The 135,441-nt window shown below is 52.2% G+C and overlaps 36 protein-coding genes across 36 annotated transcripts in view; 22 read left to right on the top strand and 14 right to left on the bottom strand.

The window, feature by feature from the left end:
* Triagg1_5006 (uncharacterized protein) overlaps positions 1-449 on the top strand; it is a gene marked incomplete at both ends in the record, with an annotated part of 937 nt that extends 488 nt beyond the window's left edge. The window contains 2 exons of the mRNA XM_062899473.1: positions 1-62; positions 143-449. The exon at positions 1-62 is cut by the window's left edge and continues 138 nt beyond it. Coding sequence (XP_062756187.1) covers positions 1-62; positions 143-449 — 369 coding nt within the window. The remainder of the gene's footprint in view (positions 63-142) is intronic.
* A 445-nt stretch (positions 450-894) lies between these two features.
* On the bottom strand, positions 895-3,169 carry Triagg1_5005 (uncharacterized protein; the record flags this gene model as incomplete). Its single annotated transcript, XM_062899472.1, has 4 exons — positions 895-2,099; positions 2,162-2,304; positions 2,376-2,923; positions 2,981-3,169. The coding sequence occupies 4 exons, from the start codon at positions 3,167-3,169 to the stop codon at positions 895-897; spliced, it is 2,085 nt and encodes a 694-aa protein (XP_062756186.1).
* An 803-nt stretch (positions 3,170-3,972) lies between these two features.
* On the top strand, positions 3,973-5,763 carry Triagg1_5004 (uncharacterized protein; the record flags this gene model as incomplete). The annotated part of the gene is made up of 1 exon (XM_062899471.1): positions 3,973-5,763. The coding sequence occupies one exon, from the start codon at positions 3,973-3,975 to the stop codon at positions 5,761-5,763; it is 1,791 nt and encodes a 596-aa protein (XP_062756185.1).
* A 2,542-nt stretch (positions 5,764-8,305) lies between these two features.
* On the top strand, positions 8,306-9,551 carry Triagg1_5003 (uncharacterized protein; the record flags this gene model as incomplete). The annotated part of the gene is made up of 3 exons (XM_062899470.1): positions 8,306-8,705; positions 8,767-9,344; positions 9,414-9,551. The coding sequence occupies 3 exons, from the start codon at positions 8,306-8,308 to the stop codon at positions 9,549-9,551; spliced, it is 1,116 nt and encodes a 371-aa protein (XP_062756184.1).
* A 1,676-nt stretch (positions 9,552-11,227) lies between these two features.
* On the top strand, positions 11,228-12,605 carry Triagg1_5002 (uncharacterized protein; the record flags this gene model as incomplete). The annotated part of the gene is made up of 3 exons (XM_062899469.1): positions 11,228-11,427; positions 11,522-12,315; positions 12,385-12,605. 3 exons carry the CDS (start codon positions 11,228-11,230, stop codon positions 12,603-12,605), a joined length of 1,215 nt encoding a protein of 404 aa, XP_062756183.1.
* A 1,158-nt stretch (positions 12,606-13,763) lies between these two features.
* On the bottom strand, positions 13,764-16,163 carry Triagg1_5001 (uncharacterized protein; the record flags this gene model as incomplete). Its single annotated transcript, XM_062899468.1, has 1 exon — positions 13,764-16,163. The coding sequence occupies one exon, from the start codon at positions 16,161-16,163 to the stop codon at positions 13,764-13,766; it is 2,400 nt and encodes a 799-aa protein (XP_062756182.1).
* A 7,363-nt stretch (positions 16,164-23,526) lies between these two features.
* On the top strand, positions 23,527-26,756 carry Triagg1_5000 (uncharacterized protein; the record flags this gene model as incomplete). Its single annotated transcript, XM_062899467.1, has 2 exons — positions 23,527-24,696; positions 24,780-26,756. The coding sequence occupies 2 exons, from the start codon at positions 23,527-23,529 to the stop codon at positions 26,754-26,756; spliced, it is 3,147 nt and encodes a 1,048-aa protein (XP_062756181.1).
* A 1,442-nt stretch (positions 26,757-28,198) lies between these two features.
* On the top strand, positions 28,199-29,896 carry Triagg1_4999 (uncharacterized protein; the record flags this gene model as incomplete). The annotated part of the gene is made up of 1 exon (XM_062899466.1): positions 28,199-29,896. The coding sequence occupies one exon, from the start codon at positions 28,199-28,201 to the stop codon at positions 29,894-29,896; it is 1,698 nt and encodes a 565-aa protein (XP_062756180.1).
* Positions 29,897-30,659: 763 nt separating this feature from the next.
* Triagg1_4998 (uncharacterized protein) lies at positions 30,660-31,631 on the top strand (the record flags this gene model as incomplete). Its single annotated transcript, XM_062899462.1, has 2 exons — positions 30,660-30,893; positions 30,951-31,631. 2 exons carry the CDS (start codon positions 30,660-30,662, stop codon positions 31,629-31,631), a joined length of 915 nt encoding a protein of 304 aa, XP_062756179.1.
* A 214-nt stretch (positions 31,632-31,845) lies between these two features.
* On the bottom strand, positions 31,846-33,309 carry Triagg1_4997 (uncharacterized protein; the record flags this gene model as incomplete). The annotated part of the gene is made up of 3 exons (XM_062899461.1): positions 31,846-32,484; positions 32,563-32,768; positions 32,835-33,309. 3 exons carry the CDS (start codon positions 33,307-33,309, stop codon positions 31,846-31,848), a joined length of 1,320 nt encoding a protein of 439 aa, XP_062756178.1.
* Positions 33,310-33,837: 528 nt separating this feature from the next.
* Triagg1_4996 (uncharacterized protein) lies at positions 33,838-34,819 on the bottom strand (the record flags this gene model as incomplete). Its single annotated transcript, XM_062899460.1, has 2 exons — positions 33,838-34,454; positions 34,534-34,819. The coding sequence occupies 2 exons, from the start codon at positions 34,817-34,819 to the stop codon at positions 33,838-33,840; spliced, it is 903 nt and encodes a 300-aa protein (XP_062756177.1).
* Positions 34,820-35,557: 738 nt separating this feature from the next.
* Positions 35,558-38,984, top strand: Triagg1_4995 (uncharacterized protein; the record flags this gene model as incomplete). The annotated part of the gene is made up of 5 exons (XM_062899459.1): positions 35,558-36,134; positions 36,275-36,856; positions 36,915-37,496; positions 37,556-37,648; positions 37,717-38,984. 5 exons carry the CDS (start codon positions 35,558-35,560, stop codon positions 38,982-38,984), a joined length of 3,102 nt encoding a protein of 1,033 aa, XP_062756176.1.
* Positions 38,985-39,749: 765 nt separating this feature from the next.
* Triagg1_4994 (uncharacterized protein) lies at positions 39,750-43,605 on the bottom strand (the record flags this gene model as incomplete). Its single annotated transcript, XM_062899458.1, has 4 exons — positions 39,750-40,024; positions 40,110-43,228; positions 43,314-43,497; positions 43,572-43,605. The coding sequence occupies 4 exons, from the start codon at positions 43,603-43,605 to the stop codon at positions 39,750-39,752; spliced, it is 3,612 nt and encodes a 1,203-aa protein (XP_062756175.1).
* A 3,536-nt stretch (positions 43,606-47,141) lies between these two features.
* Positions 47,142-49,184, top strand: Triagg1_4993 (uncharacterized protein; the record flags this gene model as incomplete). Its single annotated transcript, XM_062899457.1, has 1 exon — positions 47,142-49,184. The coding sequence occupies one exon, from the start codon at positions 47,142-47,144 to the stop codon at positions 49,182-49,184; it is 2,043 nt and encodes a 680-aa protein (XP_062756174.1).
* Positions 49,185-52,535: 3,351 nt separating this feature from the next.
* Triagg1_4992 (uncharacterized protein) lies at positions 52,536-53,774 on the top strand (the record flags this gene model as incomplete). The annotated part of the gene is made up of 3 exons (XM_062899456.1): positions 52,536-52,571; positions 52,741-53,627; positions 53,696-53,774. The coding sequence occupies 3 exons, from the start codon at positions 52,536-52,538 to the stop codon at positions 53,772-53,774; spliced, it is 1,002 nt and encodes a 333-aa protein (XP_062756173.1).
* Positions 53,775-60,104: 6,330 nt separating this feature from the next.
* Triagg1_4991 (uncharacterized protein) lies at positions 60,105-61,267 on the top strand (the record flags this gene model as incomplete). Its single annotated transcript, XM_062899455.1, has 3 exons — positions 60,105-60,309; positions 60,387-61,121; positions 61,191-61,267. The coding sequence occupies 3 exons, from the start codon at positions 60,105-60,107 to the stop codon at positions 61,265-61,267; spliced, it is 1,017 nt and encodes a 338-aa protein (XP_062756172.1).
* Positions 61,268-63,014: 1,747 nt separating this feature from the next.
* Positions 63,015-65,401, bottom strand: Triagg1_4990 (uncharacterized protein; the record flags this gene model as incomplete). Its single annotated transcript, XM_062899454.1, has 6 exons — positions 63,015-63,253; positions 63,322-64,317; positions 64,372-64,512; positions 64,682-64,701; positions 65,017-65,124; positions 65,364-65,401. The coding sequence occupies 6 exons, from the start codon at positions 65,399-65,401 to the stop codon at positions 63,015-63,017; spliced, it is 1,542 nt and encodes a 513-aa protein (XP_062756171.1).
* A 476-nt stretch (positions 65,402-65,877) lies between these two features.
* On the top strand, positions 65,878-67,014 carry Triagg1_4989 (uncharacterized protein; the record flags this gene model as incomplete). The annotated part of the gene is made up of 3 exons (XM_062899453.1): positions 65,878-66,118; positions 66,187-66,344; positions 66,409-67,014. The coding sequence occupies 3 exons, from the start codon at positions 65,878-65,880 to the stop codon at positions 67,012-67,014; spliced, it is 1,005 nt and encodes a 334-aa protein (XP_062756170.1).
* Positions 67,015-67,812: 798 nt separating this feature from the next.
* Triagg1_4988 (uncharacterized protein) lies at positions 67,813-69,483 on the top strand (the record flags this gene model as incomplete). The annotated part of the gene is made up of 1 exon (XM_062899451.1): positions 67,813-69,483. One exon carries the CDS (start codon positions 67,813-67,815, stop codon positions 69,481-69,483), a length of 1,671 nt encoding a protein of 556 aa, XP_062756169.1.
* A 684-nt stretch (positions 69,484-70,167) lies between these two features.
* Positions 70,168-71,928, top strand: Triagg1_4987 (uncharacterized protein; the record flags this gene model as incomplete). The annotated part of the gene is made up of 1 exon (XM_062899450.1): positions 70,168-71,928. The coding sequence occupies one exon, from the start codon at positions 70,168-70,170 to the stop codon at positions 71,926-71,928; it is 1,761 nt and encodes a 586-aa protein (XP_062756168.1).
* A 402-nt stretch (positions 71,929-72,330) lies between these two features.
* Triagg1_4986 (uncharacterized protein) lies at positions 72,331-73,270 on the bottom strand (the record flags this gene model as incomplete). Its single annotated transcript, XM_062899449.1, has 2 exons — positions 72,331-72,459; positions 72,539-73,270. The coding sequence occupies 2 exons, from the start codon at positions 73,268-73,270 to the stop codon at positions 72,331-72,333; spliced, it is 861 nt and encodes a 286-aa protein (XP_062756167.1).
* A 1,802-nt stretch (positions 73,271-75,072) lies between these two features.
* Triagg1_4985 (uncharacterized protein) lies at positions 75,073-76,462 on the top strand (the record flags this gene model as incomplete). Its single annotated transcript, XM_062899448.1, has 3 exons — positions 75,073-75,168; positions 75,229-76,281; positions 76,346-76,462. 3 exons carry the CDS (start codon positions 75,073-75,075, stop codon positions 76,460-76,462), a joined length of 1,266 nt encoding a protein of 421 aa, XP_062756166.1.
* A 628-nt stretch (positions 76,463-77,090) lies between these two features.
* Triagg1_4984 (uncharacterized protein) lies at positions 77,091-77,663 on the bottom strand (the record flags this gene model as incomplete). Its single annotated transcript, XM_062899447.1, has 1 exon — positions 77,091-77,663. One exon carries the CDS (start codon positions 77,661-77,663, stop codon positions 77,091-77,093), a length of 573 nt encoding a protein of 190 aa, XP_062756165.1.
* Positions 77,664-79,071: 1,408 nt separating this feature from the next.
* Triagg1_4983 (uncharacterized protein) lies at positions 79,072-80,027 on the top strand (the record flags this gene model as incomplete). The annotated part of the gene is made up of 2 exons (XM_062899446.1): positions 79,072-79,294; positions 79,354-80,027. 2 exons carry the CDS (start codon positions 79,072-79,074, stop codon positions 80,025-80,027), a joined length of 897 nt encoding a protein of 298 aa, XP_062756164.1.
* An 863-nt stretch (positions 80,028-80,890) lies between these two features.
* On the top strand, positions 80,891-82,973 carry Triagg1_4982 (uncharacterized protein; the record flags this gene model as incomplete). The annotated part of the gene is made up of 2 exons (XM_062899445.1): positions 80,891-82,486; positions 82,578-82,973. The coding sequence occupies 2 exons, from the start codon at positions 80,891-80,893 to the stop codon at positions 82,971-82,973; spliced, it is 1,992 nt and encodes a 663-aa protein (XP_062756163.1).
* A 3,466-nt stretch (positions 82,974-86,439) lies between these two features.
* On the top strand, positions 86,440-88,982 carry Triagg1_4981 (uncharacterized protein; the record flags this gene model as incomplete). Its single annotated transcript, XM_062899444.1, has 3 exons — positions 86,440-88,350; positions 88,404-88,503; positions 88,573-88,982. 3 exons carry the CDS (start codon positions 86,440-86,442, stop codon positions 88,980-88,982), a joined length of 2,421 nt encoding a protein of 806 aa, XP_062756162.1.
* Positions 88,983-91,253: 2,271 nt separating this feature from the next.
* On the top strand, positions 91,254-96,201 carry Triagg1_4980 (uncharacterized protein; the record flags this gene model as incomplete). Its single annotated transcript, XM_062899443.1, has 4 exons — positions 91,254-91,484; positions 91,769-92,214; positions 92,597-92,818; positions 92,949-96,201. The coding sequence occupies 4 exons, from the start codon at positions 91,254-91,256 to the stop codon at positions 96,199-96,201; spliced, it is 4,152 nt and encodes a 1,383-aa protein (XP_062756161.1).
* A 2,160-nt stretch (positions 96,202-98,361) lies between these two features.
* Positions 98,362-102,844, bottom strand: Triagg1_4979 (uncharacterized protein; the record flags this gene model as incomplete). Its single annotated transcript, XM_062899442.1, has 6 exons — positions 98,362-98,688; positions 98,742-98,955; positions 99,014-99,460; positions 99,589-99,914; positions 100,290-100,386; positions 100,836-102,844. 6 exons carry the CDS (start codon positions 102,842-102,844, stop codon positions 98,362-98,364), a joined length of 3,420 nt encoding a protein of 1,139 aa, XP_062756160.1.
* A 1,581-nt stretch (positions 102,845-104,425) lies between these two features.
* On the bottom strand, positions 104,426-106,007 carry Triagg1_4978 (uncharacterized protein; the record flags this gene model as incomplete). Its single annotated transcript, XM_062899440.1, has 4 exons — positions 104,426-104,637; positions 104,709-105,521; positions 105,588-105,776; positions 105,986-106,007. The coding sequence occupies 4 exons, from the start codon at positions 106,005-106,007 to the stop codon at positions 104,426-104,428; spliced, it is 1,236 nt and encodes a 411-aa protein (XP_062756159.1).
* Positions 106,008-107,676: 1,669 nt separating this feature from the next.
* On the top strand, positions 107,677-109,912 carry Triagg1_4977 (uncharacterized protein; the record flags this gene model as incomplete). The annotated part of the gene is made up of 2 exons (XM_062899439.1): positions 107,677-109,509; positions 109,586-109,912. 2 exons carry the CDS (start codon positions 107,677-107,679, stop codon positions 109,910-109,912), a joined length of 2,160 nt encoding a protein of 719 aa, XP_062756158.1.
* Positions 109,913-110,805: 893 nt separating this feature from the next.
* Triagg1_4976 (uncharacterized protein) lies at positions 110,806-115,444 on the bottom strand (the record flags this gene model as incomplete). The annotated part of the gene is made up of 3 exons (XM_062899438.1): positions 110,806-111,408; positions 111,471-114,908; positions 114,968-115,444. 3 exons carry the CDS (start codon positions 115,442-115,444, stop codon positions 110,806-110,808), a joined length of 4,518 nt encoding a protein of 1,505 aa, XP_062756157.1.
* Positions 115,445-118,383: 2,939 nt separating this feature from the next.
* Positions 118,384-119,882, top strand: Triagg1_4975 (uncharacterized protein; the record flags this gene model as incomplete). Its single annotated transcript, XM_062899437.1, has 3 exons — positions 118,384-118,552; positions 118,613-118,844; positions 118,910-119,882. The coding sequence occupies 3 exons, from the start codon at positions 118,384-118,386 to the stop codon at positions 119,880-119,882; spliced, it is 1,374 nt and encodes a 457-aa protein (XP_062756156.1).
* A 585-nt stretch (positions 119,883-120,467) lies between these two features.
* On the bottom strand, positions 120,468-121,719 carry Triagg1_4974 (uncharacterized protein; the record flags this gene model as incomplete). Its single annotated transcript, XM_062899436.1, has 2 exons — positions 120,468-121,461; positions 121,529-121,719. The coding sequence occupies 2 exons, from the start codon at positions 121,717-121,719 to the stop codon at positions 120,468-120,470; spliced, it is 1,185 nt and encodes a 394-aa protein (XP_062756155.1).
* Positions 121,720-122,481: 762 nt separating this feature from the next.
* Triagg1_4973 (uncharacterized protein) lies at positions 122,482-124,667 on the bottom strand (the record flags this gene model as incomplete). The annotated part of the gene is made up of 5 exons (XM_062899435.1): positions 122,482-122,577; positions 122,665-123,795; positions 123,864-124,130; positions 124,184-124,449; positions 124,565-124,667. The coding sequence occupies 5 exons, from the start codon at positions 124,665-124,667 to the stop codon at positions 122,482-122,484; spliced, it is 1,863 nt and encodes a 620-aa protein (XP_062756154.1).
* Positions 124,668-127,908: 3,241 nt separating this feature from the next.
* Positions 127,909-131,577, top strand: Triagg1_4972 (uncharacterized protein; the record flags this gene model as incomplete). The annotated part of the gene is made up of 1 exon (XM_062899434.1): positions 127,909-131,577. The coding sequence occupies one exon, from the start codon at positions 127,909-127,911 to the stop codon at positions 131,575-131,577; it is 3,669 nt and encodes a 1,222-aa protein (XP_062756153.1).
* Positions 131,578-132,041: 464 nt separating this feature from the next.
* Triagg1_4971 (uncharacterized protein) lies at positions 132,042-133,181 on the bottom strand (the record flags this gene model as incomplete). The annotated part of the gene is made up of 4 exons (XM_062899433.1): positions 132,042-132,191; positions 132,246-132,789; positions 132,855-132,936; positions 133,016-133,181. The coding sequence occupies 4 exons, from the start codon at positions 133,179-133,181 to the stop codon at positions 132,042-132,044; spliced, it is 942 nt and encodes a 313-aa protein (XP_062756152.1).
* Positions 133,182-135,441: the final 2,260 nt, after the last annotated feature.

Genomic DNA, 135,441 nt, shown 5'->3' with positions numbered 1-135,441 from the left:
GCCACCCTTCCCGCTGCCGGCTCTGACCCTGCTGCTGGTTCCATCGTCACCACCGCTGGCTGGTAAGCATATCCCATACTCTGATATATCACGCGGAGCGCCTGGCAATCGATCTGAAACTCAACACTAACTGGTTCAACAGGGGCACCACCACCGAGGGCAGCTCGTCTCTCCCCGCCAGGCTCAACAAGGTTTCCGTCCCCGTCGTCTCTCGTGCCACCTGCCAGGCCGAGTACGGCAGGTCTGCTGTCACCACCAACATGTTCTGCGCCGCTCAGGCCCAGGGTGGCAAGGACTCTTGCCAGGGTGACAGCGGCGGCCCCATCGTTGATGCCAACGGCGTCCTCCAGGGTCTCGTTTCTTGGGGCAATGGCTGTGCTGAGGCCGGCTTCGCTGGTGTCTACAGCAGACTCGGCAGCCTTGTTAGCTTCGTCAACGCCAACCTTTAAGCGCCTGTTTGGAAAGAAAGAAAGAAAGAAAAAACCAACAAAAAAAATCTCGTCAAAGCGGCAGAGATCCTGTTCTCTTCTTGGTTGGTTAGTAGGCTGAGAGTGTGGGCAACTTTGGTTTTACAGCAGCAGCCTTGGCCGAGTAGCTAGGGTATATAGGATTTGAATTCACAAAAAAAAAGCTTATCTCACTGAAAAGACAAGGCTCCTGAATTAGGGGGCGGTAGCACCAGTCCACATGATTCCTCTTTGTGCTTCCCGACAATATAACATTAGATCACCCTGTCCCCTTAGTAAAAGTTCATTTCAATAGATGCGGTTACACGGTCTTTCAACTCAATTGCGAGAGCAAAAGAAAAATTGACTTATCATTAATTTTGTGGATAAAAATGATGTCGTAATATTGACAAATTGTTTTATGAAGGAAATGTATCGTACTATCTCGTCATTTCCCCTTAGCTGGCGGGGTTGGCATGGGCTCCATCCCAAATATGTCGCCAGATCTAAGGGGGTCTCTTTCATCCAATTCCGCCGGCGCTTCTCCGAACAGGAACGCATTCTTTTCCCGGCTAGCATTGTTGTTACGCCTCTTCTGTGAAGCTGTAGGTGATTTGCCTACTGGAGGCGTTTGTGGCGGCCCAGACTCTTCCGGCTCCAGCATCCATGAGAATGAAGACTGTGCTATAGTCGATCTAGCAGGTATAGATATAGTCACTGGAGCCTTGAGTTGGCCTTCACTCAACACCTCCTCTTTCTTGGAATCATTGCTTGTGGCTTCTGCTGCATTAGAGAGTGGGTCTTGGATTTCTTTAGGCTTCTTTACATCTCCCAGCTTTGTGTTTGCTTTCGAGGGGTTCGGGCCGGACACGTTGGTGCCAGATCCGGGTGATAAAGGTTGGTTTTCTTTTTCAGGTGGTGACGCTTTCTTGATTTCCTTGTCCCCTCTTTTCTCAGCCGCTAGTTGAGCTTCTTCAGAGGTAGGGGAGTCTGCGGTGGGAATGTCCATCGTGGCGTCTTGCAGATATATTTGCACAAATTGGACTTTGGCTGCTGCAACTTCAATTATGCCAAGGCTTCGAGCCTTGTCTTCAAGATTGGACAGGGATAGCGCCCTCAAGCTCATGACGGTCTCCTCGAGTAAACTTGCCAGTTGGTCGTTCCGTCTCTGCATAACAGCCAATGCTTTGACAGCGCCATCGTCAGCCAGAACAACTCTCGGATACGGTGAAGAAAGGCCTTCGTTTAGGCCTTGCATGTTTCGTTTTATTTCGCCAACGGCATCTCGTAACGCCTGATTGATTCCCAGCTTTTCACTCTTCTCCAGCACGCCCTGGATCATATTTTCCACTCCACCCTGCTGCTGAAGAAATTTTGATGGCGAGCGGATTGGTGACTTCAGTCCAAACCCCTTTTTGCGAATCGAATCGAGTCCGGCAAGGGGTGAGCTGACGCGTTCAGCAGGCTCGGCGCTCTTTTGGACATTGGGAAGTCTTCCCGAATATTTCTTGATCAGGGTTGCGCCTCCATGTGCATTCATGTGATCCCGGAGATAGAGTGCATCATCGACGAACGTATGAGGTCCGTGCAACTGATTGGGTGGTGGGTACTTGAGAAGTAGTTGCAGGCAAACAGAATAATCAGATTCTAACACTGGGTTGAAATGGTCAGAATGACGAAGTGAGGGTTTGTATGAGCAAGCAAAAGATACTCACGTTGCCAGCGGATTCGCAGCAGCATGGCGCAACAAACGAGGTCTATAAGGTCTAACGAAGGATCGACGGCCAAAATTGTATCCCAAAGCACAAGAAACTGGTTAAAAGGAAATTCTCGGCTGAATAAAAGTCGAATCCAGCGGCTAACAAACAGATTAGTACCCATGTAAAGCAAAAAGGGTGACAAGCATTGAAAGATAACCGTCTCGCTCACATTAAAAATATCTGGGGGAGTATCTCTATACTTGCGAGATGTGCTGCTAGTTCTGGGTCAACCTTTTGTAAGCAGACTTCGTGAATGAATTTGCTCCGCTCGACAATGGCAGAGCTTTGCTCGGGAAATCGAGGTTGTGATGGACCGTCAGTCGGCGGGCTTGAGTTGGGCACATCTTTGACCTCGTAAAATGACTGAGCGTGCTCCATCAACTGAGAAAATAAGATGAAGGCATCGTGCTCAACGAATGACTGGTCGATTGTTTCGAGCATCAGTTCCTCGAGGTTATCCTCGTCATCACTGGCGGTAGTCGATTCTCGATCCAGGGCATCCTGCTCGACAACGTGTAGTATAGGAGCCAGAAGTTCATGCATCCCCTGTCGATAGCCACCCCTACTTGGATTCACCTTGCAGTAGACAAAGAGGATGTCCAGAATCATGCGCTGCATATAGTCTTCGTGATAGTTTGCTTCATCGGGCAGCCTTTGGACGTCCTGCAAGATTTCCGCTCTGGTAACTTCGTCTTCGCGGACAGTATTCCAAGGGGACTTGAAAGTATTAGAGTTCATTGAGTCTATGTCCAGGTCGAAGAGGTTCCCACTCACTTTTGGGTCATCAGCCAAAGGATCAATGGTGAGCTCTGTGAGAGCCTCAGGGTGATTTATGAACTTGAGAAAGTGGTCACGACGTTCATTGTATGACTCTCTCTTCTCGCGGAGAGACCGAGACCAGCCTATCTTAGTATTGTCACCATCTTTGGACAAGAGAAAGATCTTTGCGCAGCAAGTCAGCATCAGACCACCATCTGCAGAGACCGATGTTATATGCGCAAGGTAAGCAGACTCACCTTCCAGCAGACAGAACGACAGCCAGATAAGCACGGGCTCGAGGGGCCATTATGGCGGACAGCATTCTGTAAGTCCTCAACGCTTGAGCAGTGCGTCTGAGTTGCCTGCCATCTCGCTCTTCAGGAGCAGTCAGTTGGCGGACCTTGACATTTCTTGTGAGACATGATGCTCACTGTGTCTCTGTGAGAGATCTCATCCTGATGAGGGTCCTGGCGAGTAAGTCTAAGCGGTCAAACTCATCGACATGGCACGCTCACTTCCAGCTCTCAGGTGAGTCTATTGCCGCATCGGGAATACCAGATAAGTGAATATTACGCAGTCCACGATATCTCACAGACAGTTGGAAGTGAGAAGATTGAGGGCTGTGGAAGTACGGCGCCAGAGCCCCGCACCTGGCCAGCTCGGATGTACAGGTACATGCATACTCGGCTGCCACGGATCGCTGTAGGCGGGTGGCTAGCGCGACATCCCGGCTTCGGCACCCTAATGCCGTGCCCCTAAAGGGCCTGCAGCGGCGTTTTGTGCCTAGGTCCTGCTACTTGCGCTGTCCAGCCGCGTCCTCCGCTTACTCAACTCTACGTCTATACGGGGGCTATTCTCATCTCAAGCACCTATACATACTACTATACAGACTGCTCGCATATGTCAATACAAGCAGAATCGTGTCCATCTCTGCAGCGATACCCAGACGCAGCTGTTTGTCTCTTCTCATAAAGTTACAAAGAGCATGCATCTTGAGATCCGCCAGCATGTCGGCTGATTTGTTTGCCGAATTTGCCAATAGCAATCCGCCACCTCCTCAACAACCACCAATTCCGCCAGCCGCAAGTCAGCAGAGCAAGCCCGCGGCAAGGGACCCCTTTAGCTTTGGCTTCACCGATTTCACAACAGCAGCAGCTTCACCAGTTGAGAGATGGCCTCCCATCCAATCTCAGCCAAGCAGGGCTATCAATTGGGCCGCCGCGACACCAGCACCTCCGCAGACTGCACCAGCACCGGCACCAGCACCACCGGCGTTTGATGATGCTGATGACGATGGCTGGGGGGACTTTGAGACGGCAAAGCCTGCTCCGGCAGCATCTGCAATCAACAAGTCATCCGATCCATTTGGGGCCCTTCCCGCCCCGTCCAAGGAGCCTCAGACCAGGAATCGGCCGTTCCGGGCTCCCTCCATCGACATCATGACCAATACCTTGGTCGACGTCCAAGCAAATAGGTCCAACAACACCGGTCCGTCATGGAACTCAACGCCAAGCAATGCAAGGTTCTCTATGCCTTCAGCACCGACAGGTTCCAACGTGCTATTCGATGCCGATGATTTTGAGCTCCAGGAACCGGATTTGGATGAAGATGATGATGAATTTGGTGATTTTGAAGCGGTGGCACCAGCACCGAAGCAAGCAAAGCAAAGCTCCACATCCAAACCGGCATCTTCCTTCAGCTCTGCGCCGTTGCTAGATCTGCTCTCTCTTGATGAACCTCCGCGACAACAGCAGCCTGTTGAAAAAGTGGCTCACAAGCAACCTCCTCCCCAGCTCCTGGGTGCACTGAGCTTTGGGGCAGCATCCACACTCCCTAACCCACCAAAGTCGCCATCGTTTCAGGAGCGGAATCCCTTCCCAGATCTTGGCATCAAGACAACTGCACCAACGGCTGATGCTGTCAAGAAAACGCGCGATGCTCCAAAGTCAGCAACACCAGTAACCGCATGGCCAACAACCAAACACAAAGCAAAACCATCAATTGCCAAGGATTTCGATGATGATTGGGACGCATGGGATGATACGGCCAGCGGAGCCGTCAATAAGAAAGATGTTACTCACAGCATTCCTCAGTCTGAGAACTGGGAATGGGACAGTGGTGATGATGGTGAATCTAACGCCATCAAGGCAAACGACCATGACCCTCCCCCAACCAATGTTCCACCACCGTCCGTCATCTTATCTGCCTTTCCCAATCTCTTCAGCTCAGCGAATGTCTTTTTCAAGCCAATGTCTGGTCATAGTGCCTCTATCAGACAGCAGGTTCTTTCTAACCCCAAGGCCATCCATTTTCTCCAGGGTTATATCCTCCTTGCCACGACTGCTGCTCGAGTAATTGCAGGCCGCAAGCATAGGTGGCACAGGGATAAGATTCTGGCGAAAAGCATGTCCATCTCGGCCGCTGGTAGCAAGGGTATGAAGCTCGCGGGTGTCGACAAAACCCAGTCAGCTCGAGAAGACAGAGAGGCAGCAGATGTGGTAGCTGTGTGGCGTGAATACGTGGGACGCCTACGATCTGCCGTTGCGGCCGCCAACACCGAGGGTAAGATCAGTCTCAAGGTGCCTGAGCTGAGCGAGAATATGCTGGTCCAAACTGCAAAGATGGTGCCCACCGGGCCTAAACCATGTATAATATGCGGGCTGAAGAGGGAAGAGAGGATATCAAAGGTTGATTACGACATAGAGGACAGTTTTGGGGAGTGGTGGGTTGAGCACTGGGGCCACAGAGCTTGTAAGAACTTTTGGATAGAACATGAGCAGAAATTACGACAGCGTTAACGGATAAGTTATGCGGTAGTGTTTCGCTGTTCATCATATTTGGATAGAATTGTGCAGCATAATATTGATAGCATTTACCTACCTAGTAGAAACAAGAAGATGAAAGGATACATTGCCCGTGTTAGATTATCTGCAATGTGCCACGCGTGTTCAATACATGTACCTTGGAATACCCGCCAATCGATATCGAGGCACCTCCGGAAATCGCGGATTCTTTACCGGCATCGTCCCATTGTGATGTGATGGGACAAGGGGACCGAGTCCAATCATTACAACGTAACGTTTGGCCATTTGGAATTGAACGAAAGAAGCCCTAATGAGCAGCATTAAAATATCACCCCCGCCTTCGGTAAGGCATCAGAATGCACAAGCGCTCAGCAGTCGAGAACTATTGGCGGTATAGCAAACAGCGGCTCCTCCGCTGGCTTGCACACGTTTGCAATGATTCGCAGCATCCAGATAGCATTATTCCAGCTCAGAGGTATTCCACAATCACTGTTGATTCCAATCAAAACATCCAAGACAAGAAAAAATCCAGTCACAGTGTCAGTCATGATGCCTTTTGACCAAAAGCCGCTTGTGCTCTCGCCCATATCCACTCCAGGCTCGACAGCAGGCGTACAGTAGAGTTTGCTGCACTGCAAACACCCTCCAGCGAAACGATTGGCGTAGGTGTAGGTGTGCATGTAGGCTCTGCAGCTGTGAATGGTGGCTCATACGGCACCAAGGGGGAGTAGCTGGAAGAGGTCTCGACGCTGATTGCCCGTAAGAGAAGAAGGACAGGGGTTGGGTGCGCCATTATCAGGTAGGCTTGCTGCAGTGAGCGCAGTGCATGAAAGTCATTGAAGGGGGGGAAACCGGGATCTCGTTGAATATCGATTACTAACTTGTGTCACACCGGCAACCCGACAGAACATCTCTGGATTGAAAACAGCTACAGGGTGGGTGAGCTGCGTAGGTATATACAAGTATCTGCGGAGTATACTTGGGTATTCAAAAGGGACTAGGAAATAATAAAGATGACTGTTGTTTGGGTAAATTGCGTTCCATTGGTAATTGCGATACCCGCAATGGTATGCACGCACCTCCACGGGTGTTGACGATGGTGTTTAAAAACTCCCATGTGAAAACGCATGTACTGTACGAGCACGTACAGCAGAACGCGGATATGCCAAAATCTGGGGGGGCGCATTTACACACTCCATTTCCGCTTTAGGCAAGCGAACCTAGAGACCTCGCTGAGAAAAGCTTGCATCGCGTGGCAGATGGTACCAGAAAAAGACCCTGGCGTACCTCCCCGGCCGCATGCACGCCGGCAAGAACCAAGGTACAGGATAGGTAGTGTCAGGTACTCACACTTCCTTTTCCAGCACCTCCCCGGCCCACCTGGCGGCAACAATGAAGGGCACGAAAGACAAGAGAAGCTCACGCACGAGGTACCCTGTCTGCAAAATCCTGCACGTCTGGACATCCATCGTGCTGAATCCGATCAGAGCATGGCCGTTCCTGGCGCACCTTTCGTCTGCGATCCAATTTTTTCGCTCTATCCAATGTTGTCTTCCCATTCCTTTCTGCTTTGAGGTTTAGCAGGTCCAAACGCTCCAGCGCACTGGGCCTGCTAGTGCACGGCAGTGACAGCTTGCAGCGGCGACAGCGCCTACTTTGCTGCTGTACAGTGCTGTAAAGCCAGCCTAGCGGTTGCTTGTGCTTGTTCTTCCCATGTGTCCGGCGCTTTCTTTCTCCCTCCAGTCCTTCACCTCTGCTCCCCACCTGACTTTCTCTTCGGCTCCCCCTCCAAAGCTCTCTCTCTCTCTCTCTCTCTCACCTTGCCTCTCCAATCTCAATCCCCGTCTTCTCTCGCTCTCTTCCTCTTCTCACATCTCCTCACCTCTTCCCGCCTTCTACCCTTTTCTCGCACTCTCGCCCCCCGACGAATTATTTCCCCCCAAACCTCCATCTTCCGCCTCCTCTTGCGCACTTCCTTGCCCATCGAGACCGGACCTTGTCGCGTTTCTCGCTGCACCTTCGCCCTCTTACGCCCACTCGCCTCTCGACCCCGCCAAATCCCTGCCAACACCACACACAAAAAAAAGAGTCTGGCAACGCATTCGACGCCTTGCCAACTTCTTACGGCCGCCTCGCTCCCCGTCATCCTCTCGACGTTCGCGCACATTCCAGCTTCTAGGGAAATCACTCGGTAAGTACATCTTTGCTCTCGCAGTCATCTCTAGTGATGACCTTCGGCCGCATTTCAAATCCCGTTGCCGGTGCGGCTGTCCCGCATCTCGCCATCGACAGGCGGCCAACGTAGTCGACGCAGGTTGCGTCACAGATGGGCCAGCTATGCGCGCGCCGCCTTGCGCGCGACCTGCGTGGAACTTTGGGCGGCTTTATCTTGAACACAATCTTATCGTGGGCTTTGGAACTGACATTTGCCGGTTAGTTTTGAGAACGGTTCTTGATTCCCTACCTTGACATCAAACCTTCCGTCGCATCCACCTCTCTCCAGTGCCTTCCTCACCCCCACCACTACTCAACAATCATGTCGGCTTCTCAAGATATGCTTTCGTCCAATGGCGGCGATATTGTGGACTCTTTGGACCAGCTGAAGATGGACGAGCGACTTGGCCCCGACGGCGAGCTCGCCCCTAAGACGGACGAAGAATATGCCCAGGCCCAGCTGACTTTGCGCGCCATTGTTTCCTCCAAGGAAGCTGGTGTGATTATTGGAAAGGGCGGCAAGAATGTCGCTGACCTCCGTGACGAAACTGGCGTAAAAGCCGGTGTTAGCAAGGTCGTCCAAGGCGTTCACGACCGTGTCCTCACCATCACCGGTGGCTGTGATGCCATATCGCGAGCCTACGCCATCGTTGCCCGAGCTCTCCTCGAGGGTGCACCCGCTGTCGGCATGGGCGGCGTCATCCAAAGCAACGGCACTCACCGTACGTATTCATTCTCTTGACAATTACTACACTTGTTAACATGAGGGAAACCGTTATATAGCTATCAAACTACTCATCTCCCACAACCAAATGGGCACCATTATCGGTCGACAAGGTCTCAAGATTAAGCATATCCAGGATGTTTCCGGCGTTCGCATGGTTGCGCAAAAGGAAATGCTGCCTCAGTCAACCGAGCGTATCGTCGAGGTTCAGGGCACTCCCGAAGGCATCCAGCGAGCCATCTGGGAGATTTCCAAGTGCTTGGTCGATGATTGGCAGCGGGGCACCGGCACTGTGCTTTACAACCCTGTCGTCCGCACTCAACCCTCTGGCTCCGGAAGCCTGGGTGGTGGCGCCAGCTATGGCAACGGCGGCGGTCGGGGTGACTACGGAAGCCCTCGCGTGATGCGCACCGGAAATGGGGCCGACTTTAGCAACGGAGGCTCACGACCATTCAGCCGTCGCTCAGATTCCGACGCAGCGAACCGCGGCCCTCCAACCCACGACGAGAATGGCGAGGAGATCCAGACTCAGAACATCAGCATCCCCGCTGACATGGTTGGATGCATCATTGGCCGTGGCGGCAGCAAGATTAGCGACATTCGGAAGACTTCCGGAGCTCGCATTTCTATTGCCAAGGTAAGCCTCGATGATGAGTGCCAAAGCCTTGGTTCTTCCCCTCATAACACTAAACTAACCATGTCCTAGGCCCCCCATGACGAGACTGGCGAGCGCATGTTCACCATTATGGGCACTGCCAAGGCCAACGAGTCTGCACTTTTCTTGCTCTACGAGAACCTGGAGGCTGAAAAGATGCGTCGCAGTCAAATGCAAGACCAAGAGTAAAATCAAGGACTCTCTAATAATGAGCACACTGGCTGTTGCTTCATGTTTCTCGTACCACTTGTGAATGAGCTGGATTTGGGCTGGATTTGGCGGATTAAGGGCGTCCAGATCTGGTTTGCCGCAAGGCTCCTCTTTCCCCCGCTGGAACAGGGACAGGATTTTTGATGATTATGGTCCATCACCAAAAGCATTCAACGCAGCCACCGTCCTGTTTTTGTTGCGATTCCCCTCTTGTGCCCTTTCGTTTTCCCCGTTCCCCCTTTCCTTTCCTCTTGTTACCTTCTAGTTATGCTTTCTCACGTGTCATTTTTATCCCCACTGGCCCGCCATCAGAACGATTCTATCTCTACTACGTGGGTTGATTCTCGCACCGACCATGAGGCCACCATGCACTTTTGCTACAGCAGCTCAGCTTCCTCCGAAGATGACGACTACGCGAGCAGGGCTCATTCGGCGTCTGCAATTCGATACGATACGGATTCATCAATTTTCCTTACCACCTCAACCTTCCGACTCGCACGCCTTTGCTTTCCCCCCTCAACCACGAAGCTGTGGCCGCACCTGTCTGCCATAAAAACTGACATTACTCTTATCTCACACCTCCTTCCGAGATTAATGGAATCAAGACATTGATACAGCACGAGTCGAGTTTGCAGCTTGGGACGACCAGTGCCGCTTGTGCGCGCTGTGACCTCGCTCTTCCGCGGCTACTCTTATCATGATCACTCTCTTCTTAACTCTTTGCCTCCGCGATCCTTGTGTCATCTTTACTCCGGCAAAACAAAACAAATTTTACCTTACCAACCGAAACCACGCCAACCCTCTTACTTTAACCCTCGCTACGCGACGATCGATATGTAAACATGGCGTTAACAGACATATCGTCTTTCCACTCATGCCCTCTATCCTCGCCGCTGTTGTCTCTGACAGTGGATGACGACTCTCTCTTTCTCTCTTTTTTCAAGCAGGAATCAGGCAAATACCCCGTAGCATGCACGAAAGGCATGGTATGCGCATGAAACAGATCTGGGATTGGGGATGTCTAGATAACAGTAGTGCATCTAGTCAGTCGTTGAGCAAGAGACTGAAATATATTTGGTCGCAAGCTGGTTTGCCTGTGACTTTTTTGTTGATTAATCTGTGCAGTTTGTATCATGATTGCTTCGTACCATGTCTCATCCCTCTGAAGGTATTCCTCCAGTAATATCCAATCCATACCTATCAACAGTTGTTGCGAATCGTAGCGTTGGCGGTACGAAAGTACAAGTAACGCGCCTCTAGAATGCTCTAACCGGAACGGGAAAGTTGCCTTCCGGTAAGCGGCAGGCGCCCCCACCAGCGCTCAGGGTCCTTCCTTCCCCAGACGTCAGAGCGCCGCCATGGCTGCGAGATGATGCCAACTTGTCAACTTTTCAATTTCTGTTGCAACACTCACTTGGCTTGCATATATATTCGGCACAATTGACGTCTTCAGTCCTTCTTTTTCTTATTCCCTTTGATTTGTGCTTCTTTTTCCCGCTTTTATAGCGCATTACATCCTCGTTTTTTGTCCCTTCTCTACGCAATCGCCATTGCCGCTATTTTCTTCTCTCAATCGATAACGACCTCGATCTTCGCAACCGCAAAATCGTTCCCGTTGCGCACATCGGCGACGCGCCTCCCCGTCTTTTTGAACCATGGCGCGCACAAAGCAGGCGGCCGTGAAACGCGAGTCATCGTCTGAATACTTCAACAAGCAGTCTGCGGAGTGGGAGGATGCCAATGGAAAGGAGTCCAAGGCGACGAATGGGCACGCGGCGAAGGAGTCGAAGCCTGCGCAGGGCGAGGCGGGCTTGGTGCAGCTTGTGATTGCGGTGGCCGGCATCTACGCTTCCTTGTAGGTTTTTGTGTTTTCCATCTGCGGGATATTGATGTCGCGGTCGGTCTCTTCTTCTCTTTTGGATAGTCTTGCTAACGCGCACGCAAAACAGTTTGACCTGGGCGTTTCTTCAGGAGAAGTTGACGACCAAGGCGTACGGCCCGGCCGACGCACCGGAGGTCTGGCACTTCCCCGTCTTCCTCAACACGATCCAGTCGCTCTTCGCTGCCGCCGTCGGCTTCGTCTATCTCTTGGCCTCGACGCCCAAGGGCGCAGCCGTGCCGCCCATCTTCCCGTCGCGCCGCATCCTCGGCCCGCTCGCGCTCGTCGCAGTCACCAACAGCCTGGCCAGTCCCTTTGGCTACGCCAGCCTTGCGCACATCGACTACATCACCTTCTTGCTGGCCAAGAGCTGCAAGCTTCTCCCCGTCATGTTCCTCCACATCACAATCTTCCGGAAGCGCTATCCCATCTACAAGTACCTGGTCGTGGCCGCCGTGACGCTCGGCGTGGCCGTCTTCACCCTGCATTCTGGCCGCAAGCACAAGAAATCCACTCGGTCGGAGGAGGCAAACGTCTCTTGGGGCTTGCTGCTGCTGGGCATCAACCTCCTCTTTGACGGCCTCACCAACAGCACCCAGGATTACATCTTTCAGACGTTTCGCCCGTTCAGCGGGCCGCAGATGATGTGCGCCAACAACATCATGAGCACCGTCGTTACGTCCCTTTACCTCCTCGGCAGCCCTGCGCTCGTCTCAACCGGCCTTGGAGAGTGGCTCGGCATGGACGTTGCTGGCAGCGCTGGCGAATTGAATGCGGCCGTTGAATTCATGACCAAGTATCCCGCTGTGTGGAAGGACGTTTTGGGCTTTGCAGCTTGTGGTGCCCTGGGTCAAGTCTTTATCTGTACGTCTACCAAAGAAAGCCCCCGATCGCTCAAGAAATTCCCGTACTGACAATTCTTCTTCATTTTAGTCTACACACTATCTACCTTTTCATCTGTCTTGCTAGTCACCGTCACCGTGACACGCAAAATGTTCACCATGATCCTCTCCGTTGTTGCCTTTGGCCACCGTCTCACCCAGATGCAGTGGCTCGGAGTCACCCTCGTCTTTGGCGGCATTGGCGTCGAGGCCGCCATTGCTAGAAAGGAAAAGATGGCCAAGGAAGCCGCCAAGGCGAAGAAGTCGTCATAAAGCTAAAGACCGTGATAGATTTCTGATTTCTGCTCTTTTTTTATTATTTAAAAGTACATACATATATCTAGGTACTCATTGGGAAACATCATTTCAGTGGGATGACCACGTACATATACATATAGCTCCTCGACGGTTAGATACTAGGTTAGTAGTTTTTGTCTTATTTTTATACAATATGGCGTTTGTTGGGGATCCTCTAGATATAGCCTTGGTATGACAGGGGCTTGATAGAATAGAAAGAAGGAAATAAAATAAAATGGCAAATAGAGCAGAACTATATAAGGCGGAATAAGTGTTTTGATTTAAATTCTGTTTAGGGGTTTCTTTTATTTAACCTCTTCTCTTCCTTCTCCTCATACCTTCTTGCCCTCTCTCCTCCCATCGTGGTATCTTTCTCTCTTTCGTCTCTTCACATCGTCGAGGCTTGAACGGCCCCTCCCATTTACTCTCCACTGAAGACCTGCTTCCGACGTCGCCCCGCCTCTGGAGTCCCCTTGACTTTCCTTAATGTATACCAAATACCGAGGGTTGTGGGAAAAAAAAGACAAAACACATGCCGACAAAAAAACCAAGTACTCCCCTCCACATTCCCAAGTTTTGCTGTTATCCAACAGCCTGCCCTTGTAGAAAAAACAAATAGATAAAAAAAAAAGCGAGCGAGTATATAAACACAAGAAAAAAGCAAATGATAAGTACATGGGGAAATAGAACAAGTTTGGTGATATGTGCAACAGGCTGTTGATTTCAAGTTTTCCTTTCCCTGTTCTCCTTTGAACTTTATAGGCTGGCCCCGTAACAGAACGAACCGGGGAGAGGGTAAAAGAAATAGGACGCCGAGAAGGAGCAAATAACTGAAGCCACAATATGCTAGCTGTTTGGTTCGCACGAGCCAGGTAAATCATGGACGCTCCCTCTCCCAAGGCGTGTAGTTGATCAGTCGATAGTTTTGTTGTACACCGTTGAACGCCTGAAAATGCCATACAAACCCACACAAAGTGGGTAGGAGAGCCGATAGCCAACATCTCAGATGGATCAGATTATAAGCGGAGAACCCAGGCTTCACCATTTTCCTTCCAAGACAATGTATTTTGTATCAAATAATCGTGAGTGGTATGATGCTAAAGAAAAGATGTCATAAAAGCATGGTGAGGCCTATTATAGGATATCATCAATGGAGCGAATAATCGATGCTTCGCTCTTGGTTGGCGGGCTTCGCGGATCCATTTGAGTCGGCCTACCGAACGAGAAGAACGACTCCCGGCCAAAAGTTGTCTTTCGTGGGGAAAACATGTTTTCGGCAATCTCCTGTCGCTCGATGAATCTCATTCCAGCAATGGACGGAAAGCCACCCATCGGGTTGTTCGTCATCTCTTCGTCCTTGGGAGACATTAAGACATCTTCGGGAAAGATGGCCGAAAAGTGAACGGCCCTTTCGCCAGGAACCGAAGACGAATAGTCCCGAAGACCTAGAGTGGAGTAGGAGGCTGTCGACTTCAGTCTGTGGCCGCCCATGGGGCCCAGATTTGACTTTGACCTTCCTTGAGCTGACTTGGGCCGCAGAGGAGGAGCCTGGAGCTTGAAAGGCGAGGGAGATGGCGGCGGAAGAAAGTCCATTCTTGTCTGTCGCGGGCTAGGCTCTGGCTCCCTGATTGAAGGTTCCATCTGCTTCGCCTTCTTCTGTTCCGGCTCCATATGCTCCGGCTCAGATTTCTCAAAGCTGTCTCTCCACGAGAACGTCAAGGGCGCCGAAGCGGGTCCAGGGGTAATGGTCTGGAGGTCATCCGAGTTGCCTGGCAGGATATTGAGAGGAGTTTTAATCTCGCTTCCCTGCCTACTTCTGCCGTTCTCTGCCGGTAGCGGTGCGGTGTGAGGCTCTTTGGGAGGCATTTCGATGGCATCAGCTGATAGGGTCAGTCTGTGCTTAGATGGACTCCTTCCGGTTCGAGGTCGATAGGGGCCAGAGCCTGGCGACGAGCGTTTCTTCTTGGATAGCTCCTTTTGGAAATCCTGCAGTGAATACATAAGCTTCATGTTAGGGCTAATCCAACGGCTCTTGGCCTGGGCTGCGTAATACGCGTCGTTGACACTGAATTCAGGGTTCTGATACAGGCCATAGGCAATGATGAGACTAGCCGAACGGCTAGCTCCCTGTTGGCAGTGGACGAGCACCTTCTTGCCCTCCTTGGTGCGGTTCTCAATTGTTTCGCAGAGGCGCATAAGATCAGGTGCGATATCAGTGTTGTGGTCCCATGGTATGTGAATGTACTCCGGTACAGTGAGAGGGTTTGCCTTTGGCGTCGTGGGTGTATCCGTATCCATAGCTCCGTCATCCGAGGGCTGGAATTCCCAGGCGGTAGAAAAGCTAGAGTTTGACACAGCCGTGTCCGGAATGGGGCTCAGGTTGGACGAAATGCCTTTACCTCGAGAAGAAGGACCGTGCAATGAAGGCTTGGCCGGCTCTCGCTTGGCTTCGAAGGGGTTGCGGACCTCGTGAGCAACGTTGATGACGACGTCAAATCGAGATGCTTCTTCTGCGGTAGGCTCAAGATACAGATAGACATTGTCGCCATAGATGGCAATCGGCCCATCGGGATACCCCGGCGTTTTCTGGTCCTCGTTGTTTTCATTCTCACGGAAGGGTTCGTCAAAGTCATTTCGAGATGCAAGCTGCGTCTTGATGGGGGTGTTGTTGTCTTCTTCCATGATTGCCGTATCAAATGTCAGGTTCATGCTAGATTTCATGGGGCGCAAAAACTCGGACAAACCCGACTCGTTGCGCTCCAACACCTTGGGAAAGGTCATTCCTCCAGCCGGCCCAAACGTGGATGTTTTCAGGGAGGAGGACTGGATGGACGGCGACGAAGTGGAGTGTTTAAGCGCGCGGCGCTGCAGAATCGGGGGCATGCCGGGCGATGCCGGCACTTCCAATGAAGTCTGTTTGATCAAATCCGAGGCGTTGGTTTTGAGACTGAGAAGGCTAGGTTTCCTCTTCATGGCGGGAATCGCAGGCTTGATGAAGGATGGAGAGCAAGGTTCCGACACCATGGTCTTGGATGAAGCAGCTACCGTGGGTGGCTGGATTGAAAGACCCTTCATGTTCCTTGGCTTCCTCGGCGCCGGAGATGTCATGGGGCGCTCCAATGCGCTGGCTTCCGAAATGCTGAGAAGAGAAACCGGGTTTGAGGGGCCACTAAAACTTGAAGAGTGGAAGTTGGGGAGCGGGAGCAAGTTGAGTGGAGAATCCGGCGATGACGATGGCGATGGATCTGAAAGAGGCGAAGAGTCTGTGGTGTAGAGCGTAGTGGTGGGAGAGGAGTCGTCGGATTCCGAAGTCTGGGTCGAAGTGCTGTCGCGGTGCTTGTGACTTTGGTCCGGAGCAAGACAAGCCTGGAGGCTGGTCTGCGGAGAGGGGGTTTTAGATGCCACGTCGAGAAACTTGGATCCAACGACGGTGAAGGTGTCCCGGTCGGCCATGGTCTCGGACTCGAGATCAAAGACAGACATGAAGGTCGGTATCTGATCTTCGTATACCTGACGCGCGGCGGCCGAGGGCATGGTTTCGAACAAAAGCTGCCGTTTTTTTTTATTGTTTCAAAGACTCGGGTCTCTCGCGCCCATGAACCCCAATACTTGACACGTGCGTTGTTGCGTGGCTGTGTCGACTAGAACAAAGGGTGGAATATTAGAGTGAAAGTTGAGTTGGCTCGCCCAAGATTATACTGTTTGTAAGAAAAGGAAAGGACGAAAAAAGTTGAGCGAGAGAGAGAGCGTTGAATAGACGATTCGAAAGAACGAATGGGCGAACTGCAAGAAGAAGAAATTCAAGAAAGTAATCAATGGACAGCACAGCTGAATCCGGTTGTTGGCAGTTCGCGATGCAAAAGCACGACCAAGTTGGTCGGGATTATGGCCCGTGAGGCGTCGTGACAGAGCGACAGACGCAAGCAGCTTGAGGCGGCCGTGAAGCGTTCGCGGCTGTTTATGCGGGCGAATCAAGTCGGGGGGGAGGGCCAAAGAAAAAAGAGACGAAGAAAGAAACAGCGTCTGATCGTCGACGGCCAGGACAATGAGGCGTGCGAGGTCCAAATCGAGTCGAGAAGGGAGCTGGAAGGAATGGTATACCAAAAAATCGAGGTGAAACAAGAACGGCGCCTAATTAGCGGACGGCCACATGCAGATGCAGGTGGAGGGACGGGATAGCCGCTGGAGCAAAGAAGAAAGAGGAAGGGCGAAGGGAGAAAGGAGAAGGAGAAGGAGAAGTGAGAACAAGGCAGCGCCGAGGTTGCAGATGCCGGATCCTGCGCGAGGGCGAGCGGGAAAAGGGAGGGCTGCTGGATGTTGCGAGAACGAAGAATAGAGTAAAAAAAACAAAACAATGGAAAGACAAGACAAGAATTGGTGACGGTGTTTGAGAGGCTCGCCAACAGGAACCAGCAAACGGCGGCTGGGGGCAGACTGACTACCTGGAAGGGGGGCAGCTGCAGGCGAAGCAGCGCTACCAAGTGCTAAGTGCGCCTGCTATCGACGCTAGACGGCCCCAGGTAGCGGTGACCTGGTCCGGCGTCCAGGGCAGGGCTCCCGGCGGCTCAGCCACCACGGCAACGGGGTGAGACCAAGTACAGGGTACCTGCGCGTGGTCGACGTCGCTACCAAGCAGGACCCCGATTTAGTTGCTTGATGACCGCCATGGGTCGGGTCGGGTCAGGCCAGGCAGGTCAGTACCTCTAATACCTTAGTATTTTTTCTTTCTTTTACCATCCGTGGAATCCAATGGCATTGACACCGATCAATTGCAGTACCTGCACCAGTTCAGTTCCGTCCCACGGGCGAGTGCTAAAAGTAGATACACGCTAGGTACCGATGCATGTCGGGTCCTGTACTCTACTGTACCTCATCTGCGCAACCCGCATCTCCATCCCCCATCCCGCCTCTCCCCACGCAGCCGCCCGAGCAGCAATTCATTCGTTCATTCATCCATGGAACAACAAAGAGCCTTGAAGCAGGAAAAAAAAAAAAAAAAAAAAAACTTGCTGCTGCACGGCACCGCTCGTCCAACCAACCACGCAGGCAGAAGCTGTCCCCAAGTCCGCGTACTTTACCTTGTAGGGGTCGATTGGCCTGCAGCTGGAGGCGTAAAAAGCACCGCAGCAGGGAAGGTTCCCCCCCACCTCCTCGTTTCGAGTGGTTGAGCGGAGAGCAGGGATGCGTGCGAAACAGCGCCTAGGCTAAATATAGCCCTGCCCAGCCCGCCAGGCGCCAACGGCCGGCCAATCACGGGCCCGCGCCCAAATTGTCGTGCAGAGCGACTTCTTAAATTTAGCCCTCGGTGGGGCCCGTCGTGTCCGTCCGCAGCAGGCCAGAAATTTTTCACAAGGCCGGGGGCTCTTGCGCGCTTCGAGCTGCACTGTCCGCATCGTATTACTGGCTTCTCTATTTATTTCGTGCGGTGATTCTTGCTTTGCTTCTATTTTTCTCTTCTTTTTTTCCCTTTGTTCTGTTGGCTTATTGATTCGGGCGTCCGGGCCCTCAGCTCCGCGTTCATCCTCCGCTGATGGCCGCACTTACCCCCCAGGTACGGTACCGCGACGCTGGTTCCCGGAGAACGGAGCCAGTGACTCCGTATGGCAAACGACTGCGGGCACGGAGCGCCAATAGTTTCAGCAAGTGCAACCATGGTAGCTGAGGTGGCAAGAACATCATGTCATATCTGGCCTCCGTCTCGTACGGATGATGACCTCATCTGGTCGACGTGAACAAAGCTTCGAAACTCTTACTGTCCGGAGCTGGTTGGGGGGGCCTGCATCTGGTCTGGTCGTGATAAGCACAGTTTTTGCTGCACGTCTGCCCAGATTAACGTGCATACGAGCCTGTTCAAGCACCAGGTTCGTACGGAGTACATCAGTACAGTATGCATATATCTCACTCATCCTGGCAGCCGGGAAGATGGCCGTCTTCTTTTTTTATACTAATTCCTTGACTACCTTGCTCCGTACACATACTGTCCCCAATTGCTTAAGGCGCCGATACATATTCGGATGCGTTTGCGGCTGCAGGCTTGGAACTAGTACCTGTATTACTCCGTGCTCCGTAGCACTGGTCATTCCGCATCATCATGATTGGCACAACATCTCTTTTATATATCCATTCTCTCTCTCTTTTTGGTCCTCTCTGCTTTCTCACTCAGCATCCAAACGAGGCCGTTGCAAGACTAGCAGCCGCGCTGACGGGACTAAGACACATCACCTATAAATAGACGTATAAAATGGTCTTCAGCATACGTCGCGAGCTGCGTCAGTTTGTGTGAGTCGGGAGCTATTGGGCTTAAATTACTGGATCTCACATGACCGGGAATTTGTGAACACGTTTACATACTCGTACGGAGTCAAAACAGCCAGAGACCGTGGGCAGTATTGGATGGAAGCTTTTCGTGTCGCCATGGCTGTGCTACAAGTCCTACACGCACAGTACGGTACAGCTGCCAGGGTATCTCATGGCATCAGCAAGCTGTGGAGAAGTACCTATGCTGCAAGGATCTCATTTCAATGTTGAGAATGTACTTGTAGCTCCGGTCGTGTAAGAGTTAGTCACTCGGGTCATCCAGCATTCCACGACCGGAAGCAGACGTCGGCGGCGGTCTAACCCAAAAAAACAAACAACGTTTCGAACGCCCGTTACTCATGATGCTACGAGTACTTATTTGCGTGTAAGCAGAGACGGTGGTGTAGGGCCAATAGAGGGCTGGTGCATACAAAGAGCTCATCACAATTTCACTCCGCCGATCTCTGCACACCAAATTAGCATGTTGCTAGTTGTAACACGGCGTGCAGATTAAGGTTATGTCTGGAAACTTGCCTCTACGGTGCCATTGCTAATACACACTGATGCATCATGCCAGAATCGAGGCTCTGCCGGGACAGGTAACATCGTCTCTGCCATCATTTCCGATGTGAATCTATCTTAAACAACGTGGAAGAAAGGGGGTCCTGAGACGTATTTGGTTATAGAGTGTAGCCATTTCCAGGGTGCAAATAAGCTACCGAGCTAGGAGCTCATAAATTACCCAAAATCAAGGGGGTGAAACGTGTTCCCCAGGCGAGCATGCGAAACAACGCCCGTCCCGCTCGACTTCTGTATCTTGTCTTGAAAAGTGAAAAATCATCCAAGACTAGGACGACGTGGTCATCGGAATCGTTGTTACTAACCTAGCTGTGGTCTAGGTATGTAGTTGACGAGCATCAAATCTGAAGCATCCCGAGCTTCAGGCTCATGCCGATCAGGTGAAAGACACATAATTTTGACAGATGGATGGGCAGCTAAACACCGCCTAGCAGGTAGCTAAGCGAAAACCCCATCTTGCTCTCCAGAAAACGAAGCGAAAAGAAAAAGAAAAAGAAAAAAAATTAGTTGCAGATTGTGGTTCCTTTTGATAGTGGGCCAGACCCGATAAATCTGATACTCAGATGAAGCAGTTGATATGGGGTTTCGTCCTGGTGCCACTTTGCCCACATGCTACGCATCCCGACGAATTGTCTACCAAATACCGAGATCTAGGGTAAAGGCAGTGTCGATAAGACATGAGAGAGTAGAAGAATTTTTTTCTGTGGGTTTAGCTGACAGCTGGAGGCGTGCATAACGCGTTGATCTCCGTCCATAATATCGCACGAGACGCTAAAACATTGTCAAGCATACATCGCTTACTAGCATGTAGAGGCATGAAACATGACTTGAAGAGGTAACGCAAAGCTTTCATTCTACATTATGGGCCGTCGTCTAGTAGCAATGCATGTCGGAGATTCTGCCGAGTCGGAAAGAGTGAATAAATCATGATTTTTCCTCATACCGGTCGACAATCAAACGGGCGTGACGCCATGTGCGTTCGGTTAAAAGTCCCCGCAAGGGGCCCCGACATATTTGACGTTTGATAAGAAGCTTGCCCCTGAAAACAACCTGAGATGGCTAAAAGCTCCTAGCTGTACGCATCGTATCATAGTGTAATGCCATTGGATGGCGTAGTCAAGAAGATGGCTTGAGTGGCTTATACCAAGCGCAAATTGAGAATTGCCCACCGGGCCGGAAGCTCCCAACATGGACGAGCTGCCTCATAAGATGAAGCAGAAGCAAACATCACGAACCATTGCTCCACTTCAAAGGCCAGTCCTGTTGGAAGCAAGCCAACGAGAGGATTCTCCAGATGACATTTCCATCATCCCTGGTTGGAAAGTATTACTCCGTACGTGTTACAGATAAGGTAAAGAGCGCACAGGCGATCGGATCGGTCCAGATTGACATCGAGGAAAAAGCAATTCTGCGCTGTAACCTGGGGAGGATTTTGTTTGCTTTTTCTTTCTTTTTTTTCCCCGGTGCGCGATGAACAACAGACGAGCTAAGCAAACGTCCCGGACCCTTTTCAAATTCGACAATTTCATCACCCAATCTAACACGGAGATTCGTTTGGCGCTTTGCAATCAACAGGACATTTATCGTCCGCAAAAGTGTCCAATACTCCGTGTTGCGTAAATTGAAAGCCTACAAGAAGAGGCTTAGTTCAACTGAGAGACCCTCGCAAGGCCTGATACCCAAACGTTGGCTGATATGAACCCCTATAGCCAAGGCAGTTTGTTTGATATGGCGCGGAGTCCAGGGGTCCCACACCAGGGCCCTCACGGCCGGTACTTCGTATGAGGTACTCTCTATACCTACTCCGTACTCCGTAGGCCGAGCTGAAACCCATCAAAATTGCAATCTGCCGAGTTGAGAGAGAGGGCCATGGCCGCACATCCGCTTTTGACATTGCCGGCAAGGCGAGGCTGTCACTGCAATGGAGCTTCGTTAAGTGACTTGGGATACTTTGAGATTTCAAAATGCCCGAGGCAGACTAGCGCCGTTTCCTCGCACGGGGACGATCCACTGCAATAAATGATGGACCCCAGGCGCACAGGCATGTTATTGTTCATGTTTGTGATGTACTTGTATAGACACGGGTATGGAGAATGGAAAAGAATGGAAAAGAATGGAAAAGAAGAAGAAGAAGAAGAAGAGGAGGAGGAGGGAAAGGAAGCTGTGTCGGTAGGGCTGTAGACAAGGGATACTACAGAATGGAGCTGCTTTGGGAGAGAATTGAGGTGCATGTAGCCGAGAGCCTGGGCACAGTCGGACTCTCGCATACTTGGATACCCGCTGGATCAATATAAAGCCTCAACATCTCATCTCAATACTAAACTAAATTAACCTGATCATATAAGCGAGCCTGGATACCTATGTATCTTCTCTTCAATCAATGAGGTACTGTTGGTGGCGCAGATGTATGTCAGGTACTCGGACTCCATAATAACGCCTCCAGCACTCCCGAGAGTTAAGATTGGGTACCAGAAGGCACCCTGTCAACTGTCCCAGCATCATCAAGAACAAAGAGGGCACTAACGGCTGGAACTACAGTCTCCATCCAATCCCATATTATCCCGGAGCTCGATTGATTCGCGAACCGCCCGTCGTCCCGGACGCAAGCTCTTAATGCTGCCTGCCCGCCTTGACGTCGAAGGGTGGGAATCGGCCAGACGGGGAGGGCGAAGGAGAAGCACGAGTCGAATCTCACATCATGGCATGTTCCCATGATCACCCACCGTGGAACCAGATTTGCTGCTTCCGTCTCCATCCTCGTGCATGTGCCGTTATTTAAGAGGTTGGGACGCAATACTTGATGCATGCAGTGGCCAGGCCAGCACAGCAAATGCCCCACGACCCCCAAAGCAGCAGCCGAATCGAATCACCCAGCTGTCTTTGACATGCATTAGATACTGCAAGGTTGCGATGTGCTTGTGCACTTCCAACACATGTACGTGTAGTTGCATGTAGCACCAAGTAAAAGTACTAAGGCACTAGTACAAGTAGTAGCTGTACATTACGGTATGATGCTCATGCTGCCGTTCCGTTGCGTTGCGTCGCGCTCAACGTCTTATCATGATGCTTGTACCGGTATACTGCGGTAATAGTGAGTGGTTATTAGTGGCCCAGCATCATATCGCGCGTATTTTCTACGTGCCAAACCCACATCACAGGCCATGCCACGCATCCCCCCCATGGCAGCCCATTTCCAGTCCTTCAATGTCCACCTCAGTCTCTTTCTGCCAGGGGGAATCAATGCTTGCTTGCCTAGCCTATTTCATGCTGCATGCTGGGTTTCCTGCCGTTGAAGTTCCAGGGCTGCTACGGAGCCCCCCTCGCGTTCCCCTCCCTTCAGAACGCTCACCGTGATTCCATCTCTTCCATTCTCTATTTCCACACGCCCAGAAGCTTTTGCTCGCGCGCTCCTGTGTGGTTCCGTCCTTCCGTTCACCGTATAATACTACTCGTTGACACCGGCTTTGCGCTGTTTTGTTTCCGGACATTTTTTATACCTTGGGACGGCCGCTTTTTGCGCTCTGCTCCGCGGCTTGGGCGCCTGCTCAGCTCGCTTCTTTTTTTTTCCTGTCTCGCGATTGAGACGGACCCCTGCAAAGCTGCCATGCTATGAAAGCAAGGGGCGCCTATTTCCAAGTCTACGAGCACCAGACACACACTCGACCGTCGGCCGTAGGCACCGTGGCCGCCCGAAGGCTCCCGCAAGAAGCGCCCAAATCTCCAACCCAAGGGATTCGAGACACCTGAAGCCCAGATCAGATATTACCTGAGATCAGATCGCGCCGCTCGACGCCTTGGAACCCGACGTTCGCCCAGCGCAGGCAACCCTGCTCTGAATACGGGCCATCTTTTCCCCCCTCGTCGTTTCTTTTTTTTCTTTCCTTTTTTTCCCATCATTTGCTTATTGCCCCTTCGCTGTGGCTGATGAGCGACGCGGTGCCCGGCGGTCCATGTACAGTACGAGTACACGCTGCTAGTACCACCCATCGCTGTGCTGCCCAGTACCTGTGCCGTAGCCAATATGACGGAGACTGCTAGCTTCACAGCGGCTCGTTACGCCAGTTCCACAGCCGCCAGCCTCCCAGGCAAAACACTCGCAGCGCCTCCCGCCTCCATCACCGGCCCCTCGTCGAACCTGCACTCGCATCGCCAGAGCCACAATTCCTCCAAGCTGCCGTCCTTTCGCTTTGCTGACATCAAGAACGCTCCCGCTGCCGCGACTCCCCAGGCCGCCAAGCAGCCGCTCCCGCTGTCCCCCCGACGCCTCACAGCCCCTGTTGGCTCGATCGATTCGCAGCTCGACCGACGAGACTCCAAGACGCGATCCGCCGCCGCGACAAAGGTTCTGACGCCTTCCGCTTCTGCGCGCAATCGCCAGTCGCTGCCCGCGTCCCTCAAGACTGTGGAAACGCTCGTGTCGCCGCCGCGCCCGAACCTGCGCCCTCGAGCCTCGTACCAGATTAAGCCCTCAATCGTCGAGCAGGAACGGAGAGTCAGGCGCCCCGTGTCGTTTCCCGACGGCCTCGCCGAAGAAGCTTCACAGTCGACAAAGGCCTCGAGTGTCGCGCGCTCTTCTTCTGTGAAGCAGAGCGCTCGCCGTTTACCGGCATCCCGCAGCTCAAACGCCAACGGCAGAGTGACGCCCGACGGCCCGCGAACGTCACTCAGCGCTCGCCATCCCGCCATCGAAGAAGCAGTCTCTCCCACCTCTCGAGTTGTCCCGGAGCCAAAGCCAGGCATCAAGGTACGGGCTCGGACTCTGCCGGATCTGCCATCCTACAAACCGCCGTCCTCGTCGGGCCCTTCAGATGAAAACCAGGACCAGTCGCTGCAACGCCCACCTGTCTCTTATAAGCCGCCGGTAAACGGCGCCACTGCCGGCCAGCCTACAGCTTCAACTGCTGTTCGCGTTCCGCCCATTCGAGCTTTCCGATCTTCGGGCTCTCGCAAGAGCTCGGTAGACGACGATATGAACTACAACTCTCGCTCCTACGACGTGGAAGATCGTTACATCGATTCAACCGACGACCACACTCTCCGCGCTCTCGATGGCGACTTTTTTGATCAGAGGAGCCCTCCCAGGCACGGCACCAACGGCGATGACACGGGTGACGTTTTCTTAAAGATTGCCTCTGAAGAGGCAGCGCGCAATGCAAGAGCCGATAGTGTCAATGACAGCAAAACTACTTCGGTAAGTAATGGCAGAGGAAGGGGAGACATATGAATAGAAAATCTCGTCTTGAATACCTTGGGGATCTAATTCGTTACTATTAGCAGTATCAGGTCAATCGCACTACGCAGCGCCGCCCGCTTTCTCAAAACGTCTCTTCTTATTACCCCATGTCCCCTCCATCAGTAAACCGCAGGCTCTCTGACCAGCAGGATCAAAACCGAAGCCGCTCAGTTAGATATGAAGATGAGCTGACGAGCGAGATCGCGCGGACCACCAGCGCCTACCGCAGCCAGCTGCTCAGAGACAAAGCCGCATCCTCTCGTCCCACCGAAGACACCTCTTCAAGATCGAATGGCTTAGGTCTACGACCCTCGCTCATGACTCCCCGAAATGCAGGCTTCCAGGACCAGGCTGCGGAATCTTCCTATAGCCGAAGACGGTCGTTAGTGGTTGACGCCCCGGCCTCTAGCCCGGCGCGCTCATCCTCCCACAAGGCTACTGTGCTGGTTCAAGCTCAGAACAAGGCTTACAATCCATCACCTCTTACGCGTTCTTTCGAGATAGAAGAGGAGGACGACGACGACGACCCCGAAGCTGGCAATCTGGCTGAGGGAACCGAATCGACTACATCTACCAATGCGCCATCTACTGTCTGGGACGAGCTGGACGAGCTGAAATCGCGAATCCATCGTCTGGAGTTGACAGGGAAGCTGCCGCCCACCTCCGCAGCCGCGTTGATCAAAGCATCGGAGGAGAGACCGCCGACAGCAACGACAACCGTTACGACCATGTCGATATCCCCTAAGAAATCGGCAGCCGGGCAGCAGACAGATGCCGGTAGCAGTACGTCGTCACAGCGAGAGGCACACTCGAACCTGCACTCGGCTCTCACCAAGATCAAGACGATCCTCAGCCCAGAAGTGTATCGCGCGCTTGAAACCGCGGCGAACGATGCCCTTGCGTTGTCGTCCATGATGGGCACGCCTGGCCAGCCTGGTCCTATATCAGGTTCTGCCAGCGTAGTCGGCGGCGGCGGCGGCGGTCCTGCAGTTACAGATCGTCAGCTCCGCCGCAGGACGGACAGCGTCTGCCGCAGCCTAACTGAGCTTTGCATCGCCCTTGGCGAGGGGAACGCCCCTCGGCCTGCACCAGCAATCATTCCGCAAGTCGTGACGACGCAGATCAGCCCGAACCAGAACCACAATGCTCACCTGGAGCCACCTAGAACCCCAACCATGATGAACAGCAAGACTTATTCGGTTTCTCGCCGCTCCAGCGTCGCGCCGCCCGAGCAAGCCACCCAAATCATCACTAGCCCTAGAGCCATGTCCAAGTTTGAGGAGCGAAGGAACATGATTTTGAACGGCAGTCTGGTGACTAGCCCCCGGATTTCAGCTTCCACTCCGACAACTCCCAACGAATCTATTGCTCGTAGAGCGTCACTTATTGTGTCACGTGCTCGCAGAGCAGTAACAGAGGAACCGGAGGATGGTAGACGCTCCTCTGCGCTTTTGCGTCGACGGGCGGCCGGTGATGAATCTGACGATGGCGGCCGAAGAACTTCATTCCTTGTCCGTAACCGTCGAGGAACCGTCGGCGAAGAAGACGAGGGATCCAGATTCCGGGCTCCCTCCCGAGCCATTACCGAAGTGAGCGGCGGATCTAGGGGGGCTACGAAAGAATACCTACGTGTCTCCGAGCGTGCTTCCGAGCGTGTCTCAGAAGCCCCGACTCCCCTACCGGAAGCCGACACACCACAACCGCCCTCAGCCCTCAGCCGACGACGATTCATATCCTCGAACACGCAGCCTTCTCGCCTAACCGTTCCGACTACTTCTAGCACGCCCTCGACCAGAAAGTTTCTAGAGAGGTCGATACCAGACGGAGTTGAGAGCAGCTCTGAGAGACCTGCCGGAAACCGGCTTTCACGACATCTCTCGGTTCAGCACGACTCGGACCGCACCTCCACCTATCATTCATTACAGAATCGAACTAGCAGCCTGCAAATCCGTCGAGCAAATCGGGACAGCATGGCTATCCCGGCCTCTTCGACCACAGCCACAAATGGCTTGAGATGACCTTAAACGACAACAAACACGTTTAGATTCATGATCTGTACCATACATAATCTTTGTTTTTTTTTTTTAAACAAAACTCATTTGCGAGCGTTTTATTCTTACTTATTTTTAGTTTTCCGTCATTTTTTGTTCACTCACTCTCTCTCTCTCTCTCTCTCTCTCTTACTGTCTCACCGTGTGTCTCTCATTCTCTCATATCTTGTCACTCTCTCATATTTCCTTTATTGTTCCAATCAGCAATCAGCATACATGCCACACCATTTCCTTCTAGAACCAACTGGCTTGACGACCTAACGACGGACGGCCTGCTCGACTTCCTTCACGGAGCCAAATTTCTCTTTGTTTTCCATTCTGATCTTTTTTTCCATTCAAAACATGTGTATTACCTGGTCTTGTTTTTTTATTTGAGCATACAAAAAGCTTTTGTTTCTTTTCTTGCGGGGGGGTTTGGTGTGCTGTGGCCTCGACCACACAATTTTTGTCCCAGGCGAAGAGAGGAGTTTGATTGATTGATTGGTTGATTTTTTATTAAACAGTGTTTACTTTTATTCTAAAGTAGTGAATTGGTTGAAAGGCAGGCCGTGAAGTCTTATTGGGAAAAGGGGGCGGGCGCAGAGTTACAATACCTCTTTTTTTTTTGGCTCTTTTTGTCTTGTGTGGTTACCTACCTTGGTTCGGTTTTTTTTTCGGGAGCGAGCAAAATATAGCATCAATGTGTGTGCAAATTTCTTAATAAGAATTCGTTTTTATCTAACTGCGAACCATTATGATTATCTTGTGGTTTTTGGGTTCCTTTTTGGACTTTGTGATACCTTGGAATAGATGGATAGCTGCTGCGGCCATTAAACTGACGTGCCGTGCTGCCCTTCTGTGCCACCTCACCCTGGATAGACTTGAAGTGCCAATAAGAAACAGTCGGTATTGCCATCCCAGCATGGAGTTGGACCCAAGACTGGCTCAATGTAGTCATGATAGACTCGTGCTTGCTGCCAGGTATTATCTCATAATGTCTGAGATGCCAGCCACCTGGAGACATGTCTCATAGCCGTAGTAATATCAGGGGACATTTCATGTCATAGATATCCCTACGTGTCTCATGGATAGTCTCCGAGATAGTCAAGTCTTAATACTAGGTACATACTACATATACTTGATCAACGGCTGAGATACGGTCAGATGATGTGTGATTGCCAGGGATGAGCTTGGCCGAGACAACAAGCCAAGACGAATCTTAGTATTGCCTGCTTTGATGAAGACGTAATCTGAGCTGCTGGCTTCGAATTCGGCGTAAGTGATTTGCATGGCTCTGGCTATATAAGATGGACCTTTTGTCCTCTAGGTAGTCAAAAACTTCCACCTCTATAGAGCCTATAGTTCTGCTGTTAAGACCAAGATACACGCAAGGTTTTCTCAGTCTCTGTTCTTTTTCTTCTCTAGCCAAAATGAAAAAAGCTATTACTTGGACGACTTTGGCCTTGAGCTTGCTGCCAATCCCCGTGGCTGCTCAAGGCCAAGTCAATGTCACCATTCCCTCCGGCACCATTATCGGCAGCTCAGTTGACGATGTCGACATTTTCAGCGGAATTCCTTTCGCCGATCCGCCGATTGGTGAATTGCGATTCAAGCCACCGCAATCTTTGTCAACTCACCTTGGGGATTTTGACGCCACAAAGAAAGCCAAGCTGTGCTCCCAAGGACGCATCCTCAGTGCCCCGTCCAGCTCTCAGGCGACACTTCTTGCCCTAGAAGCCGAGAGGGAGTCGTTCGGTAACCCAGTGCCTCCGGAGAACGAATCCGAGGACTGCTTGACCGTCACTGTCCATCGACCTGCAGGCACCGAAGCTGGCGATGACCTGCCGGTGCTCTTCTACATATTCGGAGGAGGCTTTGTGATTGGAGGCACATCGGCGATAGTCAATGATCCCACCGTGTTTGTTCAGACCGGCATCGACCTCGGAAAACCCTTCATCTTTGCAGCTGTCAACTATCGCGTTGGAGGCTGGGGCTTCATGCCAGGAGCTGAAATCTTGCGTGATGGAAGCGCCAATGCTGGTCTTCTCGATCAGCGCAAGGGCCTTGAATGGGTAGCTGACAACATTGCTGCTTTTGGCGGCGATCCGTCCAAGGTTACCATCTGGGGACAGTCTTCTGGCTCAATCTCCGTCTTTGACCAGCTGGTTCTCTACGACGGCGACAACACGTACAATGGCAATCCTCTCTTCCGCGCCGCAATCATGAATTCGGGGTCCGTCACTCCTGTCGACCCTATGGATTCTGACAAAGCCCAAGCGGTGTATGAGCACGTTGTCAGAGAGGCCAATTGCGAAGGCGACGATTCTTTGGGTTGTCTTAGGGGACTGTCCAACGAGGATTTCACGGCGGCGGCTAATTCGATTCCTGGCCTGTTATCGTACGAGTCCTTGGCCCTCTCCTATCTCCCTAGACCAGATGGCAGTGTCTTGACATCGAGTCCTCATGTCCTGGCGCGACAAGGCAAGTTCCCTGCGGTACCGATGATTTTCGGCACGCAGGAAGACGAGGGAACTCTGTTCAGCTTCTTCCAGGGGGACATGGGCTCTACAGACATCATCACCGACTACCTCGACCGTCTCTACTTCCCCAATGCCGATCGGAGCCTGGTCAAGTCGTTTGTCGAGACTTACAGCGAACGACTTGAAGACGGAAGCCCGTATCGCACAGGTACTTATGGAGGCTTGTTCCCTTACCCAGGCAAAAAGAGAATCGCCTCTATCCTGGGCGACATCGTCTTCACCCTGGTCCGACGCTGGACGCTGGAGACCATTGCCGCAGTCTCCCCAGAGACGGCTCTTTGGTCGTCGTTTGCTTCGTACAACTACAAGAAGGACTTTCTCGGGACGAAACATGGGTCAGATACGGACGTCTTCTTTACTCGCAACAACAGCCACTTCCCCTCGATTAGCGGGCGGACGTATTACATCAACTTCGCGTATAATGGGGATCCCAACGAGGGGCTTGATGTAAATGTCACTTGGCCGGGATGGAAGGAAGATGGGCAGCTTTTGTGGTACAATGCGACGCAGAATGGGTATTTGGCGGATGATTTCAGGAACGGCAGCTACAACTTTATCAAGGAGCATATCGATTCACTCATCTTTTAGGGCTTGTGTTGTTTGATGGGAGAAGAAGAGGATAGAGCTTGCTTTTCTCACTCATATTTATACGACCAAGTGCTGTTGCCCAGAGCTTCTAATGAATATGGGGGGTGTGAGGTTCGAATGTCGGAACAGAATGCGATGAGAAGCCTTTTTTATTTTGTTGCCTCCAGCACTCACCACCCATGTAATGTAGCTTTTGAAATATGAAACACTGGATACTTGCAAGTATTTCCTATGAATACAACGTCGGATGTGAAATGCTATTTTGCTGGGGCGGACTTTATGATCAACAGTGCGATGCTTTGACACGACAATATAGAAAACCTAAGATTATGCTAACAAGTGCATGCCATCAACCGATGGTGAGGCTATGCTGTGGTGATGAGAAATCCGCAAGGCAGTTTGAATCCATTCAATTCATAGGCAGTAGCTGGAGGTGGCGATGAGCCTTGCTGAGTCACGCCGATTTTTGTTAGGACTTCCCTTCAACATGTCATGTCGCACCGAAACTTGCTACATTTGCCTGATTCATTTAAAAAAACGAATGAGCATCCGTTCTGGATATTTATTTGCAGAGGTCGCTGGCAGATTTGGTTTTGCATCTCACCGTCGCTTTCACCTCAAACAACATCCCGGGTCGCTTCCTAGCCTGATAGCGGCAAAATCTCATATTCAAGCTTTTGCTGCCTGCAGGAGCCTCCGCCCTCTCACACCAACATCTCACAAACCAACGCCAAAAGGAGCCCTTTTCCACAGCACAGCGAGGATGAGCGCTCTCGAGGAAGACGGCTCGAGCATCTCCGCTCAGATAGTCATCGAGGACAAGCTCGCAGGCGGAAGGAAGCCAAGGGGAGGCGGCCGAGGAGGCAGAGGCGGAGGCGGCGGTGGCCAGAGCAGAGAAGTGCTGGTGTCGAAGACGCTGTCGAAGCTGTTGAGGCATCAGGCTGGGAATGCCGGCATCAAGCTTGACGCGGAGGGTTTTGCAGCTCTTGATGAGGTGGTGAGTTTTCATTATGATTTCCACCGTTTTCAATCTTGAAATGGCTTCTAATTACAGCTTCCACAGCTCAACTATGGTCCCATCCGGTCTCTCAACGTCACCGTTGCCGAAATCAAGCAAGTCGTTGCCTCAAACGAAAAGCAGCGCTTTACCATGAAACTGAACTCATCACTCACCGCCGAACTCGTTCCCTCAGAAGACAGCACGGCTCCATCTCACTACCTCATCCGCGCCAACCAAGGCCACTCCATCAAGATGGAATCCGCCGCCCTTCTCGAACCCATCACCCTCGACGCCGGGAATGTGCCGTCGAGGGTTCTTCACGGAACTTACTTTGCGTTTTGGCCTGCCATTGAAGAGTCTGGAGGCCTAAAGGTCATGGGAAGAAATCATATCCACTGCTCAACGGGAACGCCAGAGGAGGGTGTCATGAGCGGCATGAGGAAGGACGCGGAGTTGGCGATTGAGATTGATGTGGAAAAGAGTCTGCAGGATGGCATTCAGTGGTGGAAGAGCGACAATGGAGTATTGCTGACCGAGGGCGGAGAGGGAGGCGTTTTAAGCACGTGCTACTTCAAGAAGGTTACGGGGCGGAATATCGATGTCGGTGTGCTTTGGGAGGATGGGGAGAGATTGTCGGGCCTTCCTGAGGGGATCAAGGGAAAAGTTCCGCCGGGTAAGGGGCCGAGAGGGGGGAACAAGAGAGGAGGTGGAGGACGAGGGCGAGGACGGCAATGAGAAAACAAGAACGACTAAGCAATCAGCTTAAGAGAAGAAAAAAAAACAATATTAAAGAATGAAAAAGAAATAGCATCAATGGTATCCTAAAAACGATTGCTTAATGCGAGTGCTATACAAAAGGAGTCATGTTAACCCAACACCGGCTTCCAGCCAACTTTCATAGCCAACTTTCATAGCCAACTTTCATACGATGGCAACGCCAACAACGCGACTACGACGACGAATTCTCCACAGGCGTGGCAGTAAAGGACCTGAAGATGCCGTCCCTGCGCTTCAGCTCCGCCGTGAAATAGTCGTTCAATTTTTCGGCAATTTGCTGCCTGGCCACGCTCTTTGACATGGCTCCCTCGACATGACCTATATCATCAGGCATTCGACCACCATTTACAAAGACAGGTTTTCCGTTAAAACTCCCTGGCTTGTTTGGGTCTTCTTCAATATCATATTTGGGAACTCCAAAATTAAGGCGTTTTGCGTCCTCGGCAACTTGCTTTAGTAGGGAAGGCACTTCGCCAGTGTAGAACTCCCCGTCTACGATAGCTGATACGCCTTGAAGATCATCTGTAGGCTTCTCCTGGGCCGCTGTCTCGGCACTTGGTGGTGGTGGTGGTGGTGGTTGTACTAGAGGCGCACCGCCAGCGTCTCCTGGAGGCATGGCCAGTGAGCTGTCACTTGCCTTTGGGCTTTTCGACACGGGAGGAGTGGCCGCTTTGAGGGAAACGCCACCAGAGACTCGATTAGAACTTGGTGCCGGGGCTGGTGCTGCTGTAGATGCTACTATAGTTGGCAGCGGTGGTCTCATAGCCCGAAGGTATGCCAATGCGTGCATGGCAGCATATTGTTTAGATGCCTGCGAAGAAGCGTGATTGTCAGCTCTCGGTACTACTCTCAGAAGGCAGGTATCTAAACAAAGAGAGCATTGGCAAACCTTCTTTGTTGCGAACAACGGTGGCTGTTGGCCTTGAGATACGCCATGGCCCTCGCAAGGGAAAATCATGTGGCTAGCAGAGGGCAGAGAGCATGTTGTCCTCCACCGCATATGGAAATTGCCATTGATGGGGACTTCTAACCCGACATCTTCAAATGTTGGGAGATGCGAAGAAGCGTCCCTCTTGTGATGAAATTGAATGTGCTCTACGTCAATACGAAATCAGCCACCGACTCTTATTCCACGGCTTGTCTGCTGGGGGAGATGCTCACGAGTGAGAAGGCTCACGTGGTCGTGGGCACTGACATCCGGCTCAGGTCCCTCCACGAAGCTCACAAGATGGGAGAGCGCCTGCAGTTGTGGCTTTGTTGGGGGATTCGGGTTGTTGCCTTGCTGCTCTGCCTTCTCCTGGGCCTCGATCCAGAGTTTGATCCGGGCCCATGGCACAGGGCAGCTTTTCGTGGCCATGATGATGTTGTCTCTGCTTTCCTTGGCAGTCGACTCGATGAGAGAGGACAAGGCAGAATGGAAAAGGGCCGAAGACGAAGCCGACGGGCGTTGCTGGGCCGCTATCAGCCGGGAATTGCTGTTGCGAGTGCGAGCGCGGATTTGGCTATGATTTACAACGGCGTGGTGTTGAGTGCGACTGCGAGTGCGGCTGCGCCTTGAAAGTATAGCTCTGCGGCCCGGTGTGCTCGATGAAGGAAAGGACGCGCCGGAGACGGGAGGGCGAGGCTGTCGGCGCATAATAAATAGGCAATCAACCAGGAGAAGAGAGGGAAAACGACGATGAAAAGCTGCGGTGCAAATGCAAATGGGCGCTGCGTTGGGTGCAAAAGCAAAAGCAAAGCACAGCCTTGCGGGCCTCCCGAGTTTACAACCTGAGTTATCGAAGCTCCGAGCTCAGCACCGCGATGATTGGCCTGGCCAAGTCAGAGCTGGTGAGGGGCATGCAGCCTGGGCCCCCCTGGTGCAAATCAGTGGCGCAATTAAACTCGATTCCTACAGGTTACAATTTACAAGGCAGAAGCTGGAAGATGCTCCGGACGCGGCCGTTGCAAGAGAGAAAAACGCCAAATGCTTGATGCTTGCATCTACCAAAATACATGTATATACAATATCGCGGCTTGCCTTGTAGAGGTAGTCCAAGGCGGATTGTCGACTACCTTTTAGCCTCATGACTAGCTCAAGTGAAGCATCAAATCTGCTTTACGAGTAGTACCTGTATGTACCCGTGTGTGCGTAAAGATACCTGCAGCCGGATGCCTTCTTGCTTCAGAGCCCTTCGAAAAAGCCCCCGTCTCCATTCTCGTCATCCTCATCATTGGTAGCCTCCTGGGCCTCCCGCATTAGCCTCCTCCTTTCTCTCCGGTTAAGCGCCTGTGATATGTCCTTGTTGTCATGCTTAGATGATGTGTCTGGTCCTTTACCCGGCCGCTGCTGTTGCTGCCCGCGAGCATGTTGTGAGGCGCCATTGTGTCGTCGTTCGGGCACACTTGACGGGGCTGTTGGCTGGGGCCTGATTGGTGGCTGTGTATCATCAATCTTGCCCGTATCGTCTGGTGATCTTCGGTCCCGAAGCTGCTCCAATGCGGGAGGCCCTTCGGCCAGGGCTCTTTCGATGACTGCCCACATTGGTGGCCTCTCTGCTTCTAGAGCTGCCTTTGCGGCTGCACGCTTGCTCTCTTCGGTTTCTTCTTCGTCGGGTGTCTTCTTGGCGGTGGAGCTGTATAGGCCGACGTACGTCTCGAGATGGGGAAAGTAGAGGGTGTATGCTTCATCCACTTCAGCGATGTGAAGGTCGTGCCGTAATTTTTCTGCCTTGTCTGCGTCGCTTTCCTGTTCAAGCTGTCGCTTCAGCTGCTTCACCAGCCTCGAGGCCTTCTTCCGCTCTAAGCGAGTTGTCAGTAATTCCAGCACTCTATAAGCCAACCAAACAGCCGCAGAGTTGGCCTGTAGGGCTCCACGCACCAAAGAATCGGACCATGTGATATTTGGATATCATTGTGCTGCGCTTCTTCTTGTATGCCTTGTCCATCATGATTTGCTTCTGCGACGCCAGTTCTCGCTCGAGGTCGATTCGCACATTGGCCGGCATGTCCTGGTTCCGTCGCAGGCTTCTCTCAATCGCCCTGATGCGCTTCTTGGCTCCCGAATCTTCCTGCGCCTGTCGCTTGCGGCCGACATACGACTTTTGCCTCTTTTCAGACGCCGCGCCGTGCGACTCTACCTCATCGTGCTGCCGTTTGGTGCCCATTGAGGGTGGTTTCTGCGTTGAGGGATCGTAGTCTTGGTGTTAAAGGGTGATGTCGAGTTTCCGTAAGAGTTCAATGAGAAATTAATGATAAGATTGACCCAGTAGATGCCCCTCTGACTCGATTTTCGATGCTTCGTGTCACCAGACAACTTTTTCAAATCTGGGCGCATGAATTAAAGGAAGCAAACCAGAGGGAAACTCCGTAATACTTTTTCTTATCTTATCTGGCAGAACGCCGAATCCAGTCTAGCGCCTAAGCACCAGTTGTCCAATCAGGGGCCGCCTGCTGCTTGTCTACTAGGTAGCTGCTTGTCCCGCCCAAAGCTAAAGAGCTGGTTTCCAGACAATTCAATGAGAAAGCCGCAGAGCTGATGAACCAAGTCAGGGCTGTTCTTCTGATTCCTATTTTCTCTCCTGCATCATTGATAACTTATTCTCTTACAAAAACACCACTCCAGAGACTTTGATATCACGGGATGCAATTTAGGACAATCTCGATCCCGTCTACTGTCCAACATCAGGCCATGGCTAGAAGCAGAACGTCATCAGTGTTATGCGTTTGAGTCAACTCGCCGCCACAGGAATCTACCGACGACCTGACACAGCTCAAAGCTGCTACTAGTGGGAATTGTGATTCGATCTAGTTCTAGAGAAAACTTCGTGTATTTGGACCCTACACTCGGCCTTTGCGACGACACCAGTGGTCGATGAATCGTCCTTGCCGACGCAACACCAAAGATGGATCGCCCCGAGCCAGGACTCGTCAAGTGGTCTCCCAATGCCTCAATCGACAGTTTTGTGCATATCAACCTGCAGCATCGTGTTGTTCAGCTCTATGAGCCCACTGGCCACGCACGCGCCGGGAGGTTTGACTATACCAAGGTCAGCAGGCACGATGACTTTCCTCCTCTCACGACGTATGACTGGTCTCCCGAGAATCCAAATCTGCTAGCTGTCGGTACCGGCGCCGGAATCGTGAATCTTTTGAGGATAGACGATAGCTCCAATGCATATGTCGAGCTGGGGCTCAAAATGGCGCGGACTTGCCAAGCCGTTTCCTTCAACACGACTGGCCTTTTGGCCGTAGGTTTGGACCGTGTTCGAATGGACCAAAGTCTACAAGTGTGGGATGTCCACCGTCTGTCGTCCGTGACATCCGCAGGGAAAGGTTTCCCTGATCATTGGGGCACTCTTGCGGAACCCAAGAGAGTTGAGCCCAGTGTATCGGTTTCAAGCATCAAGTTCTTTGAAGATAGTCCCCAAGTACTAGCAGCGGGCATCAAGGGCCAGGGAGTCAGGATACACGATCTTCGTGGTAAGTACAAGGGCAATTTTGGGGGGTTCCGAGACTTGAGCTGTTCATGCTATCTGTTGCTTGGCTGAAAAGATGCTTACTATCGACCCAAGATCCGACTGGCGTCCTTACTTTTCATACCAAGTGTAATAATAACCTAGCCATCGACTACGCCGATCAAAACTACTTTGCATCCTCAGCTCTGGACCATCCTGGAGTCATGATATGGGATCGAAGAGCAACCTCTCGCCCCGTAGCCTCTCATACCTACGCCCAAGCTGTTGAAGAAGATGAGCTGCCATGGGGCGGTGCCTTGCGCCTTGACACAGTTGTTGATACCGATTCCGAGTCCTCCATGGCCGAGGATAAGCACGCTCTCATTCGTTCCCTTCGTTATTGCCGTGACCATCGCGGTCTTCTAGCCGTTTTATCACGTACTGGTCAGCTCAAGGTCCTGGAAACTAACAAAGAACTCCCATCGTCAGACGCCGTCCCTCACGAGGGCCCTGAGCTGCTCAAGGTACAGCGATCTCATGAAATGGATGTCTCATACCGCGACAACTCTAGGAAGAATGACAGAATTGTGTCGTTTGATTGGGTGACGTTGGGCTCACCAGCATTGCGACCTAGACTTTTGGTCTTGCGAGCAAATGGGGGATTTGATATCTTGGAGCAGTCCTCTCGCACAGCCGATCATATTTTCAAGCTTGTGCCTTGGCAAGCCCCCCATCGCGGCCTTGAAGGTACTCGGCACACTCCGATGTGTAAATTTTCACTCCAAATGTACTAACTTGACATCAGAGAATACACCGTACCAAGATTTAATGCGTTTTGAGGCCACACAGGCTCCAAAGATGCTCGCCCCAATCATCATTGAGAAAAATTTGTCCGATGTTTCAATATTTGGACCGGACAAGGTGAATGTTGAGGCAAGCATTGAGAAGGCTCTAGACCCCAAAACACCAATTTCAATTGCTGTCAAGGCTGTGGGTGAGATCTCTGCGCCTTTGCCCGAGTCTTTCGAAAAGGCCGAGACGATTGCAGAAAAACTTCGCAGTCTTCGCAACTATGTACGCGATGAGAGCTCTCTTCCCGACTCGCCTGATGAGGGCAGGCCGCATGCCAGCGATGTAAGGCGGCTAGGTAATGGTAGACCTGGCTCCGCATCCATCAGCTCCAACGGGATTGGCTCTTGTAGAGAAATCCATGAAGCACTTCTAGGTACTCTTTCATCTTCATCTGGGCTTCCCAAAGCAGCACAAGCTGTGGTGGATCATGTTAAGCTCTTTCGTGCCAAGGAGAGATATCTGTTCGATGCTGTCACCAATAGGAATGTGACATCAGATGACCCTTGGAAGAGGTTTGTCTGGGATTGGATTGGCGGTGAGTTTGCCAAGATGTGCTCTTCTATTTTAAACGTCAACTGGCTAAGTATATTCCAGATGCGGAGCGAGCCGCGGATGATGGCGGTTTAATGCTCTCTCACGTAGATCTCAGTTACTTGGGAGTGCATGCAATATGGACAAACAATCTCGGTGAGCAGCATCATTTGAACAGGTGTCGAATATTTGCCAATCTAACAGGGGTTTGTCTCTTCAAATAGGCCGAAATCCAACATCTCGCCTGTCTCCAGGTGCCCACGTTCCCGATGCCTATACCTGGGAGCGTTCCATTGGGGCATATTGCAAGAAGCGTCAATTGCCCAAGTTTGACGGCGTGGCGACGAGAAAGCCTCACCATCGCCAGCTATGCCTTGAAATATGCGGCTGGGGCGATGACCAGAACCATGACCCAAGCGGCCTGGATCGGGAAGCCGACCCGGAATATCCAGCCGGCATTCATACAACGGCAGCCTCCCGAGCTCTCTTCAGGGGTGACACACAACTGGCTGTGGAGATCTTGAAGGAGGCCAGCCCATCGCATCCTGAACTGCTCTTTGTTTCATTGGCTCTGCAGCTCATAGGCCGGGAGGGTAATCAGCTTCCTAAAGAGAAATTGGACATTGACGAGGCAGTTGCGTCAAAGACGGATCCGTATCTTCGGGCGATATCATCCCTGATAGCCACTGGCGACTGGACCATCATAGCTAACCAGTCTTCCTTGCCCCTTGCAGATAGAGCTTACGTTGCGTTTCGCAACTTCACTGATGACCAGCTTACGGCCTGGCTGAACGAGCAAGTCTCCCGCGCCGTGAAGGAGGGAGACATCGAAGCCATCTGTCTGACTGGCATCACCGACACTATGGTGGACATCTTTGCGCGCTACGTGGAAAAGTTCAACGACTTCCAGACAGCCACGCTCGTCATGTCCATCTGCGCTCCTCGGTACATTGACGACATCCGCTGCCGAGCATGGCGCAACGCATATCGCGCCTATCTCCAGCGCCATCGCTTCTTCTTCCAGCGGACAAAGTTCGAGGTCGAGTCCACCAAACGCTCCAAGCGCGATGGCGTCCCTGCGCTCAAGCCGTCGTCGCGCCAGATCGCCCTCCGCTGCGTCTACTGCGACGCCAGCACGTCTCTCGCCAACCATCACAACGCAGCGCCCGTGGTGCCTTCGTCCACCATGGAGACGCGCAACCCCATGCTCGCAACCAGCATCAACTCTGGCGTCAGCTGTCCCAATTGCGGGAGGCATCTCCCTCGCTGCATTCTCTGCTACGAGGTTGTCGGCGTGCCGCGCTCGGACAGGCCAGAGGAGAGGGAGGAGACTCGCATGGCCAGCAGGTTTCCAACGTTTTGCCTCCGCTGCGAGCATGTGTTGCACTTGGATCACGCGAGGGAATGGTTTGCGAGACACGCCGAGTGTCCGGTGCCAGAATGTCGCTGCCGCTGTAGTTTCAGGGCCAATCCGGAGTTGAACTATCATTAAAGGTGATGGCTACGGGCAATGCCTCTATATAACCGCCAGAAGGACTCCTATGTCGCAGCTAGCATTACCAAGTACCATACCAAGTCGACCGATACCATCATGGGCTCTCCAAAAAATTCCACCAGGCTCCGTTCTGGAAAGGGGGCCATGCGGCTAGTTAGAGACAGGCGTTCATTGTAATTGGGTTGTGTATGTATAAATATATAATATTCAGGTTTGCTTTATTTAGGTAGTTTATTGCTATGATTCGCGCTCTTGAATGCCAAATAACATGAAACCGGCCATTCTTTTTTTTAAAAAAAAAAAAATCAAGAAAAGATAGTGAGAGAAAAGAAAGAAAGAAATAGGAAGGATAAAGTAAAAGAGACAGCACCAAATCTCGTCCACGCGCCCAAACAGACCGCATGATGAACAAAACTCCTCACCCCGTTGAACCATGCACCCCCATAACATAACCACCCAGCCTTGTCCCAGTCAAAAAGACGTCCAGTCCTCCCCAGGTTTCGTCGCTTATGATCAAGTGCGTATTATTTGCCGTAGTCGCCATTCCATGAGGACATCTCGCGTTGTATGTATCGTCTCCGTTATTCTCACTTAGCCAACGATGCTGCTCTGCTCCCCCCTCCACCTCTTCCAGTAAAAACATGTATCACTTCATGGGTATCATGGCCAAAGATGTATAGTGGCTCTTGGTGACCTTCCAAGGTCTATGTCCGCGCCCCCAATCCACCAAATATATGTATATCTGCTCTCGTCTCCCTGTTTCTATTTGGCTTTATGTGCCTTACACCACGGGTGATCCAGCACCTGTTCTATGGAATACCGCTGAGCAACGTCTCGGTTCAACATACAGCGGATTAGATCGATGCTGTCCTCGCTGATTATGAAGGGGATACGGAGGTCTCGGTCCATAATCTCGTCAATACTGTAGAAAGGGTTCTCCTTGTAGACGATGGTGTACAAGAGGATGCCGAGAGCCCAAACGTCCTGCTCTTTGCCGCCATAAGGCTTCCCGGCTAGGACTTCCGGTGCGGCATAATCTAGAGGTGGTTGCGTCAGCATTCACTCGAGGAGATATTAAAGGAAGCATCGGCATGGTAAAGGGAAAGAGAAGAAAAAACTTACCAATTGTGCCCACAAACACATCAAAGGGGCCGCTCTTGATGTATGCCGCGCTGCCGAAATCGATGAGTTTGATGTTTCCCTCGCCGTCCAGAATCACGTTTTCGTCTTTGATGTCACGGTGAACGACCTGGGCTTTCGTGTGTAAGAAGTGGACGGCGTGCGCAACCTGCACAAAAATGCTCCGGCATTCAGACTCTTCCATGTTGGCGCGGAGCTCAATGTAATCGAACAAATCCATGCCAGGGAGGCCGTGTGGAGCCATCTCAATGTAGTAGTTCACGTCGTCCTCAAAGAAGCCTTCCATCTCTACAATGTTGGGGTGTCGGAACTCGGGTTTTCGTAGGTAGTTCAAGACGTGGATTTCCAGGGGGACAGTTCCGAGTTTCCTGTCCCGAGTCCAGGTATCGACGAGAATACGACGCTTAGTCACATATTTCAACACTACTTTCCTGCCTGTCTTCTTGTGCCTCGCAAGTTTCACTTGGCCGTAAGCTCCTTGGCCCATGTCTTCGAGGATGGTATAATCATCAATGGTAGTTTTGCGCTCGGGCTCATCTTCCCCAGTCTTCTCTGGCTTCGGGGTTTCCTTTGGTGGCTCTGGTTTGGCTTGTCCAGTAAGTTTTGCGGCAGCATCAAGTGCAGCGTCCTTGATCTGCTTGGGGATAGAGGTGGCTATCGCCATGATGGGTTGCTTGACAGACTCGACCTTGGGTTCATCAGAGTCCGAAGGTATCTCCATGGGGGTGTGTGCAGGAGTTTGGCCGGGAGAGGGTTGATGAGGCGGCGTTATAACCGCTGAGTGATTGGGAGATTCTATATTTAAGTGCAAAGACGATGTGTGCAGGTGTCGTGAATACGTAATCCACAGAGCAAACACCAGCTCTGATTGAGAAACAGATCCTCGCGCGTCGTGTCCTTCAGTCGTGTCCGAGTCGCTTTCTTCGATGATGTCGACGTGCTTTTCACTCTCCACAACGCGCATCTGCACGTCAATTTTCAATTCAGAACCGTCTCGGTGTTTTGCCGGTATGCCTTCGGGTTGTAAAAAGGCGGCGGCAGCGTTAGGACGTTGTTCTTTCAAGGCAAAAAAGGCGGCTGCTCTGCGGAATCTGTGCTCTGGGACTACCATGCCATCTAGCAGCTGAAGGCCGTCTTCCTCGGTGAGTGTGGCAAGGATCTTGTCAAAGTCGGGGATGAGAGAATATATAGGCATGCCATCAGGCTTTTCGTAACCAAACAAAGCCCCGGAGAAGACAGAGTTTGAGCTACGAATCTTCAATGTTTCCGGCTCCACGACAACAATACCAGCCATGTGAGGGAAAGTTGAGACACGCAACTCTAATTTCCCACGAACTTGCTCAATGGCGCATGGAACATTGGACTTGTGAGAGTTGGGACACGTAAAGTACCGCCTTCGGCTTGTCTGTGCAAAGTCGATCTCGCCCTCGTTGGGATCAATGCCCTGGCGCGGTATCCGTGGAATGAGTTTGGCCACGTCAAACCCTGATTTTGGTGTTTTGAAGCCCCAGATTGGCTCGGTTGCCCCCGTAACAGACTGTACGATACCTTCTTCATCCAACACTATCTGCGCCACATCCTCATGAATTTCCTCGAGCACCCAGATCAAGCCCACGCGCTTCTCCTTGACCCAGAGACTTGCTGATCCGGTGGCGCCATTACGCTTCTGAATGGGAACTACATCGCCGCACAGCAAGACACCGCGTGAGAGGTTGTTGCGGTGGTGGCCGCTAGTACGTGTACTTGGTGGGTTTGGATCTCCGCTGTGAACAGTCTGGGCGCGCCTTGGGGATGCCACTTGAGACGGCGGTGTTCTCGAGTTGGGCTTGTTGAGGAGCTGAGCAGTGATTCCGGATCTGCCACCCAGCAAGGCAGACGCGGCCGAAACAGCAGGAGTGGCGTTGTCACTATCCTCGTCCAGATCTTGGTCACTCAGCTGCAAAAGCCTCCGTTCCAACCAAGACCTTCTCTCTTCTTGTACAACCTCCAGAATGCCCATTTTCCGAACTTCGGCTTTTGTGACACCAAAAACTAGACAGGCCAGATCGTTGGCCGCTAAAATGGTCCAAGGTGGCTTCGCCTCCGTCGTGAAGATTGCCTGTGCAGCCGGCACCCATCTGTTCGTATGTCCGTGTACCGCAGGGCCAGTAGCAGCAGAGAAACTCTTCAATTGTGCGGCAGGCTGCGTCGTCGATCCCGGAGAAGCCAGCGGCTCTTCATACAGAGGCTCGCCAGTGAGAAAAGGTTGTGACATTGTATCCATCAGTTTATCTTGCAAGGCCATACTCAGAGTGTCAGTCATGGTCCGCTTCAAGTTGGTAGGCCTTGATGTGGGCGGTAGCGCCCTTGGAGCGCCTCCGACACCGCCAGCGGAAGCTCTACCCGAGTCTTTTAGTTTTAAGCCGGCATCATCAGTCGCAATATTAGATACATCAGCATGGTTAGCGGATATCGGCTCGTTATCGCGAACAGGCAACTCCTTTGAAGCTGTATATGTGACATCGGGTGGCACCAAATCCACGATGGACGCTCTCGGGCTGAACTGCTTCTCAAACACATTCTCAGCAGGTAGGCCAGCCGGCCCAGTCAATGGCGGAACGATGACGGCTGCAGGGTCTGGATTAGGCAAGTTTCCTGCGCCTATCACTTGCGCGCGTGCAAGGAATTCCAGCATGTGCTGCGCGTCGACATCGCCCGTAACCCTGGCCTGGGCGCTGGCAAGGCCGGCTTGGGTGGAAGTCATGGACAGGCCCATGCGGTCCTTCATGAACTCAAGGGAACGTTTGAGGACATTTTGGCGGTTGTGCAGAAAATCCTCCGATTGATGTGCGAAGGAGAAGGAGTGCAGAGATTCAGAGGGAAACCGCGACAAGTCTTCGGAGAAGCTGGGAGATGTGGGAGCTCCGGCGAAAGGCGTCGTCGTGTAGCTGCTCAGCATTGCAGTCATGGAGGTAGAGCGGGTGAGCGCAACAACGGAAGGGCTGCGTGAAGATGCATTCGAGCTGGGCAGGGTCGGTGCCCGGGAGGGAGGATGCTGCTGTCGTATACGGCGCAGGCCAGAGAGCCCCAAGCCGTGCTCGTGGTCGGTAATGGGAGATGGTCTGATCGGAGCGCGCGGTCAGCAAACAAAAGCGAGCTACCATGGCACAAGTCTGGTGCGGAACACGCCGCCGCCAAGGGACGAACCTGGTGATTGGGTCGTGGTCCAAGATGCCGGCCGACGAGGCTTCAAAGGACATTCGGTATCGACTGCGGTCGGACGGGTCAGCTGATAGATGCAGGTTTCCCGTGCTGCGGTTCTTGGGCAACGACAGAGGCTGCATGGTTCGGTCGTGGCCTCTGTCATCGTCCCTCGTGTTGCTCTCGGTGCCTGAAAAAAAAGGGACGGGCATCAGTCACGGCGTCTTGTCTACGGATTGGCTTCAATGTCCAAACATAACATACGGTTGTCTTGGGGGCCGCCATGTGTCTGAAGCATACTTGTAGACCTCAGTTCACGCGCCTCTCTAGTGGAGTGATGCACGAGCACGACGCAATTCGAAGCAGGGCCCGGGTGGCGAGGAGGCGTCAATCGAGCCTGGTCTCGCGAACAGTCGAATTCGGCTCAACCAGGCTTCAACTGGCGTTTGAGGTTGTGGGCAGGCCGATCGGAGTCCGTACGAGTACTAGGTACTAAGGTAGCTGGCGTCACGGAGAGTCGCTGCTGTCGGGGCTACGCGGATGCCGTGGGAAAAGCAAAGGATACGAGTCGGCAGCCGTGACAGGAGGGTTGGAGTGCAGCTCAGACGCCCAAGGCCGGTTTGCCGGTGCTGGAAGACGGGGATTTGCTACCACAAGGGAGAGAATTGAGGTCGGTTTGGACAATTTGGCAAATCTGCGGTTGGGCGACTCTCGGGGCGAGGGGTTCAGAGGCGCGAGAGGGGTGAAGGCGCTGGAGAGGAGCCACTGCTGCCCACAAATCAAAATATCGACGATTGGAGTGTCAACGGCATGCCAATGACAGCGAGAGAAATTCTGGCCCAGTGCATGTACAGCCGAAAGAAGGCCCTATCGTGCTAATATCACGGGCACTTTTGGTTTGCCTTTTCCTTGAGGTTGAGTTCTGCTGTAGCTCTGTGGCTGTCGACGTTGAGATTTTTTTCTACAGCGTGCAGGCGGTTCCTCTTAGGCGCAGGACAGGTACCTAATGCTATTGATGGAACCAACTCATCCATGCCCTACGAAGAATCTTCTCGTCCGCCTGACAGCACAGACATTCCTGCAGCCTCTCTCTCTCTCTCTCTCTCTTTTACGACCTTATAATTTCTTTGCTAATATGAGCCATTTCAATGCCATTACCATTCCACACCGTGAAAGCGTGACGCAGATCGCTCGGGATTGCGTAGTGCCAACTCAAATGCGCTTTATTCTGCAAGGAGCAACGCCAGCTGCAGAAAATCGACGGGATTGAGAGAACATGATGTGTAATTGGCCGGTGTGCATCAGCTCACCGGAAGAGCACCAATGCCAGCATCCGAACCTCTCCAGCTGCTCAGCTAGAAACCGTTGAACTGCGATGGCTCAGCATGTGAATATCGCTATCCGTGCTAGTCCGCGACTAAGTTGCTGCTACTGAGGAATAAACAGCCACACGTTCCTATCCACAGATAAGTATGTGCAGCATAACGAGTACTATTGGAGAATGGAAGCAAGCTCTTTTTCATCCACGGTTGGCGGCAGAATCGAGCGAGAAGATGAGATGAATTTCCACATCGGGAAGAGTGAACATTCGCACAAGACAAAGGCTTTTGATCAGCTGCTACACAAGATCTGGCATGTAGTCTGGCTCCCCAGGTCTAAATCTCCCTAATTTGTCTAACACTTGAAAGGCGGATGAAATACCCCGAGACATTCTCCGTAGTCAGCCGACATGGAGATTTGCCGGGAAGCTGGAGATGCTCCGGCCACATGGCCCATTTCCCCAGCTATCAAATCTCAACCATCTGGTCTACCTAGTTCAAGTACCGGCAATTACTCCGTACGCGTACTATTGATATATCGCCGGCTCGGCATGAAATATCCCCTGTTGCGAATTGTAGCTGTCCAGGTCTTACAATAACGGCATCGCCTAGTAATGATATAGACCACGGACAACGTCCAACGAAACTCCGGGTTCATATTGATACCCTAGAACCGCCCAAGGAGCCCAACCTGCGATATTACCGCATTATATGTACGCAGCTATCCCCGGGGTGGTTATCATTACCCAGTATTATTCGTGCCCAATGCATTCTCTCGCACTTCTAAGTCGACTATAGTTGCAATTATCGGGTACCAGCGGGTCTGCGATATTTAGGAGGCATGGCATGTGCTCCTTGATTCTGAATGGCCAAGACAGCGGCGATCGTTGCCTCGAACGCTGCATGCACATTTACCACAGTCCATGGAATTTCTCCGTCTCCCACGAATAATACGAGGCGACTACACCCGTCAGGCCGTTTGCGCTACAGCACGCCATATGGAAGGAGGAAGGATCAATCTCTGGTACCTGTTTATGCAATCATGTTCCTGCTAGTCTTCCACTATCGACGTGAAGGTTTCTTACGGCCCGAAACCTGCTACCTTACCCAATAGTACTGGACCAATCTGTACTCCTTTTTGCCACCGCAATAAGGGACTAACAGAGGTACTTTACCTCAAAAGAACTCACATGGGATGCTCCCAAGGTCCTGCCATGGTAGTATGTAGAAGATGAGCGATATACGAGTATATCGCACAGGAGGCATCTCCGAATGCAACGCAATCGTCACACGGCAAGGCTGGCCTATCTAGAGCGCCACAAGCTATTTTGATGGTGGCATGCCGGCACTGACCGCAGCATGGCTGGGTGCATGTGCTGTCGAATTTCGTTGCAATGGGATGGATGGATGGATGCCACGGTACTCCGTACTCTGGACTTGAATGGCACAAAGATGCTGGTGCAACTTCAGGGTCTCCGTACACCTGTACGGTAGTGGGCTCTACAGCACCCTTGGTGGGCTCTCTAGTGGGGGTTGCCCTGCCGCAGGGTCTCCATGCAGCGCTAGCAGCTAGCGTTGTGGGCTCCGTATCTTATCGATATACCCCAGCTTGTGGGCGCTAGCCGTCTATTCGATGGCAACTCTACGGTACGGTACTCGCGAGTAATGTCCAGCATTCAGTCACAACTCGTAAATGGCGTTTTCCGGAACCAGCGCCCACCACAAGCCCCCCCGTTGCAGAGGTCAGCCACAGCTTCTCCAATATTGAATCTGACGGCGGTGAGTTTTGCTTGTACTCGTACACATTGTTGGCGACCGAGGTGGGGGGAGACCGACCGAAAACGTATTCGTACCCTTGAGCCTTTTCTTTTTTCCTTCCTGACGATGCGTCCACCACGCCACCGGCCACATTAGGGTTTTTACCTTTCCTCTCCCCCCCTTTTGCCTCTCAACTTTGACTTGTTATCTTTCCTCCTCGTTCCTGTGATCAACAGCCCGCCTTGCTTGGGTGGGCATGGGATTCATATCGTTATTTGCTATCTTGATTGCGATTACGGCAAAGCGTGAGCCAGTCCCCTGGTGCGGTCACGCTGACCACCCCGCGGCCACTTTGGTAGCCCGGCTGACCTCTGCTCCAACTTGCCCCGTGCCTCGTCGACGGCCATCGAGCAGTTAAAACTTCTGCCGCGAGCCTCGTGTCCAGATACCGAATCGATCCATCGAATAGGGCGGCCCTCCAACAAGACGATAGCCATAAGTGTGATGCGTTGACAGGAGCCTCGACGGCCTTTAAACTCTCCCCAGGCGGACCCGGGCCCCGCATCGCCGCCGTTCTTTTTTCATCACAGCAAAGCTTAAGATTCTCATACGCGTACGAATTAGATCCATCCGCTGGAGATTTACTTTTCTTTTCGACAAATACGCTCAAGACGACGCTTGTCGAGACGGCCCTTTTAGCGGGGGAGATAAACGTGAGGACAAGGGAAGCCTATATCATCCACAAACCCAACCAACCATGGCTGAGGTACTCGACATTACGGCGGACGCTCCGGTGTCCGCTGACGACGGCGCTTCTCCCACGCCACCTGATACGCCCTTGAAGGGTAAGAGTCGCCAGCGAATTCTCCGTGGCATACAGCGCATTTCTTCTTCGCCGACCCTTCCTGGACTCGGACGATCTCGATCCGTTAGCAACCCGTATAGCATTCGATATGGGTCCATGTCTTGTGTCAGTCTATCCACGGCCGGGGCATCACAGGCAGCCCCTAGTGCTAGATCTGCCACGCCGCAGCTCTCTGCTCTGAATGTGGCAGGCTCTTCACATCCGGGATCCCAAACCAAAGTGTTCATATTCGAAGAAGAGAACGACGACGATGTTGAGGAATTCCCGGCCATTCGCAAGGCAAATCATGGGATTTCCGTAACCTCAAACGCCATATCCTCCCTACCGTCCGAAGTCAGAGTACGAACCAAGCCCGTGGAAAAGAAGGCTTTCAACTTTTGGGCTGGCATACCCCACGAAGTTCGAATCCATATCTTTTCGTATTTCCGGCCCAAGGAGTTGGTACGGATATCTAGAGTCAGCAAATCCTTTTACGGGTTCTGCTTTGACGGCCAGCTGTGGACATCGATTGATGCCTCGGAGTTTTATCAGGAAATTCCTGCTGCGTCGCTGGCACGCATCATCGCCGCCGCTGGCCCCTTTGTCAAAGACTTGAACTTGAGAGGATGTGTTCAGGTTGAGCACTACAAGCGCACCGAAGTCATTGTCAAGTCGTGCAAGAATCTTATGAATGCGACGCTCGAAGGTTGCCGGAATTTCCAAAAGCACACTCTCCACAATCTTCTAAGGAGCAATGAAAAGCTAGTTCACCTGAATTTGACGGGGCTTGCGGCGGTGACAAACACGTCCTGCAAAATCATTGCAGAGTCGTGCCCTCAACTGGAGAGCTTCAATGTTTCATGGTGCCAGAAGGTGGAGGCTCGTGGTATCAAGACAATCATCGACTCGTGTGCGAAATTGAGGGACCTCCGTGCCGGCGAGGTAAAAGGGTTTGATTGCCTCGCCACGGCAGAGTCAATTTTCAACACAAATCGGCTGGAGAGGCTGGTCCTCAGCGGATGCGCCGAGCTCAATGATGAGGCGTTGAAGATTATGATGCAAGGGGTCGATCCTGAAATCGACATACTCACAGGCCACCCCGTGGTTCCGCCTCGGCGGCTTCGCCACCTGGATCTGAGCCGCTGTATCAGACTAACAAGCGCAGGTGTCAAGGCGATTGGCCATGTGGTGCCAGATCTGGAAGGCTTGCAGCTTTCAGGGTGCAAGGCGTTGACCGATGCGGCGCTTGAGCCTATTCTTGCCTCAACACCAAGACTCACTCATCTCGAACTGGAAGATCTTGACGAGATCACCAACTCTCTTCTCTCCGAACATCTTGCCAAGGCACCTTGCGCTGGCAACTTGGAGCATCTCTCTCTGAGCTACTGCGAGAATATTGGAGACTTGGGAATGCTTCCGGTCATGCAGAAGTGCGTACGGCTGAAGAGTGCCGACCTCGACAATACGAAGATCAGCGATTTAGTTCTCGCAGAAGCCGCCTCAATGGTCATCAAGCGTTCCAAACCAGCCTCAACAGGCGAGGTCCGCCCAAAAATTACGCTACGCTTGGCAGTATACGATTGCCAAAATGTTACCTGGACAGGCATTAGAGAGATTTTGTTCAGAAATTCCCAGGTTCGACCGGCCACAGGACAACCTGGCGGGATCACCTACCCAACTGAGGCTATTGGGCTGAAATGCTTCTACGGCTTCCAGATGACGGTCGATGAGCACCAAAAGAGAGTTCTCCGGGGCGACCTTATCGCTGCCGGTAGACTGGAGAGGAAATGGGCAGACTACATGCAGGCAAACGAAGAAGCCGGTGCGGGAGGAGCCGGATATCGGAGGCGCCGACGTCGAGCAAGGCACGCCCAAGCTCTTCATGCGGATGAAGAGGATGGGGGAATTGTCGGCCGCCGCAGAGCAAGGACATTGGGATCTTGCTCTGTAATGTGAATGATGCGGATCAAGATGGCATGTTGGTCTAAAAATTATGAATGTATGATCATCTCGTTCGGCTCATCTACTCTGAGGGTGGATTTTGTTGGGGTTTTGCGCAAAAGAAGGGAAACAACCCAAAGGCTTTCATCTAGCCTGGTTTCTTCCTTTTTCTTTCTCTTTTGGTTTATTTCGCTGGCTGCATACGGCGGTGGCGTTGTTCGAATGCCACAAGGCACGGGTGTTGATGTTTCGGGAGTAGAACATACAGGAGATGACAAAGTGGGACATGGGAGTTGGTTTGGGCAATGTCTCTTTGGTTTTTTTTCTCTCTCTCTCTTCCATTTTTTCCTATTTCAAACTTGCAAACAACCCAACTTTCCGGCGGCGGTCGAGATTGGGCGCTCCTCTGAGATGACATGATGTCGGCTGTGGGCAGGACCCCCCCTTTCGGCCTATGAGTGCAACAGGATTGCTTGGATGTCCAGAGGATCGATCTAGACCTGCCAGCGCCGTCTATGAATGTGCTGCAAGCTGCGATTAGTTTGATGCAAATAGATTGATTCTGCTATGCATGGCTACTTGTCATTGATGCTCTGCCATGTGTCAGTTGGTCTCTGGATGTTCACGCAGGCCGGCGGCGGTCAGCTACACACACAAAGAGGGTGCTTATTATGGGATGAGTATGCAGGGGAGAGACAACTTCGTATTGAGCAGCCCGAGGGAGGCTGGATTATGCAGCCCGGGGCATGGAAAACTCGGTGTGGGCATGTACTTGTTTGAGTGGTGGTGTAAGTGCTGGCGAGGACGACAAAGCGGCGTCGTATCAGCCCAGCCCGCCCCTACAGTACTTTTCTAGGTGCGTTGACTTGCTACTGTAGCATCTCGACAATACAAGGCAAACGTTTTCTACACATGTTGTCCCTTTTCAGAAGCCATCCCATCTTTGACTAGTACCAATTCGAAGTGAATAGCATTAGTATTGATGCTAGTTCCCTCGCCTCACCATGCTAGAGAAACCACTTGGATCCAGATCCACGTGGGTGTGAGGAATTCTTAAATCCAGGCCTATTTTAGGCCCCGAGACTTGTTGTTCCGCGGAAGTAGGTTCGCCGCTGTCGAAGTGATGGGAGAGCAACAAGAGAAGCTTGTCACATTTCACCTTCCATGTCTGATGCATTTACTTGCATGTACCTAGCAGCGGGCGAAGGCTGGGCCGGACCCCAGTCGCACTGTGTACGAGCGCCGCCTCTGTCCTGTCTCTTGACAACAGAAAACTTGGAATTGGATGTGTGGAGAAGGCGATTGATTGAAAATGACGAGGCGATTGATGATAATCGGCGTCGTCTCTTGTCATTGATGAGACGAGGGGTGACTGACCCTTTGGCCGGAGCATCTTCTTGCACCTCGCTTAGGTGCTTGCATTGCTTTGCTGGCCCTTTGGGAGAGCGATGATGGATGTGAGTAGAGTCGCATCAGCATTAGCATTCGCAGGACCACCATGTAGACGCAATGCAAGCATCCCAAGTTACAGACGGCAGTGATTGGTGGCTCATCCAGATGCAAATGATTTTGAGCTTCTCACCGGCGTGGAGACCAACCCCCCCCCCCCCAGAAGGCCCTTTTTGAGGCACGTACTCGTAACACGCAGATGCAAGCCATGGATGATGGAGACATGGATTAGATGGAGGGGGGGGGAAAGGCTTCCAAGAAACAACGGCCAATAGTCACCGAGGACCCGCACGTGTGTGTGACGAAAACAAAAAACAAAAAATAAAAAATAAAAAATGCAGATGCAGATGTTTTCTTTCTGGGTTCGTATTCTTTTGCATCTTGCTTCCCCCTTTTTAGTCTCTGGCCTTTTTCCCGGGTACTCGTTGCTGTGAAGATGTTTTTTTTTCAGGTGCGGGATAGGATAGGCTCGCATTGCATGCCTTGCAAGCAAGCGTTTTGGTGGCTGCACGATCCCTGCGACCGGTGAAGGACAAGCGAGGCGAGTGTTTGCTTTTTTCTTTTCTTTTTCCTTGCTTTTTTTTGCTTTTTGTTGATCCACCGACTTTTTGTTTCCCTGTTCTTGATTCTTTTCGCATTGATGCAATTGGACTGATCCATGTTATCGTACATCTAGTAGGTACATGTACATGCCTGTATGAGGGACGCTGAGCACAAGTCACTGGGCACAGGCCACACGCAGAGGCCGATCCAGTTCCATTGAAATTTCCATCATCTAAACTCGCCCCGGCGCCACACAATATCTTAGTGTATACCTTTAATCTGTTTGAAACTCGATTGCTGAAGAAAGCCAACGGGCTTGAGGCCGTTCTCTAGCCAGATCCTCAACAGGCTAAGAAATAGGAATCCTCACTATAATACCAAGACAGTTGGTGTGGCTCGGCTAAGTCTACCAGAAACGGCAGTCTCTCTATTCTAGGTAGCCTGCAAGCTGAAGATTGCTTTTGCGACTCAGGTACTTTAGCGCTCCTTACGAGTACCTCATTCGTACCTGTACCTTGTCGAGGTGCCAGCCTCGCCGCTGTACTATGGATAATGTCCCGTGCTTCCGCGGAGGATTTTGCATAGAGGGCACGTAATAAGTTGTAGCTTCAAGAGGGCGTGTGCGGACCAGACGTGAAGGAGAAAACAAGAGTAGTACACGCATCGTGTGCAAAGGCCTCAACTGGTTTTGGGGTGATACAGCATCATGCCGGCCGTATTACTGGACGAGCAAGGCAAGGTACGGGATGGGGGGATGTGTACATGGCCGGTACTAGCCGTTGCCTCCTCTGGAAATCAGCCAGTAATAACACCAGAACCTTGATTATTCTGACTGTCCCAACGCCCAACTGGACATCCATTATGTACCATCCATTCTTTATTCTAGAACAGGCACAACACCCTCCATTATCTTAGTAGTTTGTCCATTCATTGAGTTAAGCGTCCAGTTTGATTTTCATTTCCAATCCAATGGCATTCTCAACACGCTAACAAGCATTGTAATTGTAACAAGGCTCACTGCTACTCAACTCGGCACCACTACTAATCCTGTCCCACCAGCCGCGGCAAACGGGTGCAGTCTTTGAGCCCCACGGATCTCAGCCTGGCTGCTGGCAGAAATAATCCCGAGGCACCAGCAAGTGGCAGCTGGGTGTCCAAAGTCGCACAATCTCTGTCCTGCGCCTCTGTCCGTGCTGCTTCTGTTTTCTTGTCGTGAGGGCGATTTTCATGGCCTGAGCAGCCCCCAGATCCGAGATTAGATTTCCACCTCGGGGTACATCATCTCGCATGCAGAACAAAGAGAAAAAAAAACGGATGCTCGTGCTTGTAAACACAGACGCAACATACCTAACGCAACGTCCCTCCTCCCCAAACATGCCTCTCGAGACAATCTACGTCGTCCGCCATGGGGTAAAGTTGTACCCTTTTTCCTTTTTCCTTTTTCTGATTTTTTTTTTTTTTTTTTTTTTGATTTTTTGATTTTTTGATTTTTTGATCCCCTCACCCCCCCTTGCACTGCAGACAATGGCGTCACGAGGCTGAGGGCTCTTGTATTGACCGTTGCTATTGTCAACGCCAGTTCCGGTCTAGTTGGTCCGTCGACCACACCACAGGAGTGTATTCAGCTTCGATCCCATCACCAACAGGAATCGCGGTGGACCCGGCCCTCACCGCCCACGGGGTCGATCAGTCGAGGCAGCTCGCCCAGCATCTCATGACGATGGACCCCCCCGTGGACGTTGTGTACTCGAGCCCCTACTACCGCTGCCTGCAGACCATCACCCCCTTTGTCGAGCTCCGGCAGCAGCAGCAGCAGCAGCAGCAGCAGAGGCAGCAGAGGCACGCACACGCACACGCACACAGCCAGCATGGCGAGAGCACGAGCTTGAGCTTGAGCACGAGTGTCGGCAGTGGCAGTCACAGTCACAGTCACAGTCACAGTGATGCCGCCACCATGATACGGCCTGAACACGGAATCTGCGAGTGGTTCGGTTCCGCTCCGTTTGAGCATCCCGGCCCAGCCTCACCCTCACTCCTCAAATCCTTGTTCCCTGCCTTTGACGAGAGCTACGTGTCGGCGCAGTATCCTCCCAGGAGGGGCGAGACGCTGGCCCAGCTGCAGGCCAGGCTTACGGCCACGATGCAGAGTATCATTGATCGCTGCGACGCTGAAGATAGACGAGCCGTTGTGCTGTGCACTCACGCCGCAGCCGTCATCATGTTGGGCCGCATCCTCACGGGCGAGTTCCCCGAGACTGTAGATGCCGATGACTTTCACGCTTTTACCTGTGGGCTGAGTGTCTTTCGCCGGAAGAAAGTCGACAATCGGGATCGAGGAAAGGGGGAGTTGCCCGACAAAGAGCCCAACCCTAGTGCTGCTGCTGCTGCTGCTGGTGTTGTTGGAGGTTGGTCATGTGAGGCCAACAGTGACTGCAGCTTCTTGGCCGGCGGCGAAGAGCGAGGCTGGTACGTAGAACAAGTAAAAGTTTGTTCACTTCGAGAGCTATGCTGATGGCGTAATTGCCGGGTGTTAGGAAGTTCGTAGGGGACGAGGAGTTTCCAGACACAGGCTCCATGTCTCAAGCTGCGAGTACATCTGAGTCCAAGCTGTAACGAAAGGCTCGGGGATCAACAAGCAGTCAATGCAGTACATCCATGATATGACGACTTGCAAAGCCCCAAGTACAAACAAGGGTTTGAGGGGGGGAGGAAAAGGGCTGCCTATTCGCGGACGACCCTTGATGGGTTGTGACGTTGACTTGGCCCGGATGATACACGTTTTGTCGGTAGAGTATTATTAGATTTCGTCACGGGAATCACACCGCGTGGCAAAGTTGCTCCTAGATAAAAAACGACATGATCATCAGAACGGCCGTGCATGGTGCGACCCGCGAATTCCCTTGTTGATTGCCTCGTTAGGTCGACCTCACCTGTTAGACTCGAGCCGCTTTTGGACAATTGCGGACAAACACACACGCAAGGCAGAGGGACCATGTACCTTTACACTGCGTCTGGGAGAGGGAGAGAGAGAGAAGCCCCCCACGAAAGGCCCTTCGGATCGTAGCCCTACCAGGTCGGAAAGATGCTCCTCGCAGTCCATTCCGAGAAAGGACCGTCTGCTGGCCCTTGCACTGCAGTCTTGACGGGCTCTACGGAGTACTTGTCTCTCTATACTATGGGCATCTACGATCTGATTTCACTCTGTACTCGGGCACCCGGGCAATGGTTCCGTCTAGGCGCTGGGACACCGCAGTATGAGGCACAGGCCGTGCTGCAATTTTGAAGAAGACGCCACCTCTTCCCCCCGGCAAGTTGATGGACCATGTCTCAATGGATAGCTATCCTTCAATTTACGGAGTAAAGTGGCCAAAAGGACCTTTTTTTCCCCACCACGGCTTGGAGCAGGGAGAATCACGAAGCAACGCCACAAAGTGATTTCCGACAGCAACTTGGGCTAATGAAAGGGCATTTCTCGTGGAGGAGGGGAGGGTCCCAACACCAGAAGAACGCGAGACATGACTTCGTGATTGGTCTCTTTTGCTTTCTTTTCTTTTTTTTACACAAAAAAAAAAACCGGAATCTGCCTAACATCTAGTCTAGGGTTTTGCTCAGCACTTCCCCTCGTCCTGATTTGCAGTCAAGGAGATTTGAAGCTCCTGATGGCGATGGGCCATCTTGGATGTGGAGCTCAAATGTAACGCATGTAAGGGCCATTCAGAGACACGCATCGCGGATTCTTGTCCCTTGCCTTGTAAAGAGGTAGTTTCACAGTCATATTAAAAATGTTTCACGGTATGGACGGCTCGAGAAAAACGTGGCGTCCTGGCGTGTCGATCCCCCGGCGCAATTGGTGTTTTCCCTGGCTGCTATTTTGATTAAGAACTGGGTTTTCCATGATTATTGCCCGTGCGCCCATCTGTGCAAGTCAGGATCAGATGGCTTTTCATCTGAGATTCATGCGCCGGTGACGGTATGGAGTACATGATTACGGAGAAGGAGAGCATATGCCGTCTCCGTTGCCAAGGACAAGGTATGGATATGATTGATTCTCCAAGGGCGCCTCAACGGAGACAGTCACACGGACATTGATGACAACTGCTGCCTTGCGTTCCGCCAAGATCGGCGACTCTTGTAAATAAATAAAAAAGGAAACCAAATATTGAATGTGAGATTTGACAGAAATTCTGCCCTCATGAAGAGACGGCTCATGTAAGGTACCCCGAGTTAACGATCTATAGACTGGTCCCTTGTAAGCGTGCTTTTGGTGGCTGAGATCTGTTTCTGTGCCGTCTGTTGACGGCTTTCTTTCTTTGCTTTTTTCTGTATCAAGCCAAGAATTATTGCTCCCTGCCGTGCCTCAAAACTTACCTGTCATTTTTTCTTTCTTCCAGCTGGGTTTATTAACTCCTAGTCAGGGAGGATAACGCCACGCCGCTGTTTATTCATTCATCATTGGATGGGTAGAAGATGGACGAAGCTCCGCCTTGTACGGTACACACGGCAAGAGTCAAATTATATACTGTAGAGCCTAGTACAGGTAGCGGACAATAAAGAGCAAAGTCATGTCTCGCTTTGGAGGATCAACTAATGCATGAGTTCGGATAAGAAGTTGCCGGCAACAATTCAACAAAAAAGGAAACTCAAGATGCGGTTTGCTTTAAAATCTTGGCAGAGGGGAACCTGGATAGACTGGGATTTGCTTGCACGAGTTTAGTTACAACAGCATGCCGTAGCTTACGAGTGCTTGTAATGTAAGGCATCAAGACGGCATCGTGTTACTGGCCGCAGCGCACAACGTCGACGGTGCACACACCTATTTTGTGCGACACGCTGGCTATGAACTATCAGACTAGGACCTGCCTCTATAGCGTGTATCGTAAGCGGTGCTACCCTAAGCGACGGCCGGGAGCTGGAGTTGGAATTGACGTGGAATTGATGCTTGCAAATGCATCTTTGATCTGTGCCGTCACGGTGGTGGTGGTGGTGGTGGTGGTGCTATGGATTTCGTCCATTCAGGATCCGTGGTTTTACAGAGGCGTGTATTTGTAAAGAGACAACAAAAAGAGACAACAAGCGGCCCAGTCGAGCCTAGCTGCAAGTCGACGGATGAGTTGCGCGTTGCATTGGGCGCATGTACTAACTTGCACTGGTTCGTTCGTACGCATGCAATGCACCAGGCCAGACGTGCATGGCATGCTGATGCGATGTGACAAAGCCCACGTCCTTGGAACCACACCAAAACCCTCGTGCAGCAGGGCGGCGCTTTTGGCTCTTGCGGCACCGCGTCCCGATAGGCTGCAGAGGGGCGATTGCAGCTTCACCGGTCAGAAGCAACAGGCAAGCGTGCTGAGACATGGCGGCAAGCCGGAAGCAAAACCGGCCCTCCGGAGATGCGGTGCTGCTCCCTTTCGGCCTCTTTTGCTTTGCCCCTTCGCTATGGATCTTGTTGTTGCTGGTTGTGCGGCCGCAGACAGACACCGCCTGAGCCGAAGCAGAGAGGAGGGAGCTTCCATCTTACTAATGTACTAGGTAGTATATCGAATCCATGCACATCTTGCTGCGTTCGCCCTTTTGCTTGGCTCCCTTGCTGGTATGTACAGTGTCATATCGGCGAGCAGGAAATGGATGCTTGACAGGGTTGTGTTTTTGGTGTCTTGCCTTGGCCTGGGGGATAAGGCGAGCTGAAAAGCTTATCGAGAGAAACTCGGCCGGGGCAGATGAAAGTCCACTGTACGCAGCTCCTGGTGCTTCGGTCAGACGCATCCCAGGTTTCAGGTACTAGCCAACTGCGCGTTCGAGATTCGGCCACTAAATTACAGCGGGCTCGAAGCGCTTCTGTATATACGAGCATGTACCAGGTACGGCCTGCGATGGTGCTATGGAGCTGATGGATTGATCGCTGCTGGCATTTTCGCATACTGTACGGCCACGGCAACGGTACTGCACGGTACGGTACGGTAGCATCAACTCCATCACTGACTGATCCGCTGCAGCTGCCCACCGGTCAATGCAACAACAGGGGCGCCGGCTACCAATCAAATGCTGGCGATGGCTTGCGAGCACTCGATAAAAGGCGGTGCCCGCATCGGGATTAGCGCAGACCGGGGGACTGATTGGCCTCCATCCTTCCCTTGCGCCAAAATGGCTCTAACACAACCTCCTCTCGACAAGGGAAAGGCAACGAACGACAAAGGCCGACAAAAAGAAACATGCTCTGCACGCGTGCGCCACACTCATTTTCTCGTGTAATTTTTTCTTCTTTCCTTTTTTCCTTCTCCCCCAGTCGTTTTACTCGTGTCTGGTGCCAAGCACTGTCCCCTTCATGGTCTGTGGAAGCGGCGTTGTCTGACCATGTCACCACTTCTTGTCCACAGCGGCTGGCACTAATGCTGCTTAAAACGCCATTGCAACATCTCGGCCCAACGCAGCCGGTGATGATTATGATGCTGTTGACAATGAGAAGGGGCTCCCAACGCTGATGAATGCTGCCACGACGCAAGCCTTGAATGAGAGGGGCGAGGGCGTGGAGGGCATGGATCAAGGGCCGCCGGTAATGAATTATGGGCTATGGATGATGGGCTCGACCCTCTTCGTGAGCAAGTGCTTCGCGGAGAACTGCCAAGTTCATCCGGCACTGCACGGCGGGCTCAGCCGCGAGGCAAGGAGGTCTGTTCTTCGCTGCTTTGGATCTTGGGCCTCTGCGTAGCTGCCGTCTCTCTGTCTGGGAAGCCTGCCCTGCATCTGCTTCATTGCTCCCAGACACACAGGAATTCGCCGTCGCATCGCCTGCAGAAGAAAAAGACAAGAAAAAAAAAGAAAAAAAAAGGGAACCGACTGCGCTAATATGCGTAGGTGAAAACGGCCTAGACTTGATGTGGCATCTCCTGTTCAGCTGCCACCAGTTTTACCTCTGGCTTGGCCGTGACCTGCCCCCCCGGCTTCTGGCAGCCGGTCACTTCTCAGATCTTGTTCGGCCTCCTCTTTACCGGCCGGGTGAGCCACGTCCAACCCGGGCTTGCTTCCCTTGCTCTCTGTGCTTTCCATCACCCCAAGACCTTTTATGCAGAGCCGCCCGGCATGGAAGCCCGATGATACCAGCTGGCACGCCTCGCCTCCCCCCACGAGGTTTGGACAACTGTTGCCCAATTGAACTCGAGGACAAAACGGTCTCGAATGCTGCTGCTTATTCTCTCCGTGAGCTGGTCGCCACCATCTAGACTGGTCTCTGAACCGCAATTCTATGCAGGCGGCTGCATCCGCCCATGTCTTGTACCCATCTCATCACAGGATTCAGCTTGGTCTGGGCTGTCGTGTTGTTGTGTTTCTGGACAGAGGCAGTATCCATCAAATTTCCAACCTCTCGGGTTCAGTCCCTTTGGAGGGTGAGCTTGACAATACATACTTGCACAAGCATGTAAGCCGTGAGCAGAGCCCGGCACCCGGCACTGTGTGCGTATGTGAACATGCCCAAAGCCATGCTGTTGGTCCAGCGCAGAAGATTGCTGTCAATCTTGGTTGCAAATCCCCCAGTTTGGCGGTAGCCCCCCCCCCGGCATCTGAATGCAGCATCCCTGGACGAGATGATGACGGCCATACAACCCATGCGGCTACGTCCATGGAGGATGGAGTACGAGGGATATCTACTACTTCTGCTGCACATTCAAATGCGGGTGGCGCCTCGTGGCGAGGATCCGTCCTCGCACCGCTTGCTGCTAACTTTGATGGTTGCAAACGTGCCAATATCAACCAACACAGCTGTGGATATGCTAACCAACACGGTGGTGCTATTGGGAGATCTCTTCAATGCCACCGGATCCCCTTCTGGTTCCCTAACAATATCCACAATCTGTCCATGCGTCTTGATAGATTCTTTGCTTTGGGCAAAAAAATAAAATAAACACGCCATCCTTGATACAAAGTCAAGTGAGTGGCTTACATGCCTCAGACGATGGGACACGTGTCGGCCGCAACACTTGATCTTGACGGAGCATAGTGGGAATTTTGTGTTGGTGATTGTCGTCTCGGATCGGTTTGACCATCGGCCAGTATCTTGAGTACAGATTCTCTCCTCCCCCCTCCCACCTCTCTATCTATTGTCATCACCCATGGTTCACCACCCCCCAGCTCAGCCCTTCGGCACTAGCCTCGCCTTAGGCGCGCATTGGTTCATGTTCGCCACGCCGGATCTGTCTTAATCACTGAATACTCCCGAGTTTCTCTTGACCTTGCAAAAAGCGGCTCGCCCTGCAGAGCACAGGCGGAGACAAAACAGCCTCTGATGGACACCCCGGCCGGTGCCAATTTTGGTCCCCTGTCTTCTCAGACAGAACAGCCGCAGGTACCGTTTTTTCATCGATTCTACGGTGATCCACTTGGACACCCTGGGGCACACATTGGCTGTTGGGTCCTCTTGTCTTGCTGTGCAGGGTTGACTGGGCGAGGGCGGACACAGACCCTCCCCTCCCAGAATCAAGACAAGTAGTGCGAGTGGGAGTGAATTGTACCGCCCTCTCTGGGGCCTATCACGGCCAATCCAGCCATTGGCCATGGCAGCAAAGCGGTGCATTAGTAGGTCATGGCTGAGGCCTGATCCCACAGGGTCTCTCGACGCTCCTCGACAAAGTGCAGCAAAGTACAAGAAGACCGTGCTCCTCGCGTTGACGCTCACTCAAGTGTTATCCTCAAACCTATCCACTCCTTCCCTTCTCACGCAAGTCTTGTTCTTCTACCCTTTTTGTCACAGTCCATATCCCTCGCTACTGCGGCCATCTGCCTGTTGTACTCTCCCTCTCGTCTAGCCTGGGCCATTGTGTCTTAACTGCAGCTTCTACTATCGTTTCAACCATTGTCTTCAAGACAGCTCAACTGTTGCGGGAGGCTCGTCCATTGTTGCTGTTGTCTTATACGCCTTACGCGAGAGGTGAACTCGGGTCGCCGTAGAACATGTTCACCGTGCAAGAGGTTCAAGAGCTTCGGAGCTCGTCTCCAACCAGACTCAACATGCTCGGTATCGCCAGCATGATGCATAGAGAAGCATTTCTCCCTAGAAAGCAGTCTACCGACCATCTATCTTCGATTCCAAGATCTCTGCTCCACCCTCAAACCCCTCCTGACTCAACCTCGTGTAGTCCGATTGTCAAACCTGAGGGTATGTGCTTCTTGGCAACCAGATTCCCCAGCCTTTTTCGGTCCAAGGCTACTACCAGCGTAATCGACTCAGGACAGCTAACATTGTTGCGGCAGGGTCCTTCTCAGCTGCCTCAAGTATCTCCCGAGAGTGCTCTCCGATCCCTCGTTTGACTCGCCTCAACTCCTACGCCAACCCTTCTCCCATCAAGTTGCCTAGTCTCGAGGAATTTGACCAAGGTGTTGACGCCATCGCCCGGTCGAATGGATCAACACGGTCTTGGACTCCCCCCTCACCTCTTCCTAGCCTGCGTCGCGGTTCCATACTCCCCCAGCCACTGCCATCAATGTTGGCCTTTTCAATCCATGAGCCCAGCTACCCAAACTATGCCATTAGCAGCGATTTCTGCCCTTCAAGGATGGACGGCTACCCCAGCCCACCCCCCGACAGCGAGGGGAGGCACATCAACCAAAAGTACACCACAGAAGAGGGAGATTTTATCATCTACGCCTGGCACGACAGGAAACTGAAATGGCAGCGTATCAAGCAAGACTTTGCGAGCATGTTCGGCCGAACGCCAGAGAGGACCGTTCAAGGCCTTCAGGCTTGGTACTACCGCATGAACCAGCGTATCCCACTCTGGGACGACGATGGCTGGCTCATCTTTGACAACGACGACGACATGGAGCCAAAACACATCAGCATCAAGTGCCGCGAGAGAGATACACAGGACCGGCCGATGGAGCCCTTGGGGCTTGCCCAGCGGTACCCTGAGCGAGCCATGCACTACTCCTGGGTCGACTCCGAAACAAAGCGCAAGTGCCGCGACTGGGGTGAGTCTTTTTGATTCACAATGATACAACTCAAGTATAGTCAGGATGCTAACTAGTTCTCCCTTGTAGCTCACAAGCGAACCATGCAGTTCCGTGAACGCAGAGAACGGCGAAAGAGAAAAGAGCAGAGACGCCTAAAAATCTAAGCGGCTGTTTGCTTCAACCACAACACACTTTTAGAAAAAGAAAAAAAGAAGTAAAGAATCACGTTAGAGTGGAGGGAGAGTTGCCATTTTCTCTCCATCTCGAAAGTTCTCCCTCAACAACAACAGTATGGCCGTGTACTAATACTCTCTCTCCCCTCGCGGAGATGCCCACCATTCACACACTTTTTTTTTTGTCGGCCACAATACCTTCTTATGACAAAGACTCATAAAACGGCTTTTTTTTTTTTCTCGGGTCCAACTGTACATGCTACAAATGAGGGCATGGTTCAAAGCATCAAGCATAGGAGGACAGCGTTCATTTGCATCCAAGGGTTTGCTTTGTTTTTGATTTTCTCCCTGATTTTTACAAGAAACGTTTTTCTTTTTCTCTCCCATGTACAAGTAACTATATTGCTGCTCTTACGGTTTTGTTTTGTTTTTCTGATGGCTGGCTAGAGAAAGCCTCCCCGTCTTTTTCCTGCATATATTTAGGGCCTTAATGAGGAGGAAACATGATGGTAACGCCGGGCGGGTATGGGACAAAAAGGGTAATGGACTGGCTATACGGGACGGGGGGTTTCAGTGTGTGTAAAAAAGACGGTCAACATATTCGCGTCTCGTATATTAGGATGACAATTTACTTAGTATTGCTACTACTACTACTCCAAGCTCTTCCATAGGTTGTAATTTTACTGCTCCTACTCCTCCAGGCCATTTTGGCCACCCTCCCTCTAGAGGACCCCTTTCGGGTTGCCCTGCATTGGCTTTAGCTATCCCTTGCGTCTCACAACATATGGGCCACCGGCATCCGAAAATCATGGCCCAGCGTTGAGCGCCTCAGAATCGAACATGTACCCTTTTCCCCATTGACAGAGCCAGCGGGCATGTGACCTGACAGAATCTCATCCCCCCCTCTCCCTCTCTCTCCCCGCCAGTTTCTCTTCCTCGCGCCGCCGTGGAGGGGTAAACCCAAAGGAAAAGCAAGCAAGCAAACTTGACGGACCCAGGCAGGGCATACAACACATCGGAAGAAGCCTAAACGGTTTGTTTGTTTGCCTCTCAGAGGGTCAGTAACGTCCAAAAAGAGAGCCTCCGCATTTGGGAAGCCGATTTTCGGAGGGGTGTGTTTTGATCAGCGGTGACAAGATGAAGAAAGGCATGTGTGTAGTATAATATTTTTTCCCCCAACGGTAGAAGAGGGCCAAAGCGCTGTGTACTTTCTGGCCTTGCTTTTCCCTCCTCTTCTGGCCTCCCACGGAAATGGGGGGACGAGGCCCGAGCCTGTGGGCTCAAAAAAGACAAGTGAGTGAGGACAACGAGAGCGGTGAGCGCCATGTCGAGGAAGGAGACCAGGGGTGCAGGAATGCGTCGCCCAACACATACATACATACACATATAGGTGTTACATGTACGAGTACAACAAACGTCAATTGGGCGAGAGTGTGTGTCTGCGTATGTGCCGCGCGCGCCATGTTGCATCAATTTCTGCAAGAGAGAGAATAACTAGCCCAGCCACGTGGGGGGAAGAGGGTGGGAGAGGAGGATTAAGGCCCCGGGATCAAAACGGTCGCCGTTACACGGCTAGGGTTGTGATGTTCGAGGGGAGGCGAGGGATGGGAGGGGGATGACGATGCCGGACAGCACTTGATAGATGAGCAGACAGCGAGATCGGGGGGGGCGGGAGGGCGGATGGTGTGCGTGAATCTGCCGTGCATAACAGCTAACAGGGACAAAGAAGCAAGGCGGCTTATCGCGCGTCTCGAAATGCCGCGTTGCGTTGCATGAATTCCCGGATGCGGTCCATTCTTGCGTCATCGTCGTCGTCGTCCTGGCCTTCCATGACAATCTCATCGCTGTCGTATTCGTTGTCGTCAAACTCCTCCTCGTCTGAGGCGTTGGCATTGCGGTACATGTAAGCGTGACGATCGAACTCGTCCTCGGTGTCGACCTCATCCTCCGGATAGTCTGCCGTATAGTAGTTTTCCGCTGTGCACAAAAAATGGGTGAGGCTTTGTCTCGCGTAGATCAACGTCTTGCATGGAGGGCGAGCTTACCATTTTCGTCTTCATCATCTTCGGCATACTCGTCATCTTCATCTTGAGGCGACCCGTAAAACAGCGTGTTCTCCTCTTCTCCATTCAGGACCAGGATACCAACATCAGATGGTAGGACGTTGAGGCCCATGGAGTGAGCCGGAATGCGGACGTACTCCTCAATGATCCAGTCCTCGTCGTCCCCTTCTTCCTCGCTTGCGTCTGCCATTGGTGTATCTCCCGACTCCTCGACAGGAGGAGTTGATGTCGCGGCAGTCTCAGGGTGGCGCTCTTGGTATCTCTTTTCGGGGGCTTTGGGTCTGAATCTCGGCTTCTCCGCTTGCTTCCTTTCCACCTCCATGGCGTGTAAGTTTGCACCAATCTCGTTTAACACCCATTGGTTCATATCCGCAGTGATTTTGTCCATATCATCGGCATTACGATTAGCCAGCGACTGTGGGAGAGGCGCACGAGCCGGGGATTCCTGAGAAGGGTCGCGTCTCCTTGCAACACCGGGCTTCTTGAGATGCTTCTGCTCGATGGGCTCGTCAGGTGTCGTCACCATCTCCTGTGGGTGGTCTTGAGCTATGATGGCGTGGGCATCCTTTATGACAAGGCTCTGGCGTGAAGACCTTGGTACAATCTTCTTACGTCCGGTACGCTCGATGAATATAGTTGGTCCATACGACGCATGCTTTGAGCTTCCTGGACGGGCCGATCCTTGGTTGGTGGTTGCCTGAGCCAGCATCGCTCGTGATACATGGAACTTGCGCTGTTCTGAGAGCTGCCCATCCGCAGATCGCTTCGCAGCTCCCCGAATGTCGCCCATTGACCCCGAACTATGGTCATCGTTGCGTGTCTTGGACGGGGATGCTACGGCTTCCGGCTGCGAGACATGAATCACCGGTCTGCCATCGCCACGGCCGATGGCTGGGCCCGACGGCGCCGCCGTTGATTCCCGTCGCTGGTACACCCAGTTCGCCTCACTGCGATGACGCTTAGCCCCTTCATCGAGCTCTACGCGGTGTTAGAGGGACGCTGGTGCTGAGAGCAGTCATCGGGCAAACTGACGGAGAAAAGTAACGGGAGACTCATCGTCCCGCTTGCGCTTGACGCGGATGAGCTGCGGGGGAATCGACATGCTTACGGCCTTGTCAAACGGAATAGACGCCGATGGCAGAGGAAGCCGCGCAAGTGCCAGCCGAAGCGCAGCTGTTGTTGTGGTGAGGATAGCAATAGCAAAAAATACCAATGGGTCAATTCGAATAATTTTTTTGAGGTTACTCGCAGCTAGTACGAGTACGGGCTAATAGGTGACAGACTCCATACACGGGCAGGTACCCGGAGGCGTTGCATGACAAATGACGTCGCGTCTCGTTACACGGCGGCTCAGCGCCCTGACTAAACATCCATTAGACAGCATTGCGTCTGGTTTCAACTGTGTTTTTGTAGGTTCAGCCGAGTATGAGCCAATACCAGGAGGTATTGAATGTTTTGGAAAATGTGAAACATTGAAACTTGATATCCAATCCCACGATGTAAGAGTACCTCCTACCTACCTAAAGTACAACCCATTGTTGCTGCTCAGTCAGGTACAAGGAATCCAAGGTGCCATTCATTCACCATCCGCCATTTAACCATTAACCGTCGAGCTAATAAGGTGCCGTAGCGGTACTCGTAGTCATCCCCAGCACTAGCACCCTGCTAGGTACTTACCGCAAACTGTCTCGGACCAGCTTCTCCGCACAAGATACCCAGTAGAAGATGTAATGTGATTGGCCCGACCCCAGGCCCATGATCTCACGCCTAGCCCCGTCCTGGCCACTACAGAAACGAGCAAGTACAGTACAGTGCAGTACCGTGGAGCTTGTCCTTCAACTGTCCAAGGAACCTCGACCCTTGGCTCTCCCGCCCAGATCTGCGTCGTATCAGAGACCTTGTCCGTACTAGAGGGCCCGGTCACATCGCGGAAAAGCAGAGGTGCATTGCATCTACTCGCTCGGCTAATGACTAAATGAAATACATAGCGAGAGCATATAGCGGCATGGCATGGCAATAAATACCTCCCCCCAAGACCCCAATCCTCCTCCTCGCGAGGCATTTGATCGCTGCTCTAGGCCTTACGCGACGCCCACGTCACTGCCAGGTGCCACTCACCAGCCATGACGATTCCATGAGCCGTTCGGGATCCAACGCCGCCCTCCATCACAAGCAAGGAATTAGCCTTTGGCACTACCAAGCATCGTCACGGCCCGGCAAACCCTCCAACTCCAAGCGGCAAAGCCATCCAGGAGCCTGTTCTTTGCATTGACTTTGACTCCGACATTGCAACGCCTGAAACCCCGCATGAGAGACGCTCTTTGTGTCTGATCAGCCCATCAAACCCTTGCTTTGCCATATGCAAGGCAGCAAAACCCAGCTCCTTTTTCACCAAACAAGCGCTGCGGTTCCTTACAGCATCTACCAGCTTGCCCCCTTTTCACCCTCAACTGCCGTAAGAGCACACACAGGTGCAGAACAGCATCTCGACTGACCCCACCGTACATCCTTTTCATCAACTCCATCACCTTCATCAACATGTCGCCAACCGCCGTTCCCTATACCGTTACCTACCGCTGCCCTGGGACAGAGCCTCCCGTGTTCCTGGCCGGGAACTTTACGGCCTTGGAGTGGGGTCTCCAGGAGATGGGCTCTCGCCAGGAAGGAGGTGAATATGTTTTCGAGTCGCGGGTTTTCATTGAGCCTGGGAGGGAGTATCATTTCAAGTTCAAGGCCGGGAGAGAGGGCCCCTGGCTCTTGGACGAGAATAGGGCAACCGGTGAGTGCTCATCGTCTTCTCTATTCTATTGCGTCAGACCACCCCCTAACGAGACACTGTTCATTCAGCTACCGACGAGTCAGGCAACCGCAACAACGTGTTGACACTGCCCAAGACTTACGTATCCAAGATCAAGGACGATGAAGGAAGAAGGACTTCAACTCCTATTGAGCAGGTTGCTTCGGTTGCAGCCGAGGTTGCGGACGTAGCCTCAAAGCTCGACAAGGTAGGATTAGGCGTCATGCCTTTGAACAATTTTCCAACGCGGTAACATCTAACAGACCGAATAGGACGACACGTCGTCGCCTCGGATTAGCGGGTCTGGTGGTGAGAGCGAAATTGACGAAGACCTCAAGACCCCATTATTTGCACACGAGTGTTTTGGCGCATACGAATTTGTCGACGATGCTTTGGATCATGACGCCCTTGATGACAGTAAACTCCACCAGGATTCGAAGCCCAAGCTCCCCGAGTACGACATAGATGATGTGGACATGAACGACCCTACTATCGAGCAGTTTCCGTCAGACAAGTCTTCCATTTTCAGTACTTTACGCAAAATCCAATCCAGCCTAAGCGAGGACCAAGCCGTCATTGATGATCAACAGCCATCGCCTCGATTGGACGCGAGAAGATCAAGCGTGGACTCGGATGACAGTCTCTTGTCAGCAGGGTCCCTCAGTCCAGTCAGTGCTAGAAAACGAGAGAACCGAATGTCAACTAGCAGCGGTCGAAACAGGTCTCTGGTGTCACTTGGATCTATTGCTGAAGAGCCCAAGACTCCCGGTCCCGAGGATGCCTCCCACCCGATGGCCACGTCCAGCTACCTCAAGAAGGACACTGGCCGTGCGAAGAGCCCCACAATCGAGCAAGGCGAACACCTTATGATGAAATGATACACGGAATTTTCTGAGTGAATGCGATGCGAATGCTGGACCGAGTCTATAGAATGGGATTGCAGTGACACGATTGACAGGACATCATGACGTCAGTCCTTATATATACGCCGTAGGCCAACCGCAGTAGTTAGCGGAGGATGTGATTTCTTTTCTTTTCTTCTTTTCCTTTGCACTTTGCAAGCAACCACTTCTCTGGAATTGGCATTTTCATTTATAGTTTGCTTCTTATGAATTAAGCGCAATGAACGCATTATGTCTATCAGAGTATGTATCTCTTTTCCTCCGTGCTTAGCATTAGCATTCGATACCACAATCGAAGAGACGTTAGAGTGAAACCCATCACCGTGCTCCTTTTCTGTCCGCTATGCAATGAAATTTCAGTACATAAAATCCAGTAGCTACTACTCTCCATTATGAAATACCTTGTTTAAATACAAGTACTCAAAAGTGTCCATTTCCCCGTCTTCTGATACTGGAGTCGGGGCCGGGACGCCGTCCAACGGAGCCGGCGCTAGCACTGCCGAAGCGCACTCCGAATCGATAAGCTCAGGGGAAAAAAAGTTGCAAATCTGGGTGCAACTCATCCATTACACCAACGAGTTCGCCATGATGCGCCGCGCAGCCGCAAACTCGGTTTGCTTACGCTGTGTACACACAATCAGAAGCCGCCCGCTGCTACAGCCTTCAGTAATATCTTCAGTGATACCCTCGGTGATACCCTCGGTGCAGGCGTCGGTGCAACCATGCTTAGGCCAGCGCTTCTTCACTCAGCGAGCCAGGGACAAACCCTCGCGCATGGTCCTCGCCGACCAAGTCCACCGAGCACCACGCCTATCCCGAGATGAACGCAGACCACAGCGAGAGAGGGTTGCAGGTCCATTCTCTGGAATGAACAGGAGGGTAGCCAATTTTGACCCAACCCGCGCGCCGACGAGAGCCCGTTCCGGCGATCGCAAGTCGACTCAAGAGGAGGGCAGAAGGCGGCCGCAGGATGATAGAAAGGCGCTCAAGATGCAGCGCGCCTTGGCTTCGGTTTCGTACAACAAGCGCACGTCGCTGAAAGAGAAGATGCAGAGCTACGAGTCGTTTGATCAGTTTGATCTCCTCCCAGTTCTGAAAACGGCTGTTGTCGACGAGGTATTCGCAGGATTGGTGGATATTCGCCCAACGCCGGTACAGCGACTAGCAATTCCCGCCCTGCTGGGACAAAGAGAGCCAGGAGAGAAAAGGGTTGGGCATGAGGGGCAATCTTCGTTCTTGCTGGCAGCAGAGACGGGATCGGGCAAAACCCTCGCCTATCTACTGCCTGCCATTGATGCGCTGAAGGCGGCCGAAGCACAAGATACGGAGATTCAAGCCTACAAAGAGCGAGCAGAAGTAGAGAGGCAGCGTCAAAAGGCTGCGGATTTCAAAGGAAAGCCTTTCGAGGAGCCTCATCCCACCATGGCCAGGCCCAAGGTCATTGTCTTGGTTCCTACGGCGGAGCTGGCTCACCAGGTTGGACTTGTTGCCAAGAAGCTGTCGCATGTGACGAAGTTTAAGACGGAGATACTGTCATCCAATCTCAAACCTCAACAGATCCAGCGAAACCTGTACGGACCAAAAGGTGTCGATGTCGTCATCTCAACACCTCACCTGCTGGCTTCGATTGCAGATTCCGATCCCAACATCCTCTCTCGAGTGTCCCATTTGATCATTGACGAAGCGGATTCGCTGTTCGATCGAAGCTTCTCTGCCGTCACTTCTAGCATCGTCGAGCGTTCATCGCCCTCAATGAAGCAACTCATCTGTTGCTCAGCAACAATTCCGAGAAAGTTGAACAATTATCTGGCAACCAACTATCCCAAGATGATCAGAATCACCACACCAAACCTCCACGCTATCCCCCGACGTGTTCAACTTGGTGTCATTGATGTCTCAAAGGATCCCTATCGCAACAACAAAGACCTTGCGTGTGCCGACGTCATCTACACAATCGGAAGAGAGGCTTCTCAGCACGAAAATCTGGCCAAGGATGAAATTGACGTCCGCAGAGTCATGGTTTTTGTCAACGAGCGAGAAAAGACAGAGCAGGTTGCAGAGTATCTTCGCTCAAAGGGCATTGACGCGCAGGCACTGCACAGAGACACTCCCGAGAAGCGCCACGGCGAAGTTCTAGAGACCTTTACAACAGCTGAGCCGCTACGAATCATTGCATCGCCGAATCCATCCCGCCACCGGTCCTTGACTAACGTCAAGGCTCTGGTAGTGACTGACTTGGCGTCTCGAGGCATTGATACTCTGGCTGTTCGACACGTCATCCTGTATGATGTGCCTCACACCACCATTGACTTTATCCACCGCCTAGGCCGTGCTGGAAGAATGGGACGACGAGGAAGAGGCATTGTTCTTGTGGGTAACGACGACAGAAGAGATGTCGTTGCGGATGTGAAGAAGAGCATGTTTATGGGCCAGGCGCTCATTTAGACAGCAGTGACGGATTATGAGTGATTTGAGATCTATTATTGGGCATATTGTGGGAACAACAAAAGGGAAACGGGATCATTCGGGCGATTGAGAGCCTTGTATAACTATAGTAGATAACTATATTGACGAACCACGAGAGATGAACAGGGTCAAGGGCCTCTGGTGTGTAAGAATCTATGGTATGAGGGTATATCTCCAATATGAAGAGAAATGATGGAAAAAAGAAAAAGACAAATATAATTATACACATACATATCCTGTCTAGTATGCATCGCATATGAATGAATTCGGTGATGACTTGAATGCGTGAGTGTGGTGAGGCTGAAGTACATGTACCAGGTACCACCATGCTAGCTCCCGTCTTTATTTTCACTTCTGATTTTTTGTTTTATTTTTCTTAGGCAGGGCCCCGCCAAAAAAAAAAGTGACAGCCTCGCGAATCCTCCACTTCCGCCCGCGTCAGGACGCGTCAAGACTTTAAGCTAAATTAACCCTCACAGCCATACTTGTTGCCCAACCCACATCGTGGTGGCCTCTCGTTGCAGCAAACCGGGATTTTACTTTGCATTGTATTGTGGACGCGTCCATCGACCAAATCAACACGGCAGGCCTGTTTTATTCCTGTTTCATCAGTTGCAACCGCCAAAACATCGCCCTCCCGCTGTGCACTCCACGCTGATTGCAATGCCGCGGCCCAAGAGAGGACGTGGTAGGCCGCCTCGAGCAGCCAGAGCTGTTGCAGAGCCAGCCAGCAGCAGTCCCAATGTCGCGATTGAAAAAAAGCCCGAGACGAGAGGACGCCCCCGGGGACGCCCCAGGAAGACTCCCTCCATTGCACGACTCAACATCAACGAGGATGATGCTATCCAAAGCGCAAACAGCTCTCGCGACGAGGCGCTCCCTAAGCTTGCCAACAAAGATACGACCATGACAAGTGAGAGATCGGCGATGCGCGCAAGCTCACGAAGCTCAATAGAACTTGGGCGACATACTGCGGCGACGCCTGGACACAACCGACGTACAAGTGGACTAGATCTGGGCGACAGTGACTTTGGCAACTTGGATGACAGCTTTGCGGAAGGTGACATTCCCAGTACGGCGCTCTCAGGGGATATTTCAACCTTGTCATACAGCGCCCTCCGCTCTCAGTCGCGACGGTCTAGTTTCATAGGAAGAAACGACCCCCCCATTCGACCCAGCAGCAGGAGCGGAACTACCCCTAGGGTTGGCTCTTCGTTCAACCTCGGTCTCTTCAAGAGGCGTGCGCGAGAACCAAGTATTCTTGGTGCGAACCGAAAACCTCTACATGACTCCTCGACGGTCGTCCAAGACTCTGAAGAAGACAGCGAAGAGGAATTCGAACCCGAGGCTGAGTCCACGCCATTAAATAACAGACGACGCACTCGCGGAAAGGACGAAATCGAAGCACCAGAATCACCAGAGGCTGCCGAGTCCTCCAACCCGAGGAAGCGCAAAAGTCTAGATGTGCAGCAGAGTAGCACACGGCCTGAGAAGGTATCGAGAACAGAGCCTGGACCATCCAGACAGCCGGGCGACCGGAGCTTGTCTGAATTGCCAGATGCCCCTCCATCATCTCAAGAGGATCCTATGGACGACACCAGCGAGTCCGAAATATCAGAACTCTCCTCACCCAGAGGACCCCCCGCCAGGCTCCCTCAACGCCCAGTCACACCAGTCAACCTGGAGGAAATTGCAGCTCCCCCAGCAAGTAGCGGGTCAGAAGGGCCGGATATGTGGCCGGATATTCGATCACTGGCCAAGAAACGCCGCCGACCTTCCGTCACCACTCCCTCGCGCCTTTCTAACCTCTCCGACATGTCCTCGCCCCCTTCACTTACACATTCACCAAACTACGACGCAGCCAAGACTGGCAAGACGCGTGGGCGGCCACCGCAACGACAGCAAGCCTCGCCCAAGATGACTACGGCTGATCTTGCGAGCTTGCTGCCCAAGCGGCGATACAAGAAGTCGCGCGATCCGCTCGGCCTAGAGAGCGATGAAGAGCTTGATACCTCGGGACTGGGCCACGAGGATGATGAACTATCTCATCTAGACACCCAGACGGCCCGCCGGCGGAAGAGGGGAAGGCCACCTCGCTCGGCTTCTCGCGGTGGCAAGCCTGGTGGTTCATCTCGGCGTACCCTCAGATCACGTTCTCGCCATTCGTCAGACAAGGAAAATGCACGAGACGACGGCAGAGGCAGCGATAGCAATGAGAGCGAGGATGAGGATGGAGGGGAGGGTGTGAGCAGGTTTGTTCCTCTGGCGGATAATACGTTTGACGAAGCCTCCGCCAGAAGCCCAGCCAACGCCGTTCCTACTGAGGAGCTGAAGCAAGCGAGCAGCAAGTTCAAAGAAGTAGACAAGTGGGAGTTGGAATTTGAGGAGGTGGCGGAGGCTTCGTCGCCCCAGGATGGAAGGTGATGTGCTTGGCATGTTTTGTTTTGTTACGCATGTTAGCATTTTTATCGCTTTTTCTCGGTTGCAGCATTATGGCCATGTCTTTGCAGTGTGTTTGTAACTATTATGGAAGTGTCTGATGAAGGCATAGGTAGTTGAAGGGAGTGGGCGTAGGTTGGATTTCTATTTCTCAATGTTGATATCCATGGTTTCGTATCTTGCTGCTTCCTCCCTTTTTCCTTTTCTATGAGTGTCATCGAAGAGCTTTGCCACGCTCCAGCTTATTATATTTCAAAAATGAACAGTTTACGGAAATATCCTAATCTTCGTACCGAATCCCTCCTAAACGCCTTTTCATGATTACGCCCTTCTAAATAGACAAATATTCTTCCGTTATCTTTTGGTTTCGCTTCGCCTTTACCCAAGTTACTGCTGCGCTGCTAGTGATACCGCTTCTATCCTATGTTCGACAACTTCCAGGAATGCATCCAGAGCATTGGGATCTCGTAAAGCGACGGTGATATCATCGGGCAACCTTCCTGATCTCCACAGAGCCTGTAGCACATTAGCCAAAATTTTGCCTGCAAAAAAAAAAAAGCCCTTCAAGTATCTTGATTGTCCAGCGCACACTCACATTCTTTACGTCGGCAAACTTGGACTCCTTGGCAGTGTACTCGCGCAACACCTCGTCTGTCTCGAAATCCACATAGATCCTCGTGTCGCGCAACCGCACCAGGACGTTGTCCAGGCGCATAAACAAGCGGCACAGCAGCAACATGCGCTTGTCGTGGACTCTCAGCTTGGCGCTATACAGCGAAATGCCGTTATCATCAAGCTCGCTCTCATACAAGACGACCTCGTCGAAGAAGAGAATCGGGTCTCGCCGCTTCAGCAGCTCAATGGGAATCTGCTTGTCCGTGGGCGCAAAGGCGACGGCGCCGTCGACGGTGCCGGCGTATGTGGTGGAGTAGCTCCAGTCGTAGGGCTTGACGACCTCTTTGATGTTCTGGGTGGTTTCCTCGCGGGTGCTCTCCCAGTCGCGGGCGTAGGCGACGCGCAGCATGTGCTTGTCGGTCTTGTCGACGGCGTCGAGGGCGTCAGCGGTGTTGAAGGCGAGGGTCCAGTTGGATGGCGTGTGGGTGACGGAGACGAGGTTGTCGCCAAAGATCATTTCGGGCACGGGGATGCCGAGCTTCTTCTCGAGGGCGTCGATGGCGGCGGACTTGGAGATGGGGAGCTTGCGGGTCGAGATGCGGAAGTTGTTTTGCGTGTGCGAGGTTGTTGCGGCGGCGAGGGCGTCGGGGCTGGGGAAGGGCTCGTTGGGGGAGGTGACGTGGTTCATCGTGGGCGGTGGTGGTGGAAGCATCGTTGAGGGTTTGTTGGAGAGGGTTGAATGAATGAAGCTGGAGGATTGGAGGTTCGGGATGCTAAAGTTGAGAAGAGCTATGGTGGGGTTTGGGGGAAATGGGAATATTATAGCGGGGTGGTTCGAACAGCCGTATGATGATGGAATATTTCACGACTAGGTTGCTGCGCATTTACACGACAATATAATTATCAGACGGAAGTTTTTTTTTACTACATCTTGAATTCAAATTGCATTTTATTAATATCCAGCTTTCAGCAATCAGAACTCCCAAGGAAACTCAGTTGGCGGTGATGGAATTTGCAATACAGATAGACTTATGGCCTTTGTCTTGCTTGTAAGTAATCCATCTGTACAACTTCATTCAATATTTCCGTCAGCTCATTCATGTTCAGTTCTCTTTAAAAACCAATGCCTCTAAGAGAATAATCTGATTCCTAAGCTATAGTAATTGTATTTGTAATTAAAAAAGAAGAATCAAATAGAGTAAAGGTCCGTTGAGTTTCACAAGCTAAGAGAGCATTCTAAGGCTACAATATGCCAATCCCTACTAAGCAGGGTTGCCATTTCGTAACGTTTCGTAACTACGAAAATTTTCGTAATTCGTATATGAATTACGAAAATTTTCGTACTTTTAGTACGAAATACGAAAGTACGAAATACGAAAATTCGTAATATAAAAAAATTATAAGCTTAAATTTTATTATTATTTTAATAATAAAATTAAATAAATATATTAAATTACTTATTAAATATAATATTTAACTTTAAAAATAAGCTAAATTTCATAAGTTATTAAAGAATAATAAAATTCGTATTTTCGTAATTCATATATGAAATACGAAAATTTTCGTAATTTCGTACAAAACTACGAAAATTTTCGTATTTCGTATATGAATTACGAAAAATTTCGTAGTACGAAAGTACGAACGTTTTCGTACGTACGAAATGACAACCCTGCTACTAAGTCAGGCTACAAAGTGCATGTCGATCATTTTCAGCTGTACCGGCAAAAAGTTTGTTGTCGGCAAAAAGCAAAATTTCAATACTACCTCTGTAAATAATAGATGTTTTACTACCTACCCGAGGAAGAATCAACTCTGTTTGGTACTCCTTCCAACCCAACCAAAAGAGTTGGGATATGCTGCCTCAGGTACATGTAGGGTAGATGCGATAGGAAAAGCGGATGAAGCGAAGGAGAAGGGCACTGTTCAATGAAAAAGGGTGTTACCCTCCCCTTGTAGACATATGAAGTTGAGGCTCATATCTATAATCAGAATGATTTGCCTGGAGTGAGTATACTTGGATGCAATTGAATTATCAATCTTCTAGTACAGAGCAGAGGCTACAACAGTATTCCTAGGTCTGGTGTTTACCATGTGTCGCATAACATCATAACCCATATTGACTACTGCGATTGTGCACCTCTCCCTTTAAAAAATCATCTCCATGCACGTCAATTTAACTCAAATCCTCACTTGTTATTTGGACATGTCGTTGGCCATCGTCTCTGCAAGGGGGTTAAATTGTCGCTGAGTCGATCCCTGCCATTGGCCGCAGCCCCTAAGACCCCCTAAGACCCGATTTGGTCCGCCCCCAGCAGAGGATTGCGGCTTAGTCATAACCAATATTGGCCCGCTGTTGCCCCGACAACATTGGACCGCACCAAAGACAACACGACTAACCCCCGTCGCTGCCACAGCCGCACTCCAGGCAAACTCTCCTCACTTATACCTGCAAAACCCAGCGACCACCACATCTGCCCAACTGCCATCTCCAAGTCTCCGAGGCAGTCAAGCAACATGACTACACGTACGCTTGAGTCGCGCTTGGAGCGCATCTCCATCCAAGACGAAAACGACGTCGGTGAAGCCACCAAGATCTACTCAAAGACCAAGGTATGACCAGCGTCTCTGCAAGTCGGGCTGCCCTTGGAGGAGATATTAACCTGGACTTAGTTGGCAACGACAACGACGTCGACCACCACCCGGGCAAACCATTTCAAGGTAGCTCTTCAGTCGCAAAGCAACAACGTCAACGCAGTTGCTTCCGTCACCCTGCCTTCACAAGCGGCCCAGAGAAAACCGCCTCCACCCATCAATCCTGCTTCACCGCCCCCAGCGAGAAGGCCTCTGCCCGCTCCCACAGCACGAGTCAAAGACGAGAAAGAAAAGGAAAGGGTGAGGGTGAGGGTGAGAGAAGCGGAGAAGGAACCGGAAACGGAAAAGGACAGTGAGAAGGATGTCGAAGAGGCCAAGTCAGCTCTGACGGAGCAGCCAAGCGTACCCAAACAGTTCCATCTTGGCATGTTTGAGATTGGACGGCCACTGGGCAAAGGCAAGTTTGGCCGCGTTTACCTTGCCAGAGAGCGGACAAGCGGCTTCATCTGTGCTCTGAAGGTGCTCCACAAGAGTGAGCTTCAGGCCGGAGGAGGCGTGGAGAAGCAGGTTCGGCGCGAAATCGAGATCCAGAGCAACCTACGGCATCCAAACATTCTGCAGCTTTACGGCCACTTCCACGATAGCAAGAGAGTCTTTTTGATCCTCGAGTATGCTGGAAAGGGCGAGCTGTATAAGCACTTGCGAAAGGAGACCAAGTTCCCCGAATGGAAGGCGGCCCAGTATGTCGCTCAGATGGCTTCTGCGCTGCAGTATCTTCACAGAAAGCACGTTATCCACCGCGATATCAAACCTGAGAATATTCTCGTTGGTATTCACGGGGAAGTCAAAATTTCCGATTTTGGCTGGAGTGTACACGCCCCCAACAACAGGCGGAAAACCCTGTGCGGCACCCTTGATTATCTCCCCCCAGAAATGATCAAGCCCGGCTCCTCGGACAACTACTACAACGAAAAGGTTGACCTGTGGAGCTTGGGTGTGTTGACGTACGAGTTCCTCGTTGGCGAGGCTCCTTTCGAAGACACTCCTGTCATGACGCAGCGGAGGATCGCCCGTGCAGACATGCAAATCCCCAAATTCGTGAGCGCAGAGGCTGCTGATCTCATCAAGAGAGTGAGTACTTGGATCCCCCCAAGATAATGAAAAAGTGATTGGCCTGCTAACAAGCAATGTGTAGCTTTTGGTTCTTGACCCTGAGAAGCGAATCCCTCTTGAAGATGTACAGAGCCACCCTTGGATCATCAAGCACTGCGTCAAGGGTGAAAGAGCTACCAATCGCGAGAAGGGCGTTTGATTTGCTGCCACATGATACATGATACATGCAAGCAAGCAATTTGTTTCCGTCTTTTTCTAGTCTCATGACTTGTTTGGCCGTTGGAGTCGGGTGTGTAAGATTTGAGCTGAGATTTGCCTTGCATAAGGAGGAGTTTACGGAGTTTTTTCTTGTTTTTGCCTTTCCTTTTGGGGTGTTCACATGGGAGCAGCAGAGCGTTTGAGTCAGATATTTGTTCTTTTGGGGTATCTTTTAATGACGTTGAAAGTTAAAAGCTAAGTGTCATGCAAGGAGATGCGCTGGGGCTAGACGTTATCGTACATCATAGGGTCTATATTTTACAAGGCATTCGAATTTTACCTATACACCTCATCAAAGGGTCTAGTGTCTGAGAAACACGAGTCCCAGACTTCATTGACCACTTTTGTCGCTTGCACGTCATCTTTGCATCTCGGTCGCGCCATGACTGATCGTATGGCTCTGGAACGAACGCAGTTCTGGAATTGCTGGGTCAGAGCCCAGTTGCCTCGGGTGAAGAATTCTCTGCTCCAGCGGCATTCTCCGCTCAGCATCGATGCACGAATCTATTGTTCGACAAGCGTCAGTCTCGGGATCCGTTTGGCGATTGTTCCATCCCAATTGAGGTATTTCACATAGGCGCAAAAGTACTAACCTCTGTGCACGCAGCATGCTTCAAGTCTTTATCGCCCATCCAGTCCACCTGCCACCTGAGGTGGTCCCACGCATGTACCATCTCGTGCGCCAGCGTATCTTCCAGGTGTTTGCGGTCGCGGATCTCGTTTGCGCAAATCAGGATGCCGTGATTGGGGCTGAAGCCTCCCGACTGCCGATGCACCTGGCCATCCTCTTCCAGCCGCGCAGGACACCGGCGGCACAGCACGTTTGAGGCATCCAGCTTGCCGTTGAGATCTTGGATCTTGCCCGACAGGAAGCGGACGGCGGGCGAGTATGTAAAGAGCCAGTCGCGATACTCGTCGCACCGCTTGCAGTCACGTTCCTCGTGGACCTTGTATCGCCATTCGCGGTAGTGGAAGAGGCCCTCGGGGGTCATCTGGCCTGACAGGATTCGGAAGTAGTTCATCCACCATTTCATCTGCGGGTCGAAGCCGGTTCGAGCTGGATCATTGACGACTTCTTTTGCGGGCTTCGGCGAAGCAGAGCCAGCCGGAGCTGGGGGGGTCGGCGATGCGCCGGATGCCATGGCTGTAGGGTGTGTATCTAAAACTGGAGAGGAGAGAGATGCAGGGGGTACTTTAGAACAGTTTCTCCTTTTGTAAAATGCCAAGCGGAATGGTAGGGTGAGACAATGCAAGGGAATCTCATGCCACTGGAGGATTGGGATGAGGTGATGAAGTTGCCTCACCTAATACCAGTCTTGTGTCGTCCAGAATTCTGCCGCGTAGAATTGACAAAGCTCAGGGCGGTGAGGGCGCCTTTTTGTAGGCTGGTGCGGTTCCGGCTTATCTTATCGCAGGTACATGCCTGTCCTGTCAGAAGCTGGCCACTGAGACGAAAGAAACTCCAAATAGCCGACTTTGGACTGAGCAAGGAGGGGCGATCTCGGACTTGCAGCGACAGGCCCTTTGAAAGCGATTTTCATCTAAAGCGATTTCTCATCTCAACAAGGCGAATTAATTCAATGAACTGAGCCGACATATCTCGATTGCGCCAATTAGCTTCCTCAGGCAGAGCACAGGTCGCGACAGGGGAAGTTGGCGAAAATGTCTGAAGATATTACTCAGAGTAAGCCCGGCCAGCCTATATGACGAGCCGTCATGTCTCATTTACTTTTAATAGCGGTGGGCGTCTAGGACGCCCTTCCGTCCTTTTGCTCATTTGCATCTCATGCTGGTTCTTGATTTTATTTCCTTCTTTCTAGCCGAATTTATCATCTTGTCTTTCTGTTTCAACGAATTGCTTGCTATGTGTTTTCTTCAATGTTTTAAGACTTGACATCTTGTCTAACTTTTTTTGCTTTCGGTCGATTCAAGACGACGGCGTGGCGGCCATGAGGAAGCCGAAGCCGCTGACTGTTGTCATTAAGCTGGGTGAGTACAATGCTTGGAGATGGACACCGGTCAATGTAGATCACGACGACTCGTTGCTAACGGCCAACAAAACAAAGGGACGAGCTCAATTGTCGACGAAACCACCCATGAACCTCTACTTCCCATCCTGACGTTGATTGTGGACACGGCGGTCAAGCTAAGGAAGGATGGCCATCGAGTGGTCATTGTCTCTTCAGGAGCCATCGGCGTCGGTCTTCGTCGCATGGACGTGGCGAGGCGTCCCAAGCATTTGGCCCAGTTACAGGCAAGGCTACTCCCACACAAACCGGGGGAACGAACCAGGCAAACTAATATACGCATAGGCATTAGCAGCAATCGGCCAGTGCCGGCTCATTAGTCTCTGGGATAGCTTGTTTGCGCATCTGACACAGCCGGTGGCTCAGATTCTACTTACGCGGAATGACATTGCTGATGTATGATACTACTATCCACGACAATCTAACTAACGAGGACGTTGTCAAGCTGACCGCGAACGATGCTTCTTTTTTTTAGCGAACGCGATATCTCAATGCTCAAAGCACAGTCAACGAACTATTAGACATGGGAGTCATACCCATTGTGAATGAAAACGATACCCTGGCAGTTTCCGAAATCAAATTTGGCGATAATGATACCCTTTCAGCGATTACTGCGGCCATGATACACGCAGACCTCTTATTTCTCATGACGGATGTCGATTGTTTGTACGATAAGAACCCGAGAAGCAACCCCGATGCCAAGCCCATCGAAATCGTCGAGGACATTTCAGCCCTCGAGGCGGATGGTATGTTGTGCTTCCAGAGCTCATCAAAACGTGGAGCTGGCTAACGGTTAAAACAACAGTCTCGAGTGCCGGATCAGCATTGGGTACTGGTGGTATGAGCACCAAGATCATTGCCGCACGACTCGGGACGTCGGCGGGCGTGACAACAATCATCACTAGGTCGTCCAATCCAGGCAACATCCTGAGCATCGTGCGCTACCTCCACCAGTCTCAGCCTTCGAGATCGGCATCGTCCGTGTCGCTCAACCTCATTGCTGCATCAGAAAATATAGAGACAAGGCCAGCTCCGCCATTACACACAAGATTTCTGCCTTCAACCGACCCGATCCGAGACCGTCACTTTTGGCTCCTCCACACTCCCAACCCCCACGGCACGCTGTATATCGACGAAGGAGCCCACAAAGCGCTCCTTAACAAGGCTGGTCTGCTCCCCGTTGGTGTAGTAGACGTCGAAGGGAACTTTGCCCAGCAAGAAGTCGTCCGGCTCATCGTAGTCAGCCGACGATCGGCTCCCGGCCCAGATGGGAAGCGCTGGGAGGGCTTGGGATTGGAAGTTGGACGGGCTCTGGTCAACTATGCCGCCCCCGAAATCTCGAGGATCTTGGGCCATCAGAGTACGGAGATCCGAGGCATACTAGGCTATGCGGACAGTGAATATGTTGCGCACCGTTCACACATTGGGATTTTTAGGGCGGAGAGCAGGTCTGCGACTCCGACGAGAGAGTTGCGCTAGTCGAGTAATGGGTTTTCATATAGATTGATTTATGACTGGGTAGAGGATAAAAGCAGGATCAACTGGAATTTAGCCTCTTTGAATGCAGGAATGAGTGGTGGATAAAATCAATGGCAGCCCGACATACATACACATGTTTACCTGCCTTCCATGGTAGACTTACATATTGACCCCTGTGACAGATCAAATGGTTACATTTGGCAGGGACCTCTCAAAGTTGAAGAACGAACAAAGCATACGATGAGGATATGAGTCTACAACAAGACTCGTCTTCTATTTCAGTGTCTAGGTTAGCAGTGTTTTATCATCTCCCTTACTCCCAGCTGTACTACTCGTATGCGTGTATAATAGAACTCATCAAGTGAAGGTTGGTGGTTTAGCGCTTCAACCCGCTCTAGAACTAGCGCTCTCTCTAGATAGCGTGCAGCAGCCGAAGCCGGGGCGCTGTAAAAGAGTCAATCGGCCACTGCAATGGAAGGTTAGATCCCTGGTGGGCCGCCGTTGGAGTCACACGCGGGCACACACGAAAATTGTCTACTCGTAGATGTTTCTCCCCCTCCATCGTCCAACCCCACCATTCCGTGCCAGAGGAAATCCAGTGCGGCCCGAGTTTTTGTGACTCGCGCCCTCTTTCCTCCATCGTCAAAAACTCTTGGTGGATGAAGCCAATTCGACATTTGCTCTCCTCTCCAGCAACAGCAACGCTCGTCCGCCTCAGATCCGGACTCGCCCCGCGCCAGACTCGGACTCGCACTCGGCCTGCCGCAGTGCCGTGCCGTCGCAACTTGTCAGCCTCTTCAAAGCTTTGCGCATTCCAGCCTCTCAAGCCGCAGAAACAGAACCCAAACCACAAACCCGGCGCCATGTCTTCGTCCGCCACGACTCTCAAGGGCCAGCCCCTGGACAAGGCCGTCCTCGACGCCATGCTGCGGCGACGCATGTTCTACACGCCCTCCTTCGAGATCTACGGCGGCGTAGGTGGTCTCTACGACTACGGCCCGCCAGGCTGTGCCCTGCAGGCCAACATCGTCGACCTGTGGCGGAAACACTTTGTCCTGGAGGAGGACATGCTCGAAGTCGACTGCACCGCCTTGACTCCCCACGATGTTCTCAAGACCAGCGGCCACGTCGACAAGTTTGCCGACTGGATGTGCAAGGACCCCAAGAACGGCGAGATCCTGCGAGCCGACCACTTCGTCGAGGCCATCCTCGAGGCTAGGCTCAAGGGCGACAAGGAGGCCCGTGGCCAAAAGGTGGAGGAGAAGGAGGTCGATCCCAAGAAGAAGAAGAAGGCCAAGTCCGCGGCCGCCGTTAAGCTTGACGATGCCGTTGTCCAGGAGTACGAGGAGGTGCTCGCCAAGATCGACAACTATGGCGGCCCTGAGCTCGGCGAGCTTATCAAGAAGTACGACCTCAAGAACCCCGAGACTGGCGTGCTTCCCTCAGAGCCCGTGGCCTTCAACCTCATGTTCCAGACGTCCATCGGACCGAGCAGCAACCTCCCGGGATACCTGCGTCCCGAGACTGCTCAGGGCCAGTTCCTCAACTTTGCCAAGCTTCTCGAATTCAACCAGTCCCAGATGCCCTTTGCCTCGGCCTCCATCGGCAAGTCATACCGAAACGAGATTTCTCCCCGTGCCGGTCTCTTGCGTGTGCGAGAGTTTTTGATGGCTGAGATTGAGCACTTTGTCGACCCTGAGGGTGGCAAGAAGCACAGCCGCTTCCATGAGGTTGAGGACGTCGAGCTGGTCCTGCTGGACCGCCACGTTCAGCTCTCTGGAAAGACTGAGACGAAGAAGATGACCATTGGTCAGGCCGTCAAGAACGGCGTCGTCGACAACGAGACTCTTGGATACTTCCTTGCCCGTATCCACCTCTTCATGAAGAGAATCGGCGTCGACCTGTCCAAGATGCGCTTCCGACAGCACATGGCCAACGAAATGGCCCACTACGCCACCGACTGCTGGGACGCCGAGCTGTTGACCTCGACTGGCTGGGTCGAGTGCGTTGGCTGTGCCGACCGCAGTGCCTATGACTTGACCGTCCATGCCAAGAAGACTGGCGCTCCCTTGGTCGTCCGTGAGCGACTCGACGAGCCCAAGGTCATTGAGGAGTGGCAAATCGATATTCAAAAGAAGAAGTTTGGCCCCCTATTCAAGAAGGATGCCAAGACGGTGGAGACTGCCTTGGAGGCTACCTCGCAAGAGCAGCGTGAGAAGCTGGCCAAGGAGCTGACCGAGACTGGAAAGATTGTCCTGGACGTGGAGGGCCTTGCCGATGGTAAGGCCGTCATCGACAAGGACTCTGTCGTTATTGAGTTCCGCAAGAGAGTGGAGAACACTCGCGAGTTCACGCCCAATGTCATTGAGCCGTCATTCGGTATTGGCCGTATTCTCTACTCGCTCATTGAGCACAACTTCTGGACCCGTGCCAGCGATGGTGGTGATGAGTCCCGTGGTGTATGTATCTCTCCCCCCTTGTTTTTTTTTTTTTTTTTTTCACATGAAGCGATTGTTGAACAATTTACTAACGATGAATTTCGTTTTGCAGGTCCTGTCTTTCCCGCCTACCGTGGCCCCGACCAAGGTCCTCCTGGTGCCCCTGTCATCCAACCCGCAATTCAAGCCCGCAGTCAAGGCTCTTTCTCAGAAGCTGCGAAGCCTCGGTGTCTCCAGCCGTGTAGATGACTCCTCTGCCAGTATCGGTAAGCGATACAGCCGTAACGACGAGCTTGGCACGCCGCTTGGCATCACCGTCGACTTCCAGACCCTTCAGGACGGCTCCATTACCCTGAGAGATCGTGACTCGACCACCCAGGTCCGAGCCGAGGAGAGTAAGATCCTGGATGCCATTAAATCACTTGTAGATGGCAGCAAGAACTGGGAGGCGGTTGCAAGCGAGCTCCCCAAGTTTGAGGGACAGGAGATTGAGGTCGCCGTTCGATAGATGGCTAGAGTTTAGATCTAGATGATGGAAAGAAGATGATTTGATGAAGAACAAATCAAAGAAAAGTTCAATCTCATATAGTTGAGAGTCGGTTATATGTCATGTTTGCTTTGTGCAGGAAGATTTGTCAGTGGCTTCAGACAGAAAAGGTCTATTAGAGAAGAATCTAACAGATGTACAAGCATTACCATGCTACGGTGTTACAAGGTATGAACTGTTTGTTACCCTGTAAGCCGAACGGTATTGGTGATGACTAGGTACGCAAACAGGCGGCGGAGACTAGGTTCTGTGGTAGATCGGCATATGTAGCTAACAACATGAGGAAACCTGCATACTCGTACATACCTATCGAAACGGTTGCCGAAGTATCCCTGTCGCTCCATCTTCATTGGGCGGAGGGGCTGCTCGCGCGCGCGTACTCGTACATACTTGGTACTACTACGATGTGTTGGTGATAGCTACACACGTTGGCTATTCTCTCCTCTAACATGACAGCCTCGTGAGCCTACAGTACGAGTATATGCTGTAAGCTCCGAGGTTTGTGTAATTCCACATCGTGTAAACTCGGGCTTAAGCATGGGAGGTGGGTGCCACGAACCAATGCGAAAAGGGCTGTCCCTAGCGGGCTAGTTTTGTGATTTATCGGCCGCATTGAATAGGGAAAAGGTTGGATATCAGAGCAGGCTGACTCGTTGGACTGCCTCCCCTCACCCCCTATCCCCCCCTTTGGTTAGTTGGTTAGGTAGCCTCCCCTGCCTGGTCTATTTTGACGTGATCGCCAGTTTGACTGTGAGAGGAAAAGCAGAAGTCAAACAAGGACGAGAAGGGAGAGAACGTGAAGCCTAGTTCACGTCACAGTGGGAAGCTCCCGCTGCCTCCCATGCTAGCCTTGCTCGCCTTGCTTGCCTATGACGATATATCAATTATGTATTTGTCAACCTTGAAACTTTATTCACCCAGCTTCAAGGAGGTTCTTGTTTGCGGGACGCATGAAACATTTTGATGAGAAGGATGAGCGTGCTCCGAACTGACAGGGCAGGGTTCAGGATTGGCACTTGTCCCCCAAGATAGTCTCATGCTGCTATATGGAGATAATTGCCTTCCCCCCCTCATTGACCCGGAAATGCGTGCACTGGTCCATCGGTAGAATGCAAGGCCCAGCTGACAATACAAACGAAGAAAAGAAAAAAGTCTCCGCGTTGATGATGGCGGATCCTTCCATCCTTTCGGGATGGAGACTGTGAAACACACAGGGTGACTTTGGAGATGCCACGAGGCACGCATCCGCGTTGGAGTGTTTGCTTGTGATGGCATCTGCGACGCTCCTGAAGCTTCAGACGAAAAGCGGAGAAGGGACTATCACTTTACGAGTACACTGAATGCTGGCACTCGATAGGACGGCATGTCTTGATCTGAAGCATCGAATGGGCGCGGATCAACGAATGGGTTGGCTACGGACCCCCGAAAGTTTCTGAGTGGCGAGACTTGCTGCTGGTGGGCGACGTGCCGAGGAAACAAACGCGGTGGCGTGCAAGTGCATGTCTGCAGTTGATGGATTATTCCCGTCGATGGGCTCCGAGCCGTCAATTGGATCGTCAAGTGCCCTTTGTTGGATTCAAATTCAAACCACGGACGATGCTGCAAATTGCTGGTCCTTGGTGTCCCGCTTCCGGCTGTCTGTCTGTAACAATGATTTCAGGTGAGCGGACAACAGTGCCGCGTTAGGGCCTAGTGCTTGCAGCCACCCACTAGCAATCCCCCCTGGAGGGACCCCAAGGAGTCCCCCCCCGACTCCCCTAACGGGCAGCGTCCAGCCATCCTCAGGGGTATCGCCTGGTGGCGGCAAATCCACCTGCAGCGCTGCTTGGCGACCCCACCTCCCACCTGCCCACCTCGACTTTCTGGCCAGTAACGGGTGTGGCCTTTCCGCGCTGGCCTTGTCGCGACCTTCCCCACACTGCTGTTTCTCCATTGCCCTCACCACGAAGGTACCGGCGCGAGAAGTCGAGGCGTCGAGGCAATACTTTGAGGGTCATAGTGTGTGTTATGGGGAGGCGTGTACCCGTCGCATCGCAAAGGATGCTGGGAGGTACCGCGCAAGAAGAGCCTTGACCCCTATGCATAATGCAATCAATGGACCCAATGGTTCAACCTTGGTCCTGTGCTCAAGCTACCTATGGATGGACTAGCAGAGAGTAGCAACAGCCGCAGCCGCCGCCGCGGCACTGCCTGTGCAGCCCGTTTACGACGGTTGGGGTCGCAGCCACAGGCACCTTCAGCGCGCTGTAGCGGCCAGGCTGTAGCGCATCAGGTACACATCGACCTTAGTACTACTGGATGCTACTAGTGGTGGCACTCGTTCCTGAGTGGCCCAGCTGGCTGCTGAGCACGGCCAAAGGTACCCCCAGCTGTTCGTGTCGCCTCAAATCTCCTTCTTCCCACCCCATCCTCGCTTCTCTCGCCGTGCGGCCTCGCTTCTCTTCTCCCCTTCTTTTTTTGACGCCTCAGATACTGTCGTCTGCGTTAGCTGGGCTATTCGCGCAGCTCCTCGTAGAATCAGACAGACTGCCAGTCGAACCGTCTCGTTTGCACCAGACCAGAACCTCAAATCGGTCCGCCTGCGCCCTGAGCTGGTCCCTGAACGACAAGCCTTCAGCTGCGTCTGCACGCGCGCGAGAATCCCCACCCGTCCAACCGAACCGTCGTCGTGCGACTCTTGCGCGCATTCGATCGACTGCCGGCCCTCTCTTTAATTCTGCTTCTTCTTCAGTCTCACATTCTCTCTCTTCGGTTGGCCCGCCATCGTCGTCTCAAGGGGCGGCCAATTCCTCGCGCATCGTCGATACCACTCTCGCTGTTCCGCCGACGGGGTCGACGCTTTGTTTCCTTTCTTCATAGTTTCCGTACTTCTTTGTCTTGAAGCGCACAAGAGATTAGAGAAGGCACATTAAAAACAGGATACCCAAGCTTTCCCCGCTGCTTTTTATTATTATTCAGGTTTTTATATAATCAACATGGCTCAGCACAGGTACGTTTGTCAGTTTAGCACATCCATGATCACTTTCGCGGCGTCTCAGGCACGACGTCTCCATAAGCGCGCCGGGACAGTCCAGGGCTGGCCGGGCGAGATGCGAGTCGGCAAATGCTATGGATGCTATCCACCCCTCACGACGACCCAATTACTGGGATTGGGCGGCAGTTTTCCCATACCGCCAAGTGCTTATGTATGGGTGTGCTTTCTTGAGTGGCGGTCTCTCCTAGGAGGGCCCTGTCACTCAAGTTCAAACAGCCCCTTCACAAGTATAATATACAATTTGACCCTTTTCGATTGACCCCATCCCGCTCTCCTCGCCAGCTCTCAGCTGTACTACTATGAGTGCAGCGCTCAATGTCAACACATCTTTGTCGACGACGGACTTTATGCTGATAGATACATGCCATTAGTGTTTACTCGGCCAACCAGTTTATGAATCCCGGCCCTGCACCCCAGCCTCCCGACAGACCGCGTCTTGCCTTGACTCCTAACCCCAATCTTCCGGGCAGCATGGCCAACATGGCAATCTCCCCAATTCGCAGCACCGCGACGTCTACATACACTGGCTCTACCATCTCTCTCCCCATCGCTCGCCAGCAGACTAACAACACAGACGGAATGGGCGGCGTCGCTGTGAGAAAGGAGGGATGGGCCTCGATCAAGGAAAACAAGAACCTTTTCCAACCTTGGAAGAACAAGTACTTGATCCTCCGTAAGGAGGCCATAGACTTTCACAAGACTGAAGGTGGCAAGGTCGCATACTCCCTCCTTCTCAAGGACGTGACCAACGTCGGCAGAGTCGAGGCCGCAGGCAATATCTTCGAGATCAAGCGGAGAGCAGACGGATCGTCCTCTAGCCCCGGTGACGACGACGGGGAGAGCAACAAGGCGCTTCATATCAAGGTCAAGACCGAAGATGACCTGTACGAATGGATCGACTTTATTTACGGTGCCTGCCCTGGCATGGGCGGCGTGAGCAATCCGACCAACTTCTCGCACGCCGTCCACGTCGGCTTCGACCCTCAGACCGGAGAGTTTGTTGGCTTGCCGCCGGAATGGTCCAAGCTGCTCAACTCTTCGGCCATCACAAAGGAAGATTATGAACGCAATCCCCAGGCTGTTTTCGAAGTCTTGGACTTTTATACCACAGACCTTGCCAAGAAGGCCGATGACCAGTTCGGCGGCATGCCCCAAGGGGCAATGCAGAACAAGCCGATGGGTATGGGCGGTGGCACCTCAGTTGCACCTCCTCGCCCTCCCCCTCCTGGCAGCAGCAGCTCTCAGTACAGCCCCGGTGGCCAGAGGCGTCCTGAGCAGCCACGCCAGCAGATGCAAACCTCGTCACCGACCTACACCTCGGCAAGCGATGCTGCCAGGGACGAGCAAAGAAGACGACAGCGCGAGGCAGAAGACCGAGAGCGTCGCGAGATGGAAGAGTACAACGCGTCTCTCCCCAAGAACAAGGTTCCAATGTCCCAACAAGAGATTGGTGGTGGCTATGGAGGCTCAGCCGTATCCGCTGCCGACCGATTCAACCCATCCAGGGCGGCTCCCCCTGCACCCAAGGCCGCTCAGCCGATTAATGGTCTGAAAGCTCAGCGACCGGCACCTGCACCACCGACTGCTGCCGCCGGACGACCTCCCGTCGTCCCTCAGTCTAGCTCAAGCTCTGTGCCCAGAGCCCCAGCAGCTCAACGCAACGAGAGCCCCAGCTCGCGAGCTCCCAACGGTGCTGCCCAGGCACCCCAGCAAAGACAGCCTCCTTCTCAGCCTCAGGCTGCTCGTCTGCCCGCCCCTGTCAAGCCTCTCAACGTCTCCAAGGTCAACCAGAGCCAGCCGCAGAGCGAGCCCAAGCCAGCTGAGCCAGCGCCCAAGCAGACTCCCGCTGAACGCAAGCAGGATGTACGCATGTCAACTATGTCAGAGAATGAGGTCATGGCCAAGCTGAAGGAGGCTGTCTCCAAAGAAGACCCCAACCTCTCCTACTCTAAGCAGAAGAAGATCGGTCAGGGTGCCTCTGGCTCGGTATATGTTGCCAAGATCAAAGACACCGCCGTGGGTGTGGCTCGCGAGTTCCTCCGCCAGCAAGGACCCAGAGCGCAGGTGGCCATTAAGCAGATGGACCTCGCCCATCAGCCCCGAAAAGAGCTGATTGTGAACGAGATCATGGTCATGAAGGACAACCGCCACAAGAACATTGTCAACTTCCTTGATGCTTTCCTCCGAAACAACAACGCGGAACTTTGGGTTGTCATGGAGTTCATGGAGGGAGGTGCCTTGACTGATGTCATTGACAACAACCCCTCAATCTCAGAGGAGCAGATTTCTACCATTTGCCACGAGGTATGGCCCCCTGTCAGTAGATTGTGTGAGACGACGACGCTAACAGTGACTAGACTTGCCGAGGCCTGCAGCACCTGCACGCTCAGAGCATTATCCATCGTGATATCAAGAGTGACAATGTCTTGTTGGATGCCCGAGGAAACGTCAAGATTAGTAAGTTTTTCAAACACCACACCCTACTTGAGAAGACGAGGCCGGATATGGATGCTAACAACTACACAGCTGATTTCGGATTCTGTGCCAAGTTGACAGAAGCCAAGTCCAAGAGAGCCACCATGGTCGGAACACCCTACTGGATGGCACCAGAGGTTGTCAAGCAGAAGGAATACGGGCCCAAGGTTGATATCTGGTCTCTGGGTATCATGGCAATTGAGATGATCGAGTCCGAGCCGCCTTACTTGAACGAAGAGCCCCTGAAGGCTCTTTACCTCATCGCCACCAACGGAACGCCCCGCCTCAAGAAGCCCGAGAAGCTGAGCAAGGAGCTCAAGGCCTTCCTTTCCGTCTGCCTGTGCGTCGACGTCAAGAGCAGAGCCTCTGCGGACGAGCTGTTGGCTCACGATTTCCTGCAGCATGGCAGCGGTCTCGCCAGCCTGGCAGAGCTTCTTGCCTTCAAGCGCAATGCAAAATAAAGGAGGAGGATGTCGAATTTGCGAGTGTTTGAAAACGAAAAGAGAAATGAGTACTGTCAAGTCCAGATGTTGGTGGCCCCTTTTGTCCGTTGCTTTGCTATCTTGGCAAGGCAATGGTTGGCCCTCATGACCCTTGAATCATTTTCTTTGGTGCATTGGCGTTTTTTGGTTGAGATTCACTCTACTACACATTTCTTGCTCTGTGCCTGCCTGCGAGTTTGCACGATCCTTTTTTTACTTCTTCGCTTCTTCCTTTTTTTTATTTAAAAGATATCTGCATGATTTAATCAAGAGACGAGGCCTACGGGAATCCCTGGGACTTGGATAGAAAGACGAGTCTTGAGGAATAGTTACTTCCTGAACGAGTTTACATGACGGGGGTGGCTACCACGGCTCCACGCTTTGTAGATGTACATTTATACGATATAGAATGAATAAACGGGTGTTGTAATGAGTGTCACTTGTGGTTGTGCCCTATCGCATCAATCGTCCCCTGATCCGATCAAATCATGACGGGAACTAATACGGTCTCTAAAGCGCGTATCAGGGATGTTCATTAGCTACCTGAGGAAGATGGTTCAATCTGGGCGTGTTTCAGAGATTGATGTTGTGTGAAGTAGATCCCCCTAACAACCACGTAAGCCGATGTAATTGGCGGGGATCGGCGGCAATGTTTGTAGATGATGTGAGGGATGGCCAATGGCAATATAAAAGTCGGATACGGAGTACTGGGGAGATAAGGGGGGGCTTTGGGGACTATTTTAGCTGGGCAAAGAGCGGGTTTAGAGAGCATTTGGTATCAATCGAAAATAAGGTACGTGGCTCTCCTGCCTGTAATATAATGGCGATTTGGGCGATTGTTTCAAACGAAGTGATTTCCAGATGACGAGGCAAATAGTGGGGGTTTGGCATGGATTAGTATGTTGCTCCAGGTATTATAATTCTTACTCTGAAGATGACTTGGACATGAATATGGAAATGGCTAGATATTGGAGGCCCATTGCATACGTCAGGCGGTTGCGTTGACTGAATGAGAAGGACAAGAACTTGAGACACCAGTACGGCTCGATCGGCGCGCCAGATATACATAGATTTGGGTTGGATGACCGAAAATCGACTCGCGGGGTTCCCGATTTTTCCGGTTTCTTCTTCTTTCCGATTCTTTGCTCTGGAATACTACAAAGTCTAGGAGTGGAGAGACGAAAAAGAAAAGGGTGATGGTAACGACTCAGTTTTGCCGTGGGCACTTTAGGAACTGGGCTGGGTTTACGCCTCGTAATAGCATGTCTGTTACTTGTCAAGTATTGACCCACGAGTATGAGGCACGGATACTAGAAGAATTATATATCATGTGCGTATACGTTAATTGACATGTAAGGGGGCATGCAGCAGTTATAGTTGTAGTCTGTGCTTTCATGTGGCATGTCCCTTGCAGGTGTCACTGCAGCATGAAGATGATGCACGACTGGCCCCATGTTTTGGTGAGTTGCGGGTTTCGTTCCGGGTGGCATGTGCTGCTACAGCGGCAGCGGGTACCTAGAATTACAATGGTGGCTCTATTACTTAGTACTAACTTACCTGTACTAAGGCACTAATCAAGCCAGGTTTTTGAGGTATTATCAACCACGGGACATCCCATTGCACGATGTGTGGTCCCCGGCGGGACGGAAAACGTTCTCGTACATGGATATGGAGTTCATGGAGTCGATGACAGAGATGCCCTAAAGCTCGTGGCGGGATGGGCGGATCGCATGTACGGGACTGGAGGCGATGTTCATTACTCGCAGTCGGCAGTGATACCGATATTGTTGCTGTTGCTGTTATTGTTGCTGCCAGGTGAGAATAAAAGACAGGCATCACTTATTTCTTGACATATTTTAGTAATAGTAGGATAATTAAAGGTGATTTACGACGGCGAAACGCGGCAAAATCGAGGCCGGGGAAGGCCCTGTCAATGCTAATCGGTGCGGAGAGAAGCGAGGCCGTGTCTCTCCCCTCATCCTCACCGTGTGGTGCTCTGCTAAGGGCCGACCTAGTGTGTGTCGGGACAATGGAGACGGAGGGGGAGAGAAAAAAAGAAGGAAAAAGAAAGACGAGAGGGAAAGAAAAAGGGGACAAGAGAAAGCCATTGGCCTGCTGCAAATCTCACCACCTGCTCCCTACATGCATAGTGCATATGACAGCTATTACTAGTAGTAGTAACAGCAGCATCCATCCTATGGCGAGTAAGAGCTCAGTTAATAAGGGACCTGGCCTGGCCTATTAATACCAATGGAAGCCAAAGCTGTTGGCTCCCGCGTTTCAAGAACACTTGGAGGGCTGATGTCGTCTGTCACAAAACAAGCAGCCTTTCCCTTCGCAGCGCTTCCGCTGGTCGCTAGACTTGAAGGGGTAACATCTCAGGGGCACGGCACGCACACACGAGATGGTGCAGTATTTTGCCTCTACGGAGTACTGGGTGGTCGGGAGGCTCCAATGATGCTGGCCTCGTACTATTCTATTGTAAGCAACTCCATACAATTGCAGAGCAAAATAACAGCTGACACGCTGCGAGCCCCCCCCGTCAGTCACCTCTCACCTCAGTTACCGCTCAACTGTGTTTTTGTCTCTTCTCAGATGGTGCAATTCGTTGCAATCACGGGTGCCAATTGCCGTCCGCAAGATTAGTAGCTGGAGTACCATGAAAACATCCATCTTCATTTCGTAGTAGAATTGAAGTATATCGTAGCAGGATACCAAGGTAGATACCTGGCAGCACCGTGTCACGCACCAATATTCGCACGCAGCGGGATGGTGCAAGGTACAACGCCGCAGGTATCTGCTCCGCCCCAACGCAGCAGCCCAATACCTGCATCCCTCCGGGGCTCCAAGTACATGTACCGCCATCCCACACCCAACACAGCGCAACCACCAATGGTCCCCCAAGGAGCATCGACGTCGACTTTTTTTTCGCAACTTCTCCCTCTTGCAGGCTCCAAACCTCTCCCTCCTCCACCCTCAATGAGGCCTGTATATTGATCACGACTTTGTTTCTGCCTCGTCTTCCCTTTTCCCTCCTCCGCGCCCGCGACTCTGCTCTGCCTGCACCGGCCCTGGGCGGCAATTCTTCGCTAAAAGCTCCATCCCCATCCCCATCCCCATCCTGGGTCGCCGACTTTCCGCACACGAGCCAGCGGAGCAAATCCTCGCAACTCTCTTGTGCCTCCACCCCGTTTCTCGACGCTGAGGAGGTGTTAGTCCAGTTTTTCTCGCAGCATCATATTGTAATACAGGCTACTGGATCTTTTCTTCTTCTTTTGCCGTTTCCTGGCTGCACTCACTTTTTTTTTTCTCACTCCCCTCTCACATCTGCATCGTTGCCTCCCCCCGGCACCGCTCAAAAGAAGCCACCACGTCACCTTGGCCTTTTTTTTTCCCTTGACCGATTGACTTTCAAGACCAGCTTCGACGAGCATCGACTCTTCATTCATCGCATTTCCACCTGACGAGCGGCGTTTCCCACTCGACAAGTAATATTCATAGTGCATTCTGCAAAGAAAGAAAACAAAATACATAATTTTACGGCGCCGTATTTCCATGCGGCCACCTGGATAATCGATAATGTCAGCTTCCAGATCCGACCATTTGGCACTCGGCTATTCCTCGCACTCTGCCAGCCAAGGCCGTTCCAACTCTCCCTCCACCACAAACTCGCCAATCGATCCCTTGTCGACGAGATCAGTCTTTGGCCTTGCTGGCGGCTTGAACTCAAGTAGCATTATAGCTAGCAACACGCGATCCGGGGCTGGTTCTCCGTCGCACGAGATGGCGGCTTCCAGCCGGCTCTATTCCAAAAGGTTCGTGGCACTCCAAGAGCTCCGCCTCCTTCCAATCCGATGAGCATCAAGAAGACCCTATGTGGTTGAAGCGTGTGGCGTTTGAATTGCAATAAGAAGCTAATTCATATTCTTTTTTTTTTTTCTCCAGGGCCCGCGAGATTCAAGCTCAAGAAGGTGTTCCTGGCCTCCCTCTCAACCCTTGGGGCGGGCCACCGACAAGTGGGAACTCGACTCCTCTCCGAGAAAACATCCCCGAGTCTCCCACCGACGGCTTTCCAGACTTCGTCCAGCTACCTACGCCCGAGACCTTGCCTCCCACCAGACGGGCTCGGGCTGGTACCGTCCCCTCGCGATTCCCCGGTGGCATTGGCAACAATCTGCTAGCCGTACCTGGGCTGCCAGCCAAGTCTGCTCGCGTTACGCCTTCTCAGAGCCCGTTCAACAAGTCGCCATCCCCCAGCATTGAGCCACCTGAGAAGAACAACGCCGGCACCTCGACTCTTCTCTCCAGGCTTCGTGCTGGGTCTATGCCACAGCGTAGCCCATTTGCCAACCTGCCTACTTCGGCTTCACCTTTCGGCCCCTCAATCTTCAGCAGCTGGAACCCCTCCGGTCTTGGCCGCGAACGAGGTTCTACTCTAGCCAGCATCGCCAGTGTTGGCTCCAACGGCCCTAGCTCGCCAGCCCAGTCTCAATTCTCCAGAGAGGGTGGCGGAGAGTCCGACGTGCACATGCGGACTTTGGATTACCTTGGTCTTGCTGAAACCCCACAGCCTGCGAGAGCTCAGCTTGCCACGCCATCTTACATTTCCAACTTTGACATGACCCGGCACGCCAGTCGCTTCCGTTCCTACTCTGTCAACAACAAGGACAAGTATGCTGACGAGGACGAGGATGACTATGACGCCGACATGCCAATGGACAGCCATTATGCCGCGCTGCAGGATCAACTCGCGGCCACTCAAGCGGCCATCCACAACCACAACATGGCTGTCCGGGCCTTTGCGACTCAGGCCACACGGCCGCGTGCCCGCACCGCTGGTGTCTTGGACACACCTGGAAGCCGCTTGGTGGGATCTTACGGCAACAGCAACGCTGGCGCAGGCAACAACTCTATCCCCCAAGCGGAGATACGCTTGCAGGATGAGGACGAGTACGACGACATCTCACAGGCGGTCGCTGGCATGAACCTGGGACGATCCAACAGCCGCAACGCCGGCAGCCATCTGAATCCTGAGGAGCAGGGTCTCGATGGACCCACCAGCGCTCTTTGGCTTGGTGGCATTCCCACATCCACCACCACCTCTACTCTTGTCGAAATGTTCAAGTCTCACGGGCCGATTCTCTCTGCTCGTGTCCTCACACATAAGAACTGTGGATTTGTCAACTTTGAGAGAGTGGAGAGCGCAGTCTCCGCCAAGGCCAGCATGAATGGCAAGGAGATCTTCCCTGGCGCTGGTCCCATCCGAATCAACTTTGCAAAGCCTCCTTCTGCTTCCAACACTCCGGGACACGACGGAGCCTTTCCTTCGCCTAGCCCTGACCCCTTTGGAAAGACTCAAGACATTGGCAAGGGAGCCTTGGCCGCCGGGCCTGGAGAGAGCGCATCGGCTGCTGCTGGAGCGCTTACTAGCGCCACGCCCACCTTGCCTCCTTTGCGTGATATGGTGACGGATATCCTCGATATCGTCGGAGAATTCGGCGCCACTGATGAAGACAAGGCTCGAATCTCCAAGACTCTGCAATCTGCGGTTCAGTACGACTCCTATGTAGAAGAGATTCCTCCCGTTCGGGAGCCAACCCATACAAGAGTCCACGATGCCCCCAAGCTGAGAGACATTCGCAAGCGAATTGATAATCAAATGCTTTCGCAGGCAGAGATTGAAAGCATCGCCGTTGACATGCTCCCCGAGATTGCCGAACTCTCGTCCGATTACCTCGGCAACACCGTTGTTCAGAAGCTGTTTGACCATTGTTCCGACCAGTTGAGGGATGCAATGCTCGCCGAGATTGCACCTCATCTGGCCGAGATTGGCATTCACAAGAACGGCACGTGGGCGGCCCAGAAGATCATTGACGTATGCAAGACCCCTAGCCAGCTCTCCATCATTGTTGAAAACCTTCGGCCCTACGCTGTCCCCCTCTTCCTGGACCAATATGGCAACTATGTCCTGCAGGGATGCCTCAAGTTCGGTGCCCCTTACACCGATTTCATCTTCGAAGCCATGCTCAGCCGAATGTGGGAGGTCTCCCAAGGCCGCTATGGCGCTCGAGCCATGAGGGCCTGCCTGGAGAGCCATCATGCAACAAAGGATCAGCAGAGAATGTTGGCCGCGGCCATTGCGCTGCACAGTGTCCAGCTTGCAACCAATGCAAACGGCGCACTGCTGCTGACCTGGTTCCTGGATACTTGCACCTTCGCCAACCGTCGTCACGTTCTCTCCCCTCGGTTGATCCCGTACCTGGTACCCTTGTGCACCCACAAGGTCGCTTATCTCACAGTCCTCAAGGTTATTAACCAGAAGAATGAGACTGAGGCCCGGGACAATATCCTAAAGCGCCTCTTCATATCCCCTAATGATCAGGTGCTCGAGGCTATCCTGAGCGACCAGGCTTGTGGCGCCACGTTCATATTCAAGGTCCTCACGACGCCCTTCTTCGAGGAGACTATGCGCCTTGAGGTTACAGAAAATGTCAAGAATGTTTTGGTTAGAATCAAGGCACAGGCAAACCAGGGGTACAAACGTCTCATGGACGAGGTCGGCCTCTCGACTCGAACGGCTGGGCCAAATCGAGATGCCAGCACCCATGCGGAGCAGCGCCAGAGACCTACCTCCTCAAGGCAAACCAATGGGCAGCAGCACGGCCAGCAAGGTGGCCAGCCTAACAAGGCATTCTACAACGGCACCTCGGGTGGTTCTTCAAACTATGAGGCCGGCCACACCCAACAAAGAGGCGATAATGCCGATTCCGGAGCTCCCCCTTATCCGGCCTTCAACCAGGGTATGATGTACAATGGGCCCAACGGACCGATGCCTCCTGCTATGGGTGTCTCACAGCTACAATATCAGCAGGGCATGATGAATCGAGGCAACCCGCAGATGAACTATCCATTCCCTCCAATGCAGCCTGGATTTGGTGGCTACGGCAACCCTGGTCAACCGGTCGATCAATATCGTCAGCAGAATATGCCCAACGGAAGCCCAATGCAACCTCCTGCTGGTGGTCAGCCACCCTATGGCCCGCCTCCTGGCTTTGGTATGGTCGGCGGATACGGCTATGGTGGGAACATGGGAGGCATGCCCAACATGGGATATATGCAGCAACAAGAGCAGGTCAATGGTAGACGCGGTCGCGTACGTCCCTCATCTTCGAACCGGCAGGGCCGCAACAATTACTAACATGTGGATTTTCCAGAGAAAGTAATGTTTCTTTGGATTGATAATACATGGCGGCGGTGTACGGCCAACGAAAAAAGAACAAGCCTACAGTCTTATATGCCTTTGTTTTGCAGCCAGCCGGTCAGTTTAGGCAAGAATTCTCTTTTCCTTTCTTGCGCCGCGCGGAGTTTGGTGAAGATTGAAATTTGATAGAAGGACCCCACGCGACAGCGTTCGCCTCCAGCGGGCTGGTCTAGACAAATACTGGCTAAAAAGATATTTGCCTTCCGAGACACAAAGAGACCTTACATTTGGTTCTGTGCGTCGAGGATTTTTCTCATTTACACCATTCACGAAACAACTTCCTCTGTTTAGACCTAATTAGCAGCATGTATTACCGGGGCTGGTTCTCCCACATTCAAGCCGCGAACTCAAAAAAGAGACAGACAGAGGGACATTCCCTTGTTCATTTTGCTCTTTCTTATACAAAAATCATGTATGGACGGACGACGGTCACGGATATGAATCGATTGTTTATGCTGGAAAAGAAAAGATATTCGGATGCAAAGAATTTTGCGGGGAGCGCTGTCAGATCAATCGAATTCTGCTCATGTCTAATGTGACCCATAGCCTCTTCTTTTTTCTTCTCTTGTTTTCTTTTTTTCCTTTGCTTTTTTTCTTAACTCCTCTTCTTTTGTCTTTTTCTTTATTTCTTTCAGTGTAGCAAATCGGACGACTTATGCCTTTTTAGCTCTTGACGAGGTTTCACGGACGACTTCTTCCCCTTCCATCATCCACGAAAGAAAGAAAAAGGTCGAAAAGGGCTGTTCATATGTTCATACTTTTGTGCTCTATGACTTTTCACGCTTGGAATGGATCTTTTTTTTTTTTCACAATTTAGTTTCAATGAAGTTTGGGGGGCGGGTGAGAGCAGAAAGCAAGCGATAGATGTGTGTATGTGTGGAGGAAAATCAATCTGTTGCTCATTTTTTTTGCGTGAAATGGCTTGAATAGATAGGACTGAATGGGGCAGATGAGACGAGTACCCTTTTTTCGTTCCATTTTCTTTCTTTCTTTTACGTTGGCTTGCTTTTCAAGCTGGTATGTGGGAGGGGGGAGGGGATGACGAGGTTCGGCGGTTGAAACGAAAGAGGTTGTATATTATGATCAATAAAAAAAAGTTTTACATGATGAAAGTTCCAAAGCAAAATACCATTCAACCGAACTTTCCCATACTGGAGATGTCCTTGACTACCTAGTTGTACAAGAACGCTCGTATAAAAGTTGATTTATATAAGCCTTCACGAGACGCAAGCGGGCGGCGAACCTTTGCATATCATGGTATCGTTTTTTTTTTTCATCAGTCAGACTATCCTTATCCCTATTCCTTGCCATCGCAACATGGCACGCGGCACCTTAGGCTATGATACAGCTGCATCAGCATTATTACTTAAAAGTCTGCACTTCTCTCTCTCCCTCTTCATCTCCTCCAGCAAAATCGCCCATACTTTTCTCTTCTCCCATCAATCTCCTCCATCTCAACTAATCTCTTCCTCAGGGCACAACACAACATGCCCATTATGTGTTCACAGCAGTGAAAACTAGCAGACTCAGTGAAAAGAGTGTAAAAACCACTCTCCCCCTTTTTGAGTCTGGCCATAGGTAAAATAAATTGCAGTCTTTCGTTCCGTTTCTCCTCCCATCTTCTTCTTCCAACTCGCGCGTAAGATGCCAAAAATCCCGCGTATAGAAAAAGAAAATAAAAGCACAAGAAAAAGGCAAAGGAAAACTAAATATCAAATCGAGCCGGAAAAAAAATCAAGCCACAGACTGCTGTAGGCGGAAAGGACGAGTCGTGATGTTTTGCAAGCAATCAATTATGCCTCCCCAACTCCTGATTTCATGTTTTTTCTTCGCAGAAAGGGAGATGGAAACCCCAAATGTGATAGAGCAACGCAAAACAGTGCAAAAATCAGTAAAAATAGAGACCAATCGCATGGAGGTTTGTCTGCGAGCGGCGTTAAAAAAAAATCAAGTCTTCTATGGCTTAAAGACAAAAGGACGATATTGTCGTAATCAGGCGTTCGTTACAGTCTATCGAGGCCGGCCATTCGTCACCCGCTCTCAAGGCAAAAGACTTGTCCGTAGGAAGGGTGCATCACGGTAGCGACTCCTTCGTAATCAGTCGAGTTCCATAGTGCCCTCCCCGTGATCCACGGTCGAGGGCGGCGTAGGCTCGGTAACGGGGGCATTTGGTTCCGTCTTCTCAGGAAACGTATCCACGCCGGAAGCATCGGTGATGGGCGAGCCCGCATCAGTAGCCTTGTGAGTCACTGCTGTTGGCGGGGCTTCATCACCCAGGAGATGGCGAATCCTATCACCCATGGCGTTCATCTGTGCCAGCATAGCACGAAGACTCATTTTGTCATCTTGAACTAGGTGGCCAGAGGCGATGTTGTCCGCATTGCCCTTTGCTATGAGGGCCAAGACGCTGTCATCGGCAGCAGACTGAGCAAAGTTAATACATGGACAAGCAAAGAAAACAGTGGGCGAGTACATACCAAAAGAGCGGCCGTAAGCTGGTCAATATTCTCGGACCGACTCTGCTTGAGGCCCAATAGGTTCAGAGATGCTTGCATCTCATTCACCTTGCGGTCGTAAGCAGACCCGAGAAGCAGACCGCCTGCACCGCTCATGGATGGGGCCGGAGGTGCATACGACATCCACCGCAATTCGTCATGACGCGGGCCGTATCCAGCACCACGATGCCGCAGCCTTGAAGGTGGTCAGACACAAAGAAGAGACCTAGACGGAGAGCCACGCGGGTACTTACTGCTCGATGAAGTCAAGAATAACTCCCTTGGCTGGTAGCCTGTATGTTTTGCCAAACGAGTCGGGGTCACGCCAGCCCGACTTATCAGATTCCTCGGGGTCGTCGGCCCAATCGAGTTCGATGTGGCCATTGTTCCTGATGCCGCGGCTGAAAGCCGGCGTAACGATTTGACCGCCTTTAATTCTGCGGAAGCGATGCGCTGGCGCCAGAGGTGGCACATCTCCCAACACATCATCGACGTGTGCTGGACATCGCCAAGTCTTGAGGACGGGGGGCATGGCCAGTGGGGGGTCGAGGCAGTCAATGTGCCAATGGAATGGACAGGCGCTGCAAGGGATGATGGCTCGAATCTCAGTGGCTGGTTTCTGACAGGCGTGGCAGAGCACAGCTTCTCCGTCTTCACGCTGCTTGAAGAAATCCGGCAGCTCATCGTAACCAGCACGCTTCCTGTGGTGAAAAGAATAGCAGTCAGTCATCAATGTATGCAAAGACATTCCAAGGATATTTGAGGCTCGCCGCCCTGTCCGGAAATGAACTGGATGCCGAGGAGACGGCCGGGTAAATGCATCACTTACTTTTGTTTGCTCGTCACCTCTTCATAGTCTCCATCGGCCCCGGCCTTGACGCCCTCAAATCGATTCTGAAGCTTCTTGGGCAGGCTAAAGGCACGAGGAATGCTCTTCTCCAGAGCGTTGAGAGCACTCGCGAACGCACCCTTATAGACGGGCACACGTGATGGATACCGCCGGACGAGGCATTCGTTGCAGTACCATTCATCAGGGAGATGGTCAGACTGCACCATATCCACGCACTCAAAGTGGAATGAGCGTGGGCAGCCATCGCAGCAGACGACGTCCCCTGTATTACCACATGCAGAGCAGTATTCATCGTTATCGGATCCCTAGGATGCCCACCCTAGTTAGCATGGCTTTTCCCCCCCATCGTCATATTACACGTTGCATCATCCCCCAAAACGAGGCGGCATGGGCGGACCAAGACGGGCCTCCACTAAAATGTGCGTGGTTGGAGATCCTTGCCCCATGTTGTAGGCCCCCAGATCAACAACTCCATCCAGTGGCCTTTGGCCCCAATTCAGGGCAGTGTATGACAGTGCGAAAAAAAAATGTGTGCGTGAGAAACGTAGGGCGCTTGCCTGGAGCTTCAAGGCTGTGAATTCTCATAGCCAGAGTTGAATATTGCAAATGCAGTATTGGCTCGCAAAGAGGCATGCTCTCATTCGCACAAGGAGATAAGATGAAATGCCAAAGTCACATACCTGGTCTCTTGGTGCACCATTGCTTACCGTTACGGATTGTGCCTCACCCATTGAGCGAGGAACACCAGCAGCAGTACCGCCCTTCTTTTTCATTGGCCTATGATGAAGATTAGCAGGAGAAACTTGAAGTAGTTGGTTTGATCGAAGCGCGTCTCCAAGGGATGAGATGGCGGCGAGTGAGGCAAAGGATTCAGCATGGTGGTGAAATGTGAGATTGGAGAGAGAATGGGGTGGGAAACTGTTTCGTGAATGAAAAGATCGACAAGACGTTCTGATAAGTCCAAACGCACGTTGCGTTTCACATCAGATGAAGAAGCCCAAATCTCATGCTCAACTCATTCGCGCTGTTTGTTGGGATGTGTATGTGTGTGAAGCAGAATTTTCTTCGTGCTTCCCCATCAAAGAGTAATGGGGCATTTAGGCGCATAAAAGGGTAGATTCACTTGCAAAAAAAAAAATTCAAGGATTGGGAAAGAGCTGAAGCTGAGGGGAGGGAAAGGTCAAAGAGAGGGAGAAGTGAAGGAAGTGAAGGAAGTGAAGACTTACGACAACTTGATACGGAGACCTGTCCTCGGCTTCTTTGTCGGACGCAGGGCAGTTGGCGTCACGGCACGAGATCCAACAGTCGAACTGCCTTCATTGAATGAAAAGGCCACCGGCGATGAGACGGCAACGTCAACATCGTCATTGTTGTTGTTGCTGTTGCTGCTTGGCCGCTTGCTTGCTGATCGCGTTGACCGCGTGCTGATGGGGGCCGCCAGGGAGTTCCGCGTCCTCCTGGTCCTCTTTGCGGGAGTCACCCCGTCGCGCTCATCCTCGTCGCCATTCCGAACCGAGCTCTCCCTGGCCGTATAGCCGTTGGTGACCTTTTGAGCATCGCGACGCCGAGTCCAAAACAAGTCGTCGTCATCTGCAGGCATTGGAGCCCCGACAGCGCTGGCGCCGTCCTTGTCCTTGTCCTTGTGGCAGACCGACTTGGCGTTGCCGGCAGCTTTGCCGGTCGGGTTGGAGAGCGACAACTCAGAGCCGGTGACCCTGCCAGGCATACTGGCATCGGTCGCGGATGTGTGGGTGCGGCTCGGAAGTGTGGGAGAGTTTGGCTCCGAAGAGTTGGACACGGGCTGCTTGTCGGAGGCGAGAGATTTGCGGCGCGTGCTGGTGATTGGCCGAGATTTTGGCGCATCATGGGACGACTGGGACCGGTCCCCCGTAGTCGACGCAGCAGCAATCACAGTGTCAGCGACCGTGGCACCACCACCACCACTGGCAGCGTCACCACCACCGCTAGCAGCACGAGCGTGCGCTGCTTTGCCTGCTTTGCCAGCCTTGCCGGCTTTTTGGACGCTCGGGCTGAGGCTGTGGACGCTGGCTTCCGGCGACGAGAGGCTCATTGCTGACGACAGGGATGACTCGCTAGATCCCGAGTCCCGCCGGTGACGCCTGCGCGATGGCGTGCGGATGCTGTCGCCGTGCGATTTGATGCCGTGAGCCATCTTCTTGCTGCGTGACGTCTCGCCGGCGTGCGACGTCTTGCTCCTCTTGGCGGCCCGCATCTCGCCCTTTTCGTCGTCGGCGTGATGGATCAGGAGCCTGGCATAGGGAGCTGGTTTGGGCTTGTGCGGAGTAAATCTGCTGTTAGTAGAAGGGGGCACGAAGTAGTAACAGCCCTGGTCGTCCTTCTTTCCCTCGCGCTTCTTGACTTCAATGAGCCGGGCGAATTCATCCATGGTCTCGGCGTCGGCTGTCTGCTTGAAGACGTCCTCCACCATGGCCACAAATTCAGAATCGCCGCATCGTTCGTCGTAGAGTGACCTGAGGGCCCAAGCCGTAGGATAGCGGTAGTGCATGAGTGCTTCGTCGACGGCCGCCTCCACGACCTTGTCGGCGAAATCCCTGTCCTCGGGCTCCCGTCGGGGCTCCTTTTTGGGGGGAGTAGCTGCTGCTGCTGCCGCCGCTGCTGCTGCCAGCTTGGCCTTTGGCGTAGTGATGACAACGGTAGTAGTGGTAGTAGTAGCAGTAGCAGTCTTGCCCTCGCCTGGGTTCGCGTGCTGCCGCGGCTGCTTGGCTGGCACCGACACGCGCCGTGATGGTCGTCGACGCGCAGCCCCCTTGGGGTCGTATTCCTCGTCCTCGGCATCTTTGGCGGCCTGTAGCTTCCTGTGCGATGGCGCTGACGCGGGAGGAGGCGGTGTCGAGGGAGCGGGGGAAGATGGCGCCCTGGGTCTGGTCTTGGGCGGCGCGGCCTGGTCGTCGTGATGGTTTGCGGCGTGCGACGACCCCGAGGGCCTGAGGATGATTTTCCGCACAGACTGGTGGCCAGGCCCGGCGTCTCCCGTCTTCTTGGGCTTGGGCAGCGTCCCCAGCGGCGCCATGGTCTCCAGCACGCCGTACCGCATCAATCCCGCCTCCTCGAAGCTGGCCTTGCTCTGGACCGACGGCTCCAGCCACCGCTGCATAAACGTCTTGGAATCATTGCCCGCCGAGCTCTTGGCCTCGAGCGGCCGCGAAGGGCTTGAGAAGCGCGACCGCGACGCCCTCGTGTTGGAGGAAATCATGGCGCGGCGAGTTGCAGTTGCAGTTGCTGGTTGCCCCCAGCCCTGGCCGCGGGACGGGCAACGCTGCTCTCGAGAGTCTGCGAAAAAGGGACGGGGTCAGCCACTGGATGACGGCGAAGATGGCAGGGGGGGTGACTCGGGGGCCTCTGCGACGGGGGGGAAAACTCTACTTCTCTCTGCAGCAACAGCATCAGCTGTCTAGGCACGATGCTCGATTTTTTGGCGCTCCGGACGCGCTTTTTGCGTGGCTTGGATCAAGGGAAAAGGCTGTGGGTTGCAGGTTCTGGATGAGTTTCGGAGGAGGCGGCCAGGCTTGTTGGACAAGGGGGGCGACCCAGTGGCACGTCCAAGGTTCAACACCTTCCCACCACCGATTCAGAGTTCCGGCCTTAGGGTTGGCAGACGGCGAGAGCAAAAAAAATCGCCTCGAGGTGTCATGAATTTCTACTGATTGCTGTGGAAGCGGTCTAGCTTGCGCAATCCTCCCGCCTGCCTTTTGATATTTGCACGGCCCTCCTTTCTTTTTCCAGCGCCTCGCCCTCACCCTCACCCTCGGGACAGTTGCCAGCACGCCTTGCCGGCCTCCCTGCTCTGCCTTGCTCTGCCCTCGTCACTCTCATCCTCTCTCTCTCTCTCTCTCTCTCGCTGTCTTCCTATCTTGCTCTCCATCATGTCCTCCTCTCTTTTTCGCCATTGTCCCAAAATTCCCATCAAATCAGTCGAGCTGCCCGACTCCGAGACACTCGTCCAAAGGCCCTGGGCATGGGTACGGGCATACCTGCATTAGTTATTACATGAGGGCATCTGCTACGTGTAAGCGTTTATTGCGTTTTTATTTCCCCCTGCTTCTGCTTGAGCCGCCAGCCTCGGCTGCTGCCTCTGCGTGGCGAGCCTTCAAAGAATGGATCAAACGTAGCCTGGTTCGCCTCCGCTGCCTTTTGGACCCTCTCATTTTTTCCGACTCGTCTCACGGGGGTGAGCAGCTGTGCCAAGTGACCTCACTTCGTATCGGGACGGGCCTGCGGGAGATGCACTCCGCGCTGCTTCATTTCCATGTCCAGGCTGCGCCCTTGTGAGGCTTTCTTTTCTTTTCTTTTTTTCATTTCCCTTGTTGCCCCTTGCCTTTACCGTTGCCGTTTCACCATGCTGGTTGCAAATGAAAAAAAATGAAAAAGAAACAAATATTTCATCACGACCTTCACCTTACCTTTTTCATCTCGATAATCCTTGTAGCCATCCTTTCGCATCTTCCAGTCCCAGATAAACGTGCACGCGCTGAAACCTGTGGTGGCCGGAGTTTGCTTCGAGAAAAAGGTTTGTGTTTGATGCTTTATATATACTGCCTCGCTTCACTAGATTCACGAGCCCTCTATCGTAGCCCACCGCCATCACCTAGATAGATTGTGTTGGGCAGAAAATCCCGTCTCTTGGCCTTCACGAACTGCAAAGCCAAAATGTTTTTTTTTCTCTTGTTCGTCAAGTGGATATTCTGCTCAAGTATCAACAAGGCGTTATCCTGACTCTGGGCAGCTATTCACTCAACAAACATGACCCTTTACACCAATACAAGTTACCGAAGCTTTACTCCTCGCCATCGGCTCCCTCCTCGGCAGTTCCATCAGCCTTGGTCGCCTTCTTCTTGGGCTTGGACTTCTTCTTTCCGGTATTTCTGGCCAGGGGCTGCTCCAGGATCTGGAGAACCTCTTCGTCGGTAATCTTCTTGTCAGTCTGGTACTTGCTGAGGTCGAGCTCAGGGGCACCGCCCAGCTTGGTGATGCCGTTCTTGGTGATGGCTGTCGCGCTCACATGTTAGCTCAGTCGCACTATCAAAATCGATCTCCTATTTCGTCACGGTGAAACTTACCAAGGGTCGTAAGGAGTCTAGCAACGGGAAGGTTGTCCTTGTCGCCGACGAGCTCGTATTGGCGGAAAACGTTGCTTCGGACACACTCGACAACGCCCGACTTGGCATCACGCTCGTCCTCCAGCTGTCTCAAGCTGAAGGGGAAGGTACCAAACTTCTTCTGCACCTCGGAAAGGATCTTTCGGGAGGTGGGACGCTTCAGCTGGTAAGTCTGGTTTGTTCGGCGGTGAAGAGTTGCGCGCTGGTCCAAGGTCTTGACCTTTCCGGAGCCCAAGCTCACGCCCATCTCCACACCCCAGACCTCGCCCACCTCAGGGACGCCATCACCCTTGGTTCCCTCGGCAGGGGCAAGGACAATCTTCTTAGCTCCCTCAATGTCGTTGCGGGCAAACAGCCAGGACGTGGTGCTCTCGACCAGCTTGCATTCGTAGGCCTCGCAGACCTTCTCCAGGAGGCTGGTGATCTTGGCCTGGGTGGGGGCCTTTTGGGAAGCAGCCTTGGCCTTCTCCTCTTCGGTACCCTGAGCAAGCAGGCCAGGGGGGATCATGAGTCGCAGAAGAAGCTCATTGGCGTAGTGGGTGGCGAGAATCAAATCGGCATTGCGTCCAGTGACAGGCTCGGCGGCCTTGTCCTTTTCGGTGGCGAGGACAGTGTTGCAGACAATGGATCCAAATCCGTCGATCTGAGCTCCGAGCTGGATCTTGATGGCCTCTCCCTCCTTGATCTCGGTTGAGGCCTCGCTCTCATCGGTTGTGAGAGGAGTGTAAGGGGTCACGTAAGAAGAAGGGGAGACAGTGGTCGGGTGAGAGAAGCCTTTTTGGGGGCGTTTCGTTAGCCATCAAACTGCATATTGGACCTGGAAATACGCATGAGGCCAACCTTTGGTGATCTTCTTTCCACGGTAGACCTTGGCAATCTCCTCCTCAATCAGCTTGTCGCCCTGCTGGCAGACATCGACGATCTTTGCACCAGGCACGCAGAGCTCAGACACGGCAGCCAGAACCTTTTCGGAGATCTGGGCGGCAGTCTTGTACTTGGTGAGAGTATCGGGGTTGTTGAGGGTGTAATCTAGTTGCAGCCGTTAGCCCTGCTCGCATGTAGAGACCCGGATGGGTGCCCAAGACGATGGTCGTGTGCGGGTGTTTGCCGTCATTGCTCCAGGCGAGATGGACTTGGAGAGCTTGGTGCGGTTTTGGCGGGGTATTCCAATAGAGGGGGAGCTTTCAGGCGGTTGTAGAGCACACAAGAAACGGGCAGCTGGGTGTAAGTGCACATACCGATCTCCTTGGTCTCCGACATGGTGGGCAATTGATGCAGCTCGGCGGCAGTTCCTGGGAGATTGTGACTGGTGTTGTCGGAGCAAGCTTGCGGACGCAGTCGCAAAAAAAGCAGAGGTGCAGGTTGGCAAGCAAACTCGAAAGCTGTGGTGTGCGCAGAGTGGATTTCCGAATGGGGGCTTTGGAGGGGTTTATCCGTGCCAGTGGACCAGTCATCCACGGGGCCAGGTGGGCACTTTTGCATGCCAGTGCAGTCATACGACGGCCAGGGCGCTGCTCCAGGCCTGCGAGGGCGCTATTGTTGCCTCTGCCGAGCTCGACGATTGGGCGGGCGAGGTGCCGGAAGTGGGTTTTTGCTCCAGCTCTGACGCACATCAAGAACAAGCACGAGGTCCTGATTGACTGACTAACCCAGCAACAGGCGACGGCCGCAAGCAGACAATACTATAGGATGGACGGGACGGAGCCAGCCGAGCAGCAAAGCAGGTGATGTATGTATTGGATGCTTCTGGGGGGGGGCTTGTGGGTGTATTCTATATAAAGTGGTCTACCTTTCCTTTTACTCCCTGGACATCTACATATGCCAATATATAGCATCAAGTGTACAGAGAATTACATGTAGTTATATATTCTGTAGGGATGGTGCCCTGAGGTGGCTCAAATGCGGTTACATCATTTTCGCAGCACGTCAAATGTTTAGGGCATAAGACGCACGTCACAGCTTCTCATGATTCCAGCCAAAATAGGAAGAAGCAGCAAGGCAGCCCAGCTTATCAATCACTTACATTGTTTACCTCATTACCTCATTACCTCATTCTCTCTTATTCTCACTTTGGTCGCTGTCGTCTTACAATGGCATTGCAATGGGTGCGCCTCAATATGTCTGGACGACTACAGGGTATGTAAATACCAAGGTAAGAACATCATGTCCGTACTGTATTAGCCGTGGGGTTATGGTCAAGGTTTGTTCAAGCTCATCATAGTGCTGCGTAGCTTGGAGTTAAAATACATCTCGTATATGCACCTTTATGCAAAGCAACATTGGTGGGACTTGATGATGATACTCGTGGGAGCTGCTTCCCGGATTACATACTGTAGTAGTGGTAATAGGCTTCGTAGTCTGTATTCAAGCAGTATTACGAGATGAACTCTCAAACCGCTTTTTGTTTTGGATCAATTGGATAAAACCGGGTCAAGCGGCTGAACCCCGGAACTTGCTGCCCAATTGGCGGTTCGAATCAACTCTTGGACTCTCAAATCTTGGTGCGAGTACCTGTACGGCTGTCGACGACCCGTCTGCCTGGGCTTGGCTGGATTGGCTCCGGCTCGAGGCTGAGAGACGAGTACCTGTACTTGCACATGAGTAATCCGACCATCTGCATCTTTAGTACCTGGAGCGCGGTTGGCTAGTACTAGACGGGTAGTTGTTCCCACTAGCATTAATTATCACCATTCGCGCTGCTGCGATTAGAATCTTGTCCACAAACCCAAACCCCAAGCCTTGTCGGACTCGCAGCCGCCACGACGATTCTCGGGTCGAAAGCCAGCCTCCAATCCAGCGCCCGGACACTGTGGTGACGTCTTTCTATTTTTACTGTTGCCGATAGCGATACCGATCCCCGTATCGACATCGATCCGCTGCGACTCGGCGGCGCCAGCGCTCGCGACAAGACCAGCATCACGACCCGACAATGGCCGCGGTTCAGCCATCAATGCCGGCTCCGGCGACGGGGCCAGGATCGACGACGTCGGCCTCGGCCTCTGACGATGCGAAAGATGCCGCCTCCAAGCCCGGGCCCGCGGACATCCCCGTGCGCACAAAGGAGTCCTTTGACCGGCTGATGGTTGAGCGCTACACGATGCGCGACTCCATCGCCGCGTCCGCCCTCAGCCAGCAGCTCAACCAGACCATGAAGTCGTCGCACGAGATGCGCGAGATGATCAACGAGTATCGATCCGTCCGCAACGCATACCAGCAGTGGTTCCCCCCCAGCAAGCTGTACGGCGAGGGCTACAACGGCTATGCCAATGGATACACAGAGAATCACGGCCCCTCTCGAGTCGTGTATCCGTCCCAGAAACCTCGTCCCGGCCATCGCACCACGCCTCCGCTCAAATACAGTCGAAAGGACATGCTCAAGCAGGCCGAGCAGCACGAGGATCTGGTGCCCCTGAGATTGGATGTTGAGTGGGACAAGATCAAGCTGCGCGACACCTTCACCTGGAACTTGCACGAGCGCCTGTTGGCGGTCGAGCTGTTTGCCGCACAGCTGGTCGAGGACATGGGCCTGAAACCTCCGGCCTCACAGCCTGTATATGAGCAGGTCGTCCAGCAGATGAGGGAGCAGCTCAACGACTTTTACCCCTTTGCCTATTCCGAAGAAGACTCACTGGACCCGGAACTCCCCTATTCGGCCTACAAGAATGACGAGATGCGGATTCTGGTTAAGCTCAACATCACCATTGGACAGCACACGCTGGTGGATCAATTCGAGTGGGAAATCAACAACCCGAGCAACTCCCCCGAAGAGTTTGCTGCTGGCATGACCCGAGACCTCTCTCTCTCTGGGGAGTTCACCACGGCCATTGCCCACTGCATCCGCGAACAATCACAGCTCTTCACCAAGAGCCTCTACAGCATTGGCCACCCCTTCGATGGAAGGCCCGTCGAAGATTCGGATTTGGTCTCTGCTTTCCTGCAGACGCCGCTGCCGACCGTTTTCCGCCCGCAGCAACAGGCCAAGGAATACGCCCCCTACTTGTACGAGATGAGCGAAGCCGATCTAGAAAGAAACGAGACAGTCTTTTCTCGGGACCAGCGGCGGCAGAAGAGATCAATCAACAGGAGAGGCGGACCCCAACTCCCCGACCTCAAGGACAGGCAGCGTACCATCCGCACGCTCATCGTCTCCTCTGTGCTGCCTGGAGCCGCGGCGAACATTGAGGAGAGCAGACTGTACAAGAAGGTGGCTGGTCCTTCCAGGAAACGGGTGGCTCGAGATGGCGAGATATCCGAGTCTGAAGAAAGCGAAGACTCGGCGCCTGATTCTCCGGCGCCGTCAAATATGGCCGCCGGCACGGCTCGCACCAGAAACATGCGCGGTGCCGCAACTGCCGCCCAGCAGAGAATGGCAAACCTGGGCCGGTCAGAAACGCCGGATATAGCTAGTCACCATCACGAAACCAGAACGTCTCGCCGCTTCCGCGAAGAAACGGAAGATCGTACAGAATTGGTGGTGACGCTGAGAGTCAACAGGGAAAAGCTAAAGCGACTCATAAGAGGCGACTACCGCGATTTGGCCACTTCCTCCGTGCCGCCAGAAACCCCCTCCTCAACATCCAATATACGAACACCGACCTTTACAGCTCCACCAAAGCCCAAGTCGTTGACGCCAGTTCCGACCCCGACTCCGGGGGCCTCTGCGCCTCAACCGCCCGCGGGCGGCCCTGGACCCGTTCCCCCAGGACAGATAGGCCGTCTACCTGCACCACCGCTCGTCCCTGGCCAATCTCCTCCTCCAGCAGTAAGTACTACCGTAGACTATTCGTTGCTCCATGATGGGAGCAGTCATAACTCACACTCACACCCCTTTTCACTAGCCACCACCACCTGAATGGCTTGTGCAGTCATTAAAGGAGCTTGAGAAGCAGTATCCAAACGGCGACAGGTTTGAGGCCATCATGAAGTACTCACATCTGGATCCTGTTACGGAGCTGCCCGTCCAAACACAGCCCATGCCAGAGGGCGTCAAGTATGCATGGCTACCACGCATCCGCTGCCTGGACTGCACAACGAAGCTGTATACTCCCGGCCCAGATATGACGGCGCAAAAGTTCGAGGCCCATCTTCGATTCTCTGGCCATCGTGAAAAAGTCAGGGCTAGGCTAGCACAACAAGGCGCGGGGGCGTCTTCGTCAACATCATGACCAGTTCTGGCGGGAGAGTAAAGATGGCGAAGAACAAGGGGGAGGGAGATAATGGATGCAGTAGAATTCTAGGGGCGTATATCTTGAATAGCGGTGCTTCACGATGAGTTCAGACAGAATACAAAAGACGAACGATTTCTGGCGAGCAAAATATATATTGCAAAGGAAAGACGAAGAGAGGATGAGGGAAGAAAGATGGTATGATGCGTGTTTCTGAGTGGTTTTTTTTTTGTGTATTAATGCCGTTTACTACAAGGTGGGCAACAGTGCTGGAAAAAGGCTCTTGTTATCTTGGAATTTAGGACGGCGGGTCAATGAATACATTATCAAGACGAATTTTAAGATGTAAACTGCGAGACACGCATTTGCGAGCTTGTACATGATTGTTAAACATCTTCATTTGGTCAAGCTGGAATATATAAGACGTGACACCTGGCTAGATTACATCACGCGACCTCCATAAAGCGCCCTTCAACCCCCCCTTTTTCTTTTTTCATAAAGTCAAATCATACGTCATGGAGAAGACGGGAGATGAAGGGGAGAAGAAGGAAAAAAAAGACAAACAAACAGGCTTTTTCCGTCCCCAATGCATGCTGGCGGGACTGAAGGTTTTCAAGAGCGGGAGAGACAGAGAGGGATGAAGATGAACCAGGAGAGAAAACAAGCATAAAACGCAACAGGAGACTAAAAAGGCCAATATAAACATTTTTTCTTCCTAAACAAACAAAGACACGTAAAATAGCAGACAAAGCAAGCAGTAAATCAAACAAACCAATTCAACCTAGTCAGTCAATCAGTCAATCAGTCAAACAAGTCCATCTCCAGAGCCCAAAGAGTATAAACGATTTCATCTCCAAGCAAAAAAAAAACCCAATTTCCCTAACATACATATTTCACTCGTCGTCGTCATCATCCACGTCCATGTCCGAAGTTTCCTTGGGTGGCCGCCCGCGAGTAGGTCGCGTCGCTCGCTTCGCCTTGGCCTTGACGGCCGGTGATTTTCCCTTGCCCCTGGATGCGACCGGCTTCTTCCCGTTGCTTTTGGGCTGCTCGGGCTCGGGCTCTGATTCCTCGTCCTCTTCCTCGGCAGCCTCTTCTGCTTCGGCCTGGGGCTCGGCGTTTTCCGACTCGGAGCCGTCGTTGTCATCTTCATTGCCGCTTTCCTCTTGCTCAGATGCATCCTCATCATCCTCGTCATCCTCGTTGCCATAGTCCCACTCTGCCACTCCCTCCAGCATTTCTTCTTCATCCTCCTCGTCCCCGCGCTCCGTATAAGTTGAGATGGCGTGAGCACGACCGCTGCGGCGTCGTTCACCTTCTGGAATAGAAGGAGCAGCTTTCTTGGCCTTGATAGCCGCCTTGGGCCTTGCAGATTTCTTGCCAGGAGCCTTGGCTGTCTTCGTCTTTGGGCCTGGCTTTTCTCGGATAACAGTCTTCAGCTGAGTCTTTGATCTCTTCGCTGGATGATCCACTGCTTCGTGTATCGACTTGCGCTTCTGGAGAGCGGAGTTAGCAATCAACTGGCGATTCGAATAGATGAGAACAACTCTAATCATACCTTCTTGCGGTCCATTGCCCGAATCAAGTCGTCCAGCTTCTCGTCCAGTTCATCCGAGATATACTGCTTCTTTGCAATGTGCTGTGCAACTTCACTAGATGGAAGAGCGGTGTATAGCCCTGTAGGCAAACCGACTTTGCCCGGCCAAGCCTGGAAGCTCCAATTCTTTCTCTCCTGGAACCTGCGAACTAACGTTTGAGCGAGGTCGCTCAATACATAAAGATTCTCACTCTTCTCTGGGTCGACACCGTCACGCGTTTGCTTGACCCTCTCAGCATATTTGTAGATTAACGATATGTTCTGCTCAGTGGCAACTGCGCCCAGATAGAAGAGGAAGTAATTTGCAAAATCTACCAGGTCAGCTGGGTCCGGGCTGTAGTCAGGATGATGAGCCAACAAAGGGATAAGTCTTCCCATGAGAGCCTCCATGATTTGCTGGTTGTTGTCGGCATAGTATCGAGCGCGTGACCGAAGCCACGTCTCCACACGATTCTTGAGATCCGGGAAAGGTTCAAAAGCTGTGAGGAAGAGGATGGTAAGGAAGCGCGCGCGCAGTTTCCCCCGAGTGAGATAGTTTTGCAGCTTATCCATGAAGCGACGGCGCACCTGAAGCTCAGTGTCCTGAACAAGCTCTGCGAGCTTGTTGAAGCCTGCAGGGTCGAACTGGTCGTCGTATTTCTTGACCGTGCAGAGTTTCAGAATCATGAGGCCGGCCATCAATCTGAGACGCTTCTTGTGGTGCTTGGGCGTGTCTTTGACTTTGGAAAATTCACCCTCCGCGACGACGAAGGTTTTGAGGAGCTTAAAGATGGGCTTGATACGCTCCTCCGCGTCGGCATCTGTTGATGTGGCGAGAGCTTGGTTGACGAGAATTCGCAGGGAAAGGCACTTCGCTTGAAGTTCTTCATCCATGTCGGCATCATCGACCCAGGATGGATCTTTCGGCGTGGCTTCGGTCCGTACCTCCCGTAGAATCTTCTTTATCGTCATATCGTTGATTGCTTGATCCGAATCCATGGTAACGGTCGGTGCCAAGCGCTCTAGCTGGCTGATGGTGGCCAGCTTGTTGAGGAAATGGGGCGCTTCGTACTTCCAGTTTGCCATCGCCTTACGCAAGAGGGTCGTAGCCGTCACTTTGCTCTTGTCATCGTTTTTCGCAAGAAGGACGTTGATGGCATACTTTGACGTTTTGATGGGGACGCCATAGAGAGCGTAGTTCATAAGAGTCTGCGTGAAGCTCTTATCAAAGGTGATATCACCCGGATACCTCTTAGCATAAGATGAATATGCTTTGAGAATATCGCCGATGGCAGCATCCTGAGACTTGCTGGTCTCCGTTGGCGCTTTTAGTATAAGTTCTTTCCGCAGCTCCTCCGCATGGGCTTTGAAAATATCCGGATTGCGCTGAGATATGTCATTGAGCACCTGGTGCGCTACAGTAGCGAAGCCGTTCTTATCACTCTTGGAGTAGTCCATGATGGTTGCCAGGTGGCTTCGGTTGAACATGAGGCAGCTTGCTCGATAAAGCAGGGGAATGATTGTATCTAGAGACCCGGCGGCAGAGGTCGCTGAGATTTTCGTAATCAGCTCCGCAATGGCTCGTCTCACGGTCTTGAAGTCGCTTTCGGACTCAATCGCATACTTCACGAGTTGGTAGCTGCGACGCTCGTTGAGCTTGACGAATTTCTGAAGATCCGCGCGAACCTTTAATGGGTCGGGAAAGTAGGCACCGAGCCATTGCATTGTTTTGGAGAGACCAGCCTTGACCTTTTCCTCATTCGCCTCAATAACGCCGCCGTTGTACGCCTCGCATTGCTGAATGAAGATCTCAACACCCTTGGCAAACTGAGGCTGGCGGGCTTGCATGGCAAAGAAGGCCTTCTGTGCTGCGCCGTCCAGGGACTTGAGCATCAACAGAATTCTTTCGGCTCGTATCTTGTCCTGATCTGCTTGGCCAACCGCAGCTTTTCCTTGCGAGGACGCAGCGGCGGTCTTGGCACCTTTACCCTTGATGAGGGGATATTTCAGGGGAATTAGACACTCGAACATGACACGGTCGAGGAGAACATTGAGGTCGGGATCGTTGGCGTAGAAAGCATTGATAATGCGTGACGGAACGCCCGAGAGACAAGCGACAACAGCTTCCTGTCCATCTGCAATCTCTCCGGCTCCGACTGCCCAAAGCTTGCCGAGCAGAACCATTGCTTCAACACGCACGGCGGGCTTTCTGTCTCGACATCGGTCTGCTAGGCTGGCAAAGACTGAGCCCTCTTTCTCAACACCACCAATGATGCCAAGCTTGAGGACGATGTCTCGGAACTCGAATAGTTCAATTGCCTTGACAGCTGCCAAACGAACCTTTTCTTCGCTATCATTCAGCTTGTCAACCAATGCCCTTACCAGCTCGCTCTCCTCTTGGCTGCTAAGTCCAATGCCACCGGCAGAAGTAGAAAGAATATAACCAACAGCAGTTACCCAAGCGGTCCGGATAGTACCTGTCTTGTCGTTTTTCCTACCGACAAAGTTGCGGTAAGTTGCCGCATGTGTCTGGGCAAAGGACTGTGGAGAGTATGGCTTGGTGAGAACGTTGGCTTCGGCTACTGCTGGACTATCATCCATCAGCTTGATTGGAGGGTATGCGGCAGGATCAAGAACAGGAGGCTGTGGTGGGCCTGCGGCTCCAATACCGGAGATCATGTCACCGAATGTCTCCGTGGCTATGAGCCGCAAGTGCACGTTGTCGGCGGACAATTCGGCATCCAGCTGAGGGATGACGTTTTGAAGTACAGCAGGTGCTGCTCGCCAAAGTTCCCGGATAAGAAGATGAGCCTGGCGAAGACTCTTCAAGTCCGCTTCCGAGGGTCCTGCATGGGCATCTTCTTCATCCGAGTCGTCTCCATGGCGGGCACCCCCTGCCGTTGCAAATCCAGAGGCATTGAGGATCACATCGCTGAAGTATTGGCTGACATAGCGTGCCATTTTGTCTGCACATCCATTGCAGACAGCCTTGGCCATGACATAGGCTGCCGGCTCTGTCTTGAGAAGAAGCGTCGATTGCTTGCCGTTTTGCTCTTTACTTCGGCTACCACCACCAGGGGGGGCGGCTCGCAAAAACTGACTGATGATGGCGTCGATGACACTCGCTGGAACACTGCCGGGAGACTCGTCAATCAGCTGGATCAGCATTTCCGTCAAGTGAATTTCGACATCTTTTGCAACCTGCTCCTCAGCTGGTGCCTTGGCATTTGCAGAAACTCCATCAAAGGTTGAATTGAACAGACGCAGCAGCAGGTCGTCGGCTCCATGGATTTCCGATAGCAGTAGAATGCTCTTGACGTCAGTCAGAGACATGAGAACGTATTTGTGTTGGCTGTTGTATGGATTCGTGGGGTCTTGGAGGCTGGGCAGAATATCCTTGATGAATAGACCATACATCATCTACACAAGATCAATTAGCAAAGAAAGATGAGCAAGACGTCGAAGCTGATTTAGCCCACCTTGAGCTGGTCATCCGTGAACGGGGCATCTGGGACAAACAACCGTAGGATATCCACCAAACAGCAGGCAGTGTAGGCCTTGACTCCTCTATCCTTATGCTGCAGCAGGTTGCGATGCGCCAGCTGGGCAGCAACATCCCTGAGCGAGCTCAGATCGACCTCGCCCTGCTCAAACTCTGCCAGCTCCTTGGACAGCTTCTCCAGGCGAGTCAGCAGAGTGCCGCTGGGGATTGGCTTTGCAGGCCGCCACGATAGCTCCTCGTTAAACCGCAGACTGCCATGCTCTCCCTCGTAGCCGCCTTCAGCTCCTTGCGACTCTGCCTCTGCCTCTTGCTCGTGCTCGTGCTCGTGCTCGTGCTCGTGCTCAGATTCCACCTCGGCAGCATCCGAGCTTGCCTCTTGAAGGTCCTCCGGCGCGTGAGACTTTTCCTCCACTGGCGCGGGCGCCGACCGCTTCCTCGTGGACTGTCGAACCATGGTTGCGCGGGCACAGAGATGGCGATGCGTTGCTGTCGAAAGGCGGCGAACAAACTATCCCGAGGTCCGCTTGATTGGCTGGTCGCGAAGTTCGTTCGTCTTGCTGCGCGCGGGTCACAGCATCGCACAGTTGGAACACGCTTGGGTTGGCGGAGAGAGGAGCAGCTCCGTAGCTCGAGAAGGCGACGACCGGTCTCGGCAGAATTTTTTGCTGATTTTTTATGCACCGCGGGATTGGCGTCAGAGGATGATGCATAAGATGGCGATGTCCGAAGCAACAAGTTTAGAGGGGAGCTTCAGTGCTGAGTTACGCGACGCGATGGGGGAAGATGTTCCGGAGTGGCCCCGCGTCAGCTAGTTGGGCAATTGCTGTGATAAGAATTAGTAGATACCTGAGTTTCTGTGGGTTGCACATACAAAAGGCAGGTACCTTTCTTGCGCAACGCTACTAATATTTTCTCCTTCGTCCGTTTGGCATTGTTTATTATGCCCGGGTAAATTAAATTAATTGCTACCACTGGTTCATGGCCTCAGCCTGTTTCACCATTTGGCCGTTTCTAACGGAAGTCGAGCTTTGTTATGACAGCAATCGGTCTGGCTGCATGTTTTAAACAGAAGAACTCGAGAGGCAGAGATTTCGACAGCGGACGTAGAGCGCTGAGGGTTCAACAGCCCCTATTTTTCGCCATTAAGGAAAACATAATGCCCACTGCATGTATTGTGATGACGATGCTTCACAGACATCGTCATATTTTGATATTTAGGATTAGAGTACATGAACCACCACTCCCAAGGCTTGTTCCAGCTGCCGTCGTTTCATATTCAGCAACCCAGTGGTAACAATATCGAGTTGTTAAAGGATTTAGTCCATTCGGACAGCTAGCCAGATAATATTAACCATTTGCATACATCCAGCGGTAGAATAGAAACCTTACTGGTCATCCTTAATCTCGGCGGTAGTAGTAGGACAACCGACGATGATATTACTAGTAGCCATGCTGTATAATGGATGGATTGTTATGTTATCACGGACAATAATACTGTTCTGAGATCGAATAGACAAATTCCAGTTTAACGCTGTTGATATTTGTCTATATTCGTAGTTGCCTGCTTGATTTGACCAACGTGCAGACTCATATCGCTCAATCCATCGAATATCTGGTCCATTTCGGCGGTTATCTGCATTATGCAAAGTAAGAATAGGAGTGTCTGCGTACTAATAAATCAATCTGATCCGCTGCATGTCGCATCTAGTTGCAAATAAGCGGGAAATAAGGAGGGAAAGAATCGGACGTGCAGCGTAATGCGGGTTTAAGCCATTTTTAATCATGCCTTGAGTACCTAGGTAGGTAGTAATTCCATGTAATAATGCCAAGGTACCATTGGAATTTACTTGGGATGCGAAAACGACATCTGACTTCCAGATACACCTCCATGGAGAGAGGTTGGTGGTAGTCTCCTGTCGATGCTTTGGAGAAGATGCCAACGTCTTGGTATACATGTATGAAGCCTCCCAGCGATAAAGCTGTTGGAGAATGCCTTTTGAGTTCAACCCTCTCAAAGTATCATCCATGTCCCTGTACTCGTCAAGCTTGGTCTATACCCTGGTTACCTGAGGCTGTGAGCAGAAACTGCAGGCTGTAGCGAATACCCTGCTTGTGCAGCGTTCTCGTGATGATATTTAGCCGTATAGTACATACTGCCTACCTGTAGGTATCTAATTCTGCTTGTAATCACCGTACCGTAGCAGTAATTGGTCATCTCCGACTGCGAGTCTTGTACTGAGCGGGTCTCGCAAACTGCCTGTACAATGTTTGTTTCATGATTCGGATATTCACATGGGGCCATGTTTACAAGACGGTACTACTTAAGCTCTGACGCAGGCTGTTGTACAGATGGCTCTGTGTATGACGGATGTGTTGCAATATTTCATATCAGGGTGAACCTGTGGTAATATTGCATCCATGTTGCCGCCAGAAACGGACTTTGATCATCCTCAACACCAGAGTAGCAGAGTCTACCACAAGATATATGATTTCTGTTCATGTTGTTTCGATTCATGCATTGTTTCTTCGACTTTTACGTCAATGTAATACATGTATTCCACTTTCTTTCCTCCTCTTCCCCCTAACACATTCAGTCAGCAAATAAGTTCCCAGTGACAATAAATTCACCAACCACACCACCCTGCGCCTCTACACGGCAAAGCTCACGGAAGTGAAAGCTTTATGACTCTATATAATCGATTGTCACCTCATTTATGTTCCCACTACTAACCACTAACCTAGTAATTATAAGTAGGCAGGCAATTACTTGTTGCCAGTGCCAGTGCCAGTGCCAGTGCCAGTGCCAACTCGCCAGTTTGCCGGTCCGATAATCAGCCTCCTCAAACCCCATCCACCAGCTGCCCAGATAAACAAGCCCTACAAAACCGAGGACGCGTGCCTCGCGTTTTTCTTTCTTCCTTAAAGTTGTTTGCCGTGTGATTCACTCCGGCGAAGAGAAAACAAACCATAGAACCCTCGTTTTCTCCCCCCCTTCCACCACTTCTTCCTGCTTCCTTCACCTGCACCCAACACACTCGTTCGTTTTCTACCAGCAACCGCATTCAATTCACCAACGCTCTCTACCAATATCGTCTGTATCCAAACATTTCCATTCTTTGCAAAAGCTTTTGAAGCTTCTCTGCGCATTCAGTTTGGTATGAAACCCACCCACCTTTCCCTCCCGTTGTGCCATCGTCACTCCTGTACCACTCCGAACAAATTCTTCCCGACAAACTTCCACCACCAGCCCGCTTTGCACAAAGTCTCTCGCTAAAAAATATATCTAGTCTCAATCCTGGTCACAGAATACTACACAAGTAATCTCCAAGTAGGTCGCTTCAGCCTCTACGTCTTTATCTAGGCAAAACTGACATTCTCTCGACAGTGGCCAACATGAAGCGCACGAAGGACTCTGAGGCTGGCGTTGCGCCTCAGAAGAAGATGACGACTATCCAAAAGGTCAAGGAGTACTTCCTCGACTTCAAGATTCTCACGGGCGCTGCTTTGGCCATTTGCATGCTGTCTGCAGTTTTTGCGGTTACCCTCCTCGCGGCTCACTGTGGTATGATACCCTAATTTTGTTAAACTCAACCTCATACTGGAATCTTTCTGACTGGTGTAGCTGGTCTAGAGAAACTGTACCAGGGAGGCCTTGTCGCTGTGACTGGAGAAGCTCTTCCCAATGTCAACCAGAAGCTCGACCGTCGTGGTGTGGATTGCAACGAAACCGAGCTGGCCATGTCCGTTGCCTCTGCTCAGGTTGTCACCTACGTTCTTGACGATGGCTCCCTCGCTGTTGTGACTCAGGAACCTCGATCCAACCCAACGGTTTCTGTCACTAGCATCCCGATCTCGTGAGTAATTACAAACATCACATCACCCCTCTGAGCAGGAACTTGTTCTAATACCTCTGACGCAGCACTCAAACGGCGACTTCAACCATCTACACCGTCATCACACCGTCTCAGCCGGCTGTTGTCACCGAAACCACAACCATGACTACGTCCATCCTCACTTCAGAGGCTCCGGTGTGCTCGGCCAACACCACAGTCACCGTGACCATCACCGTTGTGCCCACTCCCAACAACCCCTGGGCCTCCAGCTCCGTCCTCGGCGATGTTACTGTGACAGCTGGTGCGTCGACAGTCACTAACGTCAACACTGATGTTTCCTACACCAGTGGACTTCCAGATGCCACCATCTCTGGCAACCCGTCGACTGTCACAGACGTTGATGTTTCTGTCACCAGCCTCCCTGATGTGACCATCTCTGGAAACCCATCCACCGTAACCAACGTCCTTACCGACGTCTCTCTCACCAGCGGTCTCCCAGATGCGACTGTCTCTGGCAACCCGTCAACCATTACGGCATTCCAGACCAGTTACTCTCAGCCTGCAGAACCCGTCACCTCGTTCGTCACAGTCGTCATCTCTGATCTCTGGAGTTCTTTGGCAACCAGCTCAACTGCCACGGATCTGGTGACTGTCACTGCCATCTCCACCATCAAGACAACAGTCACCACAATCGATGTTGCCCCCTCTCCCATCATCGTCACTGTCACAAACGCTTACTCAGAGCCTGCGAAGAGCACCTCGACCGAATCCGCAGACAGCTCCAAAGATGGCGCCCAGACATCCCGTCAGAGCACCCTGACGAAGACTGTCACGGCGACAAATGGCCAGCTGGAGACCACCACCACCACCGTCTTCATGCCGCCTGTCTTCACCAGCTACAACGGCACTGCGAACAGCATCCCCGCTGGCACCGCAACGAGTGTCATTGTGCCCACCATCCCCGTTGTTGTCTCCAGCAGCAACAAGGGTATGGAGCCACGCAGTCACTCTGTTTGTTTCCTCATCGTGTTGATTGTAGCCGGCATGTCTATGCTGTAAGAGCATCGATTTGGTAGGTTCGCCTCGAGGTAATCTTTGGACACTGCTCCATGATAGGGTGGCTATATTAAGGGGTCGATTTGATTCCTTCTTTTCTTTTCTTCCCTTTCACCATCTTTCATTTTCAAGTTAGGGCATCGCATCTAGGGTTTGCAGGGAACTGGATGAAATTAAGGTCGGCTGGCCAACAAACTGGGAACAATCGCTTTGTTTAATAAGAATCAGGACAGAATGGTTGCTTACAGCTAGGAGTGGCAAGTCAAGTAATTCTGCAATTTGACGACAACATAGCAAAGTGATTCACTATGTGCTCGGTAAACTATGAAGCCCTGTATCGAGATCTTATAGACTCAAGAAGAAGCAATTTTCAGTATTCTTGTCCAGACGCCCCAAAACAACTACTCCCATGACGCCGATTTTCCCATATCTTATCCTGCCCAGCCATTGTTGGCGGCATTGCCGATTATTTTGATCAAAGTATACCCCTGTATATATCCATCTCCCTTCTCTTCAGCTTCGCCCACTGACTCGAATCGTGTCAAGCTTTCACGCACACAATCAGCGCCTTCCAAAGCATCCATGCCACTATCGTGGCGGGCGCGGACCTTCACGTGCTGCCCTGGCCTTCCAATTATCTCTGATATGACCGGCGGCGTCCGAAAGATCCTTTACCGAAACACGATCTTTGATGCTCTCCAGGACGCTTGTGACTGTGCTCGTGTGATTTGCCTCCTTTTTATCGTCTCTGAAGCGGAGAAGGCGCCATCTCCTCTGGTCGTCCTGATTACACTCCACTATGCGATCGTTCAAGGGGTCACCCAAACTTTTCAACGTTTCCCATTCCTCTTCGGTGATGTAAAGGTCGTCAAACCGGTCGTATTTTTCCGGACCGTCACCCTTGTAAACAAATAATTCCGCTTTAGGTACACTGTCATAGTCAACAAACGGTTCCGTAATACCCTCTTTGCGCTCCCATTCGTCAGGCTCGACGGTGGGGAAAGAAAGTTTAAGACGAAGGTCAATCGTGTTTTCTTCCGGAGGCTTCCACTTGAGAATATGGGGGTCGGTGCCGTGCTTGTAAGCCGTGTTCCGGCACGTGAAGATGAGACCGTCGTTGCCGTGCTTTAGGCTTGGAAGAATCTGTTTGAACATCATGTCGATACCATAGCCGAGCTGGAAGGGCTTCATCTCCACAATGAACGGCTGGTACTGTAGTTCATCTGGAAAGTCCTTGAACAGCTTCTTGTATGGCGTATATAGCCGTTCTCGGAAGTAGGCTAGCCTTTTATCGAGAGACCGATCCATAAGCTTATTGCCATCCATCACAAGGCAGTCAAAGACGAGAAATCGAGCTTCCTTGTCCCCATTGGGCAGACTATCCCAGACCAGTTCGCCGTCGACAAGTGTTGCCGTGTGAAAGGCGCTGACGTCATTCTCACGAGGAAAGTGTAGGCTCTTATTGGTGATGTACCAGTAATCGTTCTTGCGGTCAATCAAGTAATGGGCTTCGCCTTGGTTTTCGTCTTCGGTCAAGTAGAGGAGATAGCGAATTCCATCGGACTTTTCGCATATGTAGTAACTGATAATAAGACGTTCATTAGTCGATATGCTCAAAGATGACAAGTTTCTCTTCGTCCTAGCCATACTCTTGCCTGGTCAATTCGTCCAGATGTTGTCTAGCAAAACTGACGGGTTGGGCGCCGGGGAAGCTGGTTTGCTGTCTACCAAGCAGCTCGGCAACCTCTCTGCGCATGGCATGTATGAGCTGTCCTTCGGCTTTGATGCCAGGCTCTTCAATGGACCCTATCGGCCCATCGGGTTTGCTGTTGGACTCCATTGCCTGCCTCCCTTCGCAGCCTCTTTCGACGAGCGCGTCGATGACCTGTCGTATGGATAGTGCCAAGAGGAAGGTAACGGAGGATTATTCAATTAGAATGATACACAGCCTCAGCCTCATGGAGCATCGAAGCGCACCTTGAGGCCGGACAGCTCAAGAGCGTCAGAGTTGATGTGATAGTCGCTAGAGGGTAGTAAGTTGGAGCTGGGAAGAGCTGCAGCGCGCGCCGTCTTCCTAAGACGGCCTCTAGTTGCTTATCGATAAAGGGTGAGTAGATGCGCGTGCGAATAAGCCGCCCACGTAATACTGCCGCCGCCGCACCGAAGCCGCTGCAGGTTAACATGATAAGAGGAGTGATATTTTTTCTATTTGCAGAAGTTCAAATGGCGTTGGTATAAAGTTAGAGATTTGATCCAATACTTGGTTGTGGCTTATAGTACCTGTATCTATGCGGTAGAACGACCTGGGACCTGAATGGGCTTACTACGAGGCCAGTTATTCTGTTGAATGGGGTGCTCTTTGAATACAAATTCTCTATATTGACAAGATGAATGCTATCTAGGTAGATATAACGCACTGTAACATTGCTTCACACATATATTATTCAGAGTAAATTAATACGATTCAAGTCGCTCTTGAATGGCGCTCAGAGCACCCAATGGTAGTAGTAATGAGACGGCGACATTTCAGATGACGAGTCTATCTCCCAAACTTTCCTCCAACATTAACAATATTCCCGTCATGAATAACCGTCTGGACACGCTAATTTTCATCTATTTTGTCGACCTCGGCTCGGGCCTCCTCCCACTGCTGCTTGCTCTTGCGTGCCCACTCAATCTGGCTTCTGGCATATGCCAACTGTAGCGATTGTTAGTATCAAAGTCCTCAAGAATAGTCGAGTAGTTGGCCGCCCAGTGATTTCGGTTTCTGCAGTGGTTTACGTACCATGTATCTTCGCAAATCATCTTCCTTATCCTTCTGGAACCGTTTCAAATCATCCAGTACGCTTGCGCTGGCCTCCTTGACATCCCTCTCAGAAGCTACCTGGGCTTGCTCTAGCTGGCCAATAGACTCGCGCGTCTTTCCAATGGTATCTCTGCGGGTTCGTTCAGGATCCACATCCACGACACCCTGAACTGCATGACGGATCGGACCAAAAATCTTGTTGGTTATGGAGTTTGTACTGGGCATCTTTCTGTGCGTGTTGCTTGTGCTTCTCTCGGGAAGACCTTGGCTTGCAGACGGGGGTACTGATGGGAAGTCGCCGTGTGTGGGAGGGAAATCAGAATCTATAGACTCAGTGTCTTCCTGGCTTCCATCACGGCGGTGCTGAGTCGGAGGTTCCCTCATGCTTGCTGATCGCTTGGGAGGGGGTGATATTTGCTGGCTGCTGGAAAGGTACTGTTCGATGCGTCGCGCCTCCGCTTCACTGCGCTCCAGCTGGTCCAAAAGAGCCCTCTTTTTGTTGAGCTCATCGGTTGTCATGTCCTGTTGCACGCGCTTGAGAACTCTATACCGCAAGACGCTTCTTACCACTCCCGCAAACTGGGCATTTTCTCTCATTGGTTCTGCGAAGCTTGCCCCCAAAGTTCCCGAAAGCTCCTCGGTTGCAATGTATGATGCATCAGCGGCCTGGCCAATGCGTTCGATGGCTGGTCCCAAGGAGGGGGCTTGTTCCGAAAGGGCAAAAGCATTGTATCTTGATCCTAACTCGCATAGATCGGCCGCAAGAGAAGACAAGTGACTGAGAGTTCGACGGTTGACTTTCTCCATAGGGCCAGTCAGAAGTTGCTCCAGCTCTTTAATCGAGGCTTCATATGAGATAAAATACGGGTCAAGTTCTAATTCGCTGAGCTTGGATGCATCTGTTGGGAAGCGTTCGATCGCATGCGCTGCGCCTTGAATGACAGAAGCGCTCAGGTCTTGGCCGGTACCTGACGAGGCCTTGAGTTTCGATGAGCTGGAAGGAATTGGAAGAAAGTTGTGCGCGGGGGTTGGATTCGCTGTGTTTAGTGGAGGTGCCTTGAGAACAGACTTGGGAATGGAGGCTACAGGGTGGGCATGCAAGACCTCGCTCTATCATAACGTTAGCAACAGACGAGACGACTGGTTTATATCAGGAAAAAAAAGAGGGAGCGCATTACCCAGCTTGAGTTTGGGTCTAGGAATCTCCACCAGACTCCGTCCTCTCTGACGGCGTCCATTCGACGGCAGCGGTTCAAGAAGACCATCAACATGCGCTTTCGTAAGTCAATGATTTGCTGGTCCTGTTTTGCGCTCGTGGGATTCGCGGCATAGTCGGCCATGGTATGCTTTTCTGGAATGGGAGGGATGACAAGGGTCGGATGAAGACGAGTCAAGGCATCTCTCAGCGAGGCAAACTCAGAGTAACGGCGACGAACTTCTAGATCCTGGATATGGTGGTCAGAAAGGCAACTACACGGAGTAGGCGAGCGCGGCGCACCCCAGTTTTAATGGTATACACAATGTATCTCCCTCCGCTCTCCACGCTTTTGCCCGCATCGGTGATCATAATGGGCATGTTGGGGTTCTCATAGAGGATCTGCTCAATGCGGCTGTTGTACCCGCCTGGCTTCCGCCGTGGGGGAGTATCCTCCCTGAGGACATCTTCTTCGTCAATCTGCCCAACGCCATGGCTGAAGGGCTGGCGAGGTGATTGAGCATCATCGCTCCCGGTTGACGGGGTGTGGGGGGCCTCGAACACTCCATCTACAGCGTTCGCTTCGTGTTAGTTTTACTCTGCGTCTCGCCGCGCCCGGTCATGGACTCGCTCTTGAGCAGGCAGCCCAGCAGCGCTCCAAGCGACGAGGTGCAATGGACTTACAGTCTCTGGAAGTCGGCGAGCTCGGGATGGCCGACGATGAGGTCTGTGAATCCCGGCGATCGAAGCTCGATCCGTAAGGATTGTTGTCCTCGTCGTTCCACATGATGGCGGCGCTCTCGATGCAGGTCTGCGTATGCGCGGATATGGGCCCTTGGAGTCTGCGCGGCTGAAGACAAACACCAGAATTACGCTCTGGACCGTCGTCGAGCTCTGGGGCAACTGTGGCGCGGGGCGGAGTCGGTTAAGCCGCAGTGACGTGGGGTCGAGATCAGGGGATGTGCAGGAAAAGCGCCTTGAGGGCTGTCGCCATTCTCTGGGGAACACGCTGGAGGAGGTTGTCAAGGGAGGGAATCCGAGGCTTGGACGATGATTGCAGGCAGAAGCGGAGAGACAGTCGTGCGAAGCTCCGGCCGTTTCTGAGGTTAAAAAGAAGCCCTGCCACCTTGATGACGATACCGCGCGCACGGACCACCTACATCACCAGGCACTGCACGAACCTGTTCTTGGATGTACCTCTGTACCTTGCTTCTTGCAGTGCTTCTTGCAGTGCTTCTTGCAGTGCTTCTTGCAGTGCTTTTCGCCTCTCCATCTCCATGCTGTTCATGTTCCGCATTCGACCCTGCGGCCAATCCCTGCATCCAACATGCAGGTGTCGACACTTGGTTTCCACATTGGCTTTTACTGCCCAGAGAACCGCATCGCGAAATGGAAATTATATTGTTCTCTTTCCATGAATCAAGATGCATATATATCTGCTAAATTTGGTTCAAGCGTCTATTAGGCTCTGTATGACCCTTACTTCGTCTTCATCTTTCAACGCGGACATTGCTAGCACCAACATTTCAGCACCAGTACCCTGTCCCATGTCGCAGCTTGACGAAACTCCTCAGCGACCTTTGCATACCTAGATATTCGCATCACATTCCCTAAGGCAAGCATGAGACATGACTGTTGATTTATAGTAAACCATCTCTCTTTATTACGGCGTTGGTTATCGTATACGAGGTGAAACATCACCTCTAGCCATGCTGCTACCAGCTGTATAGGACTATCTCGACACGACAACTCTTCAAACGATCTGGAAATCAACTATGCCATCTTTTAGAGTTGCAGCCTGAGTTACATGGCCCAATATGATTCAGTGCTAAGCTAAATTCATTGTATGTACTTCATAGTCCTTGTCATCATGCTAACTTCAATGAGCTACCATGGTGATTGTCAAGTAACCCAACCCTCATTCACGCTATGAAGAAGGCTATACTCTCATCTCCTTACGAGAATGTGGCTGGTTGTTTTCCTTGAGGGGTATCTCATAGTCGTCACTATGGACCGTGGCGACATCACTCCGGATAGACTCAAGGGAGTCGCTGGATGTATCCAGATTGCATACCATGGACGAAGTTTCATCTTGCTCTCCGAGGGGCTGTCCTGAGTCTCTTGCTTCCTTGCGGTTAATAACTTGCACCGCATAATCATCGAAGTTCGGACATGAGGCTGAATGGCGGATATTGATGTGTGTAGGCGGTAAAGGCTCCAAGGGCTCTGGAGATGGAGAGCTTGCCACAGTAGATGCCACCCCAACTGGTAAAGTAAAAGCCCGATACAACTTCTGCCACCATGAGGTTTGGCGCAATGGAGACTCATTTTCCGAAGGTTGGACTTTTTCTTGGTGACTTTGTTCTGCTTTTGGCGGCCCCGAGGCTACATCGTCAGAAGGCTTGTGTCGGGGTGCTTCAGGTGGTCGAACTATCGGGGCTGGTAAATATAGGTGAGGAGGATTCATGACGCCGAGTGGCTGAGTTGTGAGAATTTGGGGTCTGGGCAAGAAATAGATAGGCGTTTGCTGAACAACTCCGTACTGTAGAACGGGAGTTGGTTGCGTGAGGTGCGATATTGGTCTTGTAGGGCCGTTGAGATTGCGAAGAAGCTGTCTATTTCTCTGTCGGCGAGTGACATTGTGTGGCTTAGATTGGTTGCGCCGGGTCCTCCCTCTCCCCGTATAATACATCCAAACTATCGACAAGATGATAAAGACGACGACGATGGAGAATATAATGCCAAAGTGTGTGACTGAACTGAGGCAGTGCCATCCTAGGCAGGAGTCAGATCGGCGACGAAGGCAAGTATGTCCTTTCCGTTCGAAAATATGCATAACTGTAGATGCAAGGCGAGTGAGAAGGTCGAAATAACCAAGGATGTCACCTGCTGTCTCCTAAGGGTCGTTTTGGGCGTTTCTCTTGATGCATAGACGGCACTGGAATGCAAACATGGGTGTTGGAGCGGGCAGTTGCAACGATTCTCTTGGCTGAAGAGAGAGTAGGGGGAGAAAATGCCCAAGTTTCAGCACCACGATTGGATTTTAAGGCCGTTTGACCTGGAGTCTTGCTTCAGAGCGCTTCCAGCTGGCTACCGGCTGGCAGCGCTGAGCCCTCCCCAGAGGAGTTTGTGTGATACTTTGAACGACCATATTACAGATTTGTAAAAACACTCGGTATTCTCTTAACTCAGCGTACTGGATTCTTGAATATTCAATCATCTTAGTGACGTGAGCAGATCGTAATAAAGGATAGGTAGAGGGCGATGTTGTAACATGTGCTGATAGCATCCGGGTAGTCATCTACCTGTGATTTTCTACATCTTGGTAGAAACACAAGAATGTCGGCTAGTTATTCTGCCATCTTCATTATTGTCCACAATGACGTCCTTTATAGTCTGCAACGAAGAACAGCCCGGAATTGCCTTGAAAATTAGCCCATGGACGCATTTATAAAGTCCATGTCAATTCGAGATGTACAAGAGTACCTAGGTATCTCGTAACTAGAGAGGTTCCTCGCGTTCTCATTTAGAGCTTTCTTGTATGCTGCAAAAAAATCCTGCGTCTAATTTCTCTGTTATTACGAATTTAATTTTATGTTTCATTTCGTTTTATTTTGCAATCAACAATATCACTCGTAAACAGTAAACATGAAAAATCGTTTATTAGGACCACGCTGAAGTGACATGAGGTCTGCCCGGATCGCTCATTGTCCAATCAGGCTGCGTCACGGCGCGCACGGACCACTCTCGACTTCCCTGAGCTATCCATGGAATTTCTGGCTCTCGCCTCGTCTTGATCAATCCCAAACTCGCGATATCAAGCCTTTCGGCAACTCCTTGTCGACTCTCAGCCCCAGATTCATCCGCGCTCGGCTGGCAGAAATTGCCATGATATAGAGAAAACTGATGAACTTTTTGCCAGTCACCACCGAGGCGCATCACTAGCTTGTCGAACGCGTTCCCGCGATTTCGCCCACCTCCAAGCAACCCCCCCGTCTCCCCATTGGCATTGAATCAGATCTTCAGCCATGGCGGCTCTTCAGAATGGCGCGGCGAATGGTGCGGCAAACGGAGATGCTTTAAAGGCTCCTACTAGCACCCGATTCTCCGATATCCCGTCCGCCATCGATATCCCTGTCCAGGGCGACCAGGAAGACGAAGCGGTCGAAATCGATCTGGAAGACCTCGTCGATGATCCCACCGAGCTGTGTACTCTGTTCGAAAACGAGCATGCGGCAAAGACATATTGGATGACCGTCGCGTTGGCATATGCGAAGCAACGGAAAATCGACCACGCCATCGAGATGCTGATTCGAGGTGGCAACGCCATACAGAGCGGCAACCCACGCGATAAGGTTAGCATGATTTGCTGTCTCTGTTGGATGTACTTGTGGAAAAGTCGAGAAGCTCCTCGTGTTGCGCCTGACGGTGTTCATGTGTCGGAAGCCAAGACGAAAGAGTACTATCTCCAGCTTGCAACGTCATCCCTGAATGACGCTGCACGTCTCAACCCATCCTTCCCACCCATCTTCCTTGCTCGTGGAGTGTTGCTTCTGCTCAGAGCTTCACTGCAAGGCCCATCAAAGACAGCTGGAGGCCTAGGGACGGAGAAGAGCGAGCTTCTCAAGAATGCCGCCAAGGCCTTTGATGATGCACTCCGAGTCTCTCAGGGCAAGAACATGCTGGCGCTGATGGGAAAGGCTCGCACCCTGTTCTCCATGCACAAGTACCCCGAGGCATTGGCTACATACCAAGACGTTCTTCAGAAGAGACCTGACTTGGTGGATCCCGATCCTCGTATCGGTATTGGTTGCTGTTTCTGGCAACTTGGGTTTAAAGACGATGCAAAGGTAGCCTGGGAAAGATGTCTGGAAATCAACCCCGACTCTAAGGTTCCTAACATTCTCCTTGGTCTATACTACCTCGATGCCAGTGGTCACGTTCCGGTCAACAGCGACGAGTTCCTCAAGCTTTATAAAACGGCCATGATCGAATACACTCAGAAATCATTCAAGCTCGATAAGGAGGTCCCCATCACCTGCTCCACCTTCGCAGGTTACTTCCTGTCCCGAAAGGCGTGGGATAACGCAGACAAGCTGGCTCACAAAGCCATTCAATACACTGATGTCAACGCCGTTGCCAGTGACGGATGGTATCTGCTCGCGAGAAAAGCTCACTACAACGGTGATTTAGAGCGTGCCAGTGACTACTATCGTCGCGCCGACGATGCTCGTGGAGGTACCGAGACTGGCTATCTCCCAGCTAAGTTTGGTGTTGCACAACTGTCTGTCATGAAAAATGACCTGGGAGAGGCCAAGTTAAGACTGGAAAAAATCATCCAGCAGTCTAAAAACCACGAAGCCATGATTCTCCTAGGGACCATCTACGCGGAGGAAATATTCACCAACCAGAACAGCGACAGCAAGGAGGATAGGTCTGCGGAAATGAAGAAGGCAATTGCTTTGCTAGAGGGCGTCAGGAATTCTTGGAAGGACCCAAAGAAGGCCCTATCACCTGACGCTTCCGTCCTCCTAAACTTGGCCCGACTATATGAAACGGAGAACCCTGAAAAGGCTTTGCAGTGCTTGCAGCAGGTTGAGCAACTGGAACTCGAGCAAATTCCAGAGTCTGAAAGACCAACCGATGTACCCGAGGCTGATCTTCAGGCGGCTCTTCGCAAGTTTCTTCCACCCCAGCTTCTGAACAACATTGGTTGCTTCCACTCTCAGGCGGAGAAGCACGATCTAGCCAGCGAGCTGTTTGAGGCTGCTCTAGGTGCGTGTATGAGGGCCGGTGAGAAGGATCCCACAATGGACACCGACGCCTTGGTGACCACCATTAGCTTCAACCTTGGTCGAAGCTATGAGGCCCGTGGGCTGACGGACAAGGCCGTCGAGGTGTACGAGGGCTTGCTCAACCGCCACGACGATTATACTGATGCCCGCACTCGGCTTGCGTACATTAAACTCAGAAAGAATCCCAACAAGGAAGGACCGGACGCTGTTGCAAAACTATACCAGGAGAACACAGCTGATCTGGAAGTCCGAGCCCTCTATGGGTGGTATCTCGGAAAGGTCCACTCCAGAAAGCGCCCTGCCAACATTACCGAGGATCACGAATTTCGCCATTACAAGCATACGCTACAAAATTACGACAAGCACGATAGATATGCCTTGGTCGGAATGGGCAATCTTTATCTCCTGCAGGCAAGAGAAATGCGACGCGAAACAGAACAAGACAAGCAGAAGCGGAGTGCGACGTATTGCAAGGCTGTTGAGTTTTTCGAGAAAGCTCTGTCACTCGACCCGAAGAACGCCTATGCAGCTCAGGGCATTGCAATCGCTCTTGTGGAGGATAAGAGAGACTATAAAACGGCTCTCACCATTTTCAACAAAGTTCGAGACACGGTCAAGGACTCTCATTTATACGTAAACTTGGGTCACATTTTTGCTGAACTAAAGCAATTCTCCAAGGCCATTGAGCATTACGAGATTGCTCTATCCAAAGATGGCAAAGCAAATGATCCAGTTATCCTCTCATGTCTTGGCCGCACTTGGCTAAACCGAGGAAGAGTAGATCGAGATGTGGACTCGTACAATAAAGCCCTTGAATGCGCCAAAAAGGTAAGCTCATTGCTTCGGTCTCTGGTCTCAGTATCTCTTGCTAACAAGGACTCACAGGCGCTTGAGGTGGCTCCGGACCAAATACATTATCAGTTCAACGTTGCTTTTGTTCAGATCCAGCTCGTGACAACAATTCAAGGCCTGCCCGAGAACAGACGGACGGCTGAGCAGCTAGAAGAGGCATCTGAGGGCCTCGAAGCCGCCATTGAGTCGTTAGATAAGATTGCTGCTCATCCTCAAACACCTTATCCCAAGCACGATGTCGAACAGCGTGCCAACATGGCCCGCAATACGCTCCGCAAGCAGCTCGAGAGAGCACTCGGAAAGCAGAAAGAGTGGGAGGAGAAGAATAAGGAGAAGATCTCGGCCGCCAAAGAACAGCGAGAGGCCGAGATGAAGAAGCGTGAAGAAGAACGGCAAGCAGTTCTAGAGAAGGAGCGAGAGCGACAAGAGAAGATCAGAAAAGAACGAGAGACCATTGCCGCGCGCGATAGGGCCCAAGCAGAACAGCGAGCTGAGGAGGAACGAGCACGACAAGAGGCGGAGATGACTACGGATGAAGAGACTGGCGAGAAGATTAAACGCAAGCGCAAGCCAGCACCACGTGCCCCTGCTGGTGAGGGCAAGCCGAAGAGATCATCGAAGAAGAAGAAGGTCGATGCGGATGAGGATGAGGGCTCTGAGGAAGAGAACCACACCAAAAAGAGACGCCGTCTCACTAAGCGAGAGTCTTCCAAGTTCAAGTCGGCTGAAATTGTGGTTGATTCCGACGAGGAGGCCAACGAGGATTACGACGACGATGCTCTCGAGCGCGCCGAGAGGAACCTGGACAGAGACGAGACGCCTCTCTCCGAAGCCGACGAAGACGCTGCCGAAAAGATGGACGTTGATGACGAGGACAAGGGTCGCGGCGAAGGAGACGACGATGAGGATGTTGATGCTCCCCGAAGCCAGGCCAAGAGGAGTCGCAGAGGCCGTGTGATTGCAGAGAGCGATGAGGAAGACGAAGACGCGGAGCCCAGCAGTGCTAAATTAGATGAGCGCGCTGCGGCCGTGGATGAGGATGACGAATAATCATAATAACCATTGATTCTTATCCGGTTTTTGAGAAGGGAGAAAGGGGTTTTGGTGATGGGGCGGGGCTGGGACACACAAAGTTGTACATGTATACTAGCTTCCCTCTGATACAGCGGGAAACGCACACTCAGAAAAAGGAAAATAGCGATTTTGTTTTTTTAGATAGTCGGAGGAAGAATTAACATACTGCCTTTATAGATGCACACCGAGCATTTTGTCATATTTCAATTAGCGGACATGCGTTGGACATGCGTGATGTATTCTATTCCCAAGTATCCTGAAATTCCTGGGTTTCTACCAACTCGCCAGGGATGTTATTACATGAACCTATTTTAACATTTTTTGAGCCAGCGGTCTATTAGATTGTTCGCACCAGGAGTGCTTCCTCGAGAACTCTACGGGAAATGCACCTCCGCCAACTTAAGATACCGACGCCGCACAAAACACCATTTTTGATTTGTTTAGAAAGCAAAGACTTGATCCTCGAGCTTGCTGACGGGACGGGCCTTGGAGAAGCCGAGACTCTCGGTAGCCTTCTTCAGACCACTAATCATAGGAGGGGGGCCACAGAGCAGGATCTTGACATCGCTGGCGGGCTTGGGCAGCCATTGCTAAAAAGAATTGTCAGTATCAATTCCAGGATCATAACTATTTGGGCAGCGTACAGTAATCATGTCGGCGGTAACGAAGCCAACACCGCCAGTCCAGCCTTCCGGAGGCTTGTCGAGCACATAGTGAATGCGGATGTTGCTGTCCTCCTTGGCCAGGGCGTCGAGGTCCTCCCTGAGAAGAATGTCCTGGGCAGTGACGTTGGCAAAGATGAGGTCGACCTCGGTCTTGTCGCCGGTAGCACGTCCACGAACAATGGCTCGGATAACCTGAAGCATGGGGGTGATGCCCGTGCCTCCAGCAATCATACCAAAGTGGCGAACCATGTTGGGGGTGTAGACGAAAGCACCCTTGGGGCCACGGACGCGAATGGCCTGGCCAACCTGGAGGGAGGCCATGTGCTTTGAGATGTTACCCTGGGGGTAAGACTTGATCAGGAGGTCGACAAATCCGGGCTGGTGGTCGCCAGAGATGGGGGTATAAGATCGGACAATCTCTTTGACAGATCCATCGGGCTGAGGAAGATGGGCGCCAATGGAGATGTGCTGGCCGATGGGGAGGCCAAGAATGCTCCGGGGCGAGGGCAGCTTGAATCGGTAGCTGAAAATGGCGGTTGTTAGATCTGCCGAAGCCAGGCTCAAGAAGACTTCCAAGGGCGAACTTACATGGCGACATTGTGGGAGATGATGGTCTTCTCCTGGAGCGGGAATTCCTGGAAGACGTCCGGCTTCAGCACCTTCTTGATCTCTGTAGTACAGGACAATTAGTTGAATGTCCAACAAGCGCAGCGCGCATTGAAAACATGTGACCCATGCCGGGTACTTACGGAAGCTGAAATAATTCCAAGTGCCGAGGGCAACGGCGAGAAGAGCGGCATATGGAGTCCAGTCAATCTTGACAATGGCAGTGCCGACGACGAGCAGAGCGGCGGGGATGTAGATGTAGTCGATGTACTGGCGGGCGAATGCGCCCTCGTCGACTTTGGCGGCCATGGTAGCGATGCGGAGGGCAAAGAAGAACAGCTCACAGCGTACGATATTTATCGTCCGCAGGTGGGACGATGCGGGACAATTGGCCACGGAGGGGCAGCGCGAGCTCGGGGTTCAAAGGGCTGCTAGTGGGCAATTGACGGCGGCGATGAGGCTGCGGCCGGCTGCGAAGCTCCACGGCTGCTCTGAGACGCTTCCCGCCAGTTGAGTCGCCTTGGATGCTTGGACCTGGAGGGAAAAAAAGACGAGGCTTGATAACACGTCCAAGGTAGGAAATTTTGGCGGTGACGAAAACAGGGCTCGTTCTGCCGTTGAGCTGGCTGGGGCCGTCCCCAACGAAAGACGGCCCGCCCAATCGCCAGCCGCGCAGTCGGCAGAACGAATGATCCGGGGCGTGCCGTTGTGCGTCTTACATCATGGTGCCACTGTTGCACTTGTTACTGTCTTGTTGTCCTACCACCTGAACTGCGACCTTCCCTTCAACCAGGCCCTCGACCTCGACCTCGACCTCGACTAGGTAGAGCTGCTTGGGAGGATGCGGATGGGATGGACAGGCAAAGACGGCTGAATGGGAAAAGAGATGTATACGTCATGCCACCATCCGGTACATACAACGGGTCCGGCACTGTGGTCGTCGTAAATTGGGCGCTTACTCTGTACGGCTCGGTCCTCCGTCCGGAGCACAGAAACAAGAAAGGACAAGAGGACAGGACAAGGACGTCTCGTCTCGTCTCGTCTCGTCTCGTCACGCACTAGCTCTGCGTGCGTTCTGCACCTTGTACTCGTATCTTGCTGCTGCATAAGTTGTGTTTTCCCTAATCAGGGAAGTTGTGCATAGCGAAGAGCACCATTTCGGCAGCTGACGCCTGGGCATACGAGATGGCACGGAGCAACGCGGCATTGCGTTGCTTTAAGGAATCCCGTAATCGTATTCCACGGCCCTAATGACCCAAAGCCTACCAACCTCCGACCAAACGCTATCCAGACTCGATGCAGCTTGCATCTGGACGAGCTGGAAGAGCTGGACGAGCAGTTTGAGGCCATGAGAACTGCAGATATACTACACAGGCAGGGACTTATATTACGGAGAGACTTGCAGATGACATACGGAGCACGGAATATCACTGAACTGCAGCTGGAGGCGCTAGAAAATCACAGCGATCAGAAATTGGAGGGACTGTGGTGATCATTGCGTATAATCCTTGGAGCCCCTGGCCAGCCTCCTCACACCAGCTCTCGGACCCTAGTCAATGAGGCGTTACGGCTCCGCCGTGGGTGCATAAGGTATGCCACAACAACTTCTTCGATGAGATAGAGTGTGTGTAACAGTGATGAAAGAGCAGCAAAGGGAGCAGAGATACAAGGAAAACCCCACGCACGGAGTAGGCCAGATCGGGTATTGATCTGGATGAGGCGAATATAGAGAGCAAGTGATGAGCCATGGCCCAGCTATTTCCTCATGAACGAGCTGTCGGGGCGAATAAAGCAGGAGTCGTCGCCCCTCGCCATTGTGAGCTGGATCAAGGAATGGCGAATGCGTGTTTGATGCAGATAAACATGAAATGGCATGACGAAGCCCGGTGGAGGGAATACGGGGCCCTGCAGTCCTAGCCGCAGCGCGAATCTAAATCCGCGGGACTAAATCGTCTCGTACCGCGGACACTGGCCTTGGGCGAACCTCATAGGCTAGCGGGTTGTGAGCGCAGCTTGGCCAGACGTCAATTGACTTTGCGCGCCGAGATCGAGATTCCAGCTATCAGAGAGGCATGACGCCGGTTTGTGAATCCGCAAAAACACTGACATGCGTCGCGGACGGCCGGAGACCCTGTCCAGCACCCTGAACGGTGCCCAAATCGACTACGCGGTTTCAAACTCGAGTCGAGAGGGGCCTTTTCGCTTTTTGCGGCCCCGTGTGGCGGATGCTTGGCTGGTCTCGTCATCCAGCTGCTGAACCTGGCCAGTGAATTAGAGGAGCTCATGGAGATATCACACGCCTGTCTCCCTGTGCGGCACTCTGCCTTTTTTTCTCGAGTGACTTTTTCTTCTTTTCTCCTTCATCGTGTGACACCGGGCCAGACCGCTGGACGGACACCTGGCCGCGCAGTCAGTAAGCAGAGCGATTCGATTCGTCAAACTGCTACGAGTTACAGTCGAGACGAAGACGGCCAACGGCGACGCATCTCCGGACCGTGACATCCATTTGTCTTTTCTATAGCTGCATGTGACATCTACAGGCATTTCTACTGCGGAGCGGACCTTATCG

Source organism: Trichoderma aggressivum, assembly GCF_033847375.1.
Source record: "Trichoderma aggressivum f. europaeum strain CBS 100526 chromosome Unknown scaffold_016, whole genome shotgun sequence".
In the NCBI taxonomy this organism is placed as follows: Eukaryota; Fungi; Ascomycota; class Sordariomycetes; order Hypocreales; family Hypocreaceae; genus Trichoderma; species Trichoderma aggressivum.
Note: the sequence above shows the minus strand (reverse complement) of the source record. Positions and strands in the feature narration are given on the sequence as shown.